Source organism: Fundulus heteroclitus, chromosome 4 (genome assembly GCF_011125445.2).
Source record: "Fundulus heteroclitus isolate FHET01 chromosome 4, MU-UCD_Fhet_4.1, whole genome shotgun sequence".
Classification (NCBI taxonomy): Eukaryota; Metazoa; Chordata; class Actinopteri; order Cyprinodontiformes; family Fundulidae; genus Fundulus; species Fundulus heteroclitus.
In genome coordinates, this window is record NC_046364.1 from 18,870,506 (window position 1) to 18,997,346 (window position 126,841).

The window sequence follows — 126,841 nt, forward strand, 5'->3', positions numbered from 1 at the left end:
TGTTCTATCCACACATGGAGAAAACTATAAGCTTGTCAAAAAGGAAAGTTTTAAGATTAGTCTAAAAATAGATAGGGTGTCTGCCTCATGGACCAAAAATGGGAGTTGTTCCACAGGAGAGGAGCCTGATAGCTAAAGGATCTGCCTCCCATTCTACTTTTAGGACTCTAGGAACCACCAGCAGACCTGCAGCCTGAGAGCGAAGTGCTCTGTTAGGAACATACGGGGTAATCAGAGCTCTGATATATGATGGAGCTTGATTATTAAAGGCTTTATATGTGAGAAGAAGAATTTTAATTCTATTCTTGATTGTAAAGGAAGCCAATGAAGGGAAGCTAAAATTGGAGAAATATGATCCCTCTGTTTATTTTCATCAGAACTCTTGCCGCAGCATTTTGGATCAGCTGAAGACTTCAAACTGCATTTTGTGGACTTCCTGATAGTAAAGAATTACAATAGTCCAGCCTTGAAGTAACAGATGCATGGACTAGTTTTTCAGCATCACTCCTGGACAGAATGTTTCTAATTTGGCGATATTCCTCAGGTGAAAAAAGGAAAACTCTGGAAACCGTTTAATATGGGATTTAAATGACATGTCTTGGTCGAAAACAACACCAAGATTTTAATTATTACCATTAGGCCAAGTTAATGCCATCCAGATTAAGGGATTGATTAAGAACTTTATTTTTTGAAGACTCTGGCCCAAAGATTACAACTTCTGTCTTTTTAGAATTTAAATGCAGGAAATTTAAAGTCATCCAGCTTTTGATGTCATCAAGACATGACTGCAGTCAAAGTAACTGATGGATTCATCAGGATTTATGGATAAATATAGCTGAGTGTCATCAGCATAACAGTGGAAATTAATCCATGCTGTCTGATAATTTTGCCAATCGGAAGCATATATATAGTAAATAGAATTGGTCCAAGACTGAACCCTGTGGTACTCCACAGGTGACCCTAGAGTTTGAAGAAGATTTATTATTAACATGAACAAACTGGAATCTGTCCAACAATAATATTTAAACCAGCCTAATGCTTTTCCCTTAATCCCTACATATGCTCAAGAGTCTTGTAGGAGAATATGTGATCAACTATATCAAATGCAGCAATGAGATCTAACAGGGACCAGTAAGTAAGACACAAGTCCATTATCTGAGGCCATGAGAATATCATTGTGACCTTCACCAGAGCTGTTTCAGTGCTATGATGAGCTCTGAAGCCTGACTGAAACTCCTCAAGTAGGTCATTTACTTTGTAAATGTTCACATAGTTGATTAGCAACTACTTTCTCAAGAATTTTAGATAAGAAAAGAAGATTAGATATAGGTCTGTAATTTACTAACTCATCGTGATCAAGAGATGGTTTCTTAAGTAAAGGTTTAATAACAGCTACTTTAAAAGCCTGTGGTACATATCCATTACCAGGATAGATTAATCATGTCTAAAATAGGACCACTGATCAGAGGGAATACCTCCTTAAACAACTTGGTTGGTATTGGTCTAACATACAGGTAGAAGGTTTAGATGAAGCTAAATTTTAGATAGCTCAGAAAGCTCTACTGCTTTTAAACAGTTCAGACACTGCGCAGGTTCTAAGGATTCCTCCAATGCTGCCTCACTTACTGAGGACGAGGTAATCATGTTTGGGAGGATGCCAATTATTTTATTTTAATGGAATCAGTTTTTTTTTATGAAGAACCATAAAATCATTACTGCTAAGAGCTAGGGAATGGATGAATTGTGCACCTAGCAGAAAATCTAGACAAAGAATATCCTGCCTTCAGAGTGTAACCTTCAACTCAAGCTCAAAGCAGTGTTTTTAAAATACACCTTTGAGGCTGCATGGCTAAAAGAAACCTTAATGCAAGTTGCAAAGTGGCCACAAAATCCAGAGTTAAATCCTGTTTAGTTGCGGTTATGTAACCTTTAAATAGGTTACCCTCCAGTATGGCCACAAATTACATGAATTCTACAAAAAGAAAGTGGGACAATTTTGCTCCACAGCGATATAAAAGATTCATACTCATAGTTCATAGTTGTTAGGTTTATGGGGCAGTGACTTTTTCACATTTTACCAGGCTGGTTTTTGAGCTCTTGCTTTTCTCAATGAATGAAAATGTCATTTGAAAACTGTGTTTTGTATTTAGCATTTATCAAGTGGTCTTAGCTTGATATTATTTTTGTGTCATGACCTGAAACATTTAAATGTGACAAAAATAAATCAAAAACAGAAGGTACCTGCAATTAGGGGACTAGCTTTGGCAGCACTGTAAGCATGACCATCAGGACCTCACAGGAATAATTTATCCAATTAAGCCTTTGGCAGTTTACATATCAAACTCTGAAGTGATAGAAGATAAGAGGTTACTATTATATTTAATTTAAAATTTCAGTGTTTCTGGTAGTCACAAGGGGGAAATGTATAGTGGCCTTGACAAGTCTTTGGCAGGTCAAAACCAACAATTATTGTACCAACAGAAAGAAGGGAGGTTGGAATAGTAAACTTGGCTCGGTAGAACCACACACTGAAGATCATGTGGGAAGAACTAAGAGCTTATTTGAGCCACCCAGAATAATTCATGAGATGGTCGACACCGTGGTGTGGTAGAACCCGTATAACTATAACAACTTCATTGTACAGAATGGTTGCCCACATGGAAGTTTTACTATGGTGCAATAACAGATTTTGGATCTGTCTAAACTAATTAGTACCGATCCCAGATAAGCCGACTGTATTACAGAAGGATATTCAGTAAGAAAACAAACAAACAAAACATTGTGCTCTTCTTGTGCCGGCATTGAGGAGGGGGAGTCTCACGTGAAAAGGCAGGACGCAGAATTTCTAAGGAACCTAATAATGAGTTTTACATTGGAGCTAAAATAAGGAACAGAGGGTGATGGGGCTTATGTTTTGCTTTCCATTTTCAGCTCTGGCACAGACCTCAGGCCACACCTTGAAGAGTCTGAAAACCATTACCCAGTGAACAGTTTGTCAAAAGTTGCAAACTGTATAGGATATCATAGTGGTGGTGCCTCACAGTGAGGCAGAGCGATGGGGAAGAAGTGTGGAGGAGGAGGAGGAGGGAGCGTGGGGGTATCATGGATGTAGATATCGTGCGAGAAGAGGGGGAAACTGAGACCAACACAATTCAGAATGCCCTCTTCCAGAGACGTCTCATTACAGCCAGCTCCATCGTGTCACTCGGCAGATGTGTTTGGTTCAGAGAACACAAGGCATCCTGAGTGAGTGATGTAACTCGGAGCGGCCGTACCTTCATGGCTGTCTGGCACATCACAGTTTTGCATGCAGCAGCAGATTAGGTAAAGAGAGGCCTGCAGACAAGGCTTTCTCCTCCATTGTCTACTCCACACGAACCCACTGGAACATGCATAAATAAGGGTCACGCATATGAAGACAACATCAATCGCTCTCTCATATGGCTCACAGCGAGGCTCTGAATGATCCTGTTGAAAAAGTGGCAGTAACAAAGATTGGTGTGTGACAGTGGTAATATGTGAGTGGGATCCAATAAAGATTTCTTTACAGTTGGTTTGCTTCAACAACTGTTTGTTTGCTTGTGTGTGACAGTATTGGGGAAGCAGGTCAGATTGCTCTTTTAATCCCCTCTTCACAGTATGCCTTCAAGGTGGGATTACTGCAAATTTATTGAGCCTTAACATGTCCATGGTTCAGGGATCTAATGCTTGCATGCAGCATAGAAGCACACTGCAACCTCGTTACTCAGTCAACCCCTTTGCCAACCCCCCCCCCCCCCCACTTTAAATAGATTTAATGTATGTGAAGCTAAAAGCCCCAAAAATTCCCATTTCATTCATCTCATAGGGATGCACTTTTAGACAGAAATCTCAGATGTTTGCCTTAAATCATTTTTTACTGCTGGAATTATTTCCAGAGTTCATTGTCCACAGGTGTTCAACTTCTTCCTGCAAATCCTGGTACTTCAGAAATTTATAATACTCTATCTTTTTTATGTTATGATCAGCTGGAATTTCCAAATCTGTCTTAATGGCAATCTTCTGCTCTCTGTCCACCAACACTCCGTTAGGATGGCTGGCCAGCAGCAAGCCATATATCTCATCATCTTATTTCGGTCAATTTAAATCTCTTTTCGTGGTGTGTCAGACTGTTTGAACTTATGTCAGGACACTGTGTTAGTCACTTAGTTATGCATATATGTCTGTTGTACAAGTGAGAGAGCAAGGGGGCACCATCTGTCAAAAAGGGATTCTAAAGCGATTTATGCAAGGATTATTACCAATATAAAAAAAACATTTGTTGAACACAAAAAAATCTGAGTTGTTTTTTTGCACGTAACAGGATCAAATCCAATATGGTGTCCCGTTATGGGGCTAATTTAGGCCTTTAAATGGTTCTGGGGATTTCAATAATTAGGAAAATAATGGAGCAATTTAGGTAATTAAGATGTTATTATTAGTTTCCATATTGATAAATCATGCCATCATAGAGATCATACATTTTAATCTCGGGTTATAACCCATTTCTAAAATCACTTTTTGACACACTGTGTCCTTTAAATATAAGGATAACAGCAAGGAGGCCTTCCAGCCTCAAAAACAATTGGTCCTCATCAACAAAGAAACATTTTTAAAATACCAGTGAAAAGAACCAAAAAGCTTGTCAGCAATTACAAGGGTTTGATTGCTTTAATGCTAAGAAATAAGTGTAATGCTTAGAAATCTGAGAACCCGATATTCAAACTAGACACAGTGTTTGCGTTTTAAAAAGGTTTATTTTAAAGTGGCAAATGGTGGCAGAGGAGACAGGTAGGCAACAATGGCTGGTAGTGTCAGGAGGCGATTGAGCCAGGCTGACCAGATGATGCAGGCAGAGAGGGTGGGTGAAGGGGTCCTCGGAAGTAGGGCAAAAAACCGTAACAACCCAGACAGGGTGAACCAAGAGTTCTGGGAGGCATCCCAGATAAAGCAAGATCTCCAGCAGTAACCCTCTGTGTATCAGGATCTCCGGCGGAAGGCCCAGAGGCCTCGGTGTGGCAGGACTAACGGTGGGCGGTCAGCAACGGCAGAGCAGGATACTTGCCAACAGTCAGCTTCGGAGCAGGGCTCTTGGCAGGCGACAGCGACTCAGATGAGAACATCGGATGAGTGACCAATATCTGGTCTGGACCTCAGCGGCAGACTTGGCCTAGAGCTTGACGTCTGACGAGTCCTGAAGCTTAGCATCCAGTAATACCCATGGCAGCCCTCACAGTCACTCTGGTAACAAGATCCCACACAGTAGCTCTGAAAATGGGATCACACGCAGCAGCTCCCGCAGTAGGAACCATTACTACATCTTAAAGTCCTTGTAATGACCGTTAGGCCCTGGATACTTGGCGTCTCGACAATGCCCTGGATGACGAGGTCCATCACAGAAACTTTGGCTAGAAAGGGATCCACCTGGACCCTGCTCAGTGGTTGGAACAGAAGCTGAGAAATACTCAGTGGCATGAACGGAAGCCAAGGAATCAACCATGGCAGGAATAGTATCTTAGGCGTCCTCCATGACGTGAACAGGATCTGAGGCATGAAGATTGGTATTAGGAGATAGAGAGATGGACCTGGAAGCACAGATTGGCTGCCGTCATCCTCGCAACATGGAGACTGACTTGACCAGGTGATGCAGGCAGAGGCTGACTTGAGTAGATGATACAGGCAGAGGTTGACTTAACCAGATCATGTTGATGATCAGTGAGGGCAGAGCGGGATATGAAATCCCCAAGAACAACCTGAACCAGGCTGCGCACACCATCACTAGTGAAGCCAACTAGTGAGGGCAGGGTAAAACCAGGTTTACATGATCAGCAGGCTGAGTGACACAGACACTGGGGCAAACACATGCAGGCAGAGACAAGAAGAGTCATTCTGGTAGGGAGTTGAGCTGAACGGTGACTGGGGAAGGGTGGATCATGGAGTGAAGAATGATCAGTCCACACAGTCCAAAAACATAAACAGAACCCAAAACACAATAATATTTATCTGTTGAATATTGAGAAGGGGTTCACTAACTTGGTCAAAACGTATTTGACCTTTTTTTACAGCATTTTATTATATTTTAAGATATGCCTCTCATTCCCTATCAGAATCAAACTTCCTGGCTGAACTATTTCAAGTTTAAATCTGCCTAGGGTAGGAGTAATTTTAAGCTTAACTGTATATACTGTGCATAGTACTGTAGTGTATTACTAGCAATCTAGAGTTAGTTTATGTCTGCATGTCTGCATTTTACAGTTATAATCTGCCTTTTTCAAATTCTAATGCAATTAAAAGCTCTATGGAGTAATGATTGGTACTGTTGCTTCAAAGCTTGCTGGTGGTCATCACATCTTACCTCTGAGGAGTTTGCATGTTTTGAATACAGAATCAATTTCAGTACAACACCAGATTTTTTTAAAAGCAATTAAACCAGTTTTTTTTTTTTCATTTTTGTAATTTCTCACCGTTATTCGTTACAGTTTTTTTTGGGTATTTATGATATCCAGCTATAATTCCTATAACCTTAGCTAGGGCATATAACCCTGTACAGCTAAAACTCAAACACTTCAAATTGGCATTCAAAGAGTTAATGATATAGTTAGGAACTGGCTACCATAATTCTAGTATTGTCTCTTTGCTGTAGCTGTAAACATGAAATATAATGATCTTTATTATTTCAATTCATTATATTCTTGGTCATGATATGTTAGATTGTTGCTGGACGAAAGTGCTGATAGTACCTCAGAAGCCATATGATTAAATTAAAATGGACATATCATGCATAATCCACGTTTTTAACCCTGAAATGCGTTTTGTTGTGTACTTGGAGTCTCTATGAATACAGAAAATTTGAATGTCCAGGAGCTGCGTAGATATCTTTATATTCTTTTTGGGGTGATATTTTTCAAGTCATTCAAGTCTTCTCTGTTCTCTAATATGTATTTTGAATAATTATTTCACAGTATTTGCTGTGGAGCTGCTAAAAAAAGGTTATGGACTTCGGCTAACAAATTTAACAAATCTGCCATTTTTATTTTTTGCATTTCCCAGTCTAAGCAGAAGGATGCTGAAGCTACAAGTGGATAAGTCAAAATATTTGGTTATTGGGTGTATTAACCCACACAATTTATTACACAGTCCCCCAACATGCAACAAAAATGCCTGAACAGGGTGGAGTAAAATGCTCTGGAACCTGGAGGGGGACGGGATGGGAAGTGCCTCATTTGCATTTAAAGAGACACCACCAGCATGAGTTGCTTTCAGATGCATCTCAGAACAGGCTTGTTCTGAGGGCCTGTGGAGCTTGATTAACAAAGAATTGACGTGAAGCCACCTGTCAATAAATCAATAATCTCATTAGTAAGTGACCAATCAGCGATTGCGGTTTGTCATAAAGTGAAATGGCTCTTGCCTGAGAGACTTGCACGTCCTTTAGTTCTGACAACATTGCCAGAATTTTACATCACAAACCCATTATGGTCAGAGGGATTTCGATTAAACAAATGGATAAGAATGATTAAACATTGTAAGTAAGGAAACTACAATTCAGACATGCATTATCCTGAATGTTTAGAGGGTGGAATACAGTTTATTCCTTTCCCAAAACCTAAAAGGAGTCTAGAAAATGTAAAAGATTAATGAAAGCATTCGCCAACCTCATGAGCAGCTGAACACAATGCTAATTGACAGGGAATAATCGCATGTTCGTCCGTACAAAGGTAAAAGTTTTTGTTCACAATTACATTGCGTGCTTGGTGGTTAAACCAAAGGGTAATGCTTGAGGCCAGTTCTGTTGTGTTTTATGTGTTCTGGATATATGTACGTTGCTTCTGATTGCATGAGCTGAATCTTTGTCACCTATGATCACTTAACTGGACTCCTATTTTACACACAGTGTTGCACAATCAGTGTAATGTAAAATTTGCCCTCCTAACACAGAATTTCACTGTAAATTTTTGCCATGAATAGCTCAATGGTGTCACGAAAGCATCCACTGTAGTCTGTGGTAACTATTTTAAGTTCCTGATATTTAGTTGGGTAAAATATAAGTTGGGTAGTCTATTGCAAAATCAGCCAATGGTTTGTGGCCCTGTTTCAGACTCTCTTATTTCTGGTTATTTCTGTTTCAGATGCAATATTCCCAAAAGTCTATTTGAACTCATAGATAAAGTTTTTAAGTCTGATTGAATAGGGTGTGTGATTTATACTCTGCTTCTGCCCACCTGAGAGCCTTAAAGGAATCCAATATTTATAGGCTTTGAAAGTATTGTCAGGGAATTATGGTGGTGAGCTACAAAAAAACTATATAGCATCAAGGAGGAAACCCTCACATTTACTGCTCACACCTGAATAATGCTCCAGAGAGGGCGAGTAAGCTTCATGAAATAAGGATGTGTCAAGGGTAGAGCAGTTGCTGTGCAGGGTGCATGTTGGGGCTGTCCTGCAGGGTAACAATTTACTGGTAAGTTCCTGCATCGAGGTGGTTAGCAGGTCAGACATTGTGCAGCAAAGTTATTTCTGATTAAATAAATATTGTAACATTGATTCATGTTTGGCTAAGAAACCAAATGCAGAACCACAAGTAGGCTACAGATAAAAAAGGGTAAATAATACTGTAATAATACTGTTCCAGGGAAAGAAATACTGTTCCAGGGACGGAGAAAAGCTCTGATGTGGGTTGTAGCTCTTTGTATGGTATTCAGTGACTAGTTCCGATTAGATTTGATCCGTGTTTGCAGGGCAAGGTTTTAGTTGGATCCAGGCAGATGAGTTTCCAGAACATTGGAGGGCAGGGAGGCAGAGGAAAACTGGAGACAAAGGAGATGTGGTGGACAACCCTGTATGAGGAAGTTTCCGGAGGTAAACAGAGTGGAGTTAACAGAATTAATCCAGGATCGGTAAGGCAACTTCAAACTGGGAGCACAGAGAAAGAGGGGGTAAGCTGAGTAAAGAATCACAAAATGACTACATCAAACAAGGCTCAAGTAGAACTCAAAGAGACTGAATCCTGAAGGTTTAATTACCAACAACATTGACCTTCAGGCTGAGTTTGTCTCGCAGCTCCTTTTATACACAGCAGTGGATACGTGAGATTGCTCACTGATGTGCTGCATGGTGCTGCTAAGCCACACCCTCAAGCAGAGATCCTCAGTAGAAAGGAGAACACTAACACACCAGGATAATAACACATAATTCCTTCATATGTATTGGTCCTCTAATATCTGCTGTCACTAAAGAGTACACCTTCTTTTGTATTGGCACTCTCTTGAATAGAGGTACATGGTGATGATTCTGATCAGTAAGAAATTTTACTTACTTAGGTTATCTTTTCTTGAAAAATGAGCCATCATTGCACAGAAATGTGAATGACAAATGCTAAGGTCGTATTATGGACTCCTCCCATAGGTGTATGCTCAGATAAAATAGAAAATCATTATGCGACAATCATTTTTATATTCATGACAGCGGCAAAATACAAACTATTTAACAACAAGGAAACAAGGACAGCTTCTCCTTTAGTGGAGTGAAAATAATTCTAGGTATATAAATTATGTCCCATAAATACAACATTTGGGGGCATGTTGTGGCATTGTATTGGACATTAGCTGTGTTGGAGCTGGTGCCAGATATTAAAGATGCAGATGTTACAGAAGCAGGGGAGCTTGGAAGGTCCAAATTAAGAGATGTTGTTGTTTCCCCCTCACATTTAGAAAGAGATTCTGAATGAAAACCACACACAACCTAAGTACACGTACAACATGTAATTGAAACTTAGGAGATGGCAAGAGAGAAATTCCAACAGACCGTAGAGTTAGCATTGAAGTCAACTATTTTATTGTCTTCATGTAGGTGGCAACATCATAATATCTTTGTTCATTCAAATTAAGTTTATGTGCAGCTACAAAAGTTACAGCACAAGGGCTGTAGCGCCTCTACTCTTGGTCGCTCTCTACTGTTATCTTGTGGTTGTTTTTAAGTACTGCCTTTCCCTCTGGGAAGTTTCCTCCTGTGCCTGCATTTCCAGTTGCTGCTACACTGCATCCCTCTACTGGTTAACTTCTGAATACCCTTCAATATTTACGTGTACTGCCCAAATCGGACCTTTAACGAGCCAGGGCATAACATAAGTAGGAAAAGATAATTGCCGTTTAGGGGTCGAGAGGCCCCGGGTTAAGATCCCGGACAAGCCCCCACTTATGTTACATCCAGGCTTGTTAAAGGTGCTACATAAATGATAAGAACAAAAGATTGTTTAAAAAATAACACGTTTACATTTTATTCTCAAAACAATAACAAAACAATATGACACAATAAATAAATACTCAAAAGTTATCAAATTGTTTTGGTACAACTGAAAGCAGCTCTCCCTGAGAGAGTAAACCAACAAACTTGCTGCAAAAGTAAAAGGTTCACAAGAGAACAAACAAGCAAAGACCAGGTCAAAGCACTGCAGCACAAAACACATACCTTGTTCTCCAAAGCACTGTCAAGAACAACTTTCAGCAAGGTTCCCATTCCTGTTCAAAGGTCAGTGTCTAATAAAGCTAGCAAGCAATGGCTACTGCACCTACGTTATTCTGTCTTCAGCTGCTGGATGGGTGGTGCTGTCCAGGTGTCCTTAATCCAATCTGGGTAGTACAGGTAAATATTGAAAGGTGTTCAAATGTTCACCAGTAGAGGTATGGAGCATACCAGCAACTGGAAATGCAGGCATAGGAGGACACCTCCTAGAGGGAAAGGCAGTACTTCAAAACAACCACAAGATGAAAGGAGAGAGCGACCAAGATCAGATGCACTATGGCCCTGGGGCTGTACCAGGAGCACAGTCACTCGTTTCCTACTTTGGGCTGGTCCCGAGTCCTGATAAATGCAGAAGCTGGTGACCAATAAGGTGTTTGTGGAAATTGGGCTACTGTTGGTCAGCAAAAAAGAAGAGAAAAAAAGAGGAGGATGACATCCTCTCTCTCTCTGTCCATAGGCAGAGAGAGAGGAGGGAAGGCAAGAGTCTAGGACTGAAGTAGGGACAATGAATGTTGGGACTATGACAGGAAAGCTAGAGAGATGGCTGACATGATGCAGAGGAGGAAAGTAGACATACTGTGTGTTCAGGAGACCAAGTGGAAAGGTAGCAAGGCTAGAAGCTTTGGAGCAGGGTTCAAGCTGTTTTACCACAGTCTAGATAGGAAGGGAATTGTTGTAAGTGTTGTGTTGAAGGAAGAGATTATCAGGAACTTTCTGGAGGTGAAAAGAATTTCACATGGGGTGATTAGTCTGAAGCTAGAACATGAAAGTGTTATGTTCTGTATTGTTGGTGGTTATGCCCCAAAGGTGCGATGTGAGTTAGAGAAAGTGGAGAAATTCTGGAGTGAGTTAGATAAAGTGATGTTGACTGGTGCATATTTCAAAGGACACAGAGGGGCTGGCAACGGAGGTGATGAGGAAGTGATAGACAGATTTGGTATCCAGAGCAGGAATGCAGAAGGACAGATGATGGTAGACTTTGAAATGGCTGAAGTGAATGCTTTCATCCAGAAAAGACAAGAACAATAGGTGATTTAAAAGTGGAAGAAGGAACACACAGGTGGATTATATCTTGTGTAGATGATGTTGTCTGAAGAATTCAGTGACTACAAGGTAGTGTTTACTGATAGTGTTGCCAGACATCACAGGATGGAGGTGTGTTGAACAACTCTAATGGTGAGGAACGTGAAGAAGACAAAGGCAGAGCAGAGGACAAAGTGGTAGAGGATAAAAAAGGAAGAAAGTTGTGTGGTTTTTAGGGAGAAGTTGAGACAGGCTCTGGGTGGCCAGGAGGTGCTTTAAGATGACTGGACAACTACAGCTAATACCGTCAAGGAGACATGTAGGATGTCCTTGGGTTTTCTTCTGTAAGAAGAGTTGACAAGGATACATGGTGGTAGAATGAGGAAGTACAGTAGTTTGATCAGAGAAAGAAATCAGCCAAGAAGAAGTTGGACACTGTGAGGATTGAAGAGAGTCGCCAGGAGTACAGAGAGATGCGGCATAGAGTGTAGGTAGAGAAAGCTAAGGCTAAACAAAGGGCATATAGTAACTTGTATGATAGGTTGGACAGTAAGGAGGGAGGGAAGGATTTAGACAGGTTGGTGAGGCATGGAGACAGAGATGGGAGTGACGTTCAGATGGTTAGAGTAATTAAGGATTAAGATTAAAATGTTCTACTTTGAGGAGTTGATGAATGAGGAAAATGAGAGAACAAAGAGCAGAAGAAATTACCTTTATGGATCAAAGATTAATAAGAATGAAGCAAGGAAGGCATTGAAAAGGATTAGGAGTGGAAAGGCTGTTTGTCCTGGTAATATACCTGTGGAGATATGAAAGTATCTAGGGGAGACAACAATAACGTTTTTTACAAGGCTGTTCAATCAAGGCTTAAGGTGCATTCACACCGAACGTGATTTCAGCGACAAAATTGGATCTTTTGCGTGCTGTTTCTTGCCTGACATATCGCCAGAAATTTGCATGCTGGGTGACAAGCCAGAAATACAGTAGTACAACGCAGCTATCTAGTGATGCTTTCACTTACCTGCCACTCCAGTCTCCTCATTCACTCTTCTCTAGGCTTGGTCATTTCTGGACTTGTTTCGATAGTAATAATTGGTTAAGTCATAGAACTCAGGCCTACCACAGACCGCCACTATCAGCTTGTCTTCCACATTGAATGAAAACAGCTTTGTCTCTGCTGCAGTCCTTCGCCCCACGTCACAGCCACATCCAGTCCCTGATTGGTTGTTGTAATGCACCAAGGCACAAAAGTTCAGATTTTGCTAATTCATCGCAGGTGCTGAGTGACTGTGGCGTTGTAATCGCCAAACTCACGCCTGTTGCATCACTAGAAACACGCCTGTTGCATCGCTTTGCAATGCATCACTCCTGTGTTGCACCTGTACACAGGGATAACATGTATATCAGCCACTTAGGCTGCCACATTCACATTTGGTATGAATGCTCATTTAGAGAGCGACATGCCTAAGGAATGGAACAGATATTTCCTGGTACCAATTTTCAAAAACAAGGGAGATGTGCAGAGTTGTGGCAACTAGAAAAGAATAACGTTGATGAGTCATACAGTGAAGTTATGGGAAAGAGTCGTTGAAGCTGGGATATTTACCGGACCCCTGTCATGTGTAGACACATGTCAAAGAAAGCTGTATTTGAATCAAGTAAGGTTTAGACAATGTGTTGGTTTTGTGCCTGAGCTCACTTATGAAGCCACATTAGTTCAGCTTTTTTACTTCCATTAATTTTGTTCCTCTAAAAATTGTTTGTATACCCAGTTGTATTGAAGTTAATATGTCACATTAAATGAGGAAAAACTGTCCTTTTACCAGGGGGTGTTTACACCTTTGAGAGCCACTGTAATTATATAAGACAAAAAAAAAAAAAAAAAAAAATCAAAGAACACATTAAAGTACAATACCACATATTCAATATTTGTATAACTCAATGTCATATATAAATAAACTTTAAAATAAATTCTGACACACACTGATGCTTCCTCCTCTCCTGCCGAGAAAAACAAGTGCAGCGGAGTCTCCATATTGCTTTGGTCTGACCACCTGCAAGTTGCGTGTGTCACACTTGTGCCAGTTAAGACATAAAGTAAATGAAAGCCAGACTTGCTAACTGGGGTCTGGAGGGCTGTAATATGGATGTGTAATGGGAAAGCAGCACACTCCCTCTGCACTGTACACAACAGTCATTAGGAAACCTATCTGTTGAACGCTTGCATGCTAAGCTGTAATTTTCAGGCTGTTGTGTGCATGAGTGTGTGTGAGTTTCTTTTTGTTTGAATGTGTGTGTGTGCTTAAGAGGCCATTGGTGGCAGACGTGAAGCAGAAAAGCTGTTTTTTTTTATGTGTCTGTGTTGTGTGTGTGTTTGCTATTATCTGGATGTCATCACAACCACAGAAATCAAGCCCTGATAGGATCTTCCCGATACTGCAATCCCCAGCCAGAGTCACGAGAGCCAAGGGTCTCCTTTGACCACACAAGCACATGAAAACACACTGACACATATGCAGACACTGCATCATGCCTCGCTTCCACATTTTGTAGGCAAACCTCTCAACATGTGTAGCGAGATAGAATTCCCACCTGTGGGAATGTGCCCACAACCATTTGTAAACCCTTCTTCTCCTCCGCCTCCTAACACTTCACAGATTGTGGCTATGGAGTTTTATATTAGGTTACTATGCAGCAGTTTTCAACCCTTCCTTTTATAGGTCACAGCCGACTGAAATAAAATAAAAAAGTGCAATTACATTATCTGTCCCTGACTTAAACCCACATGTTTTCTCACATGTATGCATTTCAAAAGTATTGGCAGAACCTAATGCAGCCTGCAGTATACTGTTATAAACATGTGACATGGCTTCTAGACAGTCTTGACAGTTTACATGTAGACAACACTGGGTTATTCAGATTAACAGTATTGTGTTAAATGTCACACATTATGCACTTGGGTATTCTCTTAGGAAGAAAATGAAAATAAAGAAAATTTCTCACCATGAGCAGAAGTGCCGACAATCACGTGGGGGAACTGGAGGACAGACACATTTTTTATGTGTGATTCAAATCAATGACAGACCATAGTAATATTAATTTTATTATACTGAGCACAAATTCTGACACCTGAGACTGTGTGCGTTAAAATGTCTGCACACAAAGTCCATCCAATGCCGTCTTAGGTCAAGTATTTAAGATCTGCCCTGTCCAAATGTCAGTTCAGGTCGTGCTCCAACCTGAGACATTTTTTAGTCTTTGGTCTGCTCTTTCATATTTTCCCATGATCATAAAAAGAGAACAAAGAAAACCATATCCTAATGCTATTTGCCTGTTTAGCGTGCCCTGCTAAATATTTTCTTTATTCTGTCACCTTCCAACTACAAACTTTAACGCGTGGTTTTCATAAACTATATATCAATGTTTCATGTACCAAAAAATAAATAAACAAACACACTCTGAGAAGGATGGCATGCATTTGTATTAGCTTTGCAAATCTACTAGACCCCCTGTTTTTTGCCAACTTATAGCTGTGAATGTTTTAAGTTACAGTTTTTTAACGCCATTGTGGCATGATTTTTGGCATTAATGTGCTTTGATCTAATTAATTTACTGTATCTCTGGCTCTGAGTTGTCCTGCTACAAGGTAAACGTCTTTAGGAAACCTATCTGTATTAGCTTTGTAGTTTCTATTGCCTCAAGTCTTGTGTAGTATCAAACAAATGGTCTTCCAAAACCTCCCGTTTATTAATTCATCTTCCTGTGAAATTCACCAGTTTCTCTGCCTATGCTGAATTAAAATATCCTGTCAGCATGAGAGGACGACTAAGCAGGAGAAACTGGATGGATTTGCACAGAAAGAGCGACTGACCACAATGGATGCTCTAAATCTAGACAAGTCAAAAGAATAAAAAAAAACAAATGCTTAAAATCTGCAATTAAAGAGAAAACCAAGACTCTTCCACCACCATGATTTAACAATATTGTGAGTCCAGAATTCTGTGCATCGTTAGGGTTCCTCCACAAAATGCTTTGCATGTTACATTTTTGTTTTCATCAAAGTAAAGCATCTTCTTCAATATGTTTGTTGTGTCCCCTTGTGGCTTGTGGCAAACTTTTAAAAGGATTTTTTTTATTAATTTTCTGCAACAGTAATGTTCTTACCATTCTTCTATAAAGACCAGAGTTGTAAAGCACACAATTAATTGCTGACCTGTCAAAAGATTCTCTCATCTGAGCTGTGGATCTCTCTAGCTCCCCCAGAGTGACTGTGGGACTCTTCACTGCTTCTCCGGCTGTCAGATTTACTGGAAGGCTATATCTGGGTGTGTTTGCGTTTTCCCGTGTTCTTTTAATTTTCCTATTATGAATTCAGCAGTTTTTCTGGTTCTTCACTAATGATCTCTAATTAACTCATAAGTGCTCTATAACTACATTTATACTGAAATTAAACTACACACAAGTGGACTCTTATTTGGGCTAATCATTAGGTAGTTTCTGAAAGCAGTAGGTTGCACCAGACATTATTATGTGATTTTAGAGCAAATGGGCTGACTACGTATGCAAACAACAGTGTCCAGGTTTTTAATTATAAAAAAAGAAAAACAAAATAACAATGCCTTTCTTTCACTTTCCGGTGTAATACATTTAGTTGCTCATTCATTTCAAATCCCGATAAAATACATTGAAGTGTGACTGTAACATATTGAATTATGTAGCCTTCCCATTCCTTCCCATACTGTGTTGTCTAAAAGTTGTGAAAAACACCCTCATCTTTAGTAGTTTATGAATTTTCTGCCTTTACAGAGGTACAGTAAACAAATGTGGGTTGTGTGTGAATTTGATAAAGCTTCCTTTAAACGTCCCTGTTTATAAGAATGAGTGAAATAAATTCAACGTGTTATTATTTGGCTTAAACAGCAGTGGCCCAAGTGTTGACATTTACGTATGTGTTTCACCTTTGATAAGAGCTTTTCATCTTATCTGAGCAGTGATTTCATCAAGTGTGGGAAATGGAAATTCACAACACATCATTCATCTCGTGGGAGGTTGTGCAACAAAGACAGATAAAACTTTACATCAACACCATGACTTACCAAGAGATGTTTGCACAACAATGTGCCCATGTAACATAGGCATTCAAAAAGCCCCTTGTTGTCCACACATAAATTAAACTAAATCCAACAATTGTCCATTAATCCACTCTATTATCAGTACGCATACCTTCTATTTAATTGTCTTTCCTACGAATGCAATTTAGTTCCCTGTAATACTCTACGGACAGAGATAAGGCAATCTCTCAGCAACTACTCAGGTCCCATGCAATGGAAACTTACTATTTGTGTTGATGGTGTTTGGGAAACTTAATGTGCCTCTTCCCAAAAAGCAATTATCAGTCTCTGTTCATAATGGTGACAATACAGCAGAGTACAAAGCAGATTCTAACAGAGGTTGTATGAGTAGAAAACATTACATTTGAAGAAATCTTCCCTTGCCTATTTAAAGAAAGAAAATTAAATCTATACAGATGTTAATTTGTTCTAACTACTTTTTGTGTTACTGATTATATCCCTGCTACTTTAAAAATCTGTCAAATATTTACTGTTTTTAGTCAGTCATGTAAAATTATTTTCTGAAAATAACATCAAATTAAGAGCAACAGAAATTTAAGATTATTTCTTCTACATGGTCCCAGATGTGTTTTATTGGAAACTCATCTGAAAATATTTTTTTCATTCAGTGCTGACTGTATTATAAACTAACATAGCTACAAAATGGGAGATTAATATCATGTTTATAGTTTTATTGGGTTACTGAAAAAAAGCATCTTCAATTTTCTTGTCAGTTCGTAAAAGCAAAACTAGTGTCAACATTATATCAAACTACATGAGAAAATGTCCATCTTGAAAAAGGGACTTAGAGGAAAAAGATAACCTAAGAATAACACCTGTGCTTCATGAAAAAAGTGTGGGATTTATATAACCATGGTATGTATAAACGTACGCACGCAAGCCATTCAACTGGACTAAAGTTATGGCAAGCGGACGTTTGCTTCCCACATTGGTGGCTAAACTGTGCCTGGCAGTAATAAAAAAAAATATATATATATAAATCACTGCTTACCCTGACAGTTCAGCAGCATGATAATAGTGAATTTATTGTCATGGGTTCAGCCAGTTCACAACAGTAGTTGCCTTGCCGGTAAAGCAAAGGATCTTCATACCGCTTCAGCAAGTCCTGTTCTTTGCTTATTTATTATACATCATTAAGAAAAACACAATGTAAGACACAACCAGTTTTATTGCCTTGGCATAAAAACAAAAAGGAACAAATTATGTATTTCCCCAGGGAAGAGTACCATTCATGCCCAGAAGATAAAGGAAAATAAATATTTGGGATGTTGAATAAGATCCTGCTTTTCGCATCCTGAACCTGACCTAAAACAAAACCAGATTAGTTAAGAGCAATATAGCTTGCAGTCCTGGGCGGCATGGCCTAACAGGCAGCACAAATTCACACAAGAAATAAAATTATCTATCAATCGCTTCCCAGATGAGGTGTTGTTTACTTATTTGCATGTACGGTTAATGTTGTATTGGGCATGGTATAAGCAGTGTAGGAACAGTGGGTAAGAGTGCTTAAGTGAGAATCTAATAGACTTTGGATTTTATGCCAATTTAAAGGTTTCTTTCAATGTATTTCAAAAATCTGTCCTGCATTTGATCAGCTTTGGTTGAAAGTCTAAAATATTTAGATTAATCACACCTGACCTGGATGAATCTACATTCAGTGTTACACAAGTTCACCCTGATTAAATTGAATTAATTCAGTTTATTATTTCAACTCCTAAAGATTCTGTTTTTATTCATTTTTTCATTATATATATATATATATATATATATATATATATATATGAAAGCCATGAGATAATTCACCAGTTGTTTAGTCTTGCAGTATTTGTAACCTGTGTTTAATCCTCTTTTGCTGTCTTTACTCACATAAGGACTATATTATTATGACAGAATTCCTTAAACAACTGCTCGTATTTACATATTTCTCCACTTACTTTGTCAGAAAGCAAAATGTAATTTTTTTTCTTAATTGCCAAGTTTCTGAAAACAAACAAGGAATTTGACTTTGGATACACTTCGTTCCTAATGAAGACATTTTAAAGAGAAATAATAATATTTTTGACTCCAAGCCTCAGCTGCCAGACTGAAGAGATACACAAAGGAGATAGAAGCCAGAAGAACAAACAGACCGTTCTCCACTGAACCAGCTAAAGTGTACTCTCAGTGGCAGGGTATTAACACATGAGCCAAACTACCAAGGCAAGAGACTGAGCAAAACTTGAAAGGAATATGGGAAAAAGAAGCATCACATAACAATGATGCACAGTGGCAAATAGATCTAAGAGCTGACCACAATAATCTCCCTGAACAAAGTCCAGTGACCATCACAATGGCAGACATCCCACAAAGACTGTCAGGTATGAAGAACTGGACAGCACCAGGCCTGGATATAATCCATGCCTACTGACTGAAGAAGCTGACTTCTCTCCATGAACACCTAGCAGCACAAATTAACCACCTGCTGATGAATGGGACGCAGCCTGAATGGCTAACAGAGGGTAGAACAGTCCTGATAATGAAAGACCTCCAGAAGGGGACGGCCTGTAACAACTATAAACCAATAACCTGTCTCTCCACAACATGGAAGCTTCTGACAGGCATCATAGCGGCTGAGATAAGTGGGCGCATGGATCAACACGACAGAGGACCAGAAAAGCATAGGTAAAATCACCAGAGGAGCCAAACACCAGCTGTTGGTTGACAGTCACCCTAGACTGCAAGATCATCTGCTGTTCTGCATAGGCCTGAATCCCCTCAGCCAGATAATAAACAATCCTGGCTGTGGATACCAACTAAGAAATGGCACAACTATCATCCACCTCCTGTACATAGATGACATCAAGCTGTACGCTAAGAGTTAGCAAGACATTGACTCCCTGATCCACACCACCAGGATCTACAGCAGGGACATTGGAATGTCATTTGGGCTGGAGAAATGTGGCCGGATGGGGACAAAGAGAGGGAAAGTAATCCACAAAGAGGGGATTGCACCCCAAGGAGGGAGAATAGCAGATGTTGAGGAAAGCTATAAGTACCATGGAAGACCACAAGCAAATGGCAACCACGAAGAAGCCACAAGGAAGCAGCAACAGCCAAATACCTGCAACGAGTAAGGCAAGTTCTGAGAAGTCAGCTCAATGGCAAGAACAAGGTCCGGGCAATCAACAGCTATGACTTGACCGTAATCAGATACTCTGCTGGGGTAACAAGTTGGCCAAAGGAAAAAATACAGACCACTAATGTTAAAACACAACAGCTACTCACCATCGTACACAAATTAGGTTGGGTAAACTTAGATCAATTACATGTTACCAGTTGAAGCAATTACTTTAAGTTGGAGCTGCATGCTCTTTTTAGAGTGTTTTGCCTTGTAGCAAGATGGTCCTGGGTTTGAACCCCAATCTGGGGTATTTCTCCCTGTCCATGTGTGTGTGTGTGTGTGTGTGTGTGTGTGTGTGTGCCTGCGCGTGATTGTCTGTCCTGTGTTTCTCTGCACTGACAACCTGTCCAGGATCTGCTCTGCCTCTCATCAAATGTAAATTAAGGACATCTGTGTATTTCCACTCTAAAAAGAGAACGCTTAAATAAATTGCCTCAAGTGGTAATAAGTGGTAACAAGTAATTGATTTAAGTTGATCTTAACTTATTTAGTTCATAAGTTGTCAAGTTAAAGTATTGCAACTAAATTAAGTTAGGTAAGCTTAATTTAGTTACTTCTTGCCAATTAAAGTAAATCATTTGTTTCAACATTCTCTTTTTGGAGTGTGTTTCAGGTGTACTAAGCTGCTTTTCTGCATGTAGAATGCCCCTTTATTCACTTGTCTATAGAGCATTGTTTATTGATGACAGGTGTTCACTTTAGGTTCATCATGTAAGAAGCAGGATAATTCAGTTCAAAGTTCTCAAAAACTGAGAGGTACCTATATGGATGTGTTGATTTGAACATGTTTTAAACTTTTTTAAGTCATCCATTTTATCCAAATAACGGTAAAATAATAACATCATTCTCATCGCGTTACCATGAGGACACCCCAGTGCTCAGCAGTTCAGGAAATACCGGTTGACTTTAATTTTTGAGAGATCTACAGTATTATTCAGAATTAACAGCAGGATTAACAACTTTTGCGCTCACAGATGCATTGATAAAAATGTCCAAGACAAAATGTTTAAATGTTTAATGTTAAAATAAAAGAAAAACTGTCATAAACTGTTCTGTTGAACTCGAATTCAGCCACACACAGTTTTGTCTTCAGCAGTCTATTGAAAAGTGATGGATAGTGAACGAGGAGAACCAGAGAGCTGTAGCGGTCTGGAGCAGGTGAGTGATGACGGCTGAAGCGGGAAGAGGCTGAAGGACCGTGGGTGCTGCACTTAGGAGCCAGGCGAGTGCAGGAGGCCAGGTAGCCTTCTGGGCTAAGGGAGAGTGCAGAAGTTCCCGGGAAGACCAGCAGCACAGCAAGAGTTCTTGGAGCTGGTGGACAGCAGGCAGGCATGAGGAAGGTGAGTGCAGCAGGCTTGAGGTGAAGGGAACGGCAAGAAGGCAGCGAAGGATGTGAGGCATATGCTGGCACAACAGGTGAGCAAGGGGTTGACGTGAGGGGAGTTAAGAGACTTTCCAGCAATGAAGGGCTGGCAGAGGAGTCCTAAAGTAGGCACAGAGGCAGGTGGAATCAGTTCCCTTGATTAGTGACGGCAGGTGCAGTGATCAGCAGTGAGTGGAGATGAGGCTGTATGGGGGAGATGGAAAGAGCTGGAACTGTCCAAGGTGAGACAGGTAAAAACTGAACGCTGACAAAGACAAAGTTTTTTTAATAGTATGATTTACTTCCATTCTGGCTTCTATTCTTTCAAACTGTTAAACTGATCAACCAGTAGCTAACCCACTGTGATACAATATTTTAAGGAGAGTTTTTGCATTATATAACTGCTAAACAAGCACGACACAATGTAACTCCAAGTCAATCACACATCTGTGAAATCAAACTGTCCACTTAAGAAGCAACACTGACTGACAATCAATGTCCCCTGCTGTTGTGAAAATGGAATAGACAAGAGGTGGAAACTAGAGGCAATTAGCAGGTAGTGACCACAGACCACTTCTCAGTTCCTCTGCTTTCTGGCTGATGTTTTGGTCACTTTTGACTACTGGCGGTACTTTCACTCTAGTGGTAGCATGAGACGGAGTCTACAACCCACACAAGTGGCTCAGGTAGTGCAGCTCATCCAGGATGGTGCATCAATGTGAGCTATGGCAAGAAGGTTTGCTGTGTCTGTCAGCGTAGTGTCCAGAGCATGGAGCTGCTGCCAGGAGACAGGCCCGTACATCAGGAGACGTTGAGGAGGCTGTAGGAGGGCAAGAACCTTGCAGCAGGACCGCTACCTCCACCTTTGTGCAAGGAGGAACAGGAGGAGCACTGCCAGAGCCCCACAAAAAGACCTCCAGCAGGCCACAGATGTGCATGTGTCTGCTCAAATGATCAGAAACAGACTCCATGAGGGTGGTATGAGGGCCTGATCTCCACAGGTGGGGGTTATGATTACAGGCCAACACCGTGCAGAACGTTTGGTATTTGCCACGGAACACCAACACTGGCAAATTCCCCACTGACGCTCTGTGCTCTTCATAGATAAAAGCAGGTTCACACTGAGCACATGTGACAGACGTGAGTCTGGAGATGCTGTAGAGAACGTTCTGCTCCCTGCAACATCCTCCAGCATGACCAGTTTAGCAGTGGGTCAGTAATGGTGTGGGTTGGTATTTCTATGGGGGGCCTCACAGCCCTCCATGTGCTCACCAGAGGTAGTCTGACTGCCATTAGGTACAGAGATGAGATCCTCTGACCCATTGTGAGACCATATGCTGGTGCGGTCTGCCCTGTGCTCCTCCTAATGTAAGACAATGCTAGACCTCATGTGGCTGGAGTGTGTCAGCAATTCCTGCAAGATGAAGGCATTGATGCTATGGACTGAACCGCCTGTTCCCCAGACCTAAATCCGATTGAGAACATCTGGGACATCATGTCTCGCTCCATTCACCAACGTCACGTCGCAGCACAGACTGTCCAGGAGGTGGTGGATGCGTTAGTCCAGGTCTGGGAGGAGATCCTTCAGGAGACCATCCTCCACCTCATCAGGAGCTGCCCAGGCGTTGTAGGGAGGTCATACAGGCAGGTGGAGGCCACACACGCTACTGAGCCTCATTTTGACTTGTTTTAAGGACGTTACATCAAAGCTGGATCCGCGTGTAGTATGATTTTCAAAATCCAGACCTCCATGGGTTAATAAATTTGATTTCCATTGATAATTTTTGTGGGATTTTGTTGTCAGCACATTCAGCTATGGAAAGAACAAAGTGTTTAATAAGAATATTTAATTCATTCAGATCTAGAGTGTGTTATCTTAATGTTTCCTTTGTTTTTTAAGCTGTATTTTAAAGGCATGCACGATTAGTTGTAACAATGAACTTTACCTGAGAAATATCTATTTTAGAAGTAAAAACAATACAGTAAAAATACTGTTAGCTGTTTAATTTACAGCTAACAATATTACACGGATGTCGCCATTTTGTTTACGCTACAATGCATTCTCGGCAAATGACGTATACTAGGTCCTAGCGCTAGCTCCGTCCAGCCAAAACAGCAATGAGCAGCGTTTAACCTTTTCAGTTTGAATCGGAGCACATTGAAACTGATGACAAAGTAATAATAATAATAATAACGTTGAATGACACATACTGCTTGTAGGACTGTGTGATCCACCAAGTTGTGCTTTGTGTCCGAGTCAGGTCCATTAACACTTAGGATCTGATCAGTCCAGTCTTCTGTCTGTTATCACCTGTTTAGGGTCTTGTCTTTGGTCCAGTGTCGGGTCCGTGATTTCACATTTAGTACCAGTGGCTTCATTATTAAAAGGGCTTCTAGTGTTCCCAGCGTATTTCCCTCGCAAGGTGGCGGGATTTAGGCGCCTTATGGATAAAAATAGCCGGCACGACACTTGGTTTTACCTTGCGAGGTAACGCCCAGCTGTTGTCATCAATTTTGTTGGTAAAAAAGTCTTCTGGAGAGAAGTGTTGAGAGCACAAATGTGGTTCCTTCTCAAGTTGTGCTCTTCCAACAGCGCTCTTCGTTTTTTTCTTTTTCATGTGGGAAGCCACAAAGACTCACTTCACGTTGTCTGTTTTGTTTGTTTGTTTGTTTGTTTTGACATTACAGCCAACAGCAAGTGGCACTGTCTAAATTTACACCAGTCAAATGCAATATGATAAAAAACAGCTTGGGTAATGATAGCCTTTCTGTGTTAACTCTGTAGGTTCCAGTCCAGTAGGACCTAATAACGTCATCAACCCAACATGCATTGCACAGGTGAAAATGGCGACCTCCATGGATGAAAAATATAACAAAGAATATACAATTTTTAAAGTAATTATGAGGGTTTTTTTTCATATCACAAACAGCATTTTTTAAGTTAATAGGAAAATTAAAACATATTCGGCCCAACATGTTCAACTAGTCAAGGATCCATTTAAAGGAAATTCATCAGAATTACTTGCCAAGAAATAGTCCACTACTGATATGACTTACTTTCATGACTGAATAAATTAAACTGAAAGGTCGAGTAATACACCTTCAAATCCAGATGACCTCAGTCCAGATTAGCCCTGTCAAACTTTATTTGGTCTATGCTCCTTTTATCTCTCTGATGTTTGACATTTCTTGAGCATGGTGTAATTTCATGAGGCTATTCAAAGTCAGAGCAAAATTGTTCACTGGATAGTATTTCTGCAATCTCTGGACATGTATAACACATGGAGACCCCCAACCCCCCACCTCCCCCCACCCCCAAACCTAAAAAAAATCCCTGCAAACTTTGCATGCCCTGTTAAATTCACATGCCAAAATATGCTTGCGTGTGATGCAGAAGAAGTGCGTGTGGACGGCCAGAGTAGCTATTACAGCCCTTGGAAGTTGGACTTCATTTTCAGCACCACATCAAGGAGGCTGTTGCATAAAATTGAGACACGCTTCAACATACCTTGTAAAAATGAAAACAGCAACAACAAAAAATAGAAGGAGGAAAAACAACCTGGCTAGTCACGCATCTTGCATTAGTGGAATAGTGAAAGCAGCCATGATGGCCCGAGGGAAGGCTGTGCAAGGTTGCCAACTTTGCAGGTTGTTTGACTGTGTGGGCTCTTCTGTTAATGTTTGAGTAATGACCTACAAGTGAGATGGCAACAGGACAACCAGAGTTAGCAACACTGTGTGAGTGCTTGAAACTAAGTGCAGTTGCATTTAGAAATTACCTACGAAAGATGGTGTAACAATTTCCATGCATTTAAATTGGGTACAGATAAATCAAAATTTCAGAGTAGAATTTATGAAGGATTAAAAGCTAAACATCTCCTAAATAAATGAGTTACATCCCAACTACCGCTTACTTAGCTAAATATCCTGAACTCTGACTAATTGTTAGCATAATTTTTGCTCAAGTGGTTTGTCCTGTGTTAAAAAACAAAAAATTAGAATTGGTTCACAATTTAGGCATAAGTCCTTAGAGAAACAGTAATACATCTTTAAAATATTTTTCAATAAGGTAACTTGTAAACAATTTCTCTAGCAACCACAGCTAAGTTTTGCTGCTAAATGGCAACAACCATAGACACCATATAAGTAGACGGCTCGTCGGGCGCGGGTTCGTACATCAACAACACCGCCATATTGTATGTGGCAGAAAGAAGTTAAAGGCATACTATGCAACATTTTTCAGTTAATTAATGTGTTCCATACCGATTTGGATGATTAAATGAGTCATTTCAGGTCGAACAAAGGTTTTCTCGGCCGCCCTGGGGGTCTGTGGGGGAAATACCGCACTTGCAATTGCAAGAGCTCACGGCCCGCACACACAGAAGTCTCGCTTTACGGCGAGAACTCCATGTGTTTTTGCCCTGCCATTCACTATATGCATGCGCGAAAGCAACAACAAAGAACCGCGTGTTAACGTCAAATAAACATGCAAGCATATCGAGTTTTATTATTATTATTATTATTTATTTTATTTTATTTTATGTTGGCGAGACGCTACCGCGGCGGCGGCGGCGGCGGCTGCGGCTTGGCGAGGCGGTGGCGGTAGCGTCTCGCCAACATAAAAAAAAAATTAAAAAAAAACAATAATAATAATAATAAAACTGGCGAGGCGGCCACGGCCGCGGCTTGGCGAGGCGGTCGTGGCCGCCGCCTCGCCAAGATAGCGCTGCGGGAAGCTTGATGTTCATACCTTCATTGTGTTAGTCATTGTTTGTACTGCCGTTTTTCCACTTTTCGTTGCGTTCGCCTGTCTCCTAAGCTCAAAACAACCGCGCCTGGCTTGACGGAGAAACCAAAACAGCTGAGCATATTTACAACAGTGCACTTTTACTTCGCGCTCTGGGGGGAGCCTCGCTGGAAAATCAACCCCGGTTGCATAGTATACCTTTAAGTTCTGTTGTAGTGAACGTCGATCAGAGAAGATGGCTCATTCCTGTCCTGCATGGAAATGTACCAACCGTTTTATATATGTATATACAGTATGAATGTGTGTATACATATATATATATATATATATATATATATATATATATATATATATATGTGTGTGTGTGTGTGTTATGAATAAAAAAGGCAATTGGTTACATCTAAACATTGTGGTATTCATTATTTCATAAAACGGTGTCGTAGAATAGTCATTGTTTGCAGAACTATTTCTGTCCTGGAGTAATAGGGCCAGGTTAAATTATTTTAATTATTTTTATTCTTTACAAGTATAATGTCTGGAGAATGAAGCCAAAGGATACAAAAATAAACTTGTAATATTACAAAAATAACAATATTACAAATATAAAGTATGTTCTGAAATTAAACTCCCTATGATACTGTTTACGTGACTCAGACTAACTGCAGATTTGCCACATTCAACATGGCGGGCGCTCTGACGCATCCGCAGCATCCGCAGCATAGGCAGCATAGGCTGAACCCGCCCAACGAGGCGACTACGTATATGATGTCTATGGCAACAACAGCCTCGGGGTCAAGAAGCTTAGCTTGCTAGCAAGTTTGACAATAGCATTAGATCTGTAGCTAAACAATTTAAAACTGGATGAAACCTAAAATCTATGTTCCAAAGACAAAAACTTTCTCAACCACAATACTTTTGATAGTGCGTATTTTTGATAAATTAATCTATAATACAACAATTCTGAAACTGTCAGTGCCGTTCTCTGCTGGACATCAAACACAATCAAAGAGAAATATGGCTGACAGAGTCAACATCTTCAGTGCATGTCCAACTAATTTTTATTAGGCAGGAGTTGTTGTTGTTTTTTTTACAAAAAATAATTTGTTAATTTAGTCAGAATTTAGCACTTACAGAACATGACATGCACACATTAAAAAGCTAAATTAGAAAAAAATTGGATTATATATAAAAAAAATATTATATTCAATACCATAATCTGGCACAAAGCAAAAAATAGTGCCCTTTTCTGTTGCCAGATGTATTTTAATATAAATTACTAATTAATGAATTAGCAACATGGGATTAAAATCACTTTGAACCACTTTGTAACAGAAGAAGGACTGATTAAACATAATTTTGGGGTTTTATAGTATACATCAGTGTTGTAGTCAAGTCACTATGCCTCGAGTCCGAGTCCAGGTTCGAGTCACCAGTGTTCAAGTCCAAGTCAAGTCCAAGTCATTAAAAAAAAAATCCGAGTCGAGTCCGAGTCGAGTCCACTACTCATCCGAGTCAAGTCCGAGTCGAGTCACTATTGATCCAAGTTCGTTGTAGGAACATGCCGTGACGTGACGTATGACATGAATCAGTAACAGTCCATTGCACTAATAACTCTTTCGCTGTAGTTACCCTGGTTTTACTCGGTAAAACTACTGCTTTTTCCAAGTCTAAGACGTCTCCTAACCATGGTTTTTAAATATTGTTGTTATGGAACGTGCAACAGCGACTCGAGGTACGCTGAAAGGCCGCATATGAAGGATGTTAAAGCCGCAAGCGGCGTCGATCGGCCCTCGCAGCCAAGCGCACTCCGGCCTATTGGCCACCACCGCGGCTCCGGCCGGCGGGGTTCGCGCACCGCCGGCCGCCCGCCACCGCAGATGCTGTCACGCATTTTCCTCGCCCGTCCACCGGGCGATTCCCACAAACGCGTTCGGCAGCGTTCCCCCATTACTCACAACAAATCTGGTGAAGATTGGTCGATGCAGCGAGGAGATACAGCCGTTGGATAATGATAATGCATTTGGCCACCGGGCCGGACTAAATTGTTCGGCGGGCCGGAAAATTTATACCGATTCCTGGACGGTGACTACAAACAGAAAAAAAAAAAACGGCCAATGACGCAATGATGGCCGAGCAGGAGAAAAACATCGACTTACCTTTCTATCAACTCGGCCCGTTTCCCAGTCTTTCTAAGCCCTCGACACTCAAGCCATCGTTTGAGCTGAACGTTGGTATGTTGTTCCACAGTTCTACCAGTAAAATGGGCGCCTGGACATCCTTTTGTGAAAGTTTAACGGCTGAAAAGTCGGTCATATTGTTGTATCTGTTGCATGTGTAACGGCTGGTTGCTACGTGCGCTCTCACACTGTTTGCCCAACCTTAGCTTAACTCAATCTCCGAGTCAGAATGATCTGAATGTAGGAGTCCGAGTCCAAGTTCGAGTCATCAGTGCTCAAGTCCAAGTCAAGTCACGAGTCTTTAAATTTAGCTAATGACTCGGACTCGAGTTCGAGTCTCGGACTCGAGTACTACAACACTGGTATACATGCACATGTCCAATAGGTTTACAGATAGTTAAACTTTAGTTTACTTTTATTACCCAATTTTCAGACTCAGTCACATAAATAAATATATTCAGCATTAAATCGATTCCTAAAATGTTATGTTGGCATTTACTTATTATTAAACAGGACTGCTGTGTGTCCAGTTCCAAACTGGACTGAAGACAAAGCAGATCTCTGAACAGCAGCTTCAGAAATAATCATTCATACACATTTTACGCTTGATGCACTTGTGGGAATCACCCCATTTATTTTAAATTACAAGACTGTTAATTAAATTAGGAACATTTGAGATGTTCTAGCCTCACGCTTTACTATAACTACAATCATATTCAATAAATAGAATACACCTGTCAAAGGGGCTTGTTTGTCAGATTAAAAGTACCTTCTGAAAAAAACAACAACCATTAAACCGGTTTCAAACATAATTTTCATTAAGTCCCCATTTCTGCATGAGGAAAAGTTTTTTTATTGGTCTGTTGCAATATTCTAATCTTACAATCTGTGTTTTTATTAGCTGGAGGTGGGAAAATAATAGTAATCAACACAAATAAAGGCTTTAAAAGATCATCAGTCAGTGTTAATATATATAATGTGTTTCCTTTAGTCAATTCAGTTACTGAAGTAAATGAGCTTTTAAATAACATTCTAATTTATTGAAAATAACTGTATAGTAACAGAGATATGTTAAGCATAGGCTTGCCTCTTTTTCTTTGAGTACTGTAGTTTTCCCCCATCACAGCTAAAACATGCATACTTTTGGGGGATTTCACTGTGAAAACCCTTAAGTTTTGATTGCAGTCTATCCGAGGTATGTGAACAAGTCTAAAAACATATAATTTTAGGAGCCTCTGTGGGCATTGTGATCAAACATTGAAACAAATTAGCACCTATACGGCTTCGGCTTAGACCCACAGCGGTTCCAGGTTCAGTTCTTGCGTTCTGTAATGATGCAAAGCTGTGCAATTAATGAAATGCTGACAGACAAAGCACAGACCACCATTGTTCAACCCAACCCTCAGTGGGTGCAAACAGACTGTATCATGTCACTGAAGAATCATACATGTGACCAAGCCGGAGAAATCCCTGTGCTCTTATTTAAACGTGAAGCGGGCATACAACCATTCAATGACGTTTTGTAAAATGTGCAATAATTCGGTCAGGGGAAACAAGGATGATGATATGGGTAAAGAAAGTTCTCTGTCTCTGACACATTAATAAACAGTCACAAAACCCAGATTTCTCTGGATGTTATTAATGATTAGAGTTATTACCGAGTCTGTGAATATAGTCCCCTCCCTTCTAAAAGTGTTAGTGATTTGTGTCTGGAGACTGTAAATATTATGGCCAGGCTCACTGCATCAGATCATAGGCTTGAGTTTTTCACCAGCACTCATCAGTTGTTCGTTTGTTTTATTTTTTTTTTATCCTCATACTTATAAAACACATGTTGATTACATGAAAGATGATTGCATAAAGTTTCTGCTGAGGAACTCAGACCCTTTAATAATATTTTTTAGAGCGTCCATTGGGGAATGAACCCCAGAGTGAGGTGATTGCCGATGCAAAGCTGCCAACGGTCTCTCTGTGTGGCAGCCAGCGCCGCTGAGTAGTCACGAAATCCATTGGACAAGAACCTGATTAATGGGGCTGACTAAATTCTGACACGCACAGCTGGAATTTTTGGGATATTTACAGAGACGGGAATTACCACTGTGTATTCACCTATGATGTACCTTTATAGTTTATAAGTAACTCCTTTTTTTCTCCGATTAAATTCAGTGGCGCTTTGACACCCATTCAAATGATATACTCTTAACATTAATCATACAGCTCTCTTCAACTTACAGTTGTTGTTACAGAGAAGACTGGAATGCCGTTATCAAAAAAAAAAAAGGAATCAGTAGTGAAGAATAAATTGGTAAGGAAATGTTAGCTGAAGTTAATTTTGATCCCTTGATATTTTAATCAGTTGCAGATAAAACATGTGTTTTATGTTGGTATGGTTTCAGTTATGTAGATCTGAAAAGAAAATTAATCTTAGATGAAAATGTTGAAGTAAAAAACCCAAAAACAGATCATTTTCATGTGAGAGCTTACACAACACAACAATAAATTAGCATTAGACTGGCAAATAAAATAATTTTTAGCCAAATAGCTTTTAGTTAATTTATCTAATTTTCTTGAACATGTATTTTCAACTTCTAATGTTATTGTACATTAGGTTAAAAAAAAAAAAAACAGACATAAACACAACACTGTAAGCACTGTTCAGTTTATCATACTTTAAAAGTAACACAATTTAATTCAATTCAATTCAATTCAATTTTATTTATATAGCGCCAAATCATGAAACATGTCATCTCAAGGCACTTTACAAAGTCAAGTTCAATCATATTATACAGATTGGGTCAGATTATACAGATTGGTCAAAAATGTCCTATATAAGGAAACCAGTTGATTGCATCAAAGTCCCGACAAGCAGCATTCACTCCTGGGGAACCGTAGAGCCACAGGAAGAGTCATCTGCATTGTACATGGCTTTGCTGCAATCCCTCATACTGAGCAAGTATAATATACAAAAAAGTCATAATTTGTATACAAGATAATTTCAATAAAAATGTAATTACAGACACGAAATAATGTATCTATTTTTAGGTACATGTAAAATATTTACACATTTTAAAAGCTACATTGTTAAATATTCAAATGAGGAAATCATTATATTTTGAAATTAATATATGTGTAAAAGCATATTATGAGTAGTAGTATCATTAGTATTAGTATTATTACAGTGTTTAATCAATAATATCAACATCATGTGTTGTGGTACATTGTGAATTTATTTAATTGATCTATACCCGTCAAAGTCAGCTGGCGTTATTAACAATGGCACAGAGAAAGTGATTGGCCTACAATTAAACCACTGTGCAGGTTAACCAATCAAATGTCAGGGTGCTAGTTTTTAATATCCATGATGTATGATGGACTGCAGCACGAGAAAACAAACAAACAAGCAAACAACAAAAATTAAACAGATTTTAAATAATTAAATATGATTTAACACATAATTTGTTCAAAATATTTAACAGATATATGATTGAAACGCTCATAAAAATACTAATACTTTCTTACTTAATTGATGAGAGTTTTATTCGAACAGTTACATACATGAAGATTTCTTAGACAAATTATAAATAGATTTGACTTTGACATATTCGGACCTTGAAGAGCTTCCAGAGAAGGTAGCAGCTAGATAAAAACAGATTTTGGAGGCACCACAGGCAGTGCGATAGCGCCATCTATGGAGAAAAGTGTGTCACTGCTTCTTACCGCACCTACTCACCACTTCTCTGCAAAACATACCGCAGGCCCGGGCTGCTGTCTGACCCTGAAAAACGGATAAGAAACCCCATCAACATGTCAGACATGGAGGATGATTTCATGTGCGATGATGAAGAAGACTACGACCTGGTATTTTAGATTATTTTCACCTATTTGACTTTTACATTTCCGCCGTCTATCCGCTGGGAGCTAACAGCCAAGTCCCGACAGCACGGGGCTAGTTAGCATTAGCCTTCAGCTAATATCCAGTTGTCAGTATATAAATAACCTTAGCTTCCAGGCTAACGCAGTGGTTAGTGTTAGTAAAGGCTGTCCGACAGAGCTGTGTCGCTTTGCATTACCGCTGGTGGAGGTGGTCGAGCAAACGAGTTGCATTGCAATGATTTAATGTGAGGGCAACCACTGACTGAGCAAGTTACCAAGTCATGTTGTTGTGGCTAACTGCATGTTAGCTTATCACTCTGACATGCTTACCTCTGCATTAAGCAGCAACGACTCTGATCGATGCTGTGTTGATAAGGTCTGTTTTGTTTATTTATTTATTTACTCAGGAATATTCAGAGGATAGCAATTCAGAGCCAAACGTGGACCTGGAGAACCAGTACTACAACTCCAAAGCCTTGAAGGAAGACGATCCCAAAGCAGCACTTAGCAGTTTCCAAAAGGTGCAGTTTCGTACTTCCTTAAAAGCAATCTGTTATTCACGTGCGTCTAAGTACCAAAATGTGCGCTTCGTTTTTCTTCTGTACAGGTATTGGAACTAGAGGGAGAAAAGGGAGAATGGGGGTTCAAAGCTCTTAAGCAGATGATAAAAATCAACTTCAAGTTGGTAAGTCACGGAACATATGCTGAGTTTATTTAGTTTACACTTATTCCGTTAAGTCGGGATTGTTGTCATTGCTTTTCTTTGCTCTGTCTCAACACCACAGACCAATTTCCCAGAAATGATGAACAGGTACAAGCAGCTCCTTACATACATCCGAAGTGCTGTTACCAGGAACTACTCAGAAAAGTCCATCAACTCCATCCTGGACTACATATCTACCTCTAAACAGGTACGGTTCGACAGTACCAGACGCACGTGGGTCTCCTGCCCCATGCATGACAGGGCAGCAGTACTTTTGGTGACAAGCTGCTTTTTCAGTTCAACAATCTTCATTATCTCCTTGATTGCGATTGATTGCAAAGCCAGCAGTGAAATACAAAGGCAGACTTGTAAAAAAACAAAAATCACGTACTATATTTTCAAAAGATACGATTACTGTAGGGATAAATTAATAGTTTGTTTGTTACTCCCGAATCCTGGCAGCAGATATCTGCTTCTGAAGAAAAGAAAAAACCTAGAAAACTGAAAAAAAAGTTGGCATTTCTGCAGGTACTCTTCACAAAGATCAACACATTTCTCTGCGTAGCCAATTACTGCAAAAATATAAACAGCACAATTTACACAGTTATTTCTTTTTATTTGGAAACTTGTATATCAAGCATTTGCTTTCCTATTCTGACTTGTTGCCGCTGGGTCCAATGTCGCATGTCCTAAATTGATGCTGTTCTGAAAACAGATGGACTTGCTGCAGGAGTTCTATGAAACCACCCTGGAGGCGTTGAAAGATGCAAAAAATGACAGATTGTGGTTTAAAACCAACACAAAGGTACACATGATTAAATCTTCGGTCTCATGCAGTTTTACATGGTGGGTTACTTCTTAAACACGCTCTACAATTCATTTCTGTTTCATTTCTTCAGTTGGGAAAGCTGTACTTGGAGAGAGAAGAGTACGGAAAACTTCAGAAGATACTGAGGCAACTTCACCAGTCGTGTCAGGTAATGAATCCAAATATGATAATGTACCCTGAAATAATATTTCTCTTGGGTGTTGTCTGAAATCATAAAAATCCCAGACTAGTTTGATGTATGTCTGACCAATATGTTGACATATTAAGCTGATATCGCTTCACTTTTGTTGTTTAACCCCAGACAGACGATGGAGAGGATGACTTGAAAAAGGGCACACAGCTGCTGGAGATCTACGCGTTGGAAATCCAAATGTACACAGCACAGAAAAACAACAAGAAACTGAAAGCGTTGTATGAGCAGTCGCTTCACATTAAATCCGCTATCCCTCACCCTCTCATAATGGGAGTTATTAGAGGTTTGTTCTGGTCTTTTTGATGAATCATTTGAGCGGCGCACATGCCGTAACACGTTATCCTAAAGCTGCTTGCTGAACGCCTTGTTTCGCCTGCCAGAGTGCGGCGGGAAGATGCACCTGCGAGAGGGTGAGTTCGAGAAAGCGCACACAGATTTCTTTGAGGCCTTCAAAAACTACGACGAGTCTGGAAGCCCTAGGAGGACAACGTGCCTGAAGTACCTGGTCTTGGCGAACATGCTGATGAAGTCTGGGATAAACCCTTTCGATTCTCAGGAGGTATGGAAGCAATCGTTTCTGTTCTTATCAGCTTCTGTCTGTCTTCTGTAAGAAGAATGTAAAGCAAGTGGGAGCCTTAATGGTCCCAGTAGGAGTTGGTACACTTGCCCTTTTTTGATCAAACGTACCAGGAAACGATTCTAATCAGAGGAATAAAGCTTACATTAACATACTTTTTTTTCCTTCCCCTCATAGGCCAAACCATACAAAAATGACCCGGAGATCTTAGCTATGACTAACTTAGTAAGGTAAGTGTCCGTCTTTAAATGTGCGGTGTTATTTACAGTGTATCACAGCTTTAGCAGGGGAGATGTTATCACCACATCAGCTTTCACCTCAGGTGCCGGTTTCATTTCAAAACTCTGATGCACGACCATATTACTAGACGGCTATTACATAAAGTTAGAAACATTTATATTGGGCGGATCAATTAATCAATGTTGGGGTCTTATAAGGTTTTTAAAAACAACAGATGGTAGACGTTGATTTTGGACTCTGCCTTATCATTTTATGGATTGTTACACAATCAGTGAATAATGTCGGTACGTCCTTATCTGAAGTAGAGATGGTAAGATGACACTAGAGTTCAGCATATAAATGCCAGGATTTTACTCCTAATACAAATGTTGCCCCGATGTTTTACATGCAAAGAGTTTTTTTTCTGATGGTCAGATGCTCACCGTTTACACATTTACAGTGATTTGCCAAAGTATTCACACCCCTTTTAACTTTTTCACATTACAGCAAGCATTATATAAAGCAATTTTTTTAGTTTTTCAGTTGACCAACACAAAGCAGCACAAAACTGTGAACTAAGAAAATTTATTCAGGATTTTGAAGTTTTTATAAAATCTATTTGCAAATGTACCCAGCCTGTTTTATCACGACACCCCTGAGTAAAATCCTTTGCAAACACTTACCGTCAGAAGTCACATAATTTGTAGAAACAGTCCAGCTTTGTAATTTAAAGTCAGTATAAATGCAGGTGTTCGGTAAAAGCCTCAGCGGTGAATCGGCCCGTCATGCAAAAGGCTTTTTGTGGAGAAAAACACGCTTCATCTTGAGCACACAATCCACATAGTGAAAAATGGTGACAGCAGCTTCCTCTGAGGCTGCTTTTCTCGATCTTGGAGAAGAAAGCTGGTTTGAGTTGATGGGAAGATGAATGGAGCTAAAAATGGGGGAAATCCTGAAGATAACCTGCCAGAAGCTGGTTAAAGACTTTTAACTGGGGTGAATACTCACCTTCCAGCAGGTTAATAATCCTCAGCATTTAGCTACATTTACAACAGAATGAGTTAGGTCAAAGCATTTTTTCATTCATTAGACTCAATCAAACAGACCTCTGCAATACAATTGTGAAAATCTTTGAAAATGACTGTTAACAGATGCTCTCCATCCTGTCTGACTGAGCTTGATCTGTTTAGCAAAGATGTATTGGCGAAAGGTTTAGTGTCTACGTGTACAAAATAGGTAGAGACATGCTCCAAAAGTGAAAAGTGGTCCTACGAAGTGTGGATTCTGGGGTGGGGGGTGAATACATGTGCACACCACCCTTTTCAGATTTTAATAATACAAAAAGAAAAAATGTATTCAACTTTAGATTTTTTTCTCCTTTATGCTTGTCTAACAAATAAACCCCCCAGTAAAACATACCGTGGCTGTGACGGGACAAAATGTGAACACGATCCAGGGATGTGAATGCTTCGGTGAGCCGCTGTCCGACCTGCGTGAGAAGTTGACGTCTCTCGGTGGAAATGATCTCTGATTTAGTGTGTGTAAATCCCAGTGAAGCTTTTACAGGCACGCCGCTTCCTTGTTTGCTCGCTTTTCCTCCAGTGTTTACAGAGATAGCAGAGACTGTCTGTAAAGCCTCATTTTCCCCCGCACATGTTTAAGCTTTTAGAACATAAACAAGAAACTAAGAACGGACACCCAAAAGCTATGACAAGAATAAGAGTTTAGAGGAAAGCGTAATGTTTTGCAGCGTGTTCGATGACCTTCAGGGTGGGGGGTCCTAGAGACACTGGAGTTAGTAAAACAACTGAAACTGTTTCCCCTTTCGCAGCGCCTACCAGAACAATGACATCACTGAGTTTGAGAAAATCTTGAAAACGAACCACAGTAACATAATGGACGACCCCTTCATTAGAGAGCACATAGAGGGTGAGTAGAGGACGTGACTTCAGTCGTCGGCAGAAACATTGTTATATGGATGACTGAATGTGTAATGTGGTGTTTCAGAGCTCCTGCGTAACATTAGAACCCAAGTCCTTATTAAACTCATCAAACCATACACAAGAATACACATCCCTTTCATTTCTAAGGTGAGTCTGAACATATTTAAGTTGACTATTTGGCACTATTACTTTTGAAACTTGATAGATTGTCAGATCAAAGCGCACCCCCATGGCCATGTCACTATCTAACTGTGAAGAATGATTATTATTATTATCTTTAGTATTAGTAGATGAATACCCAGCAGGACACAGGAATGTTTATAACTCCTTTGTATCAAATCCTTTTCTGGATATGCCTGTTTTTCTGTTTACTTATTATTATTTTTTTCTACTTTTGGCAAAATTTTGGTGCATTGTTGTGATTCACAGGGACCCAGAATTGCTGTCATTTTGTGATGATATAATTAATGTTTTCTTTACCCATGCCTTTGTGATTATAGCTTATTTACAATATAGGTACACTGGTGTGTTGTGTTCTGTGCTCCTTTATCCCGTCTGACCACATTTCCCCAGATTTCCCCAGATTTCACAACGTGCCTGCTCTTTGTGTGTGTGTGTGTGTGTGTGTGTGTGTCTGTTTCAGGAGTTAAACATTGACGTGTGTGACGTGGAGAGTTTGCTGGTGCAGTGCATCTTGGATAAGTAAGTTTGTCCTTTGTGTGCTCAGAACAATAACCGCAAAACACCTCTCTGTTCCTGTTAGTAGTAGCATTTCCTCATACTTTGAATCCCTTGGCCTGTATAAGAGTGAGTCAGTGGAAGTTTCACTAGTAAATTAGGCCTATTTCATGACCTCATTTGCAAGTCTCCTCACATATGTTCCAAACAATTATAGCGGAGGCTCAGAAAATAAAGGTTAGAAAATATTTTGTTATTGAAAGAAAAAGAATGAAATGTTGTACTTTTAAAAAAGAAACATGGTTTGTTGTAGTTTGTCAGTAGAAAAAAAAAAGAGCAAGCGTGAGGATTTAAGTGAGTTTAATAAGGGCCATAATTGTGACAGCTAGATGACAGCTAGTTTCTCCAGCAACTCCTTTTGGGTGCTTGCAGTCTGCAGCGGTCAGCGTCTGTACAAAGTGGTCTAAGGAAGGGACTGTGGTGAACCAGTGACAGGTTCACAGCCAGGCCTCGTTGATGCGTGCAGGGAGCGAAGGCCGGGCTGTGGGGTCAAGTGCAACAAAGGAGCTACTGTAGCTGAAACAGCTGAAGACATTTATGTTCTGTTGGAAATGTATTCGATCATGCAGGGCTTCAGTTCCTTGGATATGGGGCTGTGTAGCCGCAGACCAGTAAGGGTGTGCGTGCAGGAAGTGCCAAAAGTGAGCTTTGTGAGCATCAGAGCTGGAATGGCATTTTCTTTAACAGCATGTGGATGGCCAGGTACGTGTGTGTCGCTTACCTGGGGAACCCACAGCAACGGGATGCACTGTGGGAGGAAGGCAAGCCATTAAAGTCAGTGTGACTGTTCAGTTGAGAACTCGTGGGTCCTGCCATCTGTTTGGATCTTACTTTAAACTGTTCTTGTAATAATAGTAATAGTAATATCATCTTTATTGTCATTGAAACATACATCGAAACATACATTACAACAAAATTTATTCTCTGCTTCTAACCCATCACCCTTGGGGAGCAGTGGGCTGCCATGTGCATTATTGTCATCTGGGGTTAAGGGTCTTGCTCAGGGACCCAGAGTGCCAGGACCGGGGATCGAACCGGGTACTTGCATCCTTCTCTGACTGCAAGTGCGCTGCTCTAACCACTCGCCCCCACCCCCCACCCCCCACCCCCAATTCTGCTTACCTAAGCTTTCCTGCAGACCATACATATCATTTCATGGACGCAGTATTCCATGATGATGGTGTTTTTCAGCAAGTTTGTGAACTCGGCCACAAAGCAGGTGGTTTGAGGTGTTGACTTGTCCTCCCAATTCCCTGGATCTCATTATAAGCGAGCACCTGTGGAATGTGCTGGAAAAACGAGCCCAAGACTCGAGGATGGCCCACCTTACGACTTTCAGGATTTGCTGCAAACATCTTGGTGCCAGATAGTACAGCATGCATTCAGGGGTTGAGTGAAGTTCGTGCTGTTCTGTCACCAAAAGTTATGTTTTGCCTGGCTGGTGTACGTCCTCAGAGAGACAGACGGAGTAAAATGCTCAGCAGTAACAATGATCTCCCATCATATCCAAACTGAACTGTTTCACTTCTGTAGATGAACAATAAATGAACTAGTTTACTAAAGCACATGTTCCTTTTTCTGTTTTAAAAACTTGGCAGCTTTGGTAATAAACGATGGCTAAATAAAGGGTTGAGTTTGAATTCAGTTTGTGTTCCATATCTATAAATGGGTCATCAAGCAACAGCAAAATTTATCTAGGGCTGCACTTAAGATATATGTTTAGAATTTTTTTTGTATAATTATCGATCTGTATGATTTCTATTTTATCGCTATGCATTTTTTTTATATATATCGTCTGGCCCTGTGTGTACCTGATCTTCCTGTTGTATATGAACTAAAGTATCTTGTTCTTGTTTTGAATTAAATTCCTATTGAATTCCATTTTGTTTAATCACAGTACGATCCATGGACGAATCGACCAGGTCAACCAGCTTCTAGAACTGGACTACCAGAAAAGAGGAGGCGCTCGCTACACAGCATTAGACAAATGGACAAATCAGCTTAACTCCTTGAACCAGGCCATTGTTAGCAAGCTCACATGATGGCATATCGAATAAAGAGACGAAGGAAAATGGCATGTTTGAATACATCCATAAAGTATGCTTCTGTGCTTCTGCAAGTATATCTGCTCAGTCAAGACACACAGCTCGGGTTTTGAGAATGCATCAGTTTCACAAGGACTCCGCAAACCCCAGGAACATGTTTCTTTCTGTTCTGATGAGGGAAATCACAGACTCCCTGTTTTTCTTTTCTTTTTTTTGTCATTTTTTTATGTTGATTGGCAGTGTCTTTTATGTTCAGCAGTCAAATATCTTGGTTGTATAAAAAGTCCAAACGTGTATGAAAGTCTGTACACAACATTTTAATGTATACTGTTGCCTGTTGTTAATAAACAGATTTCCCCTCGGCACTATAAAAGGTCTGAGCTGCTTTCAGGGAGCAACAAGGTTCGATATGTGTCCCCAGATGAATGTGGGATTAAAAGTGAGATATTAACAGCGCAACCATTTTTATCTTTATTGGGACCTAGTTGAGCTTGGGATTTTACATGTATGGCTTTCCACTGTGGTTTCTCTTAATTACAAAACATTTTGGAATCCTTCTCGCCAACTTAATTACATAATCGACACAACTCTAAATTGCATATGAAGTAGACTAACTGTTTTGGCAAACAAGCTGAGGCTTGGATAATACATATCAGTCATGAAGACCGACTGCTGGTATGTTTTCATGTCTTTAGTAGTATATAAATGTTACATTTTAGTAATTAAGTCAAATGTCTATTTTGACAGTTTTACAGATCCACATACATGTATGTCAATATATATATGTATATGAAGCTAAACTAATTGATCTGTGTAAATTACAATTTACATTTGACGTTTGATAATACCACAGGTATTATCATCATGGTAAAATTATTAATTATTTGATTTATTTATTAGTCTCACTTTAAAAGGTTAAATATACCCTTAAAAAATAAAAAAAAGTTATTTCACAATGTGCTGTATTTCCAGTGCAATGTTTGACAGCTTCCGTTTCAGCTGACTGGGTCTCTTCCTTAACAGTCGGCCGGTGACTGATCCGTGAAGATCGGGTGGAAAGCGGCGAGGGTGGAGTTTACTTGTTAAAAGTGGGGGGCAAACGTTCACTGGCGCAGGAAGGCGTTAAGGCTAGATCATTCTCGACCAATCGGTGCGATTTTATTTCGTCACGTGGGTAACTTGACAGCTTAAGTGCACAATATAGGGTAAAATGATACAACCTAGTTTATGAAATTTGTTGTTTTTTGAGAAATTTCCGGGTATCTATCAGTTTCCAAACAGTCGTGTGATGTTTATATCAGCTTCAGGGTACAAGAGATGTCGCTGAATGCGAGGGTTTAGCAGGCGTTGATGCAGCTTAAACCCCTCCCGCCCTTCCCGGCTCCCTCGTTTAACTAGCCGGCTGGTAAATGATGCTGAGCCACTCCCATTTCCTCAGCGACAGCAGTTTTGCCTTTGTAGCCCGTAGACTGTGTATGTAGCCAGCCAGCGCTACACGCTCACAGCTGACGCAGCAGCAACAGTTAACGGCGGAGCTCCCGTGGACGGCGAGTCGCTCCCAGGCTTTAGTGGTTATTGTCATTAAACAATGAAGAAGCTGAAACGGGCTCCCTCCTGACAGTATCCACGCTGTGATCAATGACGACCCGTGGCGGAGCCCGTGACTGACATGGACGCTGGTGACATTAAGGTACGGTTTAATCACACTACTGTTTTCAGCTAACGCGCTTTAGCCTGTGGGGTAGCGACGGGGCAGCGGTTAGTTTTGGGTTACAGAGGCCGACATTTAGACTGTTTTTCTTTATTTATTTTTTTGTCCGCTGCCCAAAAGCAACCGTCCTGTCGTCGTTAACGCAGAGGACGTCGTCACTTTTCCTTGTGCTCTAATGGCCACTTTAATCCTGTTCGATGCTTTCCCGGCGGTGTGTTTTGGTGTTTTCTGATACAGGCGACAGCTAAACAAGCTAGCATGCAAACAGCACCAACGGAAACTACGCCCCCCCCTCCCCAAAAAAAATAAAAATAAATAGATAACATCTTGGTTTTATTTAGCTACAGTGACTGTGTGTTTTGTTTGTTCTCCCCAAAAAATTACCCAAGGTAATTTTAGCCGCGTTTCTTCGCCTTTTTAGCTCAGTCTCGGTTTACGTGTTAGCGCCGTGGGCTAGCTGGGGCTAACTTAAAATCTCAGCTGTCATGACTCGCGGGGTGCTTTTCGGTGTCGGCAGCAGTGTTTTTTTGTGGTTCCCTTGCAAATCTGTCGATGGAGGGAGAGGAGGAGGGGGGGGGGAAGAGGTTTCAGTCGGGGAGGAATGTATGCAGGAGTGTTGTTGTCGAGAGGCGGAGGCGCCTCATGCGTGGACCGTCAGCAGAGGAATGTCCGGTTCTTCTGCATGTCCGTCATTCCTTTGCAGCGTTCAGCTATGCAGAAAGCTCCCTTTGGTTTGCGATCGGATGTTTCCCTCCCCTAACCTGACTCCGCCAGATAGATTTGCTCCGCATATCCATCTGGAAACCTTCCGTTGAAGTAACTTTGGGAAGGGGCGAAAATACTGGTTAGCTGATTGGCCTATGTTGGTGATAGACGGGCCAAATAAACCAATCAGATTCGGCGTCGCTCTGTTACGAGCGACGAGGAAAACACAACCACAAGCCAAGCTACTCTTGCTGCTGCAGGTAAAGGCTCGTTAGCTCAGCAAAGAAATACTCTGTAATTCCGATAAAACTTGCTCGATAGCCACGCTAACGCTAGTTTCATCGGCTGAAGCCGCCATGTTGTTTAGACTGAACTGTCGCTTCTCGTTGCGTCACACTTCAACCCGCCTCAAAGCCAACGCTGATTGGACGTTCGTTTGGTGAACGGCTCCAAATTTTCTTTAACGGAGGGTAGCCAGACTGATCTGCGAGTGAAACCTTGAAAGCTCGCGAGATCAGGATGGTCTCACGAGGCTATCCCTCCCCCGTTCCCTCTCTTAAACACCAGAGCATCCAGGTAAGCTGCCAGTGGAAGCCTCGCGTGGCAGTCACCTAATGACTCAGGGCATGTCAAACAAGTCGCACATTACAGAGGTCACTTTAGGGATGTCACGTTTGATTTGAATAACCCACTTGAGTGAAATATGAATGGAAATAACTAGATGTTGGATAGCAGTAAACGCATAAAAAACACAGTTGTGTTCAAACATTAAAGCTATGCTTAGATTGGTTGAAATAACACTGAGTAGGAACGTCTAAAGTTTGAATGTCTAAACTCTGATAACTGGAGGCACGACGATCCAAGAAAGCAACAGGTCTCATAGATACTTAAGCGCTTAAGTAATCTATTTTATATTTAATCCCGCACTAAAAACGCAGCTGCTCAAAAAGTGGCATAAGTGTCAGCTCTCTTTATGTTTTAGGAGCTGTAGCTCCATGTACCTACAAATAGCCCCCACCCTGCCACTTTCAGTACAGAGTCAGAGAATGTCACACAGTGTGTATAAAACAAAACAATAAAAGCTTGAGGTTGAATTCCTGTGCAAACAGAAGTTTGTGATAGGGCCAGACAGTTAATCGCATTTGCAATATAATCGCAACTTTAAAAGACACAATTTCCAAATTGCAGAGGTCTGCAGTTTTTGGCTATGTAACAACTAAAGGATCAGATGTGTCCTTTAGTTGTTGGTAATGTGTTTAAAGTGGAATAACCTCCACATGGAAGAGAAGAGAGCTGCAGCAGCAGTGAGATAATATCATTTTATTATTACTTTTAGAGTTTATATAATCCTACTTTTTTCTTTTTTTTTTTTTTTTACCAGAAACATTCAGGAATCTTTAAGTAGCGGTCAAACTGTTTAATACATAGACTTGTTTGTTGGTTGCTCTTTATGTTCAACAAGGGTTGATGTAACATTCAATTAAAAGCTATTATCTTGAGCAATAATATTCTGATTAAAAAACTTAAAATTTCTCGTTTTAAACAGTCTTTGTTTACAAACGTCTTTATCTACAGGCCATTTTTGTTGCTGGTGGTTAATGCAGAGAAAAGTCCAAATTAAATCGCAGTTATGGTTGAAATATATCTCCATTTAGATTTTTGGCAACGTCGTTCAGGCCTAGTTTGTGAGATCAGAGAAGCCCGGGGGTTTTAGCTTGGTTGTGTCATCCCCGGCGGATGCACATCTGGGTCTGACCTCATTGCCCTCTTAACAATCACAGCTTTTCTCAGCGGCCCTCTCGCTGACACAGATACACAAACACGCTTCACGGTTGAACGCAGGGATGAATCCTCGGACCCCCTCTGCCTTTTTCTCCACATCTCTGTCAGTGGTCAGTCTGCTCTACCCCCTGTGAGGTTTTCAGGACTGACATGAGAAGTCCATGTTAGAGCCTGTTGGATAATTAGCTTATCCTGTGGTACCGTGCCTGCCTTATCCTCTCAAACTTAATCCTATGACGGCACACTAACGACATCGGTGTAAGATTGTTCAAGTCCAGAGCTGCTGCACTGCTTGAACCCTGTAGTCGCATCACTATGGCTTTAAAGTCGCCATGTTGAGTTTTTGGGAAAAATCTCCCCTTTTTAAATGTAGTTCTGGCTTGTTGGGTCTCTATTGGACGGGGTGAGAGTCACCTAAGGGAAAGTGAAGAAACCACCCACGAACAGCAACAGTGGGAGACAATAGTTGTCTGTGCAACATCCACTGGCTGCACTGATGCTCTATTCATCCACGCCAACCACGGTTTCAGAGAGACGGCACATCTTTGTACGCCGAACCCTGTCACCTCTTCTTTCTGTGCAAACTGCAGCGGCAGCGTGGCACCATGATCTGGAGCAGAGGGCACTGGGAGACGTGAGTGATGCTCCCAGATGTCAAAACCGCTTCACTGGTCCTTTTTCCGATCAAGTAAATACTCTGTAATGCCTACGAATTAAATGCTTTTCACTTGTTAGCGTGCGCAGAGAGAAAATGGTTAAAGGATAAAGACGCTTTTTCCGAATAAACAAAAAAAAAAATCTGCCTATGTCCCTACCCTACCGAGTTTCTTAAAATCTGGACTGGATGCTTTTAGTTTAACCCTGCTGGTAAAGAAAAGTTGGTGCTCCACTCACATTTTTGTAAATATTTAATTAAATCTTTTTGTGGGTAATACTGAAGGTGTGACACCTAATAACGTAGTAGTGCACAACTTGTATAGCATTGTCAGTTTGCTGTCCCTTCAAAACAACTCTATACACAGCCATTAATGTCTGAACCACTGGCAACAAAAGTGAGTACAACCCTAAGTGAAAATGTTCAAATTGTGCCCAGAGTGTCCACACTTTGTGAGGCTGCTATTGTTTTCCAGCGCTGCCTTAAGTCTCTTTGGCCTGGATTTCACTAGAGCTTCACAGGCTGCCTCTGGAAACCGCTTCAACTCCTCCATGATGACATCGCAGAGCGGAGGATGTTGGCGTCCATGCGCTTGGCCAGTCCACAGGCCTGTCACCATAACAAATTTTGCTGGATGATAAATCTTCCTAAAAATCATCGCGATAAGCGATTTTCATTTGAAATAGAGATGCACCGATCTATTTTTTTCCAATCCGATACCTGGACTAAGAGCATCGTCCGATATCGATACTACTGTTGAATGAATAAACCGTGTACCTTGCCATGTGAAGTCTTCTGGCTTGAAATAAACTTTAAAAAACGTTCTGCATGTTCTCAGCATGGTGCTTTTGGAGCTGCTTTGCAGATGCTGCATGTTGCAGTCGCACTTGTTGGCGTATCAAGTTTGAAATGTTTCCAAATAGCAGACTGGGCTCGGTCCGCCACTTGCTCCATGTTGCTCTGTGTTTGCTCATCGCTAGCTGCTGTGCATGTAACCGTAACCGTCGTTTCAAACATAGGATAGAAGTGACTAGATCGACGTAACTATATTGCTGTGTATGATATTAATAAAAAGGAAAAGACCGGATCAGAACGCTGGATCGTATCAAACATCTGATATCCGATCCAGCTAATTAGTCCATATTGGAGCCAATATCCGATCCGGGTATCAGATTGGTGCGTCTCTAATTTTGAGACCTTTTTCAACTAATATGATAATGGCATAATAACAAAAGTATATCCTCTCGACCTACTGGCTCAGATAGATGAAGCCGTTGGCTGCCGTCATTTGGTTTAAATTAAAAAAAAACTCCCGCCCTACAGCGGTCGTGTTCGCTTTGACACCAAATCCATTTTCTTTTTTTTAACGAGCGTTTCTCTGGCTGTCCATCATGAGGCTCTCATGCTACACTTTAAGCATGTGAATGAACTCCTCTTACACTATTTTAATTGATAATGTGATTTAAAATGTATGGTGCGATCGATTATTGTGACAGCCCTACCAGTCCAGCAGCTTTACCCCTAGTCTCTTTAGCAAGGCAGTGGTGGTTCCTGGAGGGGTGTTGAGGGTTGTTATGCATGATGGAGAATACTTCCACCATCCTGGTTAACTGTAGGTGAGACCGACTTGTTTTAGTAGGTTTTTCTTGGTCTTGTCGGACCGTCAGACGGGGTTCCAGTAATCCATCCGTGGTCTGCTTGTGTGTTTTTGGGTCTTTCTTGTGCATCGTCTTTAGAAGAGGCTTCCTTCCAGGGTGACAGCCGTGTAGACCTTTTCGTGCAGCGCCTGGTCCGAGATCTAACAGGCTTATCAGGTGTTCGGTCTTAGGAGCATGTTTATAATACCCCTGAGTTAAAATGTAGTAACGCACCAATCAGAGTGGGGTTTTTTTTGTGCCAGATTCCCAAGCCCTGGTGTTTTTTATAGCTTCGCCGTGCCAATATTGTCTAGTTATTTTTCGTTTTCCCATTTATTGAGAACAATAATTAGCTGCACTGAAGTGTTTTTGTTTCTTGCTTTCTGCCGTTAGCAGTCATCAACTATTTACAGCAGAGGTGTGGCCGTCCGCTGTGTTAGAGCTGGCCGTCAGTCTAAAAGAGGGTTTTGCTATTCTGAGACGGTCAGAAAGATTACAGAGCTGACATTTCTGGCTCTCCTAAACATGGTATTTTAAAGAATAGCTCAGCTGGCGTTGTTAAGACCCCCGTCTACTCTCCACCTGTATTCCTCGACAGTATAGATCCTTAGCTCCACTCTGAAATCTTTAAAAAGCTCAGAAAGTTTCCACATTCAGTTTTCAGAACACGGCAGTGTGAAAGTTTATCTCTGCTCTACTTTCATCAGATAACTTCCTGTTATCTGATGAAAGCCTCACTTGTTGTTAGATTTTTTTTGTTGTGCATCTCTAGTCTAATATTAATCTTTTGGCCAAAAACCGGTGGATGGGGACTAATGTAGAAGCATCTAAAAACGTTTAGCTCTCTTGTTGAACTTTTCATTGCAGTTATACTTTGTTTAAAGCCTTTGGCTGTTAGCTGTTTCATGGGAGGAAACCAGATGTTATGTGATATTGAAAGCAAAAAAAAAAAAAAAGTGCCCTTTGTCACATTAGCTAATTGTTTGGTCATAGACTGTAAAATGACGGCATCAGTAAGAGTAAACATGGTTCCAGCTGGGATTAGCTTGACACTGAAGTTATAAACTCAAAGGTGTGGCCACTGATTGTCTCACGCAGTTGCAGTGCTGTGCGTTTTCTCACCTCTTAAATTTTGTACATTGCATACCTTAAAACTTGCAAATTAAGGTGCGAAGGTGTTGATTTCTTAGTTTTATTTCAAGCAACATACTCACTTCTAATCTATTCTGGGAGTCTAGTTAAACAGATTTTCACCTTTCTAACGAGCCTTTAAAGGTTTTCCTTAGGTTAAATCTTTAAAGGAAGTTCTTCATCATTCCTATCTTGTTTTCGGTCAGAATTTATGAATTTATTTGGTGATTTCCTTCCTTACCACTGATCTGTCTTGACAGACAACAGACTCCTTACAAATAAATCAACAACTTAATGTTTGATTACGCAGCTTGAGTTGATCCGCCCTTTCTTCAGGACATTCCTTTCAGATAAAGTAACATTTTCTTGCAATATTTAATCCTTATGATCGTGGTCGTGGCTGCGAAGTACAACCAATCATAGCAAATCGACAAAATTGTATAATTGAAACGGCCTCCAAGTTGGAATACAAAATTATTCAATTTAAAACAGTTGCTCAAGTTACTTTTCCTCGCAGAAACCCACTTGTTCATTGTTTAGTAGGATTATGCTTGAATGAGTGATGGAGCACTTCTTGAGTTCGCTAAAAAAAAATAAAAAAATCAAGGAGCACTTTAATCAACTTTAAAGGTTCCCCTGAAAGTCTGGGGATCTGACACTCGACAGAAGATTTAAAGGATTACACTTAAGTCAGGGTTCTTGGATGTAAAATGTAAAGGTCTGAGGGAGGGGTCGAGACTTTTGCACATCACTGTAGATCGGCTTCTGTCTCCGATTCCACTTTGCGGTTGGCGATTGGCCGACTAATGGTCACCGTTTGACAAAAACAGCTGCTCCCTTGTGTCTGTGCAGGATGTGAAGCTTTCACCTGAAGTGGAACCATTTATCCCACAGAGGAAAGGTTTTGAAGGATCACTGGTCGGCATGAGTCTCCCCGGCGAGGCGGGTGGCGGAGGAGGGGGCGTCGGTCTAGGAGGAGGCAGCGGAGGGGTGGAAACCGCCCCCATACCCAGCTACCTCATCACCTGCTACCCTTTTGTCCAGGAGAACCAACCCAACAGGTACTGTTCTGCTTTCAGCGCCGGGGTTGGGAGATCGAGTGAAACCCTTGGGGCAGGCGCGGGTAATACTGAAGGGTTGACCCTAGAGCTCCTCAGCAACAGTACTTTTGATACTGTCTCACAGACCCGTCTGCTGCTAAAACAGAAAGGGAACATTGTGTCGTGCTTGAGAACAGGATTATGATCAGATAGTTTAAACATCGTGTCGAATCGGAACCATTAGAGCCCCCTGTTCTCCAGGATGGCTTGATTCTATAAACGGGAACCTCACCAGTTTATTTATGAACCAAAATAAACCGCAATGTTTCCACCGACTCTTCCTTTGTCCGCAGCGATCGTCTGTTTCCTGCGCACATCCGTTTCTGTGTTTCCTTCCACACTATTTGAATGGCAGGAAGTGCCCACTGTAGTGGGCTGTGGAAATGTCATGTGGATCCTTATCAGCGTTTGCGTGTTTCCAGCCTAGCGTGAAAACATCACGGGTGTCAACCCCATTTGGTTAAAGGAATCCGCGTCTTGCTCAGCCCCAACTCCAGTTAATGCCAGCAGTTCAGTGTCTTTAGAGAAATTACATAACAGGGAACGTTAAGAAGTGAACACACTTTGGTTCGTATTTTCTGTGACTTTATTCAGTCCAAAGTTCTCTTGATCTGGTCTAATCCAGGGATGCACCCCCAATTCTTTAAATGCTTGAAAACCTAAATCACCCACCTTTTCCGCTCAGTAAATGCATCAACGAGCAGCATGTCCTTTGAGGCATATTTTCTTGCATTCGGTAGATTCAGAAAAAGGTTTATGCCTTGATGCGTATTGGGGATGCGTCATGGTTATAATTTCCTGTTGGACAGAAGACGACTACCTTTTATCAAAGAACCTGTGTGATTTATCTAAATCAGCCTTAAAGAAAAGCAGAAATCTGGCACTGGCTAGGGAAAACGTCGCTACCGTATAGTCTGAAGCATTTCTGAATTAAAAGAAAATCCCAAGTTAAAGATGTAATCATCACAAAACAAATCGTCATTGCATGATTTTTATATCCTTAAGAAATAAGCCTCAATCCCTACAGTTTTGTTAAATACCAGGACCAGCCCCACAGATTAACTGTCTGCTTCTTTACAGGCAGCATCCTATGTACAGTGGAGGGGAGCTGCGCTGGCCGCAGCCTAACCCCAGCCCCGGAGGTCCATACCTGGCCTACCCCATCTTGTCTTCCCCACAGCCTCCCGTCTCCAACGACTACGCTTACTACCAGATCATGCCCGCACCCTGCCCTCCCGTCATGGGCTTCTACCAGCCCTTCCCTGGGACATATGCAGGTCCGGTGCAAGCCGGAGTGGTCAGTCCTGTGTCGGCGGATGAAAGGCCGCTGCCGCTGGGGCCTACGTATGGGATGGCCAGCCAGAGAGGGAGAGGCATGCCTCGATCTAATGTTCTTACCAAGGTACGGAGCTCCAGCAAAGTTTTTCCTCTGACCGTTTACTGCACCCAGACCCTTTCCTTCTAGTTATTTTAGGGGGTCCGACCGTGTCCGTTTCTCTCTTTCTGCAGCAGCCACATTTGGGTGTTTGCCCGCCTCCAAGAGGTCGTCGGCCACCGATTAGAAACATGGCCGTGCAGAAGGAGGTGTGCACGTTGACGCCTGATGGTCGGACCAAGACTGTTATGTTGGTGGATGCGGCACAACAGACAGGTAAGAACAAGGCAACAAAAGCTGAGCTGAGTTTTCTTTAGTTTTCCTTTGCTTTAACGCTTTGTTTGAATATCACTAAAGAAAATGATCTTCAGCAGGTACGGGCCAGTTACCCGTATCAAGGCACACCCAGGTTTTAAAAAGTTTAGGTTTTCAAACTCTTAAAATCATACAGTTACTATGGTTTATTTATTTTTTATCAGCATTTCTTCCAGCTAGCTGGAGAATACAGCAGCATTGTGCTGGCACTCCCTTCACCTCCTCTACCTGTTGCTGTGCACTACCTGTCAGCTGGCTGAAGGAGGATTTACACATTTCCCTTGTTTAGACGAAAGACAAATTTAGCTGTTTAGACATTTTTCTTTGAAAACACAGGCAAGTCATGAGATGGTAACTAAAGGAGCTCCACCCATAATTAAAGTAACTGTTTTAGACTAATGCTGGCCAGCTACAAGTGACTGTAGGCTGACTACCTGAGCAGATGACCCAGCTAATTAACCCGCTTATAAAGATTTGTTTTGCCTGTGTTACTCCATAATGAGCAGAATGGAGAAGAGGTAAAATTCTGCTGCCGCTATATAACTTTTCAGGTGTTGTCAATAAAGATGACCAAAATAGAAATATACTTTTTTAGCTTCAGTAGGAAAAATGGTTGCTTTTCTGTTTTTTTTTTTTTTTTTGTTTTTTGTTTTTTGTGTTGAATATTCTAGTTTATGTTGCCTTTTTCCTGAAGGTTATCATGTGAGAATCTCACACCGGCCGATGCCTGATCTACAGTCCCTTTGCCGGTCCAAGCATGAGACAACCACATTCCAGAGTTATTAAAAGACTGGCGCTTTCCATCTTGACAAAGCTAATTCCTGTCTGCTGCAAACACAATACCAGTAAGAGTGTCTAGTACTGCTCTTACTGGTATTGTTGATGATGCTTCTGCTTCACCTTTAAAAGAACTGGATCGCTGAGATTCCAGCCTGAGAAGTGAACATGCAGAGCAGCTCATGGTGCCACAACTCAAGTCTTTGTTCTTGGAGAAGTGACTTTATGCAGATAGTTTAGCTGCTCGGTTGTAGGGCTGGGCGATATGGATTAAAAAATAAATCTCCGATTTTATCATACCAAATCCGATTAATTAATTTTTTTTTTGCTCCTTTGTTGTTTCATAAAAAGAAATTAAAGAAATTATTTTAAAACCTTGCTTTTATGTCAAGCATTTCGTCAGGGAGTTGACCTGAATTCAAATTGCAACTAAAAACAAGCTATGAAACAGGCTTGTAAAACAAGATGGCAGTCGTGCCATTATAAACAATGAAAATATAACAAAACATTTGCTGCTAGTGGTATTACACATTGAGCTAAGAACAGGCTTCACTGCACTTGTGAACTTCAAACTAAGTTAAGAAAAAAAAAAGTAAATAAGTAAATGAAGTACCTCGTATTATGGTAAAAAAAAGTTTCCACTTAACAATATTTTGACAATACATTTGCCTAAACATATATTCAGCATCACATGCTGTTCTCTTCATGGAAACCCAATGAGTGTATTGGCAAAATAAAACCCAGATTTTCCAAAAATTAAATCTTAAAGAATTGTAAATTCGAATTAATCGATTAAATCGATTTATCGTCCAGCCCTACTCAGTAGTTGTTGTTTTGTTTTTTTTAACTTGCATCATGGCTAGATCTAGTAGAGATAGACCGAGTCTCATGTCTGTTAGTGAAAAATACATGTTTACATTTGCATTGTATTTGCCCCCACCCTTCCTTTCTGTATGTTTTACGTCAAAGTTTCCATGACCTTTTGTTCAGATTTCCCAGGTGAAGTGACGGGGCGTTGTGCCGCCGAGCGGGTTAGTCCACAGATGTGGAACAACCGAGCAAAGAGAAGACGGGCCTCCCACCCGGCTGAAGGCTACATGGAGCAAGGCGTCAGTGAGGCGGACATAGACAGCGACAGTGGCTACTGCAGTCCCAAACACAACCAGGCGGCCGGGGCGACGCAACGAACTCCTGAGAACACAGCCGCTGCCATGGTATGTTGAGTCTGTGTAATTAGTTCAAGATCCAACGCTAACCAGAGTTTAATAAAGAACCGATGGGACATTTCACATCGGTCATATCAGTTTAGTTTCATCTATAGCTCATATTTTCCATTAACTTAAGACTCTAATAAAGTTTAAAACACTGTCTGCTTAAAGCAGCCTGTGGTAAAAGAGGGAGTAAATCCTTCAGACGAAGGCATATGTAAAGGTTTTAAACGGTTTATATTCTGAGGCACACATGTTTAAAAAAACAACCAACCACAATCCTCCTGGATTAGTAACCAATTAAATGAAGTAAACAAAAGAGGCACTGCCGAACACAGAGTTGTATTCCTGGAGTTTATGCTCTGCTTTTCTCTTCTTCCGTCGCCACAAAAGGACAACATCGAAGTGTGTGTCAGTCACACCTTTCTAAAGGCTTTGTGGGGGATTCTATATTAGTTATAAAGTGTATTTGCCTTTTTGGAGACGTTCAGGTGTTACAAGCTTCAGCAAATGAAGAAATGTTTGGATAGTCATGAGCTTGATGGAAATGTTGAAATATTTAACAAAACATTCTACAAAAATGGCTATTGATAACCACGAGATCATTTGGCTTAAGACTGGTTCACACGGCAGGATTTTAAAATTAGTCGTCCGGTTTTCAAAGCCTGAGAGAAACCGCATGTAAAGATAAAAAAAATCCTAGATTCAACAGGTCTGGTCGTGTGGAGGCGAGTTTTGGGCTTTCTCGTGGGAAATCCCTCACCTCGCTTTCTGATTGTGGCTCTTAACACACAACACATGGGAGGAATATCTCTTAAGATTATTTTAAGAGACATGGCGATAATCTCCGCCTCTCAGAAGCAGGAGATCAGGGCGAAAATCTGGCTGAAAATCCTGCCGTGTCAACGAGCCTTCAATAGTTTGTATATAATAATTTGTTTTTATAGATCCATTTTCTTTGTAATTATTGCTAAACTAGCTAAGTTTTAAGGTGTCCCAGAAGATATATTAGACGGAAACTTCTGTGATCCCTGCAGGAAGTGTAGTTCTGTCTGGAACGTTAGAATCACTCTGACAGTATAGTTGCATATCTCTGAAGATGTAAGTACTTCATCTTTAACGATTCCATGTTTTACGTTTCTCTAGGGAGTAGATACCAGTGTTGTAAAAGGTAAGTTTAATTCCTCTTTTTTTTTGTATGTAGGAATAACAAATCACTGCTGAAATTTAAGTTTATTTCATTTTTTTAACGCTTCTCTATTTAACTTGTTTTGCTAGCAGGTACCTGGGTAAATGTAGCATCTCAGGCTACTCCAAAGTACTGGAGGGACAGAAATGGCCAGTACCACCGAGCCGATCAGAGGAAGATTCCTGAAGAGAGAAACTTGTCACAGGTAAAAAAAAAAAAAAAAAAAACTTCTTGATGGCCTATAAATGAAATGAGGAGGATGTAGATTGTTGTTAAACACCTCCATTCCTACCAAGTCCTTCTAACCTGAGTGGGTCCATAAAATGGTGATCAATTAACTTTTTGCTTCTGTGAATTTCCGTTTACCTTCCAGGATTTCCACAATGGCTACTCAGGACGTCTGACATCCAGCCAGTCAGAACAAAGAGTCCAGCCAGCAGCCGTCACTGGCAGCGATCTTACCCCAGAGCCACTTTACTTTGAGGTCAGAGGAGGCATTGGCCTGTTTTTGAGGAAATGTCAATGTAGCAATGTCAGTAGTTACCGTTCTTTGTTTCAGAAATACCAGTGTGGAGCACTAACAGGATTTCTGCATATTTTCTAGGATGAGGACGAGTTTCCAGATCTTGCAGCTGGAGGGTCTGTCCAGCGCAGCACCAAACCCGAACCTGCGCCTGCTCAGACACACACTCAACCTAAACTGCCTAAAAATCTGGTGAGAGAGAGATCCTTTTCTCAATTTTGATCAATTCTCATCAGCTGATTTCCTTTGCGTCTTGTAAAGTCATCAGCCCAAATGTGCATAAAGCTGCAGGTTTTATTTCTTCAGTTCCCTTTCTTTAAAAACTGAAGACATTTTCTAGTGGAAATCCATACTTCATTTCCCACATGTTTTTTTTTTTTTTTTAAATCTGTGTTTGTTTGTTAGGGAAACATTCACCACTGGAAAGTATCTTTAAGCGTGTTTTCAGTAAACCGCTGCACATTGTTGTGTCCAACATCCCCTGCTCACTAACAAACGTGTATCTGATCATGCGTCACAGCTGGATGACCTACCAGAAAACTCTCCGATCAACATCGTGCAGACTCCCATTCCCATCACTACCTCTGTTCCCAAGAGGGCTAAGAGCCAGAGAAAGAAGGCTCTGGCAGCTGCCCTGGCCACGGCCCAGGAGTATTCTGAAATCAGCATGGAGCAGAAGAAATTACAGGTACAGCCCGTAACCATCCTATTCTCACAGCTGCGTATTCCAGGGATGTTTTTTGTTCCTCTGTGGCCTTTAATCGGTTTAACGTGTGCCCTTGTAGGAGGCGTTCACCAAAGCAGCGGGGAAGAAGAGTAAAACCTCGGTCGAGCTCGACTTGGGAGACATGCTGGCTGCTTTAGAAAAACAGCAGCAGGCTATGAAAGCCAGACAACTCACAAACACAAAACCACTATCTTTTACAGGTATTGATTATTAGCCCATGTATGCATTTAAAATACTTTCTTAAAGAAAAATGAAAAGCCTGGGGTTCAATCGTGGGATTTTTTCCTTGTTTTAGAAAGACCGGTTGAGTTTTCTTTATCCTCTCTCTCTCTTCCCAGTGGGAACGACCACTCCATTCCACAGCTCAGGCTCCACCAATGTGCCGTCCATGTTGAGGGGTCACCAGCAGGCCCTCTCTGCCCCACACAACGCTCTGGATTCCACCACACCACGAGTGAAGAGGGGGAAGGAGAGAGAAATTCCCAAAGTGAAACGCCCTACAGCCCTTAAAAAGGTTGGCAGATGAAACTAAAAAAACTTAACGGCTGATCAGGGTTTTTTTTTTTTTTTTTTGAGTGAAACCATGATTTATTCATTTTTTTTCCCCGTCCTCTTTTTTTCCACTAGATAATCTTAAAGGAACGTGAGGGAAAGAAAGGGAAGTCGTGCGTAGAACAAGAGTCTGCAGGCCATGACGAGAATGGAGACGAGTGTCTCCAGTTTACCGATGATCTGTCACGTGAGCCTGCCTCCCAGGAAGGTGAGCTTTTCTCTCTTTATTTATTTTTCCTTATGGTGGATGTGCCCTTCAACTAAATGCTGCGAGCAATACATTGATTAATGGTTGACAAAGACTTGTTGGAACAAGAAATTGGGCTTAGTTTTGAATTACAAATAATTTCCAAGTATCTCGCAAAGATCTTGCAAGTTGAAACAGGTTTTTTTTTTTTTAAAAAACAATGCACTCTATAGTAAAATTGTTTAATAACCTGTGACTCCGTTTTTATTGGCAGAAAACGGCCTGAGCGTGCCCAGCGACGCGTCCCTCTCCCCGGCCAGCCAGAACTCCCCATACAGCATCACCCCGGTGTCACAGGGTTCTCCTGCCAGCTCTGGAATCGGCAGCCCGATGGCTTCTAACGCCATCACCAAGATCCACAGCCGGCGCTTCAGAGAGTAAGTCCTCACTGCGAGCCCATCTGGAAATGCTGTTGGCGATCTCCGTTTGGATGTCTGGAAATATTCGCTGTGCAGCGACAACAGTTTGTTGGTTCAGCAAATTTGGCTTTGAGAAGCAATGGGTGGTTTATTGGGGGAAGAGTACAATAAAGAATTGTAGCGTTTGACACAAATATCTACCACTTAGCAAAACTGGATGCCTGCGTCTCAAATGCAGCTTTGTTCCTCCATGCTTTCAGTTAAAGGCCCATTGTCCCAACCCACCCTTTTCTTCTGTGTGTGTGTGTTTTCCTTTTAAAATCTCCAAAAGGCTTCTGTAGCCAGAGCTCCTCCTCTAAGGTCTGGCTGCTTTCTCACATCACACCATGTTGACCTTTTGATGGATATTTCAAATATGTGTCTTTGTTGTGCTGAAGGCTCTTTCAGAAAATGGTCTAGAGCCGTTTAGGTTTAAACCCAATAAATGGCCGCAGAATATTTCTTAAGCTTGATTCTGGGTTTTCAAACTGTTGTTTTTTATCAACTTGTTTATATATGTCTAAAACCATTGTTTTTTTTTCTTTTTTCTTTGTAGTTTATTAGCGTTACCATTAGGGCGTTGGTGTTTATTGCATACCACAATATAAAAAGCAAACAATCAGCCCTTTTAAAGTATTTATAAAGAGACTCGTATAGCATACTTATTTTTGCAATTCACCAATAACAAAACCCCTTAGTGCTCAAAATTATAAATAGAATAATGTTGAACTAGAAATGAACAAAAATAGGCCTAATTTCAGTCATGATTGAAACTCAAAAAGACCAAACTATTACAGACGTTACTTAAAATGTAAGGATGGAGACAAACATTTTCATTTAATTTTCAAATTACCTGTTTTTATTAATGGTCTTCATTATTTGAGTTTACATTATTTTAGTTTGATTGACTTTGATATTTACCTCATCTTTCCAATTAAATGTGGTTAAAACAGGATGAAGTAAAATTGACTAGGCAGCAAAAAGTCTGCCGGCGCAGAGCTAATCAGTCAATCATATGACCAAATGTTTCCATAAACACGTAGTCATTGAGAAACAAACCGGACAGACCATTTGTCAAGCTTAGATTGGATTCAGCTGACAAAGAGGAACTTGGTTTTTACCCGCTGCTCATCAGTAGCGTCTGGGTGTCGTCTCTTCAGACGCTTATCATTCACGGGGCTTTGTTGCTCTGCTTCGCTGCTTTGTCTCACAACAAATCCATACAGTGCTGAAACCTCCGGTCCATTGTTGCCTAACTTGACATGGTTTCATGCTTAGCTCATTTCTGCCGTTTGGGAACTTGGAAAACCCTTTTATAACTGTGCTCATTTGACGCTCCAGCTCTATCCGTCATGTGTGGTTTAACGTTGTACGTCAGATGGAGCTAAGCACCACTGACGGATGCAAGAAGCGCTGGAGACCTGAGCTTCTCCTCACAGGCAGCAGTTTTGGAGGAAAACGGCTGTTCAGAAATCAACTCTAAATGTATCAATTAAATGTAAACTTCAAAGACGCTTGGCGACCTGGTCCATTAGGGCAACTGTTCTGGGCAGCACTAGTTTCCAGTACCATAACGATGATGGAATATGAGTCACTGACTGCTACAACTAAAGAAAATACACATAAAGGCAAAAAAAGAATACATAGATACCTTGTCCCCAAGTTATTCTTTACAGCAGCCTTTAAGTCCCTGGCACTGTCTTCAAGGCTGGGGGTGAAGGCATACTGAAGCAGGGTGAGCAGTGGGGCGATGATGTAAAGAGTTGGTTGCTTGTCCTCCGACATCGCCAACGTAGCTTCTTTCATCGGTTTCAACACCCGGACCAAATCCTCAGCAGTTGTTACATCCTCCTCTGTTAGGATGCACAAATCCTTTTCATTCCTGCGCACGTCTTGAGAAAGGAGAGTAGCAGAGATGGCTGGTTGTTGCTCCAAAAAGCGCTCCAGCATGTCCAGTGCACTGTTCCATCTTGTCGCCACGTTAAGTGTTAGTTTGTGCGCTGGTAGTTGAAGCAGCTTCCGTTTTTTTTTTTTTTTCAGTATGTAGCTTGCCGTCGTACTCTGGTGAAAGAATGCTGCTATATGTCTCACACGAGCAAGCAGACGTGATACGGCGGGGATTTTCAGACCTGCTTGTGAGGCTAAGTTCAGCGTGTGTGCGACATGCATCAGCTGCGTATTTCCACTGCACGAACCATATTTGCAACGTTGTCCGTAACAACTGCTGGTTGTTTGCTGGTGTTTTATGAAATGTTTATTTCAGGATTGGGAGAAATCAGCAACGTACACAAATAAGGACTCAAACACTGTTCTGTTAGAATAATAATGCCCACATTTATTGTTCCCCACAGAATACAGCAACACAAAACGGCAAGCTCTTCACACACGCAAAGTAGCAAGCACTTAAAGCAACAAGCTTTCAAACAGGCGTGACGCTCAACATATTCTCAGAGTCAGCTCTTACCATTGACGCAGAACTGGGAGCCCTCAGTCCAGGTTAAGATTAGCCTTCATGCGGCCGGCATCCACACACGAACCCACGGCAGACTTACCGGGCTGAGGGCAGTCTCCTCTTTTTATACTTGTAAACAAAGAGTCAGATGTGGAGCGAGAGTGGCCATTTCCCCCTCCACAGCTGTCCTGTTTCCCTAAACATGTTTCCAAAACAGAAACCGTTCCCAGCATCTCAGCAGTGCGCGAAGCAAAATAACATTGCAAACTCAGAATACAGCAAATATAAGCAAAAATACAGAAAATACAGAGTACAGAATCAGTCTTTTCCCACAACACATTAACATAGGTTCCCACCACAAGTTAAAACAAGTTATAGCAAAATAACGCATGTGGTTCTCAGTTTTATGTGAGAAACATAACAGAGCACGAGCATATATGTTGCTCTTAGTTTAAAACTAACCAGTTTTTCCCAAAATACATTGTCAAAGAACAAAAATAATTCTTTAATATATCAGCTGGTCAGCCCCCATTTCTGTATTGCCCTGTCAACATATCGGCTAGATTTCCAGCGGTGTGGTTCGAAGTAACCTTCGGTGGTCTGCAGCACATAAGACGCGAGGCGCCACTCGTTATCGATGTAGTGGGAAGTCACCGTAATGTAGGACTGAGTTGACAGCGATGTCCATGTGTCACAAGTTATGCCGACTCTCTCTGCTAACTGCATTTTCAATTGGATGTCGTCTTTCACTCGTGTGTACATCATGGGGATAACAGTTTCGGTCAGATGTTTGCGTTGCACCATGACGTAGTGTGGTTCGAGCACATGAAGGAGCTGCTTGAAGCCTATATTTTCCACTACCGAGTAGGGCCGTAAATCTTTGCACACAAAAGTTGCGATGGCCTCTGTTATCTTAGTGGCCCACGGAGAATCTGCTGGTAATGCAAGCGAGTCCCTCGAGTTCAATTGTTTATCTCCGGAAGGTTTGTTGTCGGATGTTTGCTTAGCATGATACCTTGTCAGGTGATTTCGGAGATTTGTAGTGTTTCTACAATAACTGACCTCCGCTTGACAGATCTTGCAAACCACTTTAGTTTTATCCAGCACATGACGTCAGACTTCAGTTGGGATGGCATTTTGCATTTGCCCACGCCCGCTCTTGAACGTCAACGTCACTCACGTCACTATAAAACTAATCAATCTCATTCCCTACACATCGATTTTGTAAAATTTTACTGGAATCGATCCAACATCAATTAAATCGTTTTTTTTTTTTTTTAAGTATTTATTAAGAGACTCGTTTTCTCCCTCTGCAGGTACTGTAACCAAGTCCTGAGTAAAGAGATCGACGAGAGCGTGACGCTGCTGCTGCAGGAGCTGGTCCGCTTCCAGGAGCGGGTCTACCAGAAGGACCCCACCAAAGCCAAGTCCAAGCGTCGACTAGTCATGGGCCTCAGAGAGGTCACCAAGCACATGAAGCTGCACAAGATCAAGTGCGTCATCATTTCTCCCAACTGTGAGAAGATCCAAGCCAAAGGTGAGTCTTTGGATGTGTACCATGTAGGGATGCAAGTTAAGGAATAATGAGTTAATCTGAAGTCGATCAACTAACGATTAATTGTAGCGGCCACTTTATTAAAATCCCTAGTTTTCTCTTGTGGAGCGGCAGACTGTTTATCACCTCCATTAGCATTTCTGGCAGAAGAAACTCTTAACTGTGACTGCCTGCTAACTAAAATACAACAAAAATGAAGAGATAACTTGTGAACCTATAAGGCATGAAGGGATATTTTTTTAAAAAACCTGTTATATAAATAATTAGTTACAATAGGTACTGAAAGCTCCTGGGCCAAATTGCCATATTCATGCTTCCCGTTGTTGAGACAGCTTGAGGTTCCAACAGTTTTATGTGTTGCAGGTGGTTTGGATGAAGCTTTGTATAATGTGATTGCCATGGCAAGAGAGCAGGAGATCCCGTTTGTGTTTGCCCTGGGCAGAAAGGCTCTCGGACGCTGCGTCAACAAGCTGGTGCCTGTTAGCGTCGTTGGGATTTTTAACTATTCCGGGGCCGAGGTAGGGCATCGCCGTCCTTCTTAAATCCCTGAAGTTTCTCTTGCGTTTGGCTTAATTCTCTGTTGGTTTGCCGTACGTCTCCCTCAGGGGCTCTTCAACCGGTTAGTGTCGCTGACGGAAGAGGCGAGGAAGGCCTACAAGGACATGGTGTCTGCGCTGGAGCAGGAGCAGGCAGAGGAGGCTCTGAAGAACGACAAGAAGGTCCCGCACCACATGGGCCACTCTCGGAACCACTCGGCTGCGTCGGCCATCTCTTTCTGCTCCATTTTCTCTGAGCCCATCTCAGAGGTCAATGAAAAGGAGTATGGTGAGCTCATGTTTCGTCTCAGTCCAGAGTTTTATTTTCTTTTTATTTATAGACAATAGCTTGATAAGAAAACCTTTAAAAGCGCTAATATCGACTGTTTTTTCTTTTGGCTCGAAACTTTTTTATTAGATTTTTCTTGATGCTAACTCGTTTTTAATCAGGGGTTGGTTTACTGTTCCAAAGTGTTTTTTGTTGTTGTTGTTGTTGTTGTTTTTTTGTTTGTTTTACACTTTTGCTGGAAATCTGAATATTTATCAGATTGAAAAGTGAAATTTCTTCTTTCACTAAAGGTTCCAAGAATAATAATAATAAAGCTGGTTCTGGCCAGAACATGTTTTTTTCCTTTTTGGAGAATAGCAAGGAGGGGCTGCTCCATTTGCACCGCCTTTGTGGTGAGAAACTCTGAGAGTTAAAGAAAAGGAAAAGCTTCCTGAAATATATTTTCTAAACAATGGCACCCACTCCTGCTTCCTGTACTAGAAATCTCAGTGGCGAGATCAGAAAACAAAATCTACAAATGTTTCCTGAAAATGTTCAGCCCGGCACTTTTTTGGGCTGTGAGGTACGCAGCTGAAAGTGGTGTGGCTGGAGAACCAATGGCTGCAGCACTCCTTGTAGTAGTCATGGTCAAGATAATCTTTCAGACTTCGCCACCTGCTGGTACAGAACAGATATTACAGTGTTGGTAATTTTACAATCTTTTAACGTGGGGAAAGAGCCCATTTATCTAAAAATAACGAATTAAATATAGTGTTACATCATCAATCAACCCCGTTGCCAGTTTAATAAGACTTTTTATTGTGTGTAAATCCTAAGATTGAACCAATAAATTTATTTTTTTCCCCCTTTCAGAGACGAATTGGAGGAGTATGATGGAATCGTCAGACGCCTTGGAGCCTGTAGAGACCGAGCCAAGTCGTCCTGCAGCGTCCACGGCCTCCCAGAGTAACAATAGCGAACCACCACCACCACCAGCAGCAGCCGTCACCGTGGCTGCTGCCACCGCCACCAGCAGCAGTAGCAGCAGCGTCCCTCCCAGCTCCGCAGCTCCCCAGACCAGGACAGGAGCCCACGGCGCCGGGTGCCGCGGACAGAGACGAGGTCCGAGCTGACGACCGGCTCGAGGTGGCCTCTCAAAGCACAGAGACGGGCTCGCTGGACGGGAGCTGCAGGGGCCCACTGACCTCCTCCATCACCTCCACCACTTCCACCCTGGTCCCTGGGATGCTGGAGGAGGCCGAGGAGGAGGAGGACGAGGAGGAAGACTACACCCCCGAACCCATCTCGGTGGAAGTGCCCACTCTGAGCAGCCGCATCGACTCCTGGGTGTCGAAGACCCTGGAAAACCTGCACCTTGGAAAAAGCCAAGAAAGCACAGAGGAGGAGGACGAAGACGAGGACGGGGGGCAGAGCGGCGACGAGGACGATCTGGAGTCGGCGGACATCACGGAGCCGAACGCGGAGGCGAAGGAACAGGTGGAAGCTAAGAAAGCCACAGTCTGAAGCCACTCCACTGTTTTCTCTCTACATGCACTGGTTGTTTCTGTCCCCAGTGGCCCTCACTCATCCCTCTTCATCCCTCTATCTCCTCTGTGTCTGCCCCCCCCCACCCCTCCCCCGACACCAGGCATTATCTCAGGAATCAACCAGTTGACCAACATTCACACACATTGCAGAAAATGTGACCAGCGTACAGACCAAACTACTCCTAACACTACAACAAGGATGCCCTCACTTCTTCTTCAACCCAGAACCTGCAACACTTGAATCCAGAGGGGAACTTTCTTTTATTATTTCTCTTCCTACGCCTCTGAAGCTGAACTCTTTTTAGAGACTTTTTTTTGTTTGTTTTTTCTGGGAGCAAGTGACGAGAGCAGTCCGGAGTTTGGGAATATTTCTTCTCCCACAGCGCTGAAGGTTTACAGCTCTACTCGTATTTGTCTGTGTGTGCGTGTGTGCGATTTACAGACTCTTGCTTTAGATTTCCGTTCTGGTTAATTGCTTTATCTTAATGCGTGTGTATGCGAGTACACACGGGTTTTTGGGTTCATCCTTTTTGTTTTTGTTTAACAAAGGAGGGAGAGGATTGCGTTTAGTTCCCCACTCCGTTGTGTCTGAACCAAAACGGCTCCCATGCGTCAGTCTCCAGAGTGTTTTTTAACGTCTAAACAATGAGTGTCTCATCCTGTATCTAGATGATTTGATTAACTTCTAAGAAGCAAAATAATTTTTGTGAATATAACCTTGTCTTGGTGGTTCTGCTAAAGCATTTAATGGTTTTGTCATATTGATCTTGCCTTTTGTGAAAGTATTAGAGGTTTTCCAAAAAAAAAAAAAGAAATGAAAATGTAAAATCACTGATCTGTGCTTCATAAAGGAAAAACAAAGTGTTCCTTATTTATTTTTCTTCAGTGTTTTTTTTCTCCCTACAGTGGGAGGCAGGGGTGGCATCCACACACCTCTTCCATGAAAAGCGTAAAAAAAAAGAAATCCCCCCCATTTAAAAAAATTTTTTTTTTTACAAGTGTTTAGGTAATTAAACAACAACACTACCTTCTAAGAAATCTGTGTTCCCGTCTTTTAACATCCAGGGACTCAGGTAGGTATTTAATAGTAGCTGTAACGCTTAATAATTCCCCAAATATCACTTTCAGTTGCTAAGACCGGAAAAAATAAAATCATCGTGGAGCTTCTCTAGATGCGATCAGCGGGGGCTTTTTTTATTTTCTTTTTTTTTTTTTTTTTTTTTTTAAAGGCACCCAATTATAAGTGCCAGCACAGATGAGAAGTTACCAGTCTTACACAAATTCATGAGCATATTTCTGTAAATACAGGTGTAAAAAAGAAAGGAAGAAAAAGATTTAGAGTTGTATAAAAAAAATAAACCCACAGTCATCCTGTTTTTTAAAGCTGTTTAATACTTTCAACATGTGGACAGAATCCAATTTGATATTATTGTTGTTTGATAGATCGGACTAAAGATGCAAATGCAGCGTGTGAGGCCATATGCTGGGGGGATGTTCGTATACTTCATGCTTTGAGTTAAAGTATTTCTGGTTTAATTAAAGGTACGATGTGTGTGTGTGTGAGCGAGTGCGTGTGCGTTTGTAACGACTTCCATCAAAGTGTTTGATGTTAACTGAAAGCTAATGTGTGTTTTTTTTCTTTCTTTTTTTTGCACTATGTAAATACAGTACTGGTAAAAGTCTTGTAATTAATGTGAACTACAACAAAAAAAGGAAGGAAAAAAAAAACGGTTCGATGAAGTAATTCTATTTTGAGTGTGTTGTCTTTCTATGGCTATTTAAAACCATCTCCTTCTGACTGTACTTCACTTGTGACACTGTTGGAGGCTGTGTCTCATCATGTTAACACTCTTAACCTATATGGACTGATGATTAACATCATTAAAATATTGTTTAGGTAAATACGTTTGGACTGACGTCTCATTTTGTTGCCTGCAGCTTCTACACCAGGGGTGTCCAAACTTTTCGGTACAGAGGCCAAAGTTGTCAAGTCAAAGGAACTCGAGGGATATATATATATATATATATATATATATATATATATATATATATATATATATATATATATATATATATAAAACCTGCTCTATTAAGTATAATCATTTTAAAAATAAAAAAGTCAGATGTTCTTGTAGGAAATGACTGTGTAAATCATTGTAGATCCATCATTTAAGAGGGTTTTGTCGTATTAAAAAGATGGTCATTCAGTTTGAAAATTATTTTAAATTATTTAATTTGACTATTTAACGATAATAAACTTTACTCTTTTTGGTTTAGCAATATAAGAACAGTATTTGGGTCAGTTCTTTGCTGTACGGCACTTGCTGCAATTAGCCAATTTTAGTAATTGAATTCAAAGCAGATTTTAATGCAGCAAAGTCTGCATTTCGGTAATTAAATATAATTGGACAGAGGTTACTATGAAATTAAAGTGTCAAAAGTTTATTAAAAGATAAATACTTTGTATTGTACTTCACATTTTCAATTGTAGGGTTTTTAACTTTCCTGTGATAATGTTACCCTAATTAAAAACTAAATCTTCCATCTTAATCGCCTAGCTGGACCAAATCTTTCTTAAAAAGCAGTTGGTGGGCCACAAATGGCCCCCGGGCCGCACTTTGGACATGTAGAGCAGCACTTTGCCTGTTCTACACAAACGCGCTTAAGAGCCAGGATGAAATCTGCCAAGGTGTTAGTTGTGTTTTCCCAGGAGGAATTGTTTTTTGCCCATGACATATTCAGGATGTCCCAAAGATGCTCGGTGGGATTAAAGTTCAATCTCAGGTGTTTTGATGCATCTTTCCTTCTAAACCAGGGGTGTCAAACTCATCTTGGTTTAGGGGCCGCATTCAGCTTAATCTGATCTCAAGAGGGCCATATGAGCAAACTCATTGTAAGGTTAGATAGAACTAATAAAAGTAGACTTGTTGTTGCTTTTTATATTAAATTAATTTCACTGTTACACAATATATTATGAATAACCTCAGCGTTTTTAAGGAAAGTATGTGCAATTTCAACAATACTTTTACTCATTTACTTGTGCATTATGCATAGAAACTGATCACAGCAATTGTACAAAGCTGAAAAACATTAATTCACATTTTTTGGAACTTAAACACCGTCCTGCATGACAAAATACATCAAACATAAAAATTAAGATATGATTTAAAATCAATTTCCCACATCTGAAGCTCAGTGCTACCATCTGCTGATTAAAACACAGCGCTTAAGGAATGTCTCATTCCTTAACAACAGCGAAAGCTACTCTCAGATTGCTTAAATGCAGGGATTTAATTTCTGTTGTTATTTAATAAATTACTTAAAATACTTTTTCCCCAATCCCTGAAATAATAACCTGGGTCAATTCTAATAGAACAGCAATGGGGTAACTCTTGTTAAATTTATACTCTGTTTTCAGACATGACTTTGAGGTGATTGTATTGTAAACGGGAAGGTTTTCTACCATTCTAACACGTAAACATGCTTTAAACTAAACCGTTCTAATGCAATTCCAATTGGCTGCATGTATGGAAGGTGAATCTCCACCTGTGTGCCTCCTCTAACAGAACAATAATTGTAGAAACGGCTTTGGTTCTGAACTTGACATGGATGTACAGACCGCTGATGGCTTCAGGGTTGGTCATGCCTCCCCTTGTAACATCTGTAGTGTTGTAGTGCAGCAGCAGAGGATGTGCTCCAGGGTACCTCTCTTGGGTCACAATGGACATGCTGGTGTTTCTGCAATTTAAATATGTTGGATATTTTGTCTTTGATTTGAGAAGATGTTTAAAAAATGTGAATAAGTCTAGGGGTTTTTCCACTTTGTTGTGCAGTCATATATTTCAGATGTGTGGCAGGAACTGGAACCAGCTTTGAAAGTACATTTGTTTTCAAACCTAGGGTATTACCTGCATGTTGGACCATTTAGTGTATTTAAAAAAAATATAATGTACATCCAACACTTTTCCATCAAGTTACTCTTTCTCTGAAAGAAAGAAAGAAAGAAAGAAAGAAAGAACATATGTTGATTTACCTGGAAGATAGCGGCCTAAATGCCACAAAGCTAGCATTCATTTTTTTTTTATCGTGCACATAGTTCAGTACCACTTCACATTGGGCTAAACTGTCTTGCAAATGATTTCCAATCTTGAAGTTTTTAACTGCTCTTTTGTAAGCAGAATTTTAGGCAAAACAATGTCACAGTTTGACGAGCATGAGATTGAGGTTGCAAAGAAGCCACCTAGATTTCAGTTTGCAATTTGACCACTAGGTGGAGACAAAGCTGTCCCTGAGCACCACTCATAAGGCTCAGACAAAACGATGGACACAGATCTCGAGTTTTATCAAGTAGATGAACATGTATTTAGATGTCTTTGTTAAAATCTTTTTTTAATTATTGAAAACTGTGGTGACACGTGTTTTATTAAATTGTTGGTTGAATGAATGATGCGGTACACATAATGTATTTCACTCCATTGGGTCCTCAACCAACTATTTCCTAGATAGTTGCTTAACTTTTAAGACCTAAATGACATTTAGACTTTATACACCTCCAATCTTTGGCCTTGGAATCTAGTGGGCAACATTTATCATCATTACATAAATAAACATAAAAACACCTGAAAAGAAATAAAAGGTAATTGTTTCATAAACCAGCATTTTCTTTAAGCATGCCTGCTATTTTACTTGGTGAATATGTGGAGACGAACTCTTTGGACGTTTACACTGTTTGTTGATCTTTTTTTGAAATTTTGATCAAGGTTAGCTGTCACAAACCTAAAGGCCCATATAGTCAATCTGTATTTTAGAATTAATAGAAAACAACAACACAGCACCTAAAAGGACCTGTATGAATTATTATTTTGTGTCTTTTTGTGTCACTAACCTTTTATATACTTTGCCTTCTGCATTAAAATGCTCACTATTTTGTGTGTTTTTATTTGAATGATCTGTATAAACTACAGTGTGGCTACAGTCATATAAGATGTAATAAAAACAGTTTAAAAATAGAAGAATGGGGATCCTTTAATCAGCAGCAAATTGTGTATGTAAAATACCCTCACAGTGGCGCCTGGCATGGTTGCTCTGATCTGAATCACGCGGAAATGCAAATGTTTCATTTAATCCTCTTCCGCTTGTGTGTTCATGCGGGTCATTTGAATAATACGTTCATTAGATACACTATGAAATGATTCCTGCAAAACAGATGGGAAAAACTTCATTTTATTCAGAGATGAGGTGGAAACATTTCAGGGAAGGAACCCAAGCTAATATTGCATTAATAACGTGCTTTAAAAGCATCTCCAAGGTGCAAGTGATGTTAACAGAGAGGGACAAAGCACTCTTTTGGCTCTGCCTGTGTGTGTGTGTGTGTGTGTGTGTGTGTGTGTGTGTGTGTGTGTGTGTGTGTGTGTGTGTGTGTGTGTGTGTGTGTGTGTGTGTGTGTGTGTGTGTGTGTGTGTGTGTGTGCAGAGCATGAGTCACACTGCCTGCCTGTGATTGGATGGTAGTTTACGGGTGAGGGAGGGGTAACAGTGCCCTAGGGTCCGGTCCGTCTGTCAATCTCTCCTCTGGTTCATTCATACATTCATCTCCATGCGCCATCATAGAGAGAGACAGAGGAAGTGAGCCAGAGCGTCTCATTCATAAAAAAAAAAAAATAGGTTCATTCATAAAAGCTACACAGCTCCCCCAATGCCTAAGACAGAAAACGCTGATGTGGTGAAGCAGAGCTGGAAGCCGTGGAACTGACTGAGTAAAGTGCTCGGCTCGGCCGGGAGCTTTGAGACTTGCTGCGCAGCAGGAAGGATTCTGAGCTACACAGGACGGCCCCAGTCCCATGCAGGTGAGTCAAATTTGCTGTAATGTGGAGTGGGAATCACATCTGATGATCAGAGGACAGTGTTTCCCAAACGCAAGGATACCTTTGTAAATAGCAGCCGATTGGCATAAGAACTAAAACTTAATTTTAATTGATTATTGTGTCATTAATGCTGTCAGCTATTTCTCTTTTCCTCTTTTTTTCCCCCCCTTCATCTAGTGTTTCAGTGCCCTTATTATGAGAGAGCAAACCATACCCCCTTTCAAATCACAGACAGGACTCCTACCAGGTGGGTCCCTTTTAAGGGCAGCAAATGAAAACACCTTTTTTGCCTCTTTAATTAATTTGCTCTTCTTTGTTATCTGTAGGTATGCTGAAACGACCCAAATACAGCAGACTGCACAACGATTCCTTGACATCTTTGGAAGATCACACTGAAAGAATGCGGCTCTCCAAGAGGGACCTCTGCTTAGACTCTGATTTCGCTCCTCTTGATCCCGGGACACCGTCTCATCGGGGTTCCTCTGCCGGCAGGAACTTCATCCCCCGCGTGGCCAGCATCCGTCTGCAAAGTCCTGCCTGCCTGCGACGAGGCCAGAGGGGACAAACAGACACAAACCGGGACAGAACTGTCCGTAAACAGGACGACGGACCTCTGTCCAGAACAGACTGTGGGTCTTCCCTCGATGTGTCCTCCTCCACGGGACCAGACCTAGTTCACTCGGCTCTCCTCTCCACAAAGCGTCCCATCACGCTGCACCGCATGGCCAGCCTTCCCTGCACCCCGTGCTCGCAGCATAACGGAGGGCTCTGCTTCCTGAAGGCAGTAGATGACTGTGCGGTGGTGAGGACATCGAGCAGAGCAGTTCACCATCACGTGAAGGTATTTATACCCGCCCATCATACCTGTGCATTCACAATCTAACAATAACTAATGTATATGAGACTTTAAGCACCACTGCAGCACCTCTTTATGAAACAAACTTTAGTTTTTCACCTGAATGTCTGTCTCCCTGCACGGGCTGGGGTTAACACCTTCAATTGTGCCATTGCCAAAACAAACAGACACAAAGACATCCGGCAGACCCTCATCTCTCTCTGCTCTTTTGCACACCATCATGCTCACTTTCATACGTTCACCCCCCCCCCCCCCCCCCCTGCCCCCTCCCCTTTCTCACATACAGCTTCCTGTGTAGGCAGTAGTGACTCATCCTGGCTCTCTGCTCTTCTCTGGATCAACTCTGCTTGCTTGCGTTAGTGTGTGCGCGCGTTTGTGTGTGTGTGCGTTCGTGTTCGACTAGCAGGGCTCATGCTGTCCTACAACCGGAGGTGTGTTCGCATGGGAGATTAGGAGCAGGACTTGTGAGCTGAAAGGCAGTGGAAAAGAGAACGGACTGTCTGACTGTCCTCTATAAACAAGCGCACACACATCACACTTCCGCCCACTCACCCCGTCCACATGTACGCTGATTGATTTGAGCTGGGTTCACATCAATGGATTTACTCATCCCGACTCCAGCCTATGGGGCCTTGTTTCGCTCCGACTCATGGGCCAATGGGAGAGGGGCTGCAGAAAGTGAGCAAATGTTGCCTGGCTGCATCAGTGCCTCTTCATTACTTTCCACATATATTTTACTATCAAGTTATAAAATCCACCATATAATATGTGTTGCTGCAGATGACAAGAGTTGGATTTATTGGACAGAAAATGACTCTGCCTTGTGGTTACGTTGATTATTTTTCTCTGTAATTAGTTAGTAACTAGTGTTCTTGTTTGCATTCTTCAAGTACATGGGTAACGTGGAAGTGATCCAGTCTATGAGGACACTCGACTTTGATACAAGAATGCAAGTCACACGGTATGGTAACACACCCACACCCACACACACACACACATCCTTGTTTACATTGTGAGGACCGTGCCTTAACTTCCATTGACTTCCATTCATCTTCAAGCTTTCCTATGGCCTGAGCCTAAACCTTAACCTATCCATTACCACTAGAAAACTTAATCCTAACCCTAATTGACACCTTAGTCCTAAGCCTAACCCCTAGCCCAGAAAAAAGGGAGGACCACATAAACGTCCTCATTTTACATTGAAGTCCTCCCAGTCCCTTTACTAGTAAAATGAGCAAAAAAGGTTCTCACTCAGCTGCAAGTACAACTAGAAAGAGAGAGAGAGAAAGAGAGAGAGATGATGTTATGACACATCATTGCGCATGAGGATGAAACAGATTTTTTTCAAGGTGTGTAGCCAGAGATGAGACATTTTACTCTAAATTCAAACAGGTTTAAAATCAGGTCAGTTAAAATATTTACAAGCACTCATCATGGGCATGGAGATGATACTAATCATGGCCATTTGCATCGGAACTGTCCATTTTCCAGGATGAAATTACTTTGAAATAAGCAAATCTGAATTTTTATTCTTTGTGAATTTCTTGTGAATCAACATGGGATCAATGTTAGACTTGCTCAGATAGTTGTACCTATATAAAGCCATACTAATTTCTAGTTAAACTTTAAGAAACTACACTTTGATAAAAAAAAAAAAACAGTTTGCACCCATCAACAAACATGTGTCACATTTATGGTTGGATATGTGACTGCTCTATAGTTGATTTAGACCGTTCTTTTCCTGGCACTGTCTTTCTTTTAATTTGTTCCACAGATTCTAAACCGAGTTTGGGGCACTTTCAGGAAGACTGTCTGTTTCTGTTGACCTGTGTCATACATTTCAGCAATCCAGTTTATTTAAGATCATTTATTTTGGATTCATGTCAATTTGGGATGAATGTCGTGTTGAAACACCCAGTTGTGTTTCAACCTTACAGCTGCTGGTTGAGATGAGGTACTTTAGTGAAAGTCCCCTGTCTTTAACATTAAACCTTTTTCAATGTACCAGAGTAACTGGTAGCAAAGCTACCTCCACCATGTTTGGCAGCTGGTACAGTGCTCTTCAGTTTGAAGGCATCTCCAACTTGCTGCTGAGAATAGGGAGACTAGGTTACATGCTTTCTGTGGGACTGTACTTCTCCAAAAATCTCAAACTATTTCTTCCATGCTCATTGAACTGGGTATAAATATTGGTTCAATGTGGATGGAGTCCATAACTTTTATGGACAAAATTTCTAGGCGCAGCCAAGGTGTTTATGGGGATTCATTTTGGTGGCCTTAGGATTGCGTCTCTGCTATTCGCGGATGACGTGGTCCTACTGGCTTTATCAGGGCGTGATCTACAGCTCTCGCTGGAGCGGTTCGCAGCCGAGTGCGAAGCGGCCTGGATGAAAATCAGTGCCTCCAAATCCGAGACCATGATCTTGAACCGGAAAAGGGTAGAGTGCCTTCTTCGGGTTGGGGAGGATGTGCTGCCCCTAGTGGAGGAGTTCAAGTATCTTGGGGTCTTGTTCACAAAGATGGAGCGGGAGATCGACAGGCGGATTGGTGCAGCGTCTGCTGTGAAGCGGGCGCTGTACCGGTCCGTTGTGGTGAAGAGAGAGCTGAGCCAAAAGGCGAAGCTCTCGATTTACCTGTCGATCTACGTTCCTACCCTCATCTATGGTTATAAGCTTTGGGTCGTGACCGAAAGAACGAGATCCCGGATACAAGCGGCTGAAATGAGTTTTCTCCGTAGTGTGTCTGGGCTCTCCCTTAGAGATAGGGTGAGGAGCTCAGTCATCCGGGGAGGACTCAGAGTAGAGCCGCTGCTCCTCCACGTCGAGAGGAGCCAGTTGAGGTGGCTCGGGCATCTGGTTAGGATGCCTCCTGGACGCCTCCCTGGTGAGGTGTTCCGGGCACGTCCCACCGGGAGGAGGCCCAGGGGAAGACCCAGGACACGCTGGAGGGACTATGTCTCCCGGCTGGCCTGGGAACGCCTTGGGATTCCTCCTGAGGAGCTGGCCCAAGTGGCTGAGGAGAGGGACGTCTGGGCCTCCCTACTGAAGCTGCTACCCCCGCGACCCGACCCCGGAGAAGAGGAAGAAGATGGACGGATGGATGGATGTGGATGGGGGCACTGGTGTTCCAGTAGTTTCCAGTCTCTGGGCCCTGGTGCCTTCTGGGATTTTCTGGACATCCAAACCAATTTGCTGCCATCTGAGGGTGACAGTTTGGTCACATCTTTGCAACTTGGATAGAACTGGTTGTTTCAACAAGACATTGATTTGATTGAGATAAGATAAAGTTAGAACTTTGTTGATCCCTCAGGAAACCCTTGTGCCAGGGTTTGAGTACAAAGTAGTATGCACAAGGAATCACATAAAATACAAAAATAACATAGCTAAGTAGCCACTGGCCCTGACCTACTGAAAATGTATTGACTTAGCCTTAAAGCTGGCACTGTGACAGAAAACCAACAAATTTAATTGAGCCTTACCATTTTGCAAAGAACAGCGGTCCAAACTCTGTTGATCAATATGCAGCTGTTATTGAGACAAGTAAACGTTTTGAGGGGAAATGTATATTTTAAACAGGAATGGTTTTGCAGGTGGAGGCAATGGACCCTTTTCCCTCTTTGTGCTTTTTTGACTGCTTTTCAGTAATTTAGCATTTTTTCACACCAGGGTCACTGTCACTGCAGATGTTGCACTGGAAATTCAGCTCCTCAATCAATGTGTGCTTTTGCCAGAAGGTTTTTGTCTCCCAGCACAGTCTCGGAGGTGATTCCTGGAGACATGCTGTTACTCTAGGAGAGCTGCACAGGGCTGTTAGAGGTCCTTAACCCATCAGCAGGACCAGGATCTGCTCTTTTGTGCAAGGAGGATGACTACTGCCAGAGCCTACAAAGTGACCTCCAGCGTGCCACTGGTGTGAATGTCTCAGACCAAACCATTAGAAATAGACTTCACCAGAGTGGCCTGAGGGCCTGACATCCTTTAGGAGTAGACTCTGTACTCACTGCGCAGTGCCATAGAGCTCTACTGACATTTGCCAGAGAACACCGGAAAAGAAAGGTACGCCCCTGGCACCCTGTTCCCTTCCCAGATGACAGCAGGTTCACTCTGAGCTCATCTGGCAGACATGAAAGGGCCTGAAAAAGCCTTGGTCATGTTGTTCAGCATAATTAATTTGGTGGTTGACTGTTGTTGGTCAGGGGTGGCATATCCATGGAGGGATGCACAGATCTGTACAGGATAAATAATGGCATCTTGACTGCTATTAGGTTGCGGGATGAAATCCTCAGATCCATTGTTAGACTCATTGCTGGTGCGGTGGGTCCTGCGTTCTTCCTGGTGAATGATAATCCCCGATCTTAAGTGGCAAGAGTATGCAGGCAGTTCCTGGAATATGGAGAAAGTGATACAATAGATTGGCCTCCAAGCTCCCCTGACCTAAGTCCAACAGAGCATCTCTGGGACATCATGTTTAGGTCCATACGACACTACAAGGTTGCACCTCAGACTGGCCAGGAGCTCAGTGATGCCCTGGTCAGGATCAATGAGGAAATATCCCATCCAATGGTCATCTCAAAAGGAGAATCCCCCGATCAGGCACACATACCATATTGTTGGGGCCTTACAAACTATTGACTTGTTTGGAACTGAGAACTCAATAATTGACCAAGGCACGATGTTGTGCTTAATAATAATAATAACAATAATAATAACCTTAATTTAACAAGTTTTGTCCCATTGAGATCAAAAGATCTCTTTTGCAAGAAAGATCTGGCCAAGACTGGCAGCAACACTTAGTCACAATAAACATAAACTTACAATAAAACATATGCAAATGTTTCAAGTAAAACAAATACACTTTTGCAACCTAAACATAATGGGATCTAGCATGGTCTTAAATACATTCGGAGATACTAGTGTTTTAAGTTTACGCTCCAATTGCAAACTGCTCCACGCTGTTGGAGTAGAAAAGCTAATAGTTTTCTTCCCCCTTTCAGTTCTGTAACGAGGAACACTTAAATTTAAAAAGTCTTGAGCCCGGAGGCTCTAGGTCCTGTTACTTAATGTCAACAAAGATGATAGATAAGGTGCTGTCAACTTAAGAATACCAATGGCCAAGCCAACAAACATGCAGAGATGACCATTTTATCTTAATGTACAAGAGACAGTAATGAGTTAGGGCCCTATAATTTGTAATAAACCGTAGCACCATGATACAGGCTATCCAGCATGTGAAGACATTAAGCAAAGGTGGTCATGTATAATATATCACCATAGTCTTTAATCGGAAAATAAATTGACGGCATCAATTTCTGTTTTACCCTAAAAGAAAAACAGGATTTATTTAAAAAATAAAATCCAAGTAAAAACTTCAGCTGAAAATGTGCTTTAAAAGGCAATTTGTCATCAATTAAGGACCCCAGATATTTGAACGTAGATGCAAGTTCAATTTGTTCACCATCACCATCACAACCTTGCTGTCGTTGAGTTGGTGAAAAATATTAGCTTTGTTTTGTCAGCAGTCAAGACAAGTTGAAGCTGACAGTTTTTCTTGTTTTCTACTAAATGCCTTTTGCATGTATGCAACAACTTCTGTGGGTGTAGATGTAAAGCAATATATCACTGTGTCATCTGCATAAAAATGAATTGCTGCATTTGAAATATCTTTTCCAATACCATTAATATCCAAGATAAATAACTAAGGACCCAAAACATAACCTTGTGGTACCCCCTTGTGAATACATTGCATGTTTATTAAGTCCAGAGTAAAGCAGGATACAGACAATGCTGAAGGCAGGCCGCTCACAGCAGGGGAAGACAGCTAAATAGGCTGGAGTCAGAGAACTGTTAGATGGGCTAGGGTCATACACAGAGCAGGCAAAAAAAGGCAGACAAGTCCAAAAGGTCTTGACAAGAATCATGGTCAAAAAGCAGTCCTGGGTTGTGTCCAGAAATCAAAGGATAATGAGGAATTCAGCAAGGGCAAGGCTAACTGGGAATCCAAGAGCAGGAAGAACAGGTCGAAACCGGCGAGGCACACTAAACACTGGAAAGCAAGTCACACTAGGCTTGAAGAGACTCTGGCCGAAGAAGGCTGTGAAAGGCAGGCATTTAAAGGTGAGGTAACAGGTGGAACTGGTGGAGGAAATTATGATAGTAGCAGGTGTATCTGCTCACTCTAATAAACAGAGTGTAGCAGAGCAGAGACAGACAGACAGCCCAAAGAACAACAGCGGAAAACTAGAATGCATGACATGAATACTATTTTGAATTGCTGCAATGAAATTTCAGCAAATTAGACTAGCCTGCCGTAGTAGATTTTCAGTCTCACTTTCTCAATGACTTCAGATTAAGCTCTCTGTCGGTTCATAATAATCGTGAAATCATCAAATGATGTAACATCCTTTTGTTTCAAACTATTCCTTTACACACACACACACACACACACACACACACACACACACACACACACACACACACATTCATTTGTACAACTTAATATCAAACATGGTCTTTTCACTCACTTGTGAAAGTTTAACATTAATTGTGGTTAGCATTAATTTTGGCGTGAAGTCCATCCATCCATCCATCCATCCATCCATCCATCCATCCATCCATCCATCCATCCATCCATCCATCCATCCATCCATCCATCCATCCATCCATCCATCCATCCATCCATCCATCCATCCATCCATCAATCCAGTTATTGTGAATTTCAAATATTTTTTAAAAAACAAAAACCTGTAATTAATACCAGTAAAGTTGGAGAAGCTTAAAGGAGGAGGGATTTTTTCCTCTGTCAGTAATGCGATTTAGAAATGTCTGCACAGATGGACAGGAAGAGGTCAAACCGAGGTCTGGAAGTACAAGTAAACATTCTGAGAAAAGAGATCGAAGGATTCCAGAAAGTCAAATTATAATTGGCTGAATGTCAGGGAAGTTCAGCAGACATTTTCTACATCGTCACAATAAAACGATCAAAATTCAAGAGTCATAGATTTCACAATTTAATTATTTCATAAGCCAGATGTACTCCAGAAAATTAACCTACTTTAGCTAACACGTTTTAAGAGAAAATGATATAGGAAGTACAATCTTTCAAACTTAAAGGAACCTATGCTCTGATTCAGTGGATGAAACAAGTTTTTAGAAAGACAAACTCAAAATCTTATCTCACTGGTGGAACTGTGAACCAACTTTGTGCTCATTTCCTCTCAAAGTTAGACACTATTAAAAAGGAACAAGATCAAAATAAAGATAAAAAGAACATTTACACACATATAATGCATTATTCATATGTTTGCACCCACTGAATGGAAAAACTGATGTTTTGGATGTGCATTAAAGAGTATCAAAATCTCTTGACTCCAAATCCACTTAACATATATTTGCCGAAGCAACCATGTGTAGCTTATTATTTATTTTCAAAGAGGGGAAATCAAATTAAATGTATAATGTTTCATAAACCGGGACTTTCTCGTCATCATTTGATATTGACATCCTAGTGCAGAATGCCAACACACAGCAACCTCTGTTAACAACAACGCTGCTGAATGATGGGCCAGAAAATCCAATTAGATGAATTTCCTCCTAATGATCTCTCATAGTCTTATTAAAAAGCCAGCCAGAGAGAGAGAGAGAATGCATCCATTACATAAAATTCGTCTTCAAGGAGGAGAAAGGCTCTTCCAGGAAAACGGCCTTGTTGCCTACATAGTTATGTCTGTTTTTATGATTTCACCTTTCTAAACTGAGCACCTGCTCTCAGATATCCTTTGGGCATTTGGATTGAGCCTTTTAACTTCTTCATGGGGAATAAAAAATCTTCCTGCAATAGAACAGGGCATTGGTTAAATCTCACCATCTTTAGCAAACAATATCTAGATTTTATAAATAAACATTATCCCATATCACAAAACACACATGTAAGGACCTTTAAGAGTTCTTAAAAAAATCCATTGATAGTGACTAATTTAGGATGACAACCATGCTTTGAGACACACAAAAAATGTAATCAATGACCTCTCAATGACCAACCTCATTGGATGGTTTTGGAAACAGCTCTTTAGTTTTTATACAAGTGGCAGCCGCCATATTGGATTCTAAGGTTAAGATAGACAAGGAACTTCCAAAATTTCAGAGTCAGGGCTGTGAATGTTTTGTTGATGTGTCTTACTCTGAACTAGGTATTCATACTCAGTCTGAAGAGACAAGATGTTTTAGGTTTGAAAGTCTTCCATTGCGTTGATGTTCTCAGTGTTGGACACATGACACCGGCCACTTTATCACCTCGACTGAAAACATAACCCACAGCACCAGGTTGTAACACGCTTAAAATGTGGGTCAGTATTGTGATGCTAAAGCAAACAACATCTTCCCTGTCCCTAAAAAAATCATATATTTGAATAATAGTATTTGCATGTTTATTTGTACGCTATGTACAACTACTGACCCGTGTTCTTTTTACCGCTCCCTCTTCAGTCCACAAGAGTCCAAGAACAGAACAGTGTGAAATCTTGATTTGTTAGACCATTAGGAAAGTTTTGGAGTCCACTTAAGCAGGTCCAGATGAGTTTTCCTTTATGCAGAGACCTTGTACAGACAGAATGTTGCCTGGTGTGGTGTGACAAGATTCAAATTCTTTAATGGTCCATGTTGCCAATATGTTAGCAAATAAATAAGTTAGACGTGAAACTGTCAACTTAGTTAGTATGTGTTTGCATGCGTGCGTGCAACAGAGCACAAGTACACTACACAGATTTTAAATTCCTTCAATGATGTTTTTTACTCCTTTTTACACACTGCTGCAATCTGAACCATCACTTAAAATGAGGCCGTTGATCTATTTACAAAGATATTTATAGTTTATCCTGAACATGAATCAGCATAGTTTCAGCAGTACAACACATACTATAACATGTGAATCCTATTACTATTGAGACCAACGTTTTTCAGAATGATATAAAGCTACTGATGCACTAATCAGAATTTGGACTCTGGTAAACGTTAGTTCAAATACTAGAAGATCTGTTCTCACCCTATTTATTAAATGCAACAGAACAAGGACCTCCAACCATTTTCAGTTTCTAAACACTTCAACCAACAGCATTAAAATAAAATTGATATAAAGGTTAGGGACACATTGGCAATCCTTCCTCCCCGCTGACTGCAGATTGTACTCAAATCTGGACTTTTTAAACCTTAAACAGCATGTTCATGTCCCCCCATGCACACATTTCCTTAGAAGTTTTGTGTAAATCCCTCATTCTCAAACACCAAATGTCAACTCTAACATCCAAAGTACTGACCCAGAAGTCCTGTTCAGAGACCTCAATGTTATGGCCTCTGTGGCGCAATCATCAGACTTTGAATCAGTGGACTGCTACAACAGTTCTCTTTGTGGCCTTCAGGATCATCCCGTCCCTCTTAAATCAAGACTGGTGTCCTTCTCTTGCTCAGCGCTCTGATATATCTGTGAAGACTGTTCTTCTGACCTCTCAGTTCATAAACTAGCTCACAGAGCCCATCAAAAAGCCTATGTAAAATCCCTCCATGGTGCACAATACAACAATTATTCTAAGATCTTCAATAATAGCCCAGGACATTCCAAGAAACTCTTCTCCACAATTAAATACATTCACAACCCTCAAAGCCAAGTCCACATTGATTCCTCAGGACAACAGTGCAGTAACTTCCTCACATTTCTCAAAGACAAAATGATCCATCCGGTCTCAGCTCTCAAGTTACCCAGATCCTCCACTGTCTTCTATTCATCAACACTTTGAGACTTTCAGCTGCTTTAATGACATTATGCAAAGTGATGTTGAAAGCTTCATTGAAAGAACAAAGTCTTCTACCAGCACTTTGGACCCCTTCCCTACCGTCCTCAACAAATCAATCTTCTTTGCTATAAGCCTTCTCACCGCACATATAATCCACCATTCATTACAGTCTGGCCAGGTCCCATCCTCACTTAAAACCATTATCATCAAACCTTCTGAAAAAGGCTAGCTTCAGTTCTGAGGGGCTTTCCAACTACGGGCCCATCTCCCATCTCCTGCTTTTGTCTAAGGTGCTGGAAAAAGCTGCTGCTGCTCTGCTGCAGGATCACCTCCGTCTTCACTCCTTGTTTGAAAAGTATATATCTAGTTTTCCTCATGCTCATAGTACAGAAACAGTACTGGTGAGGGTCACCAATGGCCTCTGCATGACAGCTGCACTGGCTTCCCCTCCCTACTCATTCTCCTTCACCTAGTGGCAGCTGTTGACACAGATGACCACTGTATCCTCCTCACACTGATACTTCCCTGAAATGGTTTTCATACAACCTCGCAGACAGAGCTGAATAGGACAGCCTTGGCAATGCCGAGTCCTGATTAGCCCCTGTCACTTTTGGTACCCCCCGAGATTCTACCTTTGGACCTCCTATCTTTATTTTATACATGCTTCCTCTGGGCTGCGTCATTAATCGGCATGGGATCTCCTTCCATTGCTATGCTGATGAACCCTCATCTCTAAAGACACAGTCTGTATTCCAAGACATTAATCTTGAATAAAACAGTCAAATCTAATTGAGTTACTAAAATATGCAATATTAGCTTCTGACATGTGGTAGATTTGAAGTATAACTTCACCAATGTTTTACAGAGCAAGTTTTCATCTAATACACTACCATAAATGTATTTATTTTGATTCTTCAGTCGTCTTGGTTACCTTAAGGAGCAAATGCTACAACCTTGTCTGCTATACAGTAGCTGCTTGTAATGTGGTCCTCCTCCTTTCTCACATGCCAGTCACAGGATGCACCAAATCACATATTTACAAAGGTATCTCTGTGCCTGTGTATTCGATAATCTGTGTTTGTGTGCAGGGAGGCAATTAGCAGACTGTGTGAAAGGACTTCAGTGAAATCCTTGCTGAAAAGTAAAAGGGTAAGTAAGGCACAAACAGAGAAAGATGCGGCAGTCAGATGACGGATCGGTAGAGTTAACTGGGATTCTTGTTGTTGTCAGTTCCCGTGTAAAGGAGTCTCTGCCGTTTTGGGTCAGATCAACATGCAGTTTTCTGGGAGCAAAGCCATCCTCACAATCTCCACAGACAGTTTGACTCTGATGACAGCCTCCACTTTACAGGTAACAGCTCAGTCCACATTACACCTTTCTCACATTTGGAGTTTAGAGAAAAAAAACATGTTCCTCTCCTTTGTCTTCCACAGAGGATTATCAACCATCCCATGCAGGCCATTTCATTTGCCTCTGGAGGAGACCCAGTATGTTCTTACTTTCAAATATTCCACAAGAAAAAACATTTTCAGTTTCAGAGAAAAGAGGGGGGAAAATTTAAAAACACAGTTAAATTCACAGTTATTATTATTCTATATTTCGAAAGGTAGAAATTGGTCAGACAGCTTGAATTAAAAACATTTCTTTTAAAGGTTGCAAAGATCTGTTGTGAAGTAATTGTGCTAAGAAATCTATGACTGAAAGATTTCAAAAGCATAACATAGTGTGACCCAACTGATTGATTTTCTATATCATAATGTTAACTTTAAAAAAGCTGATTAATACTGTACTTCATCAGATTTAATTCAGGTCAGGTCTTTCCTACCAAGAGAGACACATTTATTTAGAAGTTACTGATCAAATTTGGTTGTTGCCAAAGTAATTTTTAACATAGAACTTAGCCTCATCCTTGCTTTCTGTGGCTGCTTTAGCTTTTTCTCCCTGCTCCTGTTGCAGTGCGCGCCAAGCCAAGCATTGAGCAGGCCAATATTATTTACACAGACAACAGTGACTTCCATATAACTGGCTTTTTTGATGTGCCTATAGAAGAAACTGTGGGTCACCAGTTTTACAAGACTACCACCAAGCAACAATCACAAAAATACAAATTAGCTAACGAGGCTAACCAGAGATAAAGGATTTTAAATAAAAACAGAAGTAATAAATAAAATTAAAAATTAAAAAACAGCGGATTTTTATCATGGAAACAAAAGTAAACTGCTGACCAATAAATACAATATTTACTTCAGGAAATGTTAGAACATCCTCACTTTCCTCTTGCTTGTAGCTAGCTTAGCTCATGTTAGCAAAGTTTTTACAGTTTCTATACAGCATAACTCCACTGGGATTATTGCAGGTCTATTTTTTCCCCTCTACCTACTGTTATGTGTTTTTATCACCTTCACTCTAAGGCCCTCCAATGGAAATTTCCTTTCTGAAAAGCAGAAACATTGATCTTATCTTAAGCCAAGCTACAATACTTTTTTTTAAATGGTAATCAAATAGTTTTGGTAAATGCAGATCTTAACTTTAACCTAAATCCTATCCTATACACAGTTTACGCTGGAATCGATTGGACTAAAAGCTCAAACAATGTCCAAATGTTTATCAAATTTAAGTAAGATATGAATAAATGGTTTTGACTCAGTACATGGGGGTGCAGGTCTTTGATTGTTGGTGTTCTCTGGTCCTATTAACCTCAATAATATTAGACAGATTTATAATGATTATATATTATAATAAGAGTCTAGCTATAAATAATTAAATAATGTTAAGATATTGCATCATTTTAATCCATATTATAGTAGGTACACACTCTTGTGGTATATACTAAATAATTATGTATAATATATAATGAAATGTTAATGTGCTGATGATGAAATGAGTCACATCAGGGGTATTGACAATGAAATGCATCATGAATAAAAGGTGAAAAAACATATCTGTACATAACATGTTTTACCAAATCTCAAATTAAAGTTTCAACCACATGATTATGTATGAATAGGAAGTGGAAGTCTTCTTCCCACTCCTTTTGGAGTTAAATGTGCTTCTTTTTTATATATAAATACAGTATCATGTAAAAAAAAAAATAAAAAAAAAATAACTGGATGGCTTAGACAATGTCTTGTTTGTATTACATATTGAACCATAGATATATCTATATCTATATATCTATATCTATATATCTATATCTAAAACTATATATATCTATATATATCTATATATATCTATATATAGATATATATAACAGTATATGTAGTTCCTCCTTTTTATCCAGTGTGGAGAGTAACATGCATTTATTTTAATTTTTAAATTTTTAATTTTTATATGACTTGAAATAAAGCAGTCTACCAATCTACCTACCTTTCTCTACAGATGTTGGACTTTGATGCTTTGAGTTATGACTTTAATTATGTGTCTTTAAATACATTCACAGGACACAGCCGATTATATTGCATATGTTGCAAAGGACTACATGAACAAGAGAGGTAGGACTCATTTTTAGACTACAATAAACTCCAGATATATGAATTATGGGAATAACGTGTCTTCTCACTTTCGCGTAGCATGCCACATCATGGAGTGTCCCCAGGGTCGGGCTGGTGAGGTTATCAGCACCATCGGTCAGGCCTTTGAGACTCGTTTCCGGCAGCTTCTCAGCCAGACATCAATGCTCCTCTCCCCAAGGTTATACAGTTATTAGTGTGAGTCAGCACGGTGACTTCACTCACAACAGCAACATCTGATCATCAAGGATTTTGTTTTTATTCAGGTCTATGGTTAGGATCTGTTCCGAATGGAGTCCCAAAGAGACACCAGTGGACCAAAAGAACAAGCAGGTGGATGAGGTCACTAAGCAACAGGAGTATTATAATGTCATCACAGGGAAAACCTTTTTCCCATTGGTTGAGAGAAAAGAGGACAAGCAGGTGACAAAGGAAGAGAAGAAACAGGAGCCTGATATTCAGGAGGTAAGAATGTATTACTATTTGAACAGCAATGTAATTACATAGGCAAAACTGTCTTTGGCTATCTTTTGTTGCTTCTAAGATGTTGTTGCCAATATTGATCCCCTTTAAACCTGCTCTTAATTTGTAACCGATGTCTATGCTCATATACAACACCACTTTATAACCAAAGGCTGCTAATCTATAACTAGTTGTCAGATAATATAAAGCTTTTTTAATTCAAATAAACAAATGTACACTAAATAAAACAACTGTTTTTTATGGTGATAATTTGTAATTCTATGTTTTAATTCTGCTTATATGTATTTTTCATGATAAAATTAAGTAGCTGAGTGACTCAATTCCCTGATGAAAGCTGTTAGATGTAGTTGAAAGCCTTAAGGTCAGTTTAGAAGAAACCATGGTCATTTTAGTAAGTACTCAACAGCAGCTGAATAAATAGAAATGTCATGCGCTAGAGTTTTTAGTGATAGATTGCAATACTTAAACCATTTGTATGTAATATGTAAAAATATAATTTTTATAGCCACTAAAAAAAATATTTAAAGAATAAAAAAAAATCTGTCAAGAAATCGTTCTGTTTTTATTGTTCGGAATTAGTTCATTAAAGCCAATCATTTAAACAATTACGCCCCAGGGTGGCTCTTTACAGCGTAACTCCATCAGTGGGTCACCTGGGAGAAACAACTGAACAGGAAATGCCTTTCTCAGCAGCTTGGTAATAGAGGTCTCTTCCCAGAATCGTTGTGCCGGTGTGGGAATTGAATCAGTGACTTTCTTGTCACGACCTCACATCTCTAACCTTCAGGCCATCACTCCCATTATATGCACACACACACGCACACACACACACACACACACACACACACACACACACACACACACACACACACACACACACACACACACACACACACACAGAGACATACATTTTGACTCGCACTCAGTAACAAAGAGATCTGTCATGTTTGGTTTGTATGACTCATCTGTTGCAGGTCTGTTTGTCTCCGCCTGTTTCACTGTATGAGAACCACTCCGTCAGAGAAGGAACCTCAGCTCCATCTGCAGGTGAATGTCAGCACTGATCTTGCTGGAGAAAGTCCTGTTCTCATGTAGTGTTGTAGGATGTGTTGTCTCTGAGGAATGCTTTTAAACACACCTTTTCAACATTTTGTTTAACGCTTGATAGTCTCATCCCTCCACAGTTCAGAAGTAAATAATCCACCTAATATTTCAAAGGCTGAGTTTAAAGATTTGCCTAATGTCATGGACATATTAATGTAACATGTAGACAACAGTTAATTTAAATTGATAAATTAAATAAAGCTTTTTCAGCTGGAACATGTTGTGTACATCGCTTAAACTGTCTACATTCATCGTAAAGGAACACTGGTTATGAACAGATGAATACAATTTTGTCATAGAAAGGAAGGTATGGTGTGTTCGACTGAATGTTTCCAAATGTGATGGTAAACATGGCATCGTCTTCCGCTTATCCAGGATTAGGTTCAGGTGGGAAAATCTTGGCCATATTAGTGAGACCTGGGCACCCTAGATATTGGAACAATGCCTAGTACTGTAGGCTTCACTTTTGAAGCTAAGCATCAGTAAGGCCTCCATGGAGTCTACAGTCAACTACAGCAATGCATAGTCTATAAAATAACATTTTGTTTTTTCTTGTGACTAATTTCTATTCTTGTAGTGAGAGTTTTTGATAACCGTTAAGTTATCATGACACACTGGAGCTGGGTAAAATCCTGATTTGTTAAATATTGTAATTATTTTCTGACAGTAAAACGTTATTTGTAATTCCCAGTCTTCTTAAAAGTCAAAGGATTTGTCATACAACACAAAATAGCCAGTACATCATATAGGAACGTATTCCCTATCTGTGTAATTCAGTATTTCCTCTTGGTTTTGTCCCCACCAGACTCAATGCAGTGTGAGGACAGTGGTGAACGATGCACTCCCCAGTCTGAGACCCCTGTGCAGCCCTTAACTCACCAAGAAGGCTGGTTTCACGGCAGGTGAGGAACCATCGTATCAGCAATTTGCAGGTTTCAGGGTTTGTTCGTGAAGGCATATTTCACAGCAGCTCTGGTTCCTTCATTTCCAGACTGGGCAGAGAGCAGGCAGAGGCTCTCCTCACCTGCAGTGGCGATTTCCTGGTCAGAGAGAGCAGCTCGGCCTCTGGTCAGTACGTCCTTAGTGGGATGACGGGGGCCACTGTACAACATCTGCTGCTGGTGGATCCGCACGGGCAGGTAGTGTGCTGTTACAATGCCTCAAAAAAGTATTCTAACCCTTAACCCTTTCCTCGTTTTCACACTAAACAGACATAAATTTCAACATATTTTATCTGGTTGTTATGTGATAGATCAACTCAATACAAGACATATTGTAAAAATGGAAGAAAAATTATATGGTCTGCAAAATCTTTTACAGATAACATTCTTAAAAGTGTGGCATGGATTTCTATTCAGTCTCTTCTACCCCAATACCCCTAAATAAAATTTAGTGCAACCAACCTCCTTCAAATGTCCCCTAATTAGTAAGTATAGTCTATCTGTGTGTAATTTAATCAAAGTGTCAGTCACGCTCTTATGTGAAGGTCTCAGAGGTTTGTTAGAGAATTTAGTCAACAATCACCATCATGAAGACCAAGGAACACAACAGGCAGGTCAGAAAAAAGCTTTGGCAAAGTTTAAAATAGGGTCAGGTTTGGAAAAATAGCCCTAGCATCTCAAGGAGGACTATTCAGTCCACCATCCGGAAATGGAAAGTGTATCTCTCAGTTGCAAAACTACCAGGTCAAGGTGGTCCACCCAAATTGGCAGGCTAGTCAGGAGGCACAATATTCAGAGAGTCAGCTCTATGGTGACTCTGGAGGAGCTGCTCATATTAGGAGAGACCGCTCCTGTGGGGCAGTCTATTGGCAGGACAGTTTTTAGTTGTGCCCTCAACAAATCCTTACCTGACTCCGCCAGATAGATTTGCTCCGCATATCCATCTGGAAACCTTCCGTTGAAGTAATTTTGGGAAGGGGCGAAAATACTGGTTAGCTGATTGGCCTATGTTGGTGATAGACGGGCCAAATGAACCAATCAGATTCGTCGTCGCTCGTAACAGAGCGACGACGAAAACACAACCACAAGCCAAGCTACTCTTGCTGCTGCAGGTAAAGGCTCGTTAGCTCAGCAAAGAAATATTCTGTAATTCTGATAAAACTTGCTCCATAGCCACGCTAACGCTAGTTTCATCGGCTGAAGCCGCCATGTTCTTTAGACTGAACTGTCGCGCTTCCCGCTGCGTCACACCTCAACCCGCCTCAAAGCCAACGCTGATTGGACGTTCGTTTGGTGAACGGCTCCAAATTTTCTTTAACGGAGAGTAGCCAGACGGATCTGCGAGTGAAACCTTGAAAGCTCGCGAGATCAGGATGGTCTCGCGAGGCTAAACAAATCCCGCCAGGTTGTGTAGATTTTGTAATTATAAAAACAACCATAAGCAGTCTTGCTTAAAGTTTGATATAAAAAATGCAGCGGACAAAAGCAAGCATGTGGACGAAGGTGGTTTGATGAGGTAAAACATAAATCTGACTTTTATGTCTGTTTGTTGCAGAAAACTAACAATGTATATAACCCTAAAGAAACCATCCCCACATTACGGTGGCAGCATCATACTGGATACTTTTCTTCTGCAAGTTGGTCACGACTGATGGACGGATGGATGGAGCCAAATACAATAATTTCTTTCTGATAGAAAACCCATTTGATCAAAACACTAGAGATCGGGGCGGAGGTTCTTCTTCCAGTCGGCCTACAGTCCTAAACATACAGCCCAAGCTACAATAGGAAGGTTTAGATGAAAACGTATTTGTGTGTTAGAATGTTTTAGACCAAAATTATACAGATCAAATCTATTAGATTACTTGAGCAAACAGTGGCTCTACAAAATTTGATGGTGGTGGGGTTGCAAGGCTGAATACATATGCTCACCACACTATTCAGATATTTGGAGTTCAACAGTTCAAAGGAAAGTAACACAATTTTAACAAAGGTGTATTTTAAGTTTGTGGTTGTTGTTGATAAAATCTAAGAAGATATCAAGTGGTATGTATACTTTTTAATGGCACTGTAGAGGTGGACACTCAAGCATCAGGATGGGAGGAACGCCCTCAGTTTTTTTCTTTTTTTTTGTGTGTGTGATCAGGTGCGCACCCGGGACCAAGTCTTTCAGAGCGTTGGTCACCTGGTGCGATTCCACATGGAGAAGCAGATGCCCATCTTTTCTGGAAGCAGCAAGCTGTGTCTGAAGCAGCCGATTCTACAATCGCAGTAACACAGAGAGACTGTTACCTGTAAATACAAGATCTAAACCCCAAAATTAAACAAAAATGCCCATCAACCCCTTCAGCAGCCTTACAAAATGAAAACAACCTGTGCACGTGCTTGATCTGGTTTACACTAAGCTGTTTTACTCATTTACCTTCTGGGGATGTTGTAGTAATAATTTCATATTTTTCTGTGTGCACTGTTGATGAAACTATTTGCAGTCCATTTGTTTTTGTCTATCATGAGTAAATTTTTCCACTCCTCTGTCTCACATTGAGAACGGCTGATGGTCTGCAGAACATCCGGTCTCCTTCATGCAGACTTTGCTGGTCCTTACTCAGTTTAAGCACAACCTCTGCTGCAGGAAGGAATTACCAGAACACTGGCTGACTTTTTAAAAATCATTCTTATATGTGCAAAATGTGTCTTGTGGTCAGTTACTTGATTTCCATTGATGTTCTGATTTCATGTGCCCATTTCCTATGTTTCACTTTAAAAATATCTTTGTGTTTCGTCCCTTTGGAATTTTTAGTAGATGATTAGCTGACACATGTTTGGATATTCTGTTTTCTCTGAAGCAAAAATAAATCTAGCTATTTTACAAGATGTTGGCGGATTCTGTTTTATAAAATCTGCAACTGAGGTTAGAGAATGTCTCATTCCTTTTTGCACATCATAATACCATTTTAATATCTTCCAGTCAACCATTTGTGAATGCAACCATCCATGGATCCACCGATGCTCCCATCCACCCCTTCATTTATCCATGCACCAATCCATCCATCCATCCATCCATTCATCCATCCATCCATCCATCCATCCATCCATGGATGTGAACATGGATGGATGTTTACATATTAAGATGTCTGGTAGGAGAGAGTTCCAGAGTTGAAGAGTGGGTGAAAGCTTTCCCCCCTCTGATGCTGCAGGAACTGTAAGGTGAATAATGGAAGAGTATTTGAAGAAGCAAGAGGAGATGGTGACATCTCAAAAATCAGTAGAAATCAGTAGAGTGTGTGGGGTGGATGTTGATCTTGAATGTAAAGGTCCTAAGACAGAGCCTAGAGGGACACCAAATGTTACAGAAGAGGTGGTGTGTGTGTGTGTGGTGGTGGTGCAGCAAATAAGGTAAGAGTAGGACAAGTAAGAGTGGGAGGGGGGCACAGATCATAAAAAACACCAATGATCGTATTAGCTCGCTTTCTGTATATGTTGGTTGGGGAAGAAAACTGGACTGGGATTGTTTGAAGCTGTCATTGGGAGGTAATTGGGAAATGGAGCTGAATAGCAACTGTTTTTTAAAGTATAAGAGATAAGGAGATGAAAGGTAAATTGGAATTGGGGCAGAGACTATTGTAGTTGTTGGGATCCCATCCAGGTTTTATCAATCAACCATTCATCCATGCATTATATGGCATAACCAGTTCAGCAGGGATAAATATGTAGTCCATCCACCATTTTTTTTAGATTGTCCCATGTTCTCCATAGTCTCCTCACAGTAGAACAGGCCGGTAAAACCTTTAAGCACATGTACCTGGGATACATTAAGATCACACACACCTCAACCAACTATTTTTCACGAATAGAAGCATCCATTAAGTGAGTTTATAAGTGAGGACCTGTAGAAAAGGTTCTGACATTACGAATCACATCCAGGATAGCTGGATTGAGGACTGATATCATATCCTCCTTACATGGGGTGCACTTTCTGCTGCCACATGTGCCACAGTATTCTTGTGGGGAACTGTAATTCTTTTGGCTCTACTGATCAAATTATTGATACTGCATTGCAAGACCAATTTCACATTTAAATTAATGTCTTAGTAAAATTATCAATGCGCCTACACATTCCCCCAAATTTACATTTTAGACAGTTGTGACTGATATATAATCTTACTGTTTTTCATTGATGCAGTTCATTATATTTTTTGCTGTGACGCATGGGCTGTACCAACATGCAGCCAGGCACTCAAGAGTAGCACTGTGATAGAAATAGTTGAATTGAAGTATTAAAACTTACAGGGAGGCACAAGTGCCACAGAGCGTGGAGCACAGAACAGAAAACATGGCTGAAGATGGGAGACAACGACGGGGCATGGTAACAGGAGGCTCCAGAGGAGAGCAAAAGAAGCCGGTAAGTATATACGTACACACCGAGGCAGTGAGGGGGAATAACAGGCAAACCAGAAGAACTAATCAGTGAGGATGAGACCGCTGAGGGAGAGAGAATTTAAAGCAATCAGGGAAGATGTAGAAGTGCAGAGACAAAAGAACAGAGCAGAGAAGGGGGGAAGAGACAAATAAACATGAATAGAGTTGAACAACAAAACCCAGGAGATCTAACTGGAAATAAATGTAAAAGGATTACAAGTAAAACACAAAAGAACAAACTAAAGGAATGCACCAAACAATCAACAGCCTTAGGAAAGGACCCTATATGGTGAGATGGTAGGACAATACTAACAGTAATGAAAAAAGACCTAAAATGATAAGAAAATGATCAGAGTGACAACACAGATTAAAATCAAAACAAACAACAATGGGTCATGACATTTTGCTCTTTGTTTAATTTTTAGACATTTATTTATATACTCTTTTTACTTGTTTCTGTTTTTTCTAAAATTATTTAAGTCGATAAAATGAAAGTATTAATCATACCTTTTCAATTGTCTTTAATGGATTGCATATTTTTGATTATCCATTTAATATTTTTTTGCTGTTCTACCTTCGCATTTTCTCTCCCTTTAGAAACTGCATAAAGAAATGACTGAAAGGGAAATTCTAAAGGCATGGTTACTGACACGTGCTTAAATATCACAATAAAATGTAAATTCAAAATAGTTTATCTCAAACTGTATGGAGGACCAACTCCAAAAATTCAAACCATATTGGTGTTTTCCCAACAACAACAATTATTATTATTATTATTATTATTATTATTATTATTATTATTATTATTATTATTATTATTAGTTGTCTTTTAAAATAGCATATAATAATACCCATTTAAATCCACCACTTTCACTTTTGATTCAGATGCGCCTGACTTGTCTCCAAATGTTATCATCCACAAGATGGTGCTATGTGTCTTTATAGGGGCCCTTTATAGCAGCGGGACATGAAATATGTCCTGTTGATTGGTCAAATGGCCTTGTGAAGGACTGGCAGTCTGCTGGTAGTTTGTCTCTCACCTGATGACAGCTTGGGTAGACTCTGGCCCCTTCACGACCCTGGACCAGGAAAAGTGTGTATAAAAGGAATGGATAGATATAATAAAGCCTGCTGGGTTACTTAAACCATTTGTTTTAGTTCCTGTACACTGTATACAACATTTCACAATGAAAAGTAGAAAATACAAGCTTGTTGAAAAGGCAAACATAAATGAAAGCAATAATTCCCACATTTCTACAGCAAAACTGATACAGATGTTTCAGACAGAGCAATGAAAATGGCCGGTTATAAACAGCATATAATAACTGCTGCTAGACTTCTTTCTCACTTTTCAGCGTCCTGTTATGTATTCACTTTAAGGCCGTGCAACATGACAAGAGCTGAAAACAAGAATCTAGCAGCTTTTAGATAAATGAGAGAAGCCTGGAAGGTCTTGACTGTCCTAATCACCATGAATAAAGTTTGTTAGGGTGAGTCCAAGGAAGAAGCACAAGGTGATAGAATGAAGGAAGCAGCCCTTCTGTCGGGTTGGTACAAGAAAAGATAAATGGTGAGAGAGTATCTAAGGAAGAAAAACATCTGAAACGTTTTTGTCCAGATAATCTTGTGTGATGTTATCAGGGCATTCACATGCTTCCTAACTTCCCACATTTTCAAACTTACAGGACATGCGAAAAAGCCGGAAACTAAGCTGTTTGGAACATTATCTCCCGTATTTCCTACGCACTTAATGCATAATTTCCATTTTAATCACAACATAGGCATAATTTGTCAGTTCACAGAACTGACTTTACAGAGTTTCAAATTAAACTAAAAGTTATACACAAATACAAACTATGGGATCAAATGAAGCAGAATTACTGACTCTATCCTCATCCTCTATCCTCACAGATTTTCTCTTAGTCACACGGACCCCTCCCAGAAGGAGTAACCAAGAACAACAAGGACCTCCTCTGTGATGCCATTCTGTCCACTCTGAGAGGCCTGCTGACTGTCACAGCTTGTCAAAGCTGTGAGCTCATTGTGAAACCTCTAACCCTTCATTGATTTTAAAACAGCAGCTGGCAAACTGGTTGGATGTTGGTGCATAAGAAGTTTTAGACATTTGACCAGGCAACAAAAATCATTTGTTTTTTTGGAATTGTAAGCCATAAACATGTTCATAAAATAAAGCTACATTGATATACATCACATCTTGTGTGAGCTGAACTCTGTAAACAACTGAAGAGAACATTTACAGTGGTCTTCAGAGTTGAAACATTTTTTATTTATAATTTATTATTACTAAAACTACAAGGCAACTTAAAATGCTGTTTATCTTCGCCTTGCTGGAAAAAGCAAAACCTGCACTGAGAGGCATTGCTTGTCTAACAAAAAAATAATAGCTGTCCTCTAGATTGCATCTAGACGATTATTCTGTTCCATTCTTAAATATAGAAAAAAAACAATGGCGCTGCCTTCACAGCAAATGACATAGTAGTAGTATAATGGTATGTCACCTATCTTAACTGTTTTGGCAGGTCTTAAGGTGTTTCCGTATTTAGTTTTCCTTAGTTTTCCCTTTAATAAAACACCAAACAAACACACTTCAGGGTCATATTCTAGTCTGTAAGTTTCCTCCCTTTTCTCTCAAATGTAACAATAGTCATGATGGCCAAACACAGGTGGGTGGTTAGAGTGACCTAAATGTTGGCTTGGGTTCAGAGATCTGGACAGTGTTTTGTATCCATGCATCCTTCCATCCATTCGGTCCGGGTAACGGTTACAGAAGATGTGTTCCCATCCTTTCAGACACAATCACATGACAGGCGGTGGGGGTACAACTCGATTAATTGCAACGCCAACACAGAGACAAATTAGACAAGCATTTTTTTTTTACAGTATCTTCTACAAAAAACATTGCAATATTGCAACTTTAAATACCTTATAATGACTTCATTGAAAACATAAAGAATTAGCAAATCAGCATGGTGATGTTTGTAATACACCGAGAGAGACTGGTTTTCCATGTCTACATTACCAGACAGATAGCTTTCAATGTTTCAGAAGTTTGTTCATAACTCTTAAAAAAAAAAGTAAAACTTTGGAACACAGTAGGGACCTAAACTGCTGTACCCATGTTGTGTGTCAATTTGTTAGTTTGAATAATTACTTTGAACCCCGTTTGTGACATGACAGTCTCAGAAACAGGAAATGATAAGCATTCAGGGTAATCTCCACATTCTGTGGCTTTGGTAGGGATCCAAAAAGTAAAAGAGCTTGAACTCTTTGAATTCCTTTGCAGTATCAACTGAAGGGCTGATGAGCCTAAGGGCATTAACTTAAAACACACACACACACACACACACACACACACACACACACACACACACATTTTACAAACCATTCCCAGACCCTGAAGCGCCTTAATGGAACAGTTGAAGCCATAAAAAGCGCCCAGAGTACAAGAGCATGAAATTGTTTCTCGATTCAATGTTATCAGAGTCACACAGAGTTCAGATCTGGAAGGAAACTAAGAGAAACTTGGCCGTGCTGCAACAGCCACTGCAATGCTCCACATGTATGCACCTCTAGAGGCCGTTAAAAAAAAAAAAGCTGACATTGAGTCATGTGAGGCTCACAAACAAACACACGCTAACAAAAAAAAAAGAATCAACAGGATCTTGCCCCTGGTTCTGTTTCCTGTTTGCAAAAGTCCGGATCAAACAAGGACACGCAGTAGAGCAGAACACCAACAACTGCTGTCAAACAAGCAAGTTGCTTTTTGCAACTTGCAGAGTTTCATAGTGCAAAGGAGAAGTTTCCATCTGTACGTACAGAGATCATCTCTTTGTTTAGCAGTTCTCAACTTCGGCTGTCACCTTCAGCATGGTCTGTCTTTGAAGCTACTCAGGATGTGTGAAGTGCTGGCGGAGCTTTCTGAGGAGGAGTGCACTCAGGAACACACCCACTCACATTGACAACACACTTATCTTCAGGCCCTGGAGTCTTTTTACACTTCCCAAATCTTAACCTTTCCACTCTTTTGTTATCTCTGTATTTTCAGAAAATAGGTCAGTGTGATTCGTGTCAATGGCTTCTTCCCCAATTTTGTGTGTGTGTGCGTGTGTGTGTGTGTGTGTGTGTGTGCGTGTGTGTGTGTGTGTGTGTGTGTGTGTGTGTGTGTGTGTGTATTTGTTTGTTTATGCTCACCTGCCATTCATTTTATTTGGTGTCTCTTCTAGACCAATCTGATCAAGACTAAATGTCCACTTTTGGACCGAGGACCGAGGAGTCTTTATAAAACATCCTACTTAGTGTTGACATACATCAGTGGAGGGTCAAGGTTTGGACATTCACAATGAATACAACCCATTGGGCTGCCCTAATAAGGATAGCTGCACAAGTTTGTGAGTGTCTGGGTGTGATACAGTAATGATGAGGGGGTGGGGGATTCCAGGATTCTTGCATGAGGCAGGAGACAGATGTGGGAGACTAAAATCTAAACTACACTGTTGGCAAACTTCAAAAGGAGCCTTTTGCTCCAGTCTTGCTTTCTATTCCTCGGCTCGTGCTCTGGCCAGCAGCTCTGACTTCTCTCTTTGACTCCAACAGAGTGGCTTGGATTGCACCAAACAGTGGGAGAAATGTTTCCATGATGGGGTTTTTTTCTCAGTCTGCTCTTTCAGTTTATGACTGTAATGACCCTCTTCTGGGGTTTGCTTTAGTTTGTCTTCTCAACCTGATTTCATAATGTTTTCCTAATTGTGGGACACCTTTAAAAAATTGTAATTCATATTACAATTTATGTTTCACAAGTCAAAAAAGAAGAGTGTTGTTTGATAAAATAGACTTCTGTTAAATCTAATGTTTTCCTTGTCTACTGCCAAAGGAGAGATACTTTTAACTATGGTAATATTATAAAGGTGAAAGAAAAAAGTTCTAGCCTGTTCTGTTCTAAACCTGTTTTATATGGTATTTAAATTAGACATCCTTTTTAAAGATAACAGCAAAGTTCTTTACTTTATTACTAAAAGCCAAGTTAATGACATGATCCTGGTGTGTGGGTGCGTGTTTGTATGAGTTTTCTCTCTAAACAATCTTTATGTGAGCAACAGGGTTAGCAGCAAAACACCTGGATTAACTACTGGGTTTAATTCATGAATTAAATAGCAAACTTTACTCCACAGCTCGGCCTCCTAATGCAGTCAGCGCATCCTCCGTGGCTCCATCTGCAAAGCTCATTGGTGTCAGGTTTGTTGAGATTGTTGCAGGACCGAAACGCAGACAAGAGCCTGGGAGTCCCATACTGGAGAGAATAAAGTTTATTCAACAAAATATTGAATTTACAGGTGGGGTTGGTGAAAGCGAGCAGGAGGCCGACCAGACACAGGGAAGCATAACAGAGGATCTGAGAAGGAAAAAGAGGAGCCAGTTGTTGAAATAGGGAGGGGTGGAACAGAGAACAAAGCAGGAGAGCAGGTTGGTTTAATAGGGAGACAATTAGGTGATCAGCTCAAGGATATGGTGTGCAATTAAATGATAGAAACAAGGAGGAAAAACAGGACCTTACAACAATACAGAAAAATACAGACTCTAAAAATCAACTAACTACTAACTGACCAAACAGGGGCGGGAAAACAAAGATCAAACAGGAATAAGGTAACTAAATCCATAATGAACATGACCCTGACAGGAAACAAGAAGAATCTGCAGGCTAATAAACAATACTAAAGAGGTGAACACACACAAACAGACTGGGACCTAAAAATAGAAGAAGAATCTTGTGGATCGCATGGACATTATAAACGTAGTTGCCTCGTTGGGTGGGTTCTGCCTATGTTGCGGATGCGTCAGAGCTCCGCCATATTGAATGTGGCAAATCTGCAGTTGGTCTGAGTCACGTAAACAGTATCAGAGGGACTTTAATCTCAGAACATACTTTATATTCGTAATATTTTTATTTTTGTAATATTAGGAGTTTATTTTCGTATCCCTTTGGTTTCTTTCTCCTGACTTTATTCTCATAAAGAATAAAAATAATTAAAATAATCTTACCTGGCCCTATTACTCCAGGACTAAAATAGTTCTGCATGCTGTGACTATTCTGGAAATGTTCCCCCTTAATTGTCATAATATGACATTTTTCCCATAATATTACCACCTTTGTCTTTTTTTTTTACTTTATTCTCCTATGACTTTTTTTCTCATATTAGTAATTTTATCTCTTTAATACTCCCCCAAAAGTCTGTTCCTAATCTGTGTCTATACCAGATCTTAAAAGGTTCACACGGTTTTATAAAATAATGAAGACCACAATACCAATTGATTTTTATATTCATAACACATACACACATATATATAACTTTCTTTCTCTCTCTCTCTCTCATATATATACACACCTATTTATTTACAATACTTCAAAATCTATATATGCACACCGATCAAAACATCGATCAATACATCGATCAAAACATCGATCAAAAGCCAATTTAGCTGCCAATCTCTATCAATTAATCTCTCTACATTTTTTTACAAGTATATGTCAAATCCATCTATATCTTTCAATCTGAATACTTAAAACATATACACAGGGAACATAGAGGTTCACTACTTTCTACCACATACAATATGGTGGTGAAGTTGATGTACAAACCTGCGCCCAAAGAGGCATCTACGTATATAATGTTTATGGTGGATCGTAACAATTGGTTTTCTGCATGTTTCTCCAGTCACTTTCCTGGCTATGCTTCCTGGATTGTGTATATTACTTGACTCCTCCAGGGAAAAGCTTTGAGGTAGACTGAAGCTAAAGATGATCAACACACATTCCTCAATGGTTTATAGTTCATTTGATTCCTTTATTTAGAAAATTAAAACTAGCATTTGTATATTCAGATAATGAGACTGAAACTACAAGAAAATTGTTGAACATTAGACATGGTCACGCTGAGTTTACCATCTACGTTCGCACACTAGTGGCCTCCTACAGCTGGGACTCTAAAGCCCTTAAAGGTGCTGCTTTGCAAGCTTTAAATGAACAGTTGGAGGATGAAACAGCTTTCAGGGATGAGACTCATGAGAAGGATGCCATCTGCATTGACAATAAGATATGTCAAATATCCCATGAAATGAAACAAAAGAGTGCACACTCTCCTGCACTACCATCTTTTTTAAACCAGTTTCTTGCCTGCCCAGCTAACCAACCCTCTGAGGAATTCATGCAGGATGGCTGCAGGAGGACTCTGGAGGGGTGACAGCACCGCCTAGCATCCAGGATATGTCTGTGGTGCCCTGTTCAGCCAAAAGGAGTCCAACAGTTGTGATGGAATGATGGTGGGTGGATTTAACAAAAACTGTCAGGTATGTGGTTCAGGTCAGCCATGGTGTGTCTCCTCTCTCCTGCAGGGTGTGACATGTGGACACCGGCAGCAGGTGTTTCCCATTTCCCGTTAATCAAAAGGAGCGTTTAAGATAGCCGGAGACTGGAGGACAGCGTCAGAGCATTAGCTCACCTGAGTTGTACCTGACCTGATCCTAAGCGCCTTGATGTTCATGGTCCTATGTGCTTACCGCCCACTAACCAGTTGACTCGCTCTCCATAAATCCATTCCTGTTCCTGCTCAGTTCCAGCCATTCCACTCCTGGTCAACTCCAACCATGTTCTCTGACGAGTTTGAGTCCCTCGAGCCTTCCTGGAACTCAGGTCGACCTGACGTTTGCTTCTGGGTCCGTCCGCCCGTCCGTCCGTCCGTCTTCTTCCACTTATCCGGGGTCGGGTCGCGGGGGTAGCAGCTTCAGTAGGGAGGCCCAGACGTCCCTCTCCCCAGCCACTTGGGCCAGCTCCTCAGGAGGAACCCCAAGGCGTTCCCAGGCCAGCCGGGAGACATAGTCCCTCCAGCGTGTCCTGGGTCTTCCCCTGGGCCTCCTCCCGGTGGGACGTGCCCAGAACACCTCACCAGGGAGGCGTCCAGGAGGCATCCTGACCAGATGCCCGAGCCACCTCAACTGGCTCCTCTCGACGTGGAGGAGCAGCGGCTCTACTCTGAGTCCTCCCCGGATGACTGAGCTCCTCACCCTATCTCTAAGGGAGAGCCCAGACACACTACGGAGAAAACTAATTTCGGCAGCTTGTATCCGGGATCTCGTTCTTTCGGTCACGACCCAAAGCTCGTGACCATAGATGAGGGTAGGAACGTAGATCGACCGGTAAATCGAGAGCTTTGCCTTTTGGCCCCGAATCTCTCTTCACCACAATGGATCTGTACAGCGCCCGCTTCACAGCAGACGCTGCACGTTCTGGGTCGTCAGGGGAAACCCAGCCTTGACAAAAGCAACATCTCTTGGTACTCTCATATCTGACCAAGATTTCTTTCAGATTCACCCTTTGGTTGACTCTTGTTGTGAGCAAAACATAATTGACAATGATTTGGTAAAACGTTTCATGATTCCCACTGTTCCTCTTTCATTACCCATCCACGTCTCGGCTCTGGATGGTAAATCATTACCTATCATCAAACAGAATTTAAACTGTTGAACTCATTCTTTCTTGAAGTTAGCATCAAATTCTTATCTTTTTTGTGTTTCCCTCTCCTCAGCCTCCTGTAGTCCTTGGATACCCATAGCTCAATCTCAGTAACCCCCATTTAATCTGGATGTACAATACAGGGAATCCTACAGCACTCCTTTCCTTTCTTCATGTCTCCAATTGACCTTTGTCACACCTAGTCACACCAGTTTGGATGAGGAGATAAATTCACTTGATCTATCCAACATTCCTACTGAGAATTATGGTGTTAAATTGGTATTCAGTTTATCCAGAGCACTCATTACCTCTTCAAGTGTTGTGCAGCTGCACTATTGAGCTCTTACCTAGAGCCCTTCTCTCTTCCAGCAGACGTTACAACCTGCGCAAACCAGAAAGATACTGTATTTTTTCATACATCAATTAATTTTTGGCTGCTGGCATCATTTGTCACCCCTCTTCTTCTCTTGGTACAGGATTCTTTTTCATGTCATCGAAGGATGGCTCCTTTCGATTCTGCATTGACTACTATGAGCCTACTGTGAGCTTTTGAGCCTGTTTATTGTTTCACTGTCTTCTCCAAATTTGATGTCTGAGATGCAAGCATAGTCTTTGGGATTGTAGGATTCAAGGAGAGGTTGAAAGGAAAACTGTTTTCAATATTCCTCTGCAACATTTTGAATATCTAGTCATGCATTTTGGACTTACTAATGTGCCTGCGGTCTTTCAGTCCCTCGTTAATGACATTCTTTGGGGCTTTTTCATCCAAGTTTGTTTTCTGTTTATCTCAATTACATTTTAAGGAGTCAATCAAATAGGGGAAAATGCTTAAGCGGCACTCTTGAGGGGAACCTGTTTAAGGTTAAATTGCACTGAGAGCAGGTCTTAGAAAACTGGCCAACATTAGTCGATAAACCAGGCTAGTAGAAATGGCACTTGATACGAGCCAGAGTTTTGTGTTTTCCTCGGTGGCCAACCAAGGGGGATTGAGTGGCCCAGATTAAGCACCATTTCTGTTGCCTCCTTAGGAACTACAAGATGCCTAATTGCCCCCTGTTGACAGAAGAGTACATCTTTCTGTTGAACATAGTCAGCATTGCCTTTTAGGTTGCTGTCCTTATTTCCTTTGAATCTGAAAAAACCTTTGTTAAATTAGAGGTCATCACACTGGTGTTGAGACATATTTAATCTCTTAAAACCCAAGAATGGCAGTCTAAACATAGGTTCAAACACACTTGGAAAAACATGACTGGAAACCTGTTAAAGTGTTTCCAGCTCCTCAATTCTCTCCATTTCAGAAAGGGGAGGGGGAGGGGGGTTCAAATTCAACTCTAAGATAGTTCACATAGGTACATTGGTCCTTATGAGATTGACTCAGTTCTCAGTCTCATTTGTCTTTGTCCCAAAATCCATGCCAATCTCAAGATTCATCCAGTATTTCATGTTTAGTAAAGCCTGTTTTGTCCTTCGTGCCCTCCTTCCAGTCCCCTCCATCTGCCTAGGGCAGTCACAGGCATCCTGACTACTGTGTCGGAAAGCTGATGAATGCTCAATATTGCAGGGGCTTCAGGTTCTTGATCAACTGGGAAGGCTATTGACTTGAGGATCACTCTCAGATCCTTCGCTCATTCATTTTCATCCTACTTATTTGCTCCTCTCCTTTTCCAGATGGCACTGAACCATGTACTCTGAAACCGCTCTCAGTTGGACATATTATTATTATTTGAGGCCTTTGAAAATGAATCCCTTTGCCTTTACTTTCAGCGTGTGTCAGGAAAATACCTCAAAACATGACATCCAAGGTAAGTGACTTAGTAATTTGTTTTCATAAGCGCTGGTCCATGTGCAGCTAAATATCATCCATTTTTGATCCCACACCATCACTATAATATTATGAGGCAAATGATGGGGATGCTATAGTGCATAATATTTGTTTGCTAAAAAAGAAATGCATTGGTAAGGAGATAGTAGTTTTTTTGGCAAAATGTTTATTATGTTTTTCCCCCCTGGGGTGGAATTGAGTCAATATCATTAAAACTCACTGCAAGTTACATTATTTTCTATTACTGCACTATTTTCATAATTTTTCATACTTTGTGTTCTTTACAACTCCTCAGCTTTCAATCCTTTATCAGACAATTGAAGCCATATTTTGATGAATCATAATGATGCTAAGGCTGTATGAAAAGTGGAAGGCATCTTTATTTCTATAGAGTGAGCTTTTTTGGCCTCTATCTCTTGAAGACCCTTGCAGATGGTAGCTGTGAACAGTTGGAAGGAAATTTCAGCGGGGAATGCTTTCCATCCCTAAAATGGTCAGATTTGTGTGGGGGCACAGACAGCACCCTCCACTCTACTCCACTCCACTCTACTCCACCACCCCCCTCCCACCCCCTTCTCTCGTGAAGCAGTGCTAAGGTAGGCTGTCTGGATACTATCCAGTGTGCCCCACAGGAGACAGAACCTGCATAAATCTGTGACTGCTCAGACACAGTGTGTGGACAGCACAACATTAACACATAATATCGTTTTCCTTAATAGATGAATTGTGTCCAATATGTTAAGAACTTACATCATTCAGCGTTGAACATCTGAATGTTACCACCGACTTGCTGTAACAAACACGTCCTCTGCTCTGATCTTCATGTGCTTATAAACATTTTTAGTGTTTTACATGTTTTATAGATCTCAAGTGAATTCCAGAGTAAAAACCTGTACTTGTATGCACTTGCTTCCAGTAAACGGTCAATATAAGCAAATGTAAGGAAGAGATTTTTATGTTTTATTCGTAATTAGAACATGACATCCAGTAAGAGTCTGCTCTGTTAGGCCAATATGGATCAGCATAATTTTTAACTCAAGAATTTACTCAACCTAATGAGACAAATAAATGTTTAAAGCCATAACTGTAACATGTTAAATCAGTGCATGGAGCAGGGCTCACCAACATGGTGCCCACGGGCACCAAGTAGCCCTCAAGGACCACATGTGGTGCCCACGAGCCTATTCCAAAAAAAAAAAAAACACAATCCACCATCAAAACTTTATTTTATTCAATTCAATTTTATTTATATAGCGTCAATTCATGATACATGTAATCTTAAGGCACTTTCCAAAGTCAAATTCAATCAGATTATACAGATTGGATCACATTATACAGATTGGGGAAAAAAAATTCCTATCTAGGGAAACCCAGCAGGTTGCATCAAGTCTTGACAAGCAGTTACTCTTCTTGTTTAATCACAATTGCATTTATATAGATTTAAAAATGAAAATATCTATAACAATGCATGATTTTTATTTTTCCGTCCGTCCGTTGTCTTCCACTTATCCGGGGTCGGGGCACGGGGGTAGCAGCTTCAGTAGGGAGGCCCAGACGTCCCTCTCCCCAGCCACTTGGGCCAGCTCCTCAGGAGGAATCCCAAGGCGCTCCCAGGCCAGCCAGGAGACATAGTCCCTCCAGCGTGTCCTGGGTCTTCCCCTGGGCCTCCTCCCGGTGGGACGTGCCCGGAACACCTCTCCAGGGAGGCGTCCAGGAGGCATCCTGACCAGATGCCCGAGCCACCTCAACTGGCTCCTCTCGACGTGGAGGAGCAGCGGCTCTACTCTGAGTCCTCCCCGGATGACTGAGCTCCTCACCCTATCTCTAAGGGAGAGCCCAGACACACTACGGAGAAAACTCATTTCAGCCGCTTGTATCCGGGATCTCGTTCTTTCGGTCACGACCCAAAGCTCATGACCATAGATGAGGGTAGGAACGTAGATCGACCGGTAAATCGAGAGCTTCACCTTTTGGCTCAGCTCTCTCTTCACCACAACGGACCGGTACAGCGCCCGCTTCACAGCAGACGCTGCACCAATCCGCCTGTCGATCTCCCGCTCCATCTTCCCCTCATTTGTGAACAAGACCCCAAGATACTTGAACTCCTCCACTAGGGGCAGCACATCCTCCCCAACCCGGAGGAGGCACTCTACCCTTTTCCGGTTCAAGACCATGGTCTCGGATTTGGAGGCACTGAATTTTATTTTTATTTTACATAAGGTTAAGGTGAACTTTGACTCTTCTAGTCAGTACTGGTAGCCCTTCGTATGACACAAAGGTTGGTGACTCCTGCCTTAGAGTAAGATTTATTTTTGCCTTTTGTTATTTTAGGCACAAGCAAACAATCCAGTCCATGCAATTGTTGAAATCTAGCTGGAGATATTCAGGGCTTCATGGTGTTATGTTTTATAGACACGCTCCAAATAAAATAAGAATTAAAAAAACGGTATGAAAGTGGATCAGTCATAATTGGTCCTTTTCTTGCTGCCGCCTGTGGTTGTATTCCTGGGAAGGTGGATGTCAGACATGGAGGTTTTATAGTGGGAAGCACGGCGTCATTATACGTTCTGGAACAAACTAATGTTAAACATTAAGGTCATTAGTTACTCAGTGTGTCACAGCGTAGTGTAATGTCTACTTTCTTCTGCTTTAGATTTTCAGTCCATTAGGGAATTTAGGATACGTTTTTATGCTTTCTGGGAAGTTGTGACTCCAAAATGAGTCAGTTTTCTCTCATTTTGTTCCACATAAATCATTTGACAATTCCTCCGGTTTAGTGAGATCCTAGAAGTGAGGTGCTTCCACCACCTTTCAGTTTCCAACCTACAAAAAGAAGGGGACATAATGGCAACACAAGTTTTCACAACTATGCTGCATTTCACACTTATTTAGGACTGCTTGTTTTTCGTTTAATTTATTTTTCCATTAGGGCAAAAATATACACTTACCTGCCACTCTAATACACACAACTGCTTGTTATTACAAATAGTGTACCAAGAAAACACATGGCAGGAAATCAATGCATTTAGGCACTGCTGAAGTCCAATCTGAGCATTAGAATAGAAAAGAAAGGTGACATTGAACATGGCATGATTGATGGTGTGAGTATTTCAGAAACCGTTCTTTCACAGGGATTTTCACATATTGCTACCATCTTTCGGGTTCACAGAGAACAGTCTGAAAAAGAGAACCTTGCTTAAATTAAGAATAAGACAACCCCTTTCGTTTAGGGCTGGACAATAAATCTTGGTTTTAAAAATAGATTTTAAAAGAGATATGAGATCAGTCTATATTGTTTATATTGAGATGGTCTGTGTTGCATTACAATTCTATTTTTATGTATTCCAGATGGTTATTTTTCAGCTGTTTGTTAAAAATATGCCTGTGAGACATTTGGGATGAAACTTTGATTCAGAGATGCCTTTTTATAATTACTTTACGAAAAAAAGAAAGAAATCGAGATAGATATTGTATATCTGCGTTCAGCCTAAAAATATTGAGATATTATTTTTGGTCCATATCGCCCAGCCCCACTCTAGTTACAACCAAGGTATGTATGGCGAATACCACCTCTGAATGTTCAGCACATCAAACCCTGAGGCCCATGGTCTGCAGCAGTGGACAATAATGTGACAGTGCCAGAATGAAAATTATTATATCATGAAAACATGGATCCTTCCTGTCTTGTATTAACATTTAGGGCTGCAGCAGGTTGTGAAGTGGTTTGGGGGGTATTTTCTTGGCATACTTTTGGCCCATTAGTATCAACTGAACTTCATTCAAATGCCGCAGCAGACATGGGTATTGTTGCTGACCATATTCATCTCAATGACCACAGTGTACCCATATTCTCATGGCCACTTTTATCAAGGAAATACCATTTAGCACAAAGCTTGCATAATCCCAAACCCACAATCACCCAGTCTGAGTTTAATAAGGCACATTTGGGAATTGATGGAGAGAAAATCTGCATCATGGCGTTGCAACTGACAGATCAGCATTGTTTCAATAATGACCAAAATCTGTGAGGAAAGTCTAGAAATCTTTTTGAATCAGTGGCACACAGAATGAAGGAAGCCCTGAAGGTGACAGGACTCCAAGCCAGTCTTAGCAGGGTATATCTACTGTAATAAAATGCTCAGTGAGTAGCTATTACCATGAGTTTTTATATGCAATTTGATTTCTACAGATTATGTCAAGCCTTCCATGTGTTTCATGACCTTCACTTCGGCTCTTCCCGGGACTTTAGGAACCACAGTTACTGTCTTTGCAGTCTCGGGACATTCAGCATGGCTCCATTCCCTCCCTCTTCAGCAGTAACCTGTAAAACAATTTACATAACTGTATTGTTAAGCAGGATTTTAATATTTCAAAACATTTGACCAATAATTCTCTTATTTTTGGGAGGAACGTCATTTTTGTAAAGGTATTACTACACATCTCTGCGTATGTATTTTTACTAAGGACTTATTGCAAAAACAATTCCTCACTCAACTTTTTCTACAGTGTACCAACGCTATATATTCTTTTACATTTGAAAGCTTATATTAGGAATTAGTTGGATTTAATGGATATGACCACTTGGCGTAATCCATCAGGGTATAACAGAGAATCACATTAAATACTCTTTTAGAAGAGACGACTCATTATTCAACCTCACACTGCGTCCAACTCATTCGTCTCTATTGCTTTGAAACATTATCCCCACACCTCACAGTATTCCTGATTCTCTTCTCCGGGGAAAACCATGTTTATGGCGAGTGAGTGCATGCAGCACACGCAAGTGCACACATGAAAACTGAAAATGACTAAAGAGACTGCCTCAAATATTTGTAATAACTTTGTTTATGTTGTAGCTGGGGCCTGTACCGTAAGCAATGTTTGTGTAGGTGAAGGAGAGTTTTCGGGATAATAAACAGACGTTCCTAAACTGCTCAAAGATGATCCCATTTTTTATACACATAACCAACATACACCGTAGAAAGCAACAACCTCCCTGTCACAGAGCTCCACATGAGTTTACGCAAAGTTTGTGTGTGCATGTGGGTCACAGGGAAAAAGCAGGAGGAGAGGGGAGAGAGTTTTTTTTTTTTTTTTCTGCTGCAGCTCATTTTCTTGAAATATTTCACATGAATATTGGCAGAAGTTGTGCTGCAGAAGACAAAAGGAAATGAACCGTGGCTGCTGGAGCCAAACACAACACACAGTGTGAGAAAGTCTGCTCCAGTTGCTGCTCCCAAAACTGTGAGAGACAGTCTCGGTCTAAGCTACCAAAATGTCTTGGCGTGTATTATATATAAGATTAGTTAACTGAGAGCTTGAGAACAGCTTTTTTTTCTTTCACATCTCGACAAAAACAGATTGAATATTTAAAATTAGCTGTTACCAATAAAAGAAGGGTGGTCTGTGAAATTTTTAGCACAAACAAATCAGGCAGCTTAAAGAGGTTTGCCTAAACTCTGTTTCGGTCTTTAGACTTTTTAGCTCTGCCATTTTAAGCACCAAGAGTAAACATTTCCTAAAATGAAACCCACGCTTACTTCCCTGAAGAAAAGATTAACTGAGAGAAGGATGGAGACACAGAAGTGGGCGTTTGGGTGGGTGGAGTGAGATGGGAGGGGTGTGTGTGTATTCCAGCAAATTACACTCATTCGCTGTGTAAAAGAAGCGGAGAAGGCATCAGCTTTCTCCCACACAACGTCTCGTTGAAGAAAAACATGACCTGAAGCTTCCAAAGAAACACTTCTGCAATGTACTCGTCTCTGACGTCACTGCTGTGACTCAAGCAGTGAAGTTGGAGTTGTGCCGTGCATGCATTGTTATTTAATTGGTCTTTCGTAGACTCCACAGGGATGTGCTCTGTTAAGGATAACGTGTTTGTATTTTTCTCTTTCTTTTGCCCCTGACAGTGCAGAGCTACTGATTAATTTTTAATCAATGCGTTTGCAGAAACATTTTTTAGACCATTTGCTAAAAGTCTGGAAGCAACCAACAGATCAGGATCAGGACGAATTTAACACCAACATTAAAAACTGTTTTGGGTTTTACGTTTATTTTTTTTATTTTTTTTTTTACATTTCTCACAAAGTATGCATGCATTTTTTTTCCTTTGCCTAGATTATTGTTAGCAACACTTCAGGTATTTCATTACTTGCTGCTGGTGTGATGCAAATTCCTTTGAATTATCCAGGCTACTGGAAAAGGCTCTAACCAATAAGGTTGACCATCAAATTCAGGAGGAGTAGTGTGACTTTCATCATGGCCACAGAATATGGAGTGAGCCGTGGGGCTTCGCAGTCCACATGTGCTTTGTGGACACGGAAAGAGCGTAGGACTGTGTTCCCCAAGGCATGTTTTGGAAATGGTTGGAGAGTAGAGGGTGCTGGGAATGCTATTATGAACTATTTGGTCCTTGTATACTCAAAACAAGAACTGTGTCAGTGTGCTGAGCACAAAGTTGGGAGTTTGTTACAGGTGGAAATTGACCCACCTCCACCGATCCTGTTTGCAGTGTTTAAAGATGGGATCTCAAGACGTAGTTGGAAAGAAAGAGAGTTTGGCAACCTCAGAGTTTCTGCTTTGTTCTCGTGGTTCTTGTCGTGTCCAGGCCATGACCTTCAGTCTGCAATGGAGCTGTTCTCTGCCAAGTGTGAAGTGGGGGTAGAAGCCAGCTCTTTTGGTCTGAAGCCAACCTACTTTACCTGAAAAAGTTCACGTTCTCCCTCTGGGTGAGGGCTCAGTTTCAGCTCTCAGCGGAGGAGTTCAGGGATCTTAGTGCCTCCTCTGCAGTTTTCTGATCCTAGCACTGATGTTGTAAAAAGCAGAGAGCCAAGAAGCAAAGCTCTTAATTTTCCAGTCCATCATCGCTCTGACGTTCACCTGTGCTCATGATATGTGATCTTCGCTGAATGAACAAGATGCCCAGATGCATGCTGAGCTTTCTTTGGTTGGGTGGCTGTGCCAGTACCCAACCCCCAGCCCCATGACCCATCATCCGAGGGTAGTTGGAGGTAGTTTAATGAACCAGATTACCAGACAACTCAATATTCGAGCCAGGCACGCTGTTGCAGTTTAAAAGGTTTATTTAAAAAAAAAACTGAAATCTGGTGCAGACAGGAAAACCCTCTGCAGGAGCAATCAGAAGCCTGGCAATGTGTGCAGGCAGCTCACAGCAGGAGATGACAGGCAGGTAATGGACAGATGCTGGAAATGGTTTCATAGGACATGCTAGGGTCATGCATGGGAGGACAGAGAGAGGCAAACAAAACCATAGGACCAGGCAAGGCTTGTAGTCGTGAGATCAGTCCAGAATATTGCATAGATGTTGGTTTTGCATGACAAAAAAATTCGTAGAAACGTAGTCAAGGTCAAAACTAGGAATCAGGCGGGGACTAACGCTGGACACTGTTTTTGAGAGGGTATGTCCTGTTGTTTGATTCAATCATGCACATCACTGTTTCAGTAATGGCTGCCACCAGTGGGACTGGCTCCTACCAAAGAGGAAGAGCAGCAACGTAGCAGGCATGAGAGGGTTTTTACAAGCATATACACAGGTGCATAAACACAGAGGAAATAAATAATTTAATATAAATTGTTATATCTGTGAGGCCATACTGTATTTGGAATGCGGGTCCTCCATAAAGTCTCCTTCTGCTACATGTTGTTGAACACATGCAGATTATCTCTACAGCGGCTTAAGCTAGCAGATAGTTTTTAACTTCTAAGTCTCATGTTATAACGTGATGGAGAAGGATAGTTCATTGCATTAAAAAGTCATCCTGTCTTAATAATAAACATTTATGAATAGGACACTTAAAATCATACAAGTTAAACATTTATTTAAAGGTTTAACATTAACTCATAAAGGTTAAACATTTTGATGTCATGCTTTCAATATTAAAACACATTAGGAAATATTTTTAACTGCCTGTACATCACAAACAATTATTACAACAACAATCACAGGATGCATGCACATATGCTGCTGATGAAATACATCAGTTTAAATGTTGGTTAAATTAAGTGTAGCTTGAATAGAAATAAGTGGACACAGAAGCTGGACTAGGAAAAAAGATCTGCACTATAAAAATATCAGGAACTGCAGTGTCCTCCGAATCCCCAGTGATGTGCAAAGGAGTTGTGGCGCTTCCAGATCCTCAGCGCTGAGAACAGGATCTAAAGTGTCCTCCGGACCCTCCGTGACACGATCAGAAGCTGATGCATCCTCCAGGCATTTGAAGCTAGCCTCCTTTCCATTTCCTCCAGCAGCAAAGGAGAAGCAAGGGTCTCCAGATCTTTAGGTAAGTTCTTTAACGTTTCCTCCCTCTGCTGCTGAATGCAAAACAATCAAATAATGCAGCTCCTAATCGCAACATCTGTACCAGCGACGGGTTCATATTTGGCCAGACAATTCTGTTATGCTTCAGAAAGCTCAGAGAACCCGGTATTTGAGCCGGACACGGTTTAGTGTTTTTACAACGTTTATTAAAACAATAAACAAACAAAAACCTTAGTGCGGGCAGGTAAAACCCTGTGTTGCAGTCTGGCAAGGCAGAGAGTGCTTAGGCTGGAGACAGGGCCTTGAATTGTGCCGGAGTCATACACATGATGGCTGACAGGTCCAAAGGGCTTAGCTAGAACCAGGGTAATGAAACAGTCCAGGTCCAGAAAATCAGAGTGCCGATAAGGTGTCCAAGTGAGGCAAGGCGAGACAGGGAAATCCAGAGATGAGAACTTGGTCAAAACAGGCTGGAAACATCTACTCACACAATGGCTTTCAAATCATCTGGCAACAGCTGTCTGTGGAGCCTCAGAAGATAAAGGCATGTGAACACGTAAAAACGGTCTGGCTAATTGAGCTGCTGGAGAGGAGAACGATGACAGGTGTAGCAGATCACGCTAATACAAGTTGCGGAGGAAGCAGGCAGACGGCAGAGTCAAAAATACGACTCTAAGTATTTTACTTTTACCCCCTACCCAGTTTATGGATATGTTGCACAGGATGAGCTCCGCTATGCTTCCAGAGAGTTGAGGCTCTGAGATGATGAGGGAGAGCCCGTCTTACTGTCAAAACAACCTCTCCAATCCACAGTGGTCAGTTCCACCTCCTGCCTTTTCCCCAGACTCTCTCATTCCAACTCAAAACCTTTTTTATCCTCTGAGCAGCTGCCTGCTTTGCCAACATCCCAAGCTTGTCATGCATACCATTAGCAATAACATTCGTTTTCACAGTTTACAGTGTTTTACATGTCGAGGTAAATTTCCATTCTCAATTACACTTCCATTTCTCAAGCATTACTTCCTCCGTTAAGAGAGAACTTTAATCAGCATTTTGAGCACTTGAACATAGGTCAAAATAATAGCTTAGGGACAAGTCCATCGTTATTTACAAACGATCAAGACGGTGACTGACTTTTTACTGTTTCTTTTGTTAGAAAAGTGATGATAACAGCCAACAACCAAAGAATGTGATGACCATAGTATTAAATCATTCCAGATGATGTAATCAATGATGTCAGGGCATGAAATACAATAGATATATCTATATAACAACTTTTACAGACTGAGATCAAAGAATGAACGTGTAATTAATTAACCTTTTATTACAATAGCACAATTTCACACATAAAAAATATACTTTACTTTTCCCAGTTAATCAGAGTATATAAAAACTTCAAGTTAGTAATCCACGATTTCCTGTGTAAATATGACATGAAGCAAATGCCTGTTTTCCTTACTCATTGGCCACCATGATGGATGAGGACCCCCGTTTATTTTGCTGACGGTGAGGAGGAAGCAAAGGGAGATTTAACAAGATCTCCAATGCTTACTGTTTGACAACTGTTCCAAGGAATGCCATCTAAGGGTCATCAAGTCACTTAACTATTTGTGATACTGCGTTGTTTCTCTTTCAGATGTCACGGGAACCTTGCTTGAGTGTGATATCATAAACCATTTGAAATGCCAGGAGATTTTAAATAAAACTCTGGTAGCCTCTGCATGAAAACTGAGAGTAGGTAATCATGGGGTGCATTCACACCAGCCAATTTTAGTCCGCTTTAATCTGACTCTGGTTCGTTTGCTCAGAAAGTTCATTTTGTTTGAGGAGGTGTGAATATGTAATCAAACTACGATGCGGACCAAAAAAGCAGACTCGGGTCCACAGCAAATCATAGGTCTCAGATCGGTTAAACTGAACTCTGAAGTAGTTCGAATACATATGGAAATGCCAAACAAACAGGAGGCCACTCCAAAAACAGGAAGTGGACTACAGTGCAGGGCAATCTGGGTAAATACAATTGTAATTGAGTAATAATACTATTGAAATAACTCATTTATTGTAAATACCTTGCTCGACGTCTGTATAAGCGGTGGTTGAGGTGTGAGCCAGCTCCACAACCTAAGTTAACATATTTACAATATTCATTGTTAATTCTGAGCATAATCATATTATGCAATTTCTGACAGCCCTGACCCTTTCCAAGAGATCTTACTGTTGTATAATCTATCTATCTATCTATCTATCTATCTATCTATCTATCTATCTATCTATCTATCTATCTATCTATCTATCTATCTATCTATCTATCTATCTATCTATCTATCTATCTATCTATCTATCTATCGAGCGTGCGAGCGCAGCGTAGCTAGCTATCGACTCAGGCTAGGCGAGTCTAGCGATGCGATCTAGCGCATGATTCGAGCGATGCTAGCTATCGAGCAGATCTAGTCGAGCGATCGAGCGATGCGATCGAGCGAGCAAGCGATCTATTTATCTATCTATCTATCTCTCCTATCTATCTTATCTATCTATCTATCTATCTATCTATCTATCTATCTATCTATCTATCTATCTATCTATCTATCTATCCATCGTCTGTCCATACTTTATCCTTAAGTAACAGAATGAAATCCAGTCTCCAGTCAGTTTTATTCTGGTCATTTATTGAAATGCAAGAACAAATTTAAAAATTTTAATCATCAGAAATTGTTAACATACTTAAATCAATGATTTTTATTCTTTGGTTTAAGTGATGTTATGTGCCAAAAAGTAATTTCTGAGTGCTGTAATTCCCCAAATACATGATCAGAAGCTGTTTAAAGATACGTACATGTGTGAAAGTAAGGTTCAGGATTCTATGTTCTAAGATGGGACAGAAGTCGTTGGGCTTGCAGGAAATGTAAATTCACAAAGAGAGGGAAACAGTAAAATGTAGAGATGGAGTAATCTGAGTTATTCAAAGTTTACGAGGAGCTCTGCAGTAACCCTAACAGGACGTAACCAAAGTATGAGTAAAACGCTGTTAAAGCAATCTGTTTAAAAATAGTGGAAAGCAGCAGAAGTGGCTGACCGTACCGAGGCAGTCTTGAGGCCGACAGAGATTCTTGGCAGTCTATTTGGTAAACACGGTCTTGTTGGCAGTGGTGGAGAGACCATGCGGAGGGCAGGATTTAATACAGGAAAGCAGCAGAGTTTTGATGAGACTAAGTTTGTGGTGGTGAACAGACTTCCAAGTGAAGATGTCAGGAAGACGAAAGGAGATCCGTGGCAAAAGGAACATTTGATGAAATGAAGCTGAGATGCCTCAGATAAAGTGCTGGATGGGGGGGAACAGAGCTCAAAATTATGTTAAAAACTGTTTTGTCTTTAAAAAATAAATAAATAAATAAAAAAAATTGCACATATCAAAACAGGAATCTAAGAAGAGGTTGGAGTGAAATAAAGTTGTCAGAGCGAGTTAGCGGGGAAGAAAGGAAGAAGCCAACAGGGAAGGTGATGTTGAATATAATGTAAAGTGACTGCTGTTGGATCCAGATACCAAACTTCAGAGAGAAAACGGCTGACTGTATGTTTGCAGGGCGTAGTGAAAGAGATTGGGCAGAGTGTGAAAACTATCACTGCACTGAACAAAATTCCTCAAATCACACAGTCTGCACAAGGTAAATATTTGCTGGATCTTCTACTTTAAATAAAGCAGCACCAAACCCCCTTTTCTTAAGCATTTGCTGCAGATAAAAAAAAAGAGTAGCACAATCTAGGAGTGTTTGATGTGGAGATCTAGAAAAGCTGTTCAAGTTCAAGCAAGTGGGGCCCATAAAAAAATCTAGCTGTGGTAACTTTGTGAGCAGATGTGCTTTAAAGCTACACTTTGGTGCCACTTTCCACAGAGTAAGATGTTTGCCAATTATTTAGCATAAAAATGGCTCACAGTAAAACTACACCGGTGGAACGCCTCGAAGTTCAAGAGCAAATAAAGATCATCAAAGCTGGTACTTATTTAACTTGGTAAGATGATATTTAAAAAAATAAATAAAACGTTCCATTGCAACAACAAAGAGTTAACTGTAGCATTAAGTCCATTTTAAAGAAAAAAACATTAAGATAGATAATTGTAACACATTCTGAGACTGATTTATGTATTTCCATTAGTGTCTGTTTGTCTTTACAAACAGTGTATTTTTGCAACCATGACCTAAATAATGAGTTGCATTTTATAATCCTAAAGGGGTTGAATCAAATTAATGAGATTGAAGATTATTTATGGGAGTTTTTCTGTATCTCATGATTAGCGCTTATTTATGAGATTACTAATGTGTAATGAAGTGTATTTCTGCCACTGATGGATACATATGGGATTCAGTAATTAGACAAATTATGGACAAACAAACTAAAACATCAGTCTGTTTATCCAAAAATAAAAAAAGTTAATATCTTCTTATTTGTGCAACTGTTTAAGGTGTGTTTGCAATGAAGAAACCAGGAACCAAGTTAGCTTTCTCTACCTCTGCCATTTCCAGTTCACCTGGCAAGACAGATTGATAATGCTGCTGTTTTTATGCAGTTCTTATTATTTGTTGATATTTTTATACATAAATTCATATCCAAGTTTAGCACATTTTAAATTATCACCCCATTCATTTGCACATTAGTTTAGTTTTTCAAAGAAGGCTATGTATCGAATATGACTGCAAAATAATTGGATCTCATATTTACGAGATACATAATTTTCTTTCTTTATTTGCTTCTTTGTTTCTTTCTTTTTTCGTCACGTGACTGGGGGAAATGAGTTTCCATACCTCAATGTATAAGTTTACCGAAGGTGCGCAGTTTTCAGCCCATTCATGAACTCACTCGCTTTGGTTTGTTATCGCGAGAGCAGAGGACAAGGGGGTTGGGGCGGGGGGAGTTTTGGGGAAAGTTGAGTGGAGCAAGGATGAGGAAAGAGCTCTGCGCGGAGAGAGGGGGAGAGACACAGAGAGTTTGACCATTCCCATCCTCAGGAATGCATCCGCTCCTCCAACTTACCAGCGCAAAGCCCAACGCTCAGCTACATGCGCATGAGTAGTTTGCAAAAGTTACAATGCGCATTCACTTATAGCAGCTGCAGGCGAAAGCTTTTGAGTGACTTTTCCCTCCTCTACGCTGTTTTTTCTGCGCAGAACGTTTATTCAGCTGTTACCTGCGAGTAAGAGTAAAGCAGTGCTGAGTCGGGTCCCAGGCGAATCTCCTTCTTTGGAGACAAGGTAAATTACACTTTCAACATTGCTTGATTTTTTTTAAAGTCTTACAAGATCATAAAGCTGAGGTCATAATTGGATTTTATTTAGTGCGCATTAATTATCTGCCTTTTTCATTCGCTTATTCTTTCCATTGTATTTACTTTTATAAATTTGTTTTTCAGCTTTGACTCCTGACTGAGGAGGTCCGACAGTGCTGGGAAACTAGTTAATTATTATTTTTTTATTGTATTTTTATTTTATTTCACCGAGCACTGGAGTTGCGCTTTTTTGGAGAAAATATGCCGGACAGAAAGCGCGCAGGACGGCTGCTGCAGTTGGCCGTGGCTCTGCTGGCCTTGCTGTCGCTCTTTGGCAGACTGGTAGGCGCAGAGGAGGTGGACAACGAGGACAGCGAGCCGGTGACCAGGCACACGGACACCAGAGCCAACAGGGCCAAGAGGAGAGGGGGCACGGATGTCCTCAGAGGGTAATGTGGCTGTCTAATCTTGATTTTATCATCATTAGTATTATTATTCCATAATTTTAGTCTGCTTTATTTGGACCTTGGAGCAGGTGTCTTTACCTCCTGCCCTGAACTTTAAGGAACAGCGTAGGTCAAGACTCATTTCTGTGTTTGTGTGTGTGTGTGTGTGTGTGTGTCTTTTAATAAAGCATACTGAGACCCATGAGTGACATTGTGTGTGATGGGAAGTTTGGAGCAACGTTTAGTAATTAAATACTGGCAGGAATACCACATTCCTGCTGACTGCAATAATAAATTACTTCCAAACAAAGAAGGCCATTGGTCTTGTGTAGCTGTGGCAGAAAGAGGAGGGGTAATGAGGTGGTTCTGTGTGTGTGTGTGTGTGTGTGTGTGTATGTCTTGGTGGTGGGTGGGTGGGAGGGGGGGGGGAACTAACAGCCTAATCCTCCTTTTAGCCAAATACACCACACCCCAGTTGTGTATAAATCACATCTGCAGCTGTTCACAGTGGGTCACTGCTGGAGAGGTTGTGTGTCAGAGAGAGCGAAAGAGAGAGAGGGGGGGGGGGGTGAAAAAGGGAAAGACAGACAGAAGGAAAGCATTTAAGAAAAGAACAAATGCATGTGTCCAGTGATGACAGCAAACAGCTGATGGAGGTCAGATAGCAGACAGCTCAATGAGCTTTCTCTGCAGGCATTTTCATTTGACGTGGTTAACGTTAATCTGTCGCAACATCTGGTTTCCGAGGCAGGAAGTGCATTCAGCCTGCATACTGTGTCACGCTGACTTACCGCTGTTTCAAACACCCAAGCAGATTCATTTTTCACCCCATGGTTCTGTTCTGAGTTACGACGCACATCTCCGCTCCTGGATTAGTGCACGCTAAGTGGGCGATCACAGGTTGACTTGTTTCAGGCCTGTAGGTGGCAGGATGGTCCAGGTGTTTTCGTGACAGCAGGAAATTTACCTACAGTTTTGGTGAGCTCAAAGCCCATGGATGGTGAACGCTGAGGTTTTTACCTAGAAATGCACCAATCAGGCTATTCCCTGCCAACAACAATTTCCAGTTTTGAGGTCTGACCTGCTAAGTCCAATTATGACAAACTCTCATTTCATTTAAGAGTTGTACCACATAAAAGAGAAAAAATATGCAGCGGGCTCATTGAAAGAGATTTGCGCTATTAAAGGAGCAATAAGTAAGATATTTCATGTAAAATTAGCCAAAATCATTCTCATTTGACACCTGGGATGGAAGTAGCATTCCCTGTAAACAATCGATCCTCTCCATCAACAATGTCTTAGTCAAGTGTTCCTCTTTTCAAATCTAGAGGTACGGTGCATAAGTACTTTGGTGCAGAGTGTAGTCCGTGTATACTTCCTGTTTCCTAAGCCAACCACATGAGAGTTCCCAGGGTTGCCAAAACACATCGCAGGTAGCATTTGGTATTTTATGGTTAAAGTATCACAACTATCCTGATCTGAAACACTAGGTGTCACTATTACTTACTGCTCCTTTGAATCAGAGAAAAAAAAAAAGAAGTACGAGTCTATCCAGATTATGCATAGCCCAAACACATACGGAGTTTTTCTTGAACTGAAAAAAGTACACCAAAGTACTAAAAACTAAAAACACATTTTAGTTTTTAGTTTTGATTCATTACATGAACTAGAAAAAAAGGACACAATCAAAGGGCAACCGGCTCTTGATTGGTGCATCTAATTTTAACGTATAAAGGTTCTGGTCTTCAATTCTTATGAGACCACTCAACAAAAATTATACCATGTGTACTTTTTTATTAGGCAAACATAAAATCAGAAAGAAAATTAGTGAAAAAAATATTAAAATTTATAAAAGACAAGAATTTAAAGTGCTGAGATGGTCCAGTCATTTTGCCAGAGAAGAAGAGTTGGAGAGTTTTTCCAATGGGTGATGGCAGGTCAATTACTGATAAATTTAATTCTGTTTTTCTATTCATTAACTGAATCAAAACGCAGAATTCACTCTGTGTCCCATATATGAAGGATTCAACCAATAGCAATGGGATATTTTTTCATTTTCTGGATTCAAAAGTACTACCTCTTTCAAGGAACCTAACACCATTTTCTTTAATTGGTTATAAGCTTTAGGGGGGAAATAGGTTGAAGCCAACAGATCAGACCTAAAAAAAACCCAGAAATTTAAAGTGTTCTGGAAATCCCTGATTGTTGCCTCTGTAGTGTTGTACTTTTGTTTTACTGTGAGTAATGAAAAATGGTTGTTTGTTAGAAAGTAATGGCAGGTTTTGTCTAACAGAAGTAAATTACCTGAATATAGTAAACATGCCTGGATTACATTGTGATAAAAAAAGACTCAATAACTAGAGATGCACCGATCCGATACCCGGATCGGATATCGGCTCCAGTATTGACTAAATAGCTGGATCGGATATCAGATTATTGATGCTGATCCAGCATTCCGACCTAGTGATTTAGTTTTTTATTAATATCATACACAGTAATATAGTTACGTCAATCTAGTCACTTCTATTCTGTGTTTGCAACGGTGGTTACGCAGAGCATGCACAGCAGCTAGCGTTGAGCAAACACAGAGCAACATGGAGCAAGTGGCGGACTGAGCCCAGTCTGCTATTTGGAAACATTTCAAACTTGATACGCCAACAAGTGCGACTGCAACATGCAGCATCTGCAAAGCATAAGTAGCACCTCCAAAAGCACCACGCTAAAGAACATGCAGAACTTTCTTCAACAATGTTTATTTCAAGCCTGATAACTTTACTCACATGTCAAGGTACATGGTTAATTCATTCAACAGCATGGATCGGTAACCGGTATCTGCCCATATGCTTAGCTCAGGTAACGGTTTGGATCGGAAAAAAATGGATTGGTGCATCTCTATCAATAACAACAAAAAAAACAACTTTAGAAGTGGTTTATTAGGAGCTTAATGTGATCTATTTATAGAATTACTCATTCAGAAAAAGATAAAAAAAAACATCCTGAAAAATTAAAAGGCAACTGTTGTACTGTGGCGCGTTTGCATGAGATATTTGGAGAAACCTTGTTTTCTGGCTTTCTGTGGGAAGGAAAAAAACAATGTTTGGTTTTCTGGCTCATTTGTATGAACATATGTAAATTTGAGCTGAATCTGTGGAATTAGAATTGCCATCCTCCTGTGGTGGCTTTGTTCAATGCGTTAAGAAACTCGAGCAGAGAGTTGGTCCAGAATCCAAATTTGAAGAAAGATGTGACCTTTATACACCAAATCTGTGGACAACAGAAACCTAATATATTGACTGGTTTGAACTCAGTGTCATTAACAAGAGCCTGTGACGCTACATTTTCCACAGACCAAATGTGTGCGGCTCCAGAAACAGTGCCTACTGCTGCCCAGGCTGGAAGACTCTTACAGGAGGAAACCAGTGCATTGTTCGTAAGTATAACCTCCCACCACTCACAGACCTTTGATTCAAATTATCAAGACAGGAAGAAAAAAAAAGAGCTTCAAGTCCTGCATTACAATTGGTCCAATTGAGTTACGTGTATTTCAGTCAGTATACAGCAGCAATGGGGCTCAACATTCTTTGACTTCCTTTAGCAGGCAGAAAATTTCCTGAAAAAGAGATCATTTAGAACAGCAACACAAGCGGGAAGGTGTTGACAATCTTTGAGGGGCCCACCAAAACCAAAGGTTGTCATATTTCTAGTTGTGGAGATGGAGCAAAATATCGCACATTTGTTAAAATCCTGCTTTTGTGTCTGAAATCGTCCGTGTGGCACCCTCTTCAGTTTTAACGAGTGTGATTTATCTATCAATTTACAGGTTAGCGATTCAGTGACAAGCAGCGTTGCCAAGTCCGCTTATAATAAGCAACTTTGGGCTTCTTTTCTTCTAAAGTCACTTGTAAATTTTGTGAGTCGCGGGTTGTGGTTTTTTGGGCCTGTTTCTGAAAGTGACGTCGCTTACTTGGGCTCTAAAATAAGTGGCGATAAATATGTTAGAGACCTGCTTGCACTGCTGTGCTACACACACAGTACTGGCTGAAATATCCTTTGGCCACTCCACGTTCACACACTCCTACCTATAGAAAAAATATACTAGACGCCTCATTACGTGCTGGAGTCCATCCTGTGATGCCACCATATTGCTGGGTCTTTGCTAAAGGCAGAGGGAGCAATTTGGCCCGTATTTTATGCAGTTTACGGCTGCAATATTCGCCGATAACTGCTGAAACTAGATTACGTGGTGCAGATCACCATTTTGGGCTGAGATTCTGAAGATGAGTTTCTACGCGCTGATAATATTGCAGAAACCTAACCCATAATATGTACTCTAATGCTTATTCATTTGTTGTCTTTGTATTTGACAAACTAAAGCTGAATCATATTGCCAGATGAAGTGTGTGGGCGATGTGGCACAGAGGTTAGGGAGTTCGTCTTGCAATTGGCTGGTTGCCGGTTCGATCCCCTGCACTGACTGTCTCTGTCGTTGTGTCCTTGGGCAAGACACTTCACCCACATTGCCTGCTGGCGGTGGTGAGAGGATCTGGTGGTGCTGGTGCATGGCAACCTTGCCTCTGTCAGCCTGCCCCAGGGCTGCTGTGGCTACTAACATAGCTCACCACCGTCGGGGTGTGAATGACTGACTGTAGTGTGAAGCGCTTTGGAGGTCTTTAAGACTAGTTAAAGCGCTATACAAGCCATTTACCATTTTACCCTGGAGTTACAGTGTCAGCACATGCAAGAAGCTGTGCTAAACGCTTCTCTTTAATTAAGCTCCTGCCTCACTTGCAAGCAAAGTGTAAGACATGGATCTCCTGGAAATTTTCAATTTTCCAGGCTTTTTATAGCGGTGCTTGCTTGATTGTCTCAAAAAATCTGGCAACACTGGTGACAAGCGGGTGGGGTGTGTCTGTGTGTGTGTGTGTGTGTGTGTGTGTGGGGGGGGGGGGTCCTCCATCTCAAAAGAATGAACTGTGGTGAAACCACCAGATGTTACCCTGGTCACTCCATGTTTCAACATCTTTAGCCTTTTCCTGAGCACAGCCTTGCTTAACCCCACCACTCATTCCCACACTTAGCCGTGTGTCTCTTGGAACCGCCCAGTTTGATGGCCATCCATCCATTCATCCATCCATCCATTTTCTGACCCGCTTGGTCCCTCATGGGGATGCGGGGGTTGCTGGTGCCTAAAATTTGTGTGAGGGCAGAGTTATAACTTTACATTGGGACGAGTTACCCTTTGAAGTGTTACTCACCCCCATGTAAAAGCACAATCCCATACCGTGACAAAACTTCAGAAATTTCCCCAAAGTGGGTGGGGATACGTGGGAAAGGGTGGAGGAGGGTTGGGGGGGAGCGGGGTTGTGTTAAGGATGGGGGAAAGCATCAGCTAGCTTGATTTTCCATACTGAATCATGGAGAGTGAGCAGAGTTACGCTGGTAGTTACGCCACAGTTCGGTCTTTTTGAGGTGGAGGATTTTCACCCCCATCGTCACCGGAGGTTGAGGGAGATTTTATGGAGTTTTTACCTAGAGACTGGCCTGATCAGTTTTAGCCACTGGCTCAAGCCCAGGATCGGTCCAATTATATATTATCATAGTTATTCTGTGTTTTGTAATCCAGGCGAGATTACCGACAGTTTTGCGCATACATGAATAATTTGCAATGTTGAAACGGCGTGTGGTTGATCTCCTCTCTGCTCTCCTTGCTCTGACTGCAGGCGGGTATCAGGATGAGGCAGAAGCTGTCTGCCTGTGAAACAGCAGAACAATTGGTGCCTTTACATTTACGCCAATAACACATGAGAAATCGCTAGATTTGTTACTAGTTGCTTTTTTGAAGAAAGAATCGCTAGAGGGTCTGAAAAGAGCAACAGTTCTCGCTACGGAGGCATAAGAGGGAGCTGCTTTTATACCGCACATCGGCAAAGCTATTGACGTCAGTTTCTCCAAATTATGTCACCAAAACACTTGAACCACTAGCAATATGAATTTGAAATTCAATGCAAGACCACCGTTTAACCCTAGGAGGGCGCCACACTGACAAGACACAAAAGCAAGATTTCAACAAATATGCACTAATTTATTAAAAATAATGACCAGGATATGTAGACAGTACTATAAGACAGCCATGTTAGTAGTTTATTGGCAAAAAAAGTTGACTTTAGGGTGAGTTAGCCTTTAAATAGGATCTAGTTATGGGGAAGTGGTGGCCTAGTGGTTAGAGCACAGAGCTTCGGTCCCAGAGGTTCTGAGTTCAACTCCCACAAGCTGCCATTCTGAGTCCCTGAGCAAGACCCTTAACCCCCAATTGCTCCCCAGGTGCTGTACAGTGTCAGCCCACTGCTCCCCAAGGGGATGGGTTAAGATGCAGAAGTGAATTTCTCCATTGTGAGATCAATAAAGTTCCATTATTATTTGTGATCTGATTGTTTCAATGCTGAATGGTTTAGTACATTGATGATATTTAATCTGCATTCTGCAAAGAAAAAAAATCTGGATAAGGAAGTCGACAAGACTGCTTTGGATCTTTTTTTATTGAGGCAATGTTCCTGTCCTGAGCATATATCGGTTTGCAGCTGAAAGCCTTATTCCCGTTTAACAGGAAAAGATCCTCAGCTGAACCAGACTCAGGAAGTTTGCCCATCTGTTTCAACTGGATGGTGACAGGAAAGAGAAAGGACAGAAAAAGCACAAAAAAAAGCACTAAGCCAGAAACGCTTATTATGAAAAGGAAAATGTAAAGTTAATGCGAGCACTAATTGCAAGCACACACGCGAAAAAAGAAAAAAAGAGCAGAGAGAGGATAGGTGCTTGGTATGTCATTTGACCTTTATTTGAAAAGGAACGGCTCTGCTGGAATAAATGGAAATGTAAGATCTTTAAAACATGAAAGAGTCCTCTGGAGAAAAAAAAAAGTAGTTGAGATTTCATGAGAGGGTGGTGAAAACATTTGATTTCCCCCAGGTAATTTCCATTAGAACTGTTTGTTGTAACATTTGTAGTCATCTGAAAGTTTTTATGCAACTGTGCTTGTAGGAGAAAACGCTTAAGAATTCAGCCTAGTAGACAAGAAGAATTGGCCCTTTTTTGAGACAAGGTTTCTATAATTTTGCAGACGCTGAACAGATGCAAGAACACAGCCCCTTGCTCTTGACTATAAAACAACAATTTTTTTTCTCATGAGCAGATATTCACTTTATTAATGTAAGGACTTTAGGAAAAAAAAAAATTTTCTTTCTCACATGTGGCAGGCTATAACTCGATGTTTTGTTTGTTTGTTTGTTCCATGCTAACGTTTTTTGGTGTGCTCCACTTAAGAGGATGACTGAAAATAACACAGCTGTAGAGTGGTGAACACTGTGGGGGTTGGTCATGAATTTAGCTCATTTACTACAGTTTTCTGATGTTAGGGTTTCTCCCATGTGCAGTTTACCCATGACTTGTTTTTTTCTTCTCCCATATCCGCCGTACTTTCAATCAGGAGACAGAGGAGTTGTGTGATTGAGCCGTTCGGCTGGCGGGATGCCGGTCCCAGCTCTAATGACATGGTTTCACAGTGGGATTCATGGAGAAGGGGTCAGTGGCAGGACTTCACCTGACAGCAGCTGGGAGCAGTGAACCTTGCCAGAAACAGTCTGGGGGGAAAGGAACAAATGAGCAGACAGTGACAACTGAAAACACTGGCTGGCACAGATTTATGGCAACGAAACGCCAAGCAGAAAATAACTCTGCACCGTTGCCAGGTGCACTTTGTCAATTTTAAACAATGTTCTTTGAGATCCCTTCTTGAGATTTTACAAGTGGAAGTTCAGTCTGAGGTTGAGCTCACGGTCTGAGTTGCACCAAGTGAAATTCTTTGCAGAAATTTAAAACCTGCAGTCGACTGTTTGACAAGCAGCAGAAACATAACAGGAATTTTCTCACATGCACAACAAAAGACAAATCCTGGCGCCGCAGCCTGAGAAAGGCACCGATATTTTGTCTTTTTTACCTGACAGAGGAAATTTCCATGTTGTTTGACCAAGTGTCGTGTTCTCATTTTCAGCAATCTGCCGGAGTTCGTGCGGAGACGGTTTCTGCTCCAGACCCAACATGTGCACCTGCCCCAACGGACAGATTGCCCCAACCTGTGGATCCAAGTCAGGTCATTGAACAACTCCTCTTTACCAACTCATATATTTCCCGACTTCTTTGAAGTGCGACATGCTTTTCGTTATGTGTAGTGCATCGGTCAGGGTTCTACTGGCTCTTCGCCAATAGATAAGCATGGAATGGTTTAGGAGGGCTCAGTGGAAACTCCACCCTTGTCTTTACATTTTTTGTTTTGATGAAATAGCTTTAAAATAACATTTAATCAACCCACAATCAGTAAGAATGCGTACATGACAAAAAATATGCAGTATTTCCACGCTACATGTCTTAGCTGGAATAAATATAGCATTTCTTCTTTCCAATCTTAATGAGCACTAACTAGTGTGGCAAAAATGATACTAGGTCAAAGAATCTCCTGAACACATCCATGACACTGTCTCCAGATTGTAGCAACTGATATCTTTTGCAATCATGTTTTTTTGAATAGCAGCCAATCCCGTGGGCTTGTGTGTGTGTGTGAGAGTATATGTGGTTGTGTGTTTTGGAAGATATCCACAGTCAACATGTCCTCCATCTTTCTCTCTCGCAGCTCCCAGCACCTCAAACCAGTGCGCTCATATGTTTAAACAGAAGAAAAAAAATAAATTCTGGAAATTATATCTGAGGTTAACGGTTGAGAAATCGTTTTGAGTGAAATTTGTTTGTGTTGTAAACATCCTCCCATGTATTATATGTTTGAGTAATCTGTAATCAGTGTTTTTGTTTTGTCCAACCCACAGTCCAGCACTGTAACATCCGGTGTATGAACGGGGGAACGTGTGCAGAAGACAACTGTCAGTGTCAGAAGGGCTACGTTGGAAACCACTGTGGTCAACGTAAGGATAACTTTGTAACTTCGGTGTTCACTGGAAATGTTTAATGTTTCTTCCAGACAAAGATGTGCTACATACCTTTCCACCTAAATCCAGCTAAGTAATTAGGACATTGGTTTTTCTGATTAGCCCTAGACCAACAGCGCCACACAAAATATGCACATAAGGACTGGGGGCAAAACCCACTGGCTTGTGGACGGTAGTGTTAAAGCTGTGGTCTTGGTGTTTTGGCTGTTGCCATTGATTTATGGAAACTGAGGTTGGAAGGGATGCTGAAACGGCTCAAGAACAGAATGCATGCCCGTTAAGTAATGTGTTGTCAATCACAAATATCTGCGCATTACACATAAACTGCACATTACACAGTTTATGAACTACATGACTTAAAACTGATCAAGTTTAATGAGTGAATAAATGGTCATATGTTTACATGCTTCTACATCATAATGCTTATTTTGGCAACCAAAGGAATCCAGGCACATAAAACAGCATATTTTTTATGGAGGGGTTGTCACATTTAGTAATCTGCTAAAAGTTATCATAGGAAGTCCTCAGGGAAAACAGTTTCAGGAAGGAAACCCAGATGATCGTCTCTTTAGTCACACTTCAGTATATCTATTCATGTCCTGATCCATCCTACCATCAATCGTAAACAAAACTTTGAGATACTTGAATTTCTCCGCTGACCCCCAAGCTTGGGGTAGCAATCCACCCTTTTCCAGTTCAAAACCACAACCTAGAAGTTATAGAAGCTCACTCTCGTACGGCTGCAGTGCACATTGCAGGTTTTAACCTCAGGACGGCACACAACATTTGAACAAAGCACAGAGGAGCCCTCAAGATCCCCAAACAAGAGACCCTCCACTTTGCTACAACACACTGAGGTCTTGTCTTAGTACACCATAAAAAGATAGCAAGGGGCAGCCCTGAAGATTGGCATAATCTTCACTCTCAATAGGTCAATGAGAGAGCTTGCTAAATGCTAGCATAAAAAAGTCCCTTTATAGTCCCACAGAGGGGAAATTTGTCTCTGCGTTTAACCCATCTCTTAGAAAAAAAAGTATGTTTTCCACATGTTTATTGGGCAGAGTAAAGATTTACTTTTGTCAGGAGATTGAGGGCATTGTTATGAAGACTAGACTGGCCAGCTGAAACGTGAGCAGTATGCTTGAAATTCTCTAGTTTGTTGTTGCATCTTTGTTTATTAAAAAGCAAACCTTTAAAGCTGGACATTTAAACTCGGATAAAAGCAAAAGGAAAAATAAACTGTGTGAATAAGAAACAGGGCTATTCAGGGCACAGAATCCCTGATGGGATTGTTTGGACAAACTGTTTAAACAAATAACTTTATCAGCAAATGTCTTGCATAATGTGAATAAGAATAGTATTTATTTAAAAAACGCTGTAAAAAAAAACAGTATCAGAAACATAAAAACAAATGACCTATCCAGGGTGTACCCCAACCAGACACGGATAACGGGGTATAGAAATTGGATGGATGGATAAAAACAGATATTAAACTAAAACTAAAACTAGTCTAGCAGGAAATTAAGTTTTAGCCGTGTAAACACTGGGATGCTCTATTTCACTATATTGTTGCAATATAGGACTTAAAGTGTGTTCTCATAATTAGAGCCTGAAACAAACTATGCAAATATTGCTCATCATTCCTAAAAAAATAATAAACTATCTTGATCCTTCATAGAGATGCGGCAATCCATTTTTTCCGATCCAATACGGTACGATACCTGGTATCGGATTGGTGCAGCTCTAGTCCTTCATAGTTCTCAGAGATGGTGGAAAAGGTTCAAGTTTATCAGCTGATTAAATTATTGAACGTTTAGGTTTGAAGAGTTATTTCCCTTTAGAGATTCAGGACCAAACCATGTCCCTAAATAAACAAAATATATATTTTCACTGTCCTTGCACACAGGGGACAGCAAATATTAGCGGGAACTAATTTAAATTTATCTCACAGTCTTCGCATTGTCTCATGTTTCGTGTCTCTTTTCTTCCTCAGCGGTTTGTGAAAACGGCTGTCTGAACGGAGGAAGGTGTGTGGCTCCCAACAGATGTGTTTGTACGTACGGCTTCACCGGGGCCCAGTGTGAGAGAGGTAATGAATCCCACAAAGCTCTCCCCATAGCCCCCCCCCCCCCCTTTTTTTTCCAACAGCCTTCCCACTTTTGATTCCCTCTACACTCCAGACTCGCTGTTGCCGGACAGGTTTTCAGATCAGCAAGTGCCACTTTTGTAAAAAAACGTGATGGCATGCTTAATCTTTGCCGTTTTCCTGTGACTGCATGGTCATACCACACGATAAAGGAAACCGGTTTGTTGAGGAACATTTGTACGTCGGGCTCAAGTTCAGAAATGACCCTTATTTTCCACATCTGCTCTGAAACAACTCTCAGGGGAGTGCAACGATGCTGTGATCGTGCACTGTTTGGTAACTGAAGACCTTCTATCCTCCTGTGGTTGCTCTGTGGCACATTTTAGCAAATACTCCTCAGTATACAAGCAAAGTAAGGGCAATCAGTGCTGTGTTCGAGCTTGTTCTTGTGTTTGGTGTGTGTCCTGAGTGTGTGCAGTACCAGTGACCTATAGGGGTCAGTGTATTAACCTTGTAACACTAATATTTGTATTGACAGCAGAGCTCTTAATTAGTTACATCCGTTTAACAGCACTGTGCTTTATAGACCTCTTTGTCATAACTAGCAAATGGATTTTTGCATTAGTTTACATTATTGATTCCTTTAAATTCCACAGTTTAGTGCCACGCCTTATCTTGTAAAGCATGCTTCTTCACATTGAGGAGTGTTCTTGTTTGGTTATGAAGGTCTGGTCTGCAATGCATAGATGGTGTATAACTGCTAAGAGACTAAATACAACTGTTTTTCTTTCTTTCAACACATCCTTTAAATCCTTGTGTTTTTCAGTGAACATCGGAGATTAAAAAAAGTCTGGTGTGGCTATAGGACCTGATGCAGAGTCAAAAGCCACATCTGGTTTTAAAAGTTAGATTGGCCAAGCACAGTGAGGAGAATGCAAATAGACCATTCACTGTCAGCTTTATTTATATCTTGCGCTGAATTATAACTTTGAAACTGGAATTCCTCCTTATTGTGCTTAGAGATTCATTCATCATGACACAGTGGTGCAGGGTGAGTTAAATAAAACAATGTCTGGTAAAAGTATCAGCCCATTAACCTTTTTTTCACCGCTACAACCGCAAACTTCGTTGTATTATATAGGGGATGCTATGTGACTGATCGGATGGATCGCAATTTAAATAAAACATGGCTTTCCTGCTTCTAGAAATAAATGCCTGGAAAAGTGCTCAGCACTATTTTGCTGCAGTTCAGTCGCTCTAGGGGCTCATATAATCAGTCAAATTGGCCGAAGAGCATCTTCAAACAGAATGTTTTAAGTCTGCCACAAGTCCCACTTGGGTCCAAGGCCTTTGGACTAGATTATGTAACACATTCATATTCCTTTGATCTAAGCCATTCCATTGGAGGCTTTATGTTAAGGTTGTTTGGCCCTGCTGTGGAGTGAACCTCTGCCTCAGTATGAGATCTTTTGCAGACCCTAGCAGCTTTTCCTCCAAGTTTATCCTGTATTTAGCTACATTCATCTTCCACTTCATCTCTGACCAGCTTTCCTCTTTCGTTCTGGCTGATGAAAATCCTTCCCACAGCACAATGCTGTCATCATGTTTCATTGTGGGGATGGTTTATTCAGGTGTATGTGCTAGCCTTAGTTTTCTGCCCACATAGCAGTTGGCATGTTTACTAAAAGTAAAGTTTTTTGGCCCCCCTCCACCAGAGCACCTTCGTTCATGATTGGTGTGTTCCCTACTTGGCAAACTGCAAACCAGACCTCTTTATGAGTCCTCTATTAGGCATAAGAAACCTGCCACTCATCCACAAGAATTGTGAGGTGCACAAATTATAGTTGTCTTGTTAGTAGATCCTCCATCCGAGCTGTGAATCTCCTCCAGTGTTACTATGTTTCTCTCAGATTGATTCTAATGATCAGGGGACCGCCTTGTCTTGGTGGATTTCCTGTTGTGCTATACTTTTTTTTTTTTGGATGAGGAATTAAGCAGCGCTTTTGAGATGTTAAATGACTGTGATCCTTTCGTAACCCAAATCTGCTTTTAAACTTCTCCACTACTTTCTCCATGACCTGTTCTGCTGTGTTCGTTGGTTTCATGATGCAGCTCGTTCATTCAGCGTTGCTGTTTTCTTGCAGCAAGAAGGTTCCTTGGGATCAAATCCTAGCCCGGGGTCTTTCTGCCATGGAGTTAGTTTTGCATGTTCTCCTGTGCAGGCATGGGCTCTCCCAGGGTACTCCGGCTTCCTCCACAACCACTTCCTTTCTGGAAACCATGACTGTTAAGTTAACTGGTCTCTTTTACATGCCTGTTGTCCTGTGGGTCTCTGTGTTGCCTTGTGAAGGACTGGGGACCTGTCCAAGGTGTCCCCCATGTCTCGACAAATGGCGGCTGGAGACAGGGACAAGCCCCCCAGCTTCGATTTTTGTAGTTGCAAAATGTGAAAAGTTCAAGGGGTGGTGAATACTTTTGCAGGCACTGTGCCCTCTTATTATTGTACAGCTCCTGTAGGGTCAAAACAAGCACATTTGAAAAGCCCACTTCTGGTGCAAAAAATATCAGGCCTTGAAGCTAAAGGTTTGGAAATATGTTCACATCATTATTTAAAAATAAGAGGGGTAGTTTATGCAGGATTAACCACCGGAGGTTGGATTGGATGGATAAAAACCAGCCACACCCTTCCTGGTGTGGCTTCCTTGGGAGGAATCTGATCCAAATTCGTAGCTGGTATCTATGCTCAGCCCACATTATGTGGTCATTTATAAAAAGGCAAACGAGCTTAGGCTCAGGCAATGGGCTACTTCAGCAAATATTAAAAA

The 126,841-nt window shown here is 41.0% G+C and overlaps 4 protein-coding genes across 4 annotated transcripts in view; all 4 read left to right on the plus strand.

Moving 5' to 3' along the window:
- Positions 1 to 31,842: 31,842 nt before the first annotated feature.
- Positions 31,843 to 39,634, plus strand: cops2 (COP9 signalosome subunit 2). Its single transcript, XM_012877127.3, has 13 exons — positions 31,843 to 31,999; positions 32,422 to 32,535; positions 32,622 to 32,699; positions 32,800 to 32,925; positions 33,433 to 33,522; positions 33,617 to 33,694; positions 33,848 to 34,022; positions 34,120 to 34,298; positions 34,494 to 34,546; positions 36,367 to 36,464; positions 36,543 to 36,625; positions 37,122 to 37,180; positions 39,114 to 39,634. The coding sequence occupies exons 1-13, from the start codon at positions 31,946 to 31,948 to the stop codon at positions 39,256 to 39,258; spliced, it is 1,332 nt and encodes a 443-aa protein (XP_012732581.1). The 5' UTR covers positions 31,843 to 31,945; the 3' UTR covers positions 39,259 to 39,634.
- Positions 39,635 to 40,711: 1,077 nt separating this feature from the next.
- secisbp2l (SECIS binding protein 2-like) lies at positions 40,712 to 63,556 on the plus strand. The gene is given in 19 exon segments (XM_012877126.3): positions 40,712 to 40,951; positions 47,735 to 47,943; positions 49,063 to 49,384; positions 49,492 to 49,633; positions 51,440 to 51,663; positions 52,804 to 52,828; positions 52,939 to 53,051; positions 53,220 to 53,330; positions 53,451 to 53,561; positions 53,890 to 54,057; positions 54,155 to 54,296; positions 54,435 to 54,610; positions 54,724 to 54,856; positions 55,110 to 55,272; positions 59,062 to 59,282; positions 59,664 to 59,818; positions 59,906 to 60,125; positions 60,978 to 61,192; positions 61,194 to 63,556. Coding segments are annotated over 19 exon segments (3,306 nt in total). The 5' UTR covers positions 40,712 to 40,930; the 3' UTR covers positions 61,629 to 63,556.
- Positions 63,557 to 67,236: 3,680 nt separating this feature from the next.
- On the plus strand, positions 67,237 to 87,051 carry LOC105936341 (SHC-transforming protein 1). Its single transcript, XM_012877122.3, has 14 exons — positions 67,237 to 67,496; positions 67,692 to 67,761; positions 67,841 to 68,355; positions 69,261 to 69,331; positions 79,240 to 79,300; positions 79,382 to 79,501; positions 79,585 to 79,638; positions 81,591 to 81,642; positions 81,721 to 81,841; positions 81,927 to 82,125; positions 83,118 to 83,190; positions 84,053 to 84,149; positions 84,239 to 84,386; positions 86,335 to 87,051. The coding sequence occupies exons 1-14, from the start codon at positions 67,491 to 67,493 to the stop codon at positions 86,461 to 86,463; spliced, it is 1,716 nt and encodes a 571-aa protein (XP_012732576.2). The 5' UTR covers positions 67,237 to 67,490; the 3' UTR covers positions 86,464 to 87,051.
- A 25,125-nt stretch (positions 87,052 to 112,176) lies between these two features.
- The window catches only part of fbn1 (fibrillin 1), a gene marked incomplete in the record, with an annotated part of 102,322 nt that continues 87,657 nt past the window's right edge, over positions 112,177 to 126,841 (plus strand). Inside the window, 2 exon segments of the mRNA XM_036136220.1 lie at positions 112,177 to 112,477; positions 112,636 to 112,689.

Bases quoted from the DNA above. Each gene is read 5' to 3' on its own strand.
- cops2 (XM_012877127.3), top strand. From the start codon at position 31,946: ATGTCAGACATGGAGGATGATTTCATGTGCGATGATGAAGAAGACTAC. The intron at 32,536-32,621 runs GTGCAGTTTCGT...TCTTCTGTACAG, and splicing joins CACTTAGCAGTTTCCAAAAG to GTATTGGAACTAGAGGGAGA. The intron at 36,626-37,121 runs GTGAGTCTGAAC...TGTCTGTTTCAG, and splicing joins ACATCCCTTTCATTTCTAAG to GAGTTAAACATTGACGTGTG.
- LOC105936341 (XM_012877122.3), top strand. The intron at 79,502-79,584 runs GTAACAGCTCAG...TGTCTTCCACAG, and splicing joins TGACAGCCTCCACTTTACAG to AGGATTATCAACCATCCCAT. The intron at 82,126-83,117 runs GTAAGAATGTAT...CATCTGTTGCAG, and splicing joins AGGAGCCTGATATTCAGGAG to GTCTGTTTGTCTCCGCCTGT.